This window comes from Hetaerina americana, unplaced genomic scaffold (genome assembly GCF_022747635.1).
Source record: "Hetaerina americana unplaced genomic scaffold, ioHetAmer1.1.p SCAF_95, whole genome shotgun sequence".
Taxonomy (NCBI): domain Eukaryota; kingdom Metazoa; phylum Arthropoda; class Insecta; order Odonata; family Calopterygidae; genus Hetaerina; species Hetaerina americana.
Window position 1 is genome coordinate 618,968 of NW_027287594.1, and position 144,179 is coordinate 763,146.

The 144,179-nt window shown below is 40.8% G+C and overlaps 1 protein-coding gene across 1 annotated transcript; it reads left to right on the top strand.

The window, feature by feature from the left end:
* The first annotated feature begins 116,981 nt into the window (after window positions 1–116,981).
* Window positions 116,982–118,313, top strand: LOC139699868 (uncharacterized). The gene is made up of 2 exons (XM_071598294.1): window positions 116,982–117,682; window positions 118,064–118,313. The coding sequence occupies exons 1-2, from the start codon at window positions 116,982–116,984 to the stop codon at window positions 118,311–118,313; spliced, it is 951 nt and encodes a 316-aa protein (XP_071454395.1).
* The last annotated feature ends 25,866 nt before the right edge of the window (window positions 118,314–144,179 follow it).

Consider the following 144,179-nt stretch of genomic DNA (forward strand, 5'->3'; position numbering starts at 1 on the left):
ATATGCCGCAAGTATTTGGGATCCTTGGGAGAAAATTTGGCCAAAAGAATTAGATGCAGTCCAGAGAAAATCCGCTAGATTCGTTAAAAATTGTTATGATAAGAACACAAGTGTGACAGGTCTCTTAAGGGATTTAGGCTGGGAACCACTTAAAGTGGGGAGAGAACAAGCGAGGCTTAGGCTTTAAGAAAGGTTCGGAACAAACGAGTTTAACTATGACACTGAAGGAATTATAATGACCCCACACTACTTTGGTAGATCATACCACAAAGATAAAATAAGGGAGATAGATTCCAGTACAGATAGATACTTATTCTTTCCCCGAACAATCAGAAATCATAATATTAAGAAACCGAAGTAATTTTAGAAACATCAAAAACATTTAATTTACAAGTCGGAACAATATTAAACATTGCAAAGGTATATTTGTAGGTGCAGGTGTATGTTAGTTGGTAGTTTGTGCATTTGCATGTGAGTGAGTTGTAAGGGTTTTTGCATGAATGTATACCATGATTTGTTCGTGAATTTGCATTTGTGACTTTTGCATGAGGTTTTTTTCTCTCAATTAGATGTACGCGTAAATGCAGAAAACGGGTGCAGCGCGTCTGAGTTTTCTAATGACTCAATGTATATCGCTTATAGTAACTACTAATTACAGTCCACGTCTTTGATTAAAATAAGAAAGAGACGCCGTCACATAGAGATTGAGTCTAGTACTACTTGTTCCCTCGCAAGACACAAGCAAAAATCAGAAAATCGAACCGACAATAGCCCTGAAAAAATCAGATAAAATTGAATAATAGAGTATAGACATGATGTAATTAGGCATGTAGGTGAACGAGAGTGTTTTGTATACGAGTTAACAGATGTTCAATTGCAAGTATGATCCCAGTATTTCTCCATGAATGGTTGGTGTCATAACATCCCCCGCCACACTCCCTTGCGGCGGCTCACGATGTATTGTTTAGATGTAGATGAGAAAAGAGGGTGAAGAAAGAGGCGGATTGGGGAAAATTCCAGCCATTTCCTCAGAGAATTTCAATTTCGTCGTAATCACATACAACCCGACGAAACCCGGACCGCGATCGGGATAATCGCTTTTCGATCGAAATTACCCGTTCCTCTTATAATGGTCCTCCACCCATTTGCGACGGTCTTTCCCTCATTTTCACCCTTAACCATTTTTCAATAACCATCGAATCTCCTCGCACGTGTGTGGTGTGTTATCTATTCTTGCTCTCGATGCGGAGTCGATGGGAATGAAAACATAAAAAAAATTAAAGCACACACGAGTGTACATCATATTCACAAAAAAAATTGTGATGAAAAAAAACGTCTCAGAACCCTTCCAACTGTAAAAAATTTCCGCAGACGAAGAAAGAGAGGAAAAAATAAAAGCCTTAAATGTAATATATATAATTATTTTAGGTTCTCGCCTCGTCCCGCCGAGGGCGTACACGCTATCACGAGTGTTTGTGGGGAATGCAGGAAGATAGACTATCGAGATGAAACTTGAAAAAAAAAAGTGAGTCGATTCTTCTAAACGAAGAAAATACGGTGGATGGAATTCCGGCTTAAATTTAAAGAGCAATTTGACGAGCGGAGTGAAGAACTATTCTCCCCAATTTTCTATCATTCTCAATTTCTATCATCTCAAAATCCAGAATCCCATTTTTTTTACAACTGTTAAAGATGAGTCGTCCTGGCGTTTCGCACCAATGGACGGCATCATTTGAAAAGACTGATAATTTTTGCAATCGGGTGATTTTCAGGCAATTTTGGAAGGAGGTTCCATTGAATCTTAAGGTTGCATGTTATCTTGATAAATCCTTTCTTGAATTTTAGGGCCGAGTGCCATCTATCTAACGACGCTGATAGAAAAGTTAACTCAATTAAATGCCTTGGCGTTACCCTCACTCACGACCTCTCCTGAGAGGCCACACATTCGCGGAATATGTGGACAAGCCAACAAAAAATTAGGAAGACTACTGGGTAAATCTGATGAAAAGGTCAAAGAGAAATTTTATCTTTCGCTGTTTAGACCTCATTTAAAATAAATATAGCATTAGGGATCCTCATGAGGTAGGATTGATTGTCGAATTTCATTGTGTGCAGCGCAGAGGAGCTAGATTTGTATAACGTTGTTATGATAAACTTAGAAGCGTATCCAGAATATTGGAGCAGCTAAGCTGGGAATTACTCACGGAACGAAGGTTAAATTATAAATTGAAGCTCTTTTATAAATTGGAAGGTCGTCTCTATAGCAGTGATATTGAAAATGTATTATTGCCCCCATCATACTACGGTAGGGGAGATCATATCAATTAAATCAGGGAGATTAAGTGTAGAACAAATTTGAGAAATCATTATTCCCACGAATCATAAGGGATCAGAATAATATTGTCTATTAAAATTAGTCTGATGTGCATTCATCCCCTGCCACATACCCTGGTGGTGACTTGCAGGGTACTTACATATCTAAGAAAGTTCCTTTTGCATTTAAACAATATTTTGTTTTTGAATTTCCCAAACATTCCATATCCCTTCATTCCAATCCGTCCTTTGTCTCTCTTAACAAAACACAATCCAAAATCAATATTTAAACTAAATTTTTAATATTTTAATGATGTAAATATTGAGTATGAATTATAATGTAAAAAGATAAAAACTACAAAAAACCGTTTCTCGTATTCATATACATTTAACAACCTTCATGTCTTCTATCAAACTACCATCTCAATTCCTCCATCTAGCATATTTTTCAAGCATTTTGTCCTAAACATATCATTCTCTCCAACTTCGTCTCAAAATCTCTCAATCCAATTCACCTGCCTTCTCTTAATTTCTACCAATCAAATCCTCTCCTTCTCCTACCGTCTTGCTAAATTCCTTGGTCTCTTTTATTCTCCGTCCCATTCATTTTTTTCCATTTTTCTCACCCAAACGGTCAAGTTTCGCAACAATACTAAATCACACATCCATATGAAAAGCTTTCGCCAACATTTTATAAACTCATTTACACATGTTTTTTTCGTCAACTCCTCCTCCCTTTTTTAGTAAAAACGCTTATTCACTAAAAGCATTACCTCCTTTGACGCCAGTACATGTTCACACATTTGTCTCCGGAATAACTCATACACAAGTTCTACCCGATATTAATTACGCCCTCCAACTTTAAAGTTCAACTTAAAGATCCCTTGTTCCCCAAGCACCCTTTTCTGAGTATTCCAGTCGGCTTGAATTATTTGCGATTCCAATTATTTTATCGATATTGGAAAGGAACTCGACTTATTCATGCTCATCTGGAAGTCTTGCCATAACCATTTACACCATAATCCAAGATTTCGAGCCGTGGGAGTATGCCAAGAACCCTCTCTCAGCCATTTGAAATAGTCATACGTGATATTCGACGCGTTATTCTCCCAAGAACAGAGAGAAGTTCTATCAAATCGGGACTTTGGTAAGCCTCACTTGATCTATTCGTGGCTAGAAACGTTCCCACTATAACTCCTCTGATAACTCTATTAAACCAACCTTTCTCTCAAGACAATGTGCAAGCTTTCTAGTGTATCTACTTATCAATTTAGATAATCAACAAATACTAAGATTGATCCAAAGTCATTTCCGCACGTACTGAATGCGCTGACGAAAAATAACATCCCTCCTTTATCGATATAATTTCCTTATTATTTATCAGCGTTGGTCCACCGGTTAAGTTTTGAATGGAAACGAGTATTAATCACTGCTACACTTCGAAGCTTCCCCCAACATGGCTCTAAAACACCGTAGCACCCAAAACTTTCCTTAACTATTCATTTCGTGTAACACACCCCACCTCTTCCTCCATCCACCTCGCTCATCCTCACCGCTGCTTGCTTGTATATCACGGCCTTCAAAATACTAATACCTATATATTAGGCATACATAACACAGCATCCACTTTCTCCAGACTTCTTCGAATTTCTCCCAACAGCTATCTCTCCTCCTCTCAAACAATTCCCAGAACTGAATCCGTTCGTTTCACCCTCCGTCCATTTTCAATTTTGCCCATCCTCCTCCACATCTCAATATCCTCCAATCTAAGTTTATTCTCATTCCTCGAAGATCATGTTCCCGAGCCTTTACAATACCACGCCTCATTTCGAACTCTTTCCTGATTTTTCCTTCACCTCCTAACTCGAGTTTCCTATCGTCAAATTCATGCAACACTCAACGTAATTCTTCTCATAACAGCTCTATTACTTCGACAATATTAGTCTAAAACGCTAGGTTGGTACACTTGTACTTAGTCTAGTAAATGCCCTCTAATTTATATCTTACAACCATTTTTACTATTATTGCTATTAATATTCTTATTACTATTGTTGTCACTACTTCATTATTACTATTGTTATTAATATTATTGTTATTACGAAGTCTATCGTTTAAATTAGGCTTTGGATGGGCAGTCTAAACAACGATTCATTTCATTGCCTATCCATTGAGGCTATTGTAATGAAGTGGAGAGTTTAGCTTCTTTTTATCGGCTACAGGAATTAACCATAATTTCCATCTCCATTGGTACACAACCTGACTACAGACTCTACAGTAAATTCACAACATGCTAATTAAAGATGGACAGGCCTATGAATTCTTAAAATGCTTGTCACATATTATAAGATTATAAAAGTGAGATTAAAACCCCCACTAAGTACATGACTTGTTACCAGTTACTTATTGAAATCCCATCTATTCTGTCCGTCACAGTTCGTTCCCTTCGCAAGGCACTCCGATCTAATATCCTCGAGTCGCGCGGAATTTCTAAGCGACGCGGGGTGGATTCCGATTCAACTGCACCGAGATACCTACCTCCTTGCACATGGAATGGCGGATCACTTAGGATTACACAGTTTAAAAAAGTTGTGACGAATATCATAGACAAGTCACGTAGATACGTTGCCGAGGAGGTGATAGCTTGATTTGAATTGGAGATGTTCCCTCATCTCTGCTTCGTGTTTCCACACGCATTTACTCATGCGCCGACACAAAGCCCCTCCTGAGCGTTAAAACGTTATTACATTTAGATTTCGCACGAGTGGAAAACATGGGACAGTCCACAATATTTGCGGGATGAGGGATTATCCACTGCTGCCTCCATCCAAGTCCGATGCCTCAATGAGCTGCAAGCGCTTCTCCCACTGGCGCGAGGCCAAATTCGCGCGACTTATCGTAATGGCGGTCGTTAAGTCCATACCAGTCAACGGCGGAGAGGAATTATCGAAATCCTATTACATCTATACCATTCTCTTGATGTATCCTGCCGCTAGTATTTCTTCTTCCTCCACTCTACACTCTCCTCATCGTCTTCAAGTTTCCATTCATGTCAATTGTGCTTCCATTTTTCTATTCTTTTAGAACCAAACACCTTTCGTTCGCTCCTACATAATATGTCCCACCAGACCTGGAGGTGAAAGTGGGGGAGGGGTGATATTCTGTAAGATTTAAACTTGTCACTCCTCGTGAAAAAATATCGCTGTTACGTCACCGCAAGGGTATTTCCCGATTGGTTCGCGCGCACAAACCAATGGAATTCGTCCTGGGTCGTGACGTAAGAATTTCGTCATGGGACCGTTTTAAAGTAAAGACGATTTTCTGATTTTTTTTATAGCCTTACCTCCCCCATTTCCCCCTTCGTCAAGATCTTCAAGAAGAAATTAATCCCACCGCCCATCTCCATACGTAATTATCGGTGCTTAATTAAAACCAAACGGACAGTATTTTCTCAAAAAAAGAGGAAGAAAGCACGTTTAGGTCTGGCAAAAAAGTTTTTTCATTGTTATACTGATCATTTCAATTACGTGTCTGCATTGAACAGTGCATTATTCCTGAAAACTACCTATTTTTTATTATTAAGTGCCATCGGAATATATTCAGTAAAAAACACTTAAGAAAACTTTTAAATACATTGATAAATGCTTAAATTTGAACGCGGTAGTCCAGTGGGCCACTGATTTGCGGATCCAGGTTCGACTCCCGGGCACGTCTCTGAGCACCCTCCGCTTTACCCAAGCTGTGTGATTTTCACCAGGGTACCAGATCTTCCTGGGAAACCTCAGGCATCACCGGGAATATGGAGCTGGCTCCCCTTACTACACTGTTGATTTGTGGATTTGCAAATACGGAATAGGGCTTAGTACTATGTGAGATCCACCCTTACCTATCAAACCGACCTTGCGAGTGGACAACTGCGGGTTTTTTTAAATACTGAAAATAATTCTGAAACTAAAGATTTAGCAGTGCATGCACGGTGACCTGTTCGTTGAACAAAAGGACGATTAAAATTCTTTCTATATAAACCATTACTGAAATAATGGAATAATAATAGCTCAGGTGAGATTTCTCCCGAAACATTTCTCTCAACTCTCTTCAGGAAACGTTTTGAAAACCCACGCCTTCTTCCTCTTTGAACCCGAAAAGCCTTACGTAATTGACGGATGACCCACAACAGGCGAAGACTTACGATTTCTGTCGTTTTTGAGTTCACTTCCCCTCTGCATGGGGACACCGGGCGAGGAACTAGAAGTGGGCGGCGAGGGTGGGAGGTGCGACAGGGGAATATCGAGTGACCGCCGCCGCTCGTTCCTTCTCTTGAGGTTTCGGCGACACGACCGCTGGGGATAACCGCTGACAAGCGACACACGCGGAGTCCAAAGCGTTTAAAACGTCCGCAGACCGAGCCAAGGTCACGCGAACCCCTTCTCAAACTCCAAAAAAAATATAATAAAGAACCACAAGGTCGACTCTTGTCTGTTGGCGGAGGTATGGAGGAGTGGGGGGTTGGGGGTGTGAGGGAGGTTTGGAGGGGAGGGAGAGAGTGAACGAAGAACCTGAAAATATTCCGAGAATGGGGGGTGAGGAGGGGAGGAGGATGGAGTTCGTATTCGAAAGATCGAGAGGGGATGAGACGGGGAGAAAGAGGCGCCAAGGAGTGATGCGAATGACCGAGAGAAGAAGGGAAGGGCGAGGGAGGAAGGGGAGCCCTCTTCTTCACTCGCGGCGACTACTGCCTGGGGGCTGGCTCCCAACGGAGCACGTCCGGTGAGGGAGCTATTCTATAAGCTCTCGCAATCTATTTATTGTCCCTCGACAATACCGAGGTTTCCACGTCACTGCTTCGCGATAATCCCCGATTCTTGTATGCCATACCCTTGATTAGTTGAGGCCATGACGCCAAAATTTCATCATTGTCGAGGATCGACAATTTCCAATCCGTACCTTCGCCGGGGGAAGACGCTGCCGATTGAGAGAGAGAGAACGGTATTACTATCCTTCTTCCCGCCGTCTCAGGCCACACTTCATTTAGTGAGGTGTGTGACGGTTGCTGAGTTCAAACCGTGGAATGCCTTGAAAAATAGTAGGTTTTTTGCATTTCTGATATTTTAATGTGATTCATAGGTCACCTATGGGATTTCTTTTTCCGCAATGCCTAATACAACATGTTCAATGCATATATATATATGTATATATATATATATATATATATATATATATATATATATATATAAACCATAAACACAGTAATCAACCCGAAGGTCGGTTTAGTAGGTGATGGTAGAGATCACCCAGTACTAAGCCCTATACGGCGTGTGAAATTCACACATCAGGGTAGGGGGGCCAGTTCCTTACCCTGCGCCGGTTATGGTTTCCTAGGAAGATTTGATACCCGAAAAATCAAATAGCTTTGCAGGTGCCTAGAGTGCCTTACCCGGGAATCGAACCCGGGACCCTTCGGTCAGCAGTCCAACGCTCTACCCACTGGCCTACCGCATATATATATATATATATATATATATATATATATATATATATATATATATATATATATATATATATATTTATAAAAATATAAATTTTTTCATTCACATGGAAATAAATATAAGAAAAAGAGATAGGAACACATACACAGGAGTAGCGGGGAAGGCGGAATCGAACAGATCACAAGTGCAAAAAAGCTTTCTTGACCGGGACTAAAATGCCGGATCTTTCGAATTGCCAAGCCGATACCCTTAAATACATGAGTTAACGAGAAAACGCAAATTACACAGAACTCTGCGGGAGTTTATGTAACCAAGTGCCCCGATTCTTTGGCCGGGATATGGCGTTATGGAGCTGTTTCACCCACCAAAGGAGAAACAGACGACACAAGAGGAAAGGAAATAGGTAAAGAAATCATAACACGTGGTATTTGGTCAATGAGGCTCGTTTCCTTCATCTGGCTATGCGTGCCACGAAACTCACAGTTCCTATCTTTTATCACACCCTCTTAGTATGAGAGGCGAGCTCTCGATAGGAAGAAAAGTGAAATGCGATAAATGCGAAATACGATAAATGAAATAGTAATTATAATTAGGGTTAAATATAATATAAAAGGGCAAATAAAATGATCTCTCTAATCTTGTTCACATGGTCTCACCTAATGTAGTACGACGAAGCTAGTATTTCATATATTCAATTGTTTTTTTAAACAGCATGCCAAAGGGGACCTGTTCTCAATTTATTCAATTTGTAATTAAAGTAAGTAAGATAGGAAGGATTGTGGTATGGATAAAGATGATTGCCCACCAAGTCAAGAAGTCAACAACATGGGCTAATGCCAGCATTAATATTCCCGTCACTTCTCAAGACGACGTGTGTGAGAAGACATAAAAGGATTGACAGACTAATAGAAAGCTTAAGGGTGGTTGAGTGTTCTTCTAACCAAGGAAATCTCCCAACCAAGGAATTATTAATATCCAATAATCCAGGTTTCATAGTAAATACATTTATCAGTGCCACCTCAGGATTTTAAGGAATATTTTTGCACTGCTTTTAATTCTCTCATTTTAACAGAATAATATTCAATTTCCATGAGAACATTCAGATTTCCCGGTCTCCCTTGTACGTAACATCAAACACCAAGTTAAGGGATTTTATATCTATGATCTGAAGGGCACATAAGTGTATATTTCCAGCACTTGACTCGCGTTAATTGAAACCGCCTACGTTTGACACACTACGCTATCTATCGGTGATGTTCGAACGATAAGCAGCCATCTAATGCCTGGGCGGAGATTAGATGGAGGCGTGACCATTACCATTCAAATACACGTCATTCAGTCATTATTCACACTCCAGGGAGAAAATAGGAGAGAATCGGAAAGAGTCTCGTATCGAAAAGGAACGACGAAACATCGCGTTAATAAATCGCAGTTATGACTCCAGCGGGTTGTGATGTATACATAAGCCAGGCTCTTCTTACAAAGTAACTGTATTTACATAAAATCATTTGTTGTCATATTTTCATCATGTGTTGTCACATTTCCATCAAACTGGCCTCGTTATAATTTACGATGTCAAGTGGACGTGGATAAAGATGTAGGGACGTTAGAGAATAACTCAATTAGATGAAAAGGCTGTTTTTTCCAATAGAGATCATTAAGAAAAAGATGAAAAAAAAATATTGGCCAAAACATTGAAATAGAGCTCAGTTTCGTTTCCTTGGTCTTGGTTATTGAGAAAAAGAACGAACGTAGATTATGGAGTTTTTTAAATTTATACATCCTGCGAGCCATCACTAGGGTGTGTTGCAGGGGGTTGTTGATTTTACATCTGACTACCTTTGACCCAAAAATACCTTTCCCTCCACGCGCGGTCGGACAAACCTTATTTTATTCCGATCCCTTATAGTTTGTTAGGAAAATACATCTTAAATCCATCTGCTCTGAATTTAATCTCTCTAATTTTACTGGCATGATCTCTTGCCTACCGTAGTACGATGGGGGTAACAAATAATTTTCAACATCACTGCTAAAGAGACATCCTTCCAATTAATGCAAGAGATTTAATCTGTAATTTAACCTTCGCTTCATTGAGTTATTCCCAGCCTAGCTCCTCTAATGATTTTGATACGCTACTCAGTTTATCATAACAACGTTTTAGAAATATACCTCCTCTACGCTGCACGCGATCCAATGCGGCGATCAATCTAACTTCATGAGGATCCCCTATTATACGAGTACTAGTAACATATTCTGAACGAGGCCTAACCTGGGAAATATAACATTTTTCTTTGACTTTTTCATCACCTTTACCCGGTACTCTTCTAATAAACCCTAATTTTTTTTTAACTTGTCCACCTATTCCCCGTATAGGTTTCATCAAGGAGAGGTCGTGAGTGTGGGTAACGCTTAGTTATTTGATTGATTCTACGCATTCCATTTCGGTGTTCCCAATGTAGTTGGCGTTCGGGAGGGAGTTGCGCTTTCTCCAAAAATTCATTGTCACACACTTTTTAAAGTTTAATTCTAATTTGAAAATGTCGCACCAGCGTTGTCTGCTAAAGCTGCCATGTCCTCAGGATTATGGATATCACGGTTAACCACTGCATCGTTGGCAAATTTATGTATATTACTATTAACTACGGAGTCAATATCGTTAACGTTATGGAACGTTTTGGAAGAACGGCTGTGGGGGAGTCTGGAAAAAAGGTGAAAGGGATAGAAAGAAAAACGAACGAGGAAGCTCTAGGTATGCCAGTAGAGAGGTTTAGTTGTCAGGGGAATTCGAAGAAGGGAAGGGCGACTGAACCCATGGCATATTGAGTGCCAGTGGAATGTTGACGATTGTGATATTGCGGAGGGAGGATGTTGGGTGGACGAGGAAGAGGGAGGAAAGGAATAGGCACAATGGGTGGAATGAAGGGAAGGGAGGAACGAAGTATGAGGAGTTGAAGAACGTTTTTTGGAAAACAGGGTTTGGTGACTGTATTTGATGTCGAGTTAAGTAAGGCTTGGAATCGTAACAGTGATTAGTACCTGAATTCATCAAAAACTACGAGGGTCATCCGGAAAGTAGTACCCGTTCGTGCCGCATGAAGTGCTGACGACGCGAGTAGCCGCTGGACGAGGTCAGATAGCTTCAGTGGCTTGTCTGCCTTCTCTGAGCCAAGTTGCGTGACGCTAGCATTGCCTGTGTTGTTTCTGTGATTGTTTACAATGTTTAAAAAAATTGAGAACGCCGCCAGTTGTGAAGTGAGGGCAGTGATTAAATTCCTCAATGCAAGAAACGTTCGCCCATGTGATATTCATCGCCAATTAAAGGAGGTGTATGGAGACAATGTAATGGACGAGTCGTCTGTTCGGCGGTGGTGTCGCAACTTCAACATGGGGAGGGGGAACACACACGACGATGAGCGTTCGGGGAGACCGTCTGTCATTACAGACCAACTGGTGAGCTCAGTTGACGAATTCGTGAGGAACGATCGGCGCGTCACAATTGATGACATCTGTGAGCATTTTCCCAATGTTTCTCGAACAATTGTTCATGAAATTGTTAAACACCATCTGCATTATGCAAAAATTTGTGCCAGATGGGTCCCTCGCGTATCTCAATGAGCTGGCGGCGAAGGACTATGCAGCAGGAATACAGAAACTTGTCACACGTTATGACAAATGCCTTAATTTGCTTGGAGATTATGTTGAGAAGTAGTTTAAAGTATCCTCTTTCAAATAAAATTTTTTATGTTTGTTAATATTTACTTTTGTGTCTTTATTTCACGAACGGGTACTACTTTCCGGATGACACTCGTACCTTGTTTACCATTAATTATCATAGTAATCAAATCACACACTGGATAAAGCGGCCACTAAGTAAACGGTTTGACTCACATATGACTCAACTTAAAAGGTCGGCTTTTATGGATAAGTATACCCGCACACTCATTCTCCCAGAATTCCCTGACGACCACGACCAGGTTCTACGAGGTATACTTGGAAATAAATTATCGGCAGTTGTATTTAGTCGTCATTCTATTTTGAATTCGATTGCCTCAAAAGATTAGTTCCAGTCATGCGAATGGAAAATATGAAACTTTTCATTAGCTACTTACTTCAAGCACTAATTGATTAATTTAACATACATATTATTATGTATTGATTATAGACAATTGCTTTAATACTAAACGATTGTTTAAGATGATTTGAGATCTACTATGACCGGAACCATGCTGATAATTGTTTTAAATTCAGACACGATTCGTCTTGCAAATTTAACTTATTTCGCATTAGATTCGATAAAGGTCGACTGGAAACGAGTCATACAAAGAGCGTAATCATCGCTTAACAGTGGTCATGGGACAAAATACGAGTCAAATTGCATTGATATTTTCCATTTTCTCGGTTTTGGGAACATGAAATTGTGCATGGAAAGATTGCAGTTTTATTATTCAGGAGGATTGAGAAATAAAGTTATTCGCCACCAAGCAAGCGAATGAATTAGAGATAGATTTACATACACCTATGAAGGTGGAATGATAGAGAGAGATGAAATAGTCATTCGGATATCGATTTCTTTTCATGAGTCGACGACCTAATCATGTACCTATATTTTTCTACATCTACATCTACTTAATACCCCGCAAGCCGTCGCAAGGACGTATGGCGGGGGGTGCTAGGACACCACCCGTAATTTAGAAAAGAAAAAGGAAAAAAAAAACCGCATGCAATAACCACAAAATCATATATAAAAAAAAACATGGCATACATTCATGCATGAACACTTACACCCCACACACATGCAAACACTCAAACTACCAACTAACATACACATGCACCTGAAAATATACCTAACATCTCTATAGTGTTTAATTTTGTTCCGACTTGTAAATTCAACGTTTTTAATATTTCTAAAGTGACTTCGGTTTCTTGCTATTATGATTTCTGATTGTTCGGGGAAAGAATGAGTATTTGTACCTATCTGTCTTGGAATCTATCTCCCTTAGTTTATCTTTGTGGTCTGATCTACCTAAGTAGTGTGGGGCCATTATAATTCCTTCAGTGTCATAGTTACACTCGTTTGTTCTGAACCTTTCTAAAAGTCTAAGCCTCGCTTGTTCTCTCCGCACTTCAAGTGGTTCCCAGCCTAAATCCCCTAAGAGACCTGTCACACTTGTGATGTTATCATAACAATTTTTAACGAATCTAGCGGATTTTCTCTGGACTTTATCTAATTCTTTTTGCCAAATTTTCTCCCACGGATCCCAAATACTTGCGGCATATTCCAAATGAGGTCTAACTAGAGCAAAATAACACCTCTCTTTAACTTTTTCATTACATTTCCCCACCACCCGTTTTATGAAGCCAAGTTTCTTTAAAGCTGATCCGCATATTGTCCTGATATGTGCTCCCCATGAAAGGCGTGGTGTTAGAACAACCCCCAAATATTTAACTTGATTTGCCATAGTCAATACTGAACCCTCTATTTTGTAGTTTATATCCTGTTCCTCGCTTCCTTTATTCCAAAATTTCAAAACTGCACATTTATCTATATTAAGTGTTAATCCCCATTTATTGCACCATTCCGAGATATTGTCTAAGTCTCTAGAGAGTAGCTCGCGATCTAGTTGGCTCCTTATTTCCCTGTATATCACCGTGTCGTCAGCAAATAACCTTATATTGCTACTAACGTGTGTGCTTAAGTCATTTATGTATATTAAGAACAGAAGAGGCCCTATTACACTTCCCTGGGGGCGCCCGAAGTTACATCTCTCTCCGTTGAGCACAACCCATCTATGACTACTATTTGTTTGCGGTTTGACAAGAAGTCTCTAATCCAATTAATTATTTTCTCATTGATCCCATAGTATTTAAGTTTATGGAACAATTTATTGTGTGGGACTTTGTCTAAGGCTTTTTTGAAATCCAGGAATACTGCATCGACTTGTGTGTTGTTTTCTCCCGATCTAAGTATATCGTGAATGAAGAGACCAAGTTGTGTTTCGCAAGATCTGCTTTTCCTAAATCCGTGCTGGTTGTGGATTAGTATTTTCCTACTATCAAGAATTCTCATAATGTTAGTGACAATAATGTGTTCCAATATTTTACAAGAGATCGATGTTAAAGAAATGGGTCGGTAATTGGTTGGTTTATCCCTATCGCCGCCTTTATAGATGGGAGATATATGGGCTAGCTTCCAGTCGCGAGGCACTGAGCCTTCTTCTATCGATTTTAGAAAAACAATATGTAAAAATGGGGCAATGTCGTCAGCTAATTCCTTTAATATTCTAGCAGGTATTTCTTCCGGACCAGGTGCCTTGTGTGCTTTGATACTACGGAGCAGATGTACTATTCCCTGCTTGGTCAGTGTAAGATCGCTCATGTGTTCCCCGGGTGGGTGTGGAGGATCGTTTGGTGCGTTTGTGTTTTTGTTGTAGACGCTCTGGAAAAAATGGTTTAAAATATTTGCCTTTTTCACGCTATCTGTAATGATTTCTCCATTTTCTCCATTTTCCGTCTTCAAAGAGTGAACAGTGGGACGTTTACCCTGTATTTCCCTAACATAGGACCAAAATGACTTTGGATTTTCCTCAAGATATTCGCTTAGCATTTTAGATTTAAAAGAGTGTAGTGCTGTGCGCATAATACTTTTCGTCTTACTACGACATTCTTTTAGTAGCTGTTTGGTTGTATTCACATAAATTATATCGTCACTTTTTAAACTCTTTTTGAAATTTGACTGTAGCTTTCTTTGCCTTCTTAATGCCGATCTGACTTCCCCGTTGTACCATCTAGGTTCCTTACTGTCGCATTTGAGTTTGGACGGGATGTACGTCTTCATTCCTTCGCGTAAAATATTTAAGAAATAATTCCAAGTGTTCTCTGTATTGGTTGTCAGTGTTTTTGTCTTGTATTCTGGTATTTTTATGTTTAAATATTCTCTTAGTCCGTTAAAATTTGCCTTGTTGTATAGGTATATTTTACGCTTTTCTTTGTTTATTTTGACGAACTTAGTTTTTAACTCTACAAGAATAGCCTTATGGTCACTGATTCCGTCTATTATTTCAATGTTAGTAATGATTTCGGGCATAGAAGTCGCAAAGATGTCTAGTATGCTTTGGCCCCGTGTTGGTGATTTAACAATTTGTTCTAAGGAGTGTTTTGTGAATATATGAAGGAGTTCTTGGCATGAATCTCTGTTTTTGGCAGATTTTCCTACGCAGTAGTTGTCCCAGTCAATTGACGGTAGATTTGTGTCACCAGCGATTATAGTAATACTGTTGCTTTGTCTGCTGCTGATAGTGGATATTTGTTCGTCAAGCTTGTGTAGGACATCTGTGTTAGAATCTGGGGGTCTATAAAATGAACATACGTATAGGCTTCTGCCGTTGTAGTCCTTAATGTTGCACCAAACGCTTTCTATGTCATCTACGTCGCATTCATATCGTTGGTAACTAAGATGTGACTTTACTGCAATGAATACTCCCCCAACCAACCTATTTGGTCTGTCCCTTCTGTAAATTGTGAAACCGTTTGGAAAAACCTCATTGTTTGCTATATCTCCCGTGAGCCAACTTTCCGTTCCAACTACTATGTCTGCGTTTGTACTGACAAAAATATGTTCAATATCCGATATTTTGTTTCTAATGCTACGGCAGTTTAATGTTATAATTTTAATATGGCTAATAACTTCTTGTTTTTCGGTTTTATGTACCCTAACAAAACTGTTTTGAGACGATTCGTGGTGAACAGAGACAAAAGAATTACATTCACTTGCATTGCTATCTGTTATGTACGTAGAGGCACCAATTTTATTAAATTTACGTGGGTTATATGTTGTTTTAACGCAAGTGTTTGTTTGTTCAATTTTTTTGGGGATATGAGAGGCATTGCCTGAACTGAATTGACAAAAAGCGCTGGATTCTACTTTATTTTTCAGTTTATCACATGCTCTAAGACGTGACGGTGTAGCTGAATGATCTCGTTTCTGACTCCAACGTGATGCAGAGAAAAGCTGTCTCAATCTTCGTGAAGATTCGCTTTAGATGACAAGAGAGCACACAATCATTGGATAGTCCGGATTGGCAGTCAGTTGAAGAACGAGAGTCATTTAATAGACGACTAATACCAATATATATATAAAACCATAAACACAGTAATCAACCCGAAGGTCGGTTTAGTAGGTGATGGTAGAGATCACCCAGTACTAAGCCCTATACGGCGTGTGAAATTCACACATCAGGGTAGGGGGGGCAGTTCCTTACCCTGCGCCGGTTATGGTTTCCTAGGAAGATTTGGTACCCGAAAAATCAAATAGCTTGGGTGGAGCTGCAGGTGCCTAGAGTGCCTTACCCGGGAATCGAACCCGGGACCCTCCGGTCAGCAGTCCAACGCTCTACCCACTGGACTACCACGACCCACCTCTACATTATATATATATATATATATATATATATATATATATATATATACTACCTTGATCAAAAGGTTCCCGGAATAACCACCGTGTGGCGCTCCCATCGTTCCGATTTGAGTTCTGTTTTTTTTGTTAAATTGGTACATCTGTTGTTGATATTCCCTTTAAATCTTAGTGTCATAACTTGACATTTGCAAAAGTTACGTAGCCAAGAGTACATCTATCTCTGTGTGTGTTGGCGATTTTTTACAATTTCAGAAATGGATTTAAATTTGCAACAACGAACTTGTATTAAATTTTGCGTAAAAAACGGATTTAGTGGCGCACGGACGTTGGAAATGTTGGAAAAGTGTTTCGGCAACGATTCTCTAAAAAAAACGGTCGTTTACCAGTGGCACGAGCGGTTCAGAAGTGGTCGTGAGTCAATCGAAGATGATGAACGCAGTGGCAGACCATCGACATCGAAAGTCGGTGAAAAAATTGATAAAGTAAAAGAAATGTTGGTCAATAACCGCAAATTAACCATCAGAGAAATAGCGGAGGACTTGAACATTGCCTATGGATCCGCCCAAGACATTGTGGTTAATGATTTGGGTTTCCGTCGTGTAGCAGCAAAGTTGGTGCCAAAAGACCTCAATTTCATGCAAAAAAGAGACCGTGTTGACGTCGCAAAAGACATGATTTGCGAGGCTGAATCCGATCCCACATTCATCAAAAGGATCATTACTGGAGACGAGACGTGGGTTTATGAGTACGACACGCAATCCAGACATCAGGCAAGTGAATGGCGTTCACCAAATGAGCCGAGACCAAAAAAACCACGTCGTTTTCAGTCAAAAAAGAAGGCAATGCTGACGGTTTTCATGGATTACAACGGTGTAGTGCATCATGAATTTTTGCCAGAAGGCCAGACAGTAAACAAAGAGTATTATTTGGGCGTTATGAGACGTTTGCGTGAAGCAATTCGCCGGAAGAGACCAGAAATGTGGGCAGAAAACTCGTGGATTTTGCACCATGATAACGCACCGTCGCACAGTGCTATCATTATTCGTAATTTTTTGACGAAAAATGCAACAAATACCATCCAACAGCCACCGAATTCACCTGATTTGGCTCCCTGTGACTTCTTTCTGTTCAATCGAGTTAAAAAACCATTACGGGGAACGCGTTTTAGCAGCCGAGAGGAAGTAATGGAAAAATCGCAGGAACCACTGATGGACATACCGAAAACCGAATATAAAAAATGTTTCGAGGATTGGATCAAGCGCTGGCATAAGTGTGTTGCAGTCGATGGGGATTACTTTGAAGGGGACAATATAGATTTAGATGAATAAACTTGTATTTTTAATTTTCTGAATAAATTCCGGGAAATTTTTGATCAAGGTAGTATATATATATATATATATATATATATATATATATATATATATATAGTACAATACACAGTAACACACAATATAGAAATACAAAAAAAGAAAAACACTAACACGTTATTTCTTGATATTTCGACGGAAACAATCCGTCTTCATCTGAAGATATAGAAGATATGCATTACTTCTATATCTTCAGATGAAGACGGATTGTTTCCGTCGAAATATCAAGAAATAACGTGTTAGTGTTTTTCTTTTTTTGTATTTCTATATTGTGTGTTACTGTGTATTGTACTATTCGGCACTTCCGTGTTACGTCTACGAAAGCATATATATATATATATATATATATATATATATATATATATATATATATATATATATATATATATATATATATATATATGAATTTACAAATCACTAAAGTTTAACTATGGCAGAGAGAACATACTATAACTCTCACCCCGCGATGCGTTGGAAAAGACAAAACCAGAGCGAGAATTCAAGAGATGACGAAAGAAGAATCGATCAGCCGAAGGATTTTTTTACCCACTAACAATTCGTTAACAGAACGGTGCGAAACTCATCACGACAGTGTTTTCTACAGGTATTATTCCTTGGTAGTCTACTGTACTACGGCAGGTTTTTGTACACTCCTACATTCCTTAGCCTCGACTAAAAAGGTAAAACTTAACATCCAAGCACTACTAATAAATCCCCTTTTTCAATTCCGCATGCACAATTTTATCCATAAAAGGTGAAAATGCAGGTGCCATCTCTTTCAACATTCGTGCTGTGATCTTCTCCGCTCTTGGGGTTTTATCTAATAGAATGCCATTGTTTCCCTAAATAATTCCTCGCGATTCATTATTACGACACTCGTCCGTTGAGTGATGTCACGGTGATTTTCGATTGTTTTGGAGACATCAGTGTAGTAAACCCATTCCAAATATCTGTCCAACACTTTGGGTTTGGTTACTCTATCTACAATAACTACACCATTTATTTAATATCGTGACCAAGCGGTTTTAACACTAAACGTAGGAGTTAAATACCACGGGGTTTGCACCTTGTGGTTGCAGAATTGGTGCTTGCACCTCCTGCCACACATCAAATCTATTCGGTAGAAATAGTACTTTTTCACACGGAATGCAAGTCGAGTATTTCTTTTCTATGTTCCCCTTGGATGGGATCCTCCCGTCTTTTCGATAGGTGGAGACGTTCCGAAGGGTAGAGGGGTGGTCGCGAATTCTTCCCGCCCGGAGCAACGAAAACAGATCGGGGGCCGTGCGTGAATATGGGGAGAACGAGGGTGTCTGTCTCCCCTGGGAAGGGAGAGGGAGAGGGGGGGATAAGGCGTGGGATGATGCTCTGGTTGCATCGTCGCCGCATCACCTCGGGGAGCAGCGCCGAACGCGTCAATGCTGTCGGGTGGGAGGGAGGCGGAAACGTCGGCCGTGGGGGTGGAAGAAAGAAAGGGGAAGCGGGCACCCAGCCTCCGCAACCCCACGCAACCGCAATTGGGAGTTTACGCGGAGTGCAACGCGACGGGAGGCCGGGGGGGGAGAGAAGGGGGGGGAAAGGGAGGGGTGGGTTATAACCTGTTTACAAGTCTCGCTTCGAGAGGGGAGGGAGGCAGATGGAGATGTGGGGCGGGTAGGGGGGGGGGAAAAGGCACTTCCGAAGGGGTTTGAAGGCATTGAGAGGGGGGGATGGGGAAAGGTTTCTTTCCAGAGAGTCAAACTTACCTCATAACTATCGAATCCCAATAAATAGAGCATAGCCAGAATAAAAATATCCCTAAAATACACCAATAAACTAAACTAAAATACTAACTACCCTAGCATGCAAAAAAATATTCAAGAATTCTTAAACGACCAAAAAACCCATTCAAACTACAATGCCAAAAACCCCTCGGAGCACATTTTCTAACTATAAGTAAATTACAATCCGTATTGATGGCTCACTGATCGGGGCAGGACACTAATCACTGCTGCAATTCTTATGGTATGATCGTCCAGCGTAACAGTAAACAACGAAACACACTGCACTAAAATAAACTTAATTGAACTTGCTTCATTCCGGCCAACATGCCGACACTCTTCTCCTCTCTCTTAAACGCTTACCTCATTCATTCTATCGATAAAAGACGCATACAAATAAACTAGATAAGAATACCGCATTACTTTAACATCACAAAGATATTCAACTTCACAAATCTCTGAGCATCGCCAACATACCATAAAAAATATACATGCATGTATGTTTATATATATATATATATATATATATATATATATATATATATATATATATATATATATATATATATATATATATACACACATGCATACATATATATGTGTATGCATATACATATTACATATATATATATACATACACATGCATATATATATGTATGCATATACATATTACATATATATATATATATATATATATATATATATATATATATATATATATATATATATATGTATGTATATACATACAAACATATAGATAGATATATAAGAGGGCGGTGGGGATCGGGATTGGTGCGGTGACTATTGTACTAGCTTCCCACCCAGAGGGCCCGGGTTCAAATTCCGGCGGTGTTGAATATCGTTCCGAGGTATCTCGATCCCTACTTGAGGTGCTTTGTGGAGGGCACTTCGAGTGAGCACACCGTCCGTCCGATGGGACGTTAAGCTGCGGACCCCTTGGCGCCTTTCGACAAAAGCAGGCTAATGCCGATGCCGGGTTTCTCTCCACCCTTCATCCTTTCCTGTCCATCCCCTATGGCGCAAATGACCTCAGCTGTCGGTCGCCTCCCCTAAATACTATTACTACGAGGGTGGTCTAAAATTTTCCGACCTGACCAAGATGCAAGACATTTTTTTCTGAAATTTTCAGAGGTCGGATGGTTCTGAGGACATTAATTTTACAGTTTTTTTTAATATAACAGGGTTTTTAATGTCGCACGCTCGAAGTTAACCCCCTCTTTGCCACACACTCCAGCGGGTGCCGGTAGGATTCCATTTAGAGTTAAGGGTGCCAAAAATATAAACCGAAATGTGCCCTCACACGTGAGATACTACAACAGAAATTACATTCATCAATTGAAGATAGACTTAGCACGATTAATATAATAGAAATCATATCTAACCCAAAAAAAACAAATTAACTATAACTTTTTGTATTTCCAATGTTTTCATTTCTTCTTAGAGTGACGCTATAAGAAATTTTCCTCTTTGATCCATTTGAAGATGAAGTAATTTTTCATTCACATGAGATAACAAAAATGTATTTTACTTGTCTTTTGAAAATATTGTTCTTTTTTTGTGCTTTATATCCGAATTGCTATTTGGCTTAAACATTACCGTACTTTTCAGAACTGCGTATCATGGCGGCACTAAGCCAAAAATAGGAATTATAAAACTTAGACGAAAAAATCCAAAAAAATGTCTCAATACTGCTACCATCGTGCGCATCGCGCGCTCTCATTGTCAGTTTTCCTCCCTCCATCCATCTGCGGTTCGTCATCCCACCGCCAGGAGGCGTCTTCCCTTTGTGAGGATTCTCTCGATAATCACGGAGGAGAAGAGGATCGGGAAAATGCATATACAACCGAACATCATCCAACGGAGGCAAGAATGGAGTAAAGCGAGGGAGGGGGAAGGAGGGGGGAATAGTTTGACGTGGGGGAAGGGGGCTCATTCCTACACTCCACGCCAGATGGGAGCACAGCGGCCCAAACAACGCTGCCAACCTCACCGTTTTGTTAGCAATCTCGGCATATTCCGGTAATTCGAGTGCGAGGAGACCCCGTTCTATCCAGTACTCCTTTCTCTCGTGCATGACTACGTGCGCGTCTTGAACTATCATACCAGATGAGTACAAGTCAGTATAGAGTGTAATCCTAACAAATTGATTATATCGATTACCACGTTTGCTTAAGTTGTCCGCCAAAGATTAAGATTTCTTCTCCCCTCCCGAAACTCGTCCCAATGACGATAGTACAGAGTAAATAGACACCCTATGACTAAAAGACCTGGTTTTGGAATTTAGCAGGATATAGAGAAAATCACCGGCATCGTGTACAATCACACACAATAAAAACACTATTAACAAATCACTACAGCAAAACATTTATTTTTTTAATTTTCTTTAAAGAGTGCTCAGAAAGCCACCGCTCAGGTGTGTGGCCTGGGGTGATAACACTAAATCTCTCTAATAATCCAACATGATCTCTCCTACCGTGATACGATGGAGCTGACAACACATTTACATCAGCATTGATGAAGAAGAACTAATTCTAGCTTCGCCTTCTACTAACACGCAAGACAAGGACGATGAATTGAAAATGACTGCCAAGCAAAACAAAAGAAGAAATCATTTTTCCCTCGGAAAATTTGTGACAAAATTACGATGCATAACGTAAGACGATTCCCACTTCGTCTGAATAAAGTTACTCCGAATATCAATGATCATTAATTAAAAATATACATATAACCGGTCATATTAAATACCACCCCCTGCCACAGGGTCTCATGGTGTGTGGCAGGAGGTGGTAAAAATGTTGACGTAAGCGTTTTTCTCTTAATTGCGGGAACATTTACCAGTGGAATTGGGGATGGTTGCTATTTTGTTTTGGCTGAAGGCAAATTTGGTGTAAATGATAAGTCTCGGAGCTAAATTCACGAGAAATCGTTAGTTTAGGAGCAATTTTATTTTAAAAGAAAACCTAATACTTTTTTACAGCTTGTGTGAATAGACTACAGGGAAAATTAGAATGGGAGCCCCTCCAAACAAGAAAAGAACCCAATATACTGAGAGTTAGAAGTACATATCTAATCCTGCAAGCTGCCACGAGGGCGTATGGCAGGGGGTATAAGATATGTTTATCATATTGTGAAGAGTGAAATTTAAATGGCGTCTCGACACAAATAAGTTCAGCAATTGTTGATGAGTTAATCAGTGTAACCTTACATGAACCTGTCGGATATTAAATAAAGAAGAATGACAATTTATTTTAATAATTTACCAATACTACAGGTTCAAGTTTTCATGGTTTGTTTTCGTCACGTTATCGAAATATAGTTTGGCATGGATTTGTAGCATTAATGAACGTATTGCTTTTTTCGTAAACATTTATAATCAAAATATGCCGTACATTTGAACTTATTTAAAAAACTATCTTTCAAAAATGTAACCAATGTTGTTGATATATGGCTGCGTAGATTTTCGCGGCGGTGGCTTGAAGAATTCTGCATGTCCGGGTTTTCACCGCGTTGTTGTTTGAAGCCGACAACAGTTTCGACCTGAAGACGCCGGATGAAACTTCGGCGAAACTGTTGTCGGCTTCAAACAACAACGCGGTGAAAACCCGGACATGCAGAATTCTTCAATGTTGTTGATAATTTATAATATAGGGACAAAGTATATAATTTGGAAATTAAAAATCAATTTAATTTCACGTTCAAAAATTCAGTAAAAAATATTCCTCCCTAGTGCCTTAGTTGGTGCCTCTCCAAGTACCTACCCCAATTAGTACGAAAACGAATACAATTTTAATAGGACATTCCTATTACGAACACATCTCATTCCCCTACGTTTTATTAAGAGCTGGTGCCCCGAACAATCCCTTTAAGTGCCCCCGTGGTGACCAGCAGGGTAAAAGCCGATTAAGATCACCGGTTAAAGCATAGGCAGTCTTCCTCCCGTCCCAATCTCTCTCTCGTCCCTTTCCTATCAGCAACCGGTGCATGGGGTCGTGGTTGGGTGGGAGACCTAACTCACCAACGGTTAGATTCCCATTTGAAAAAAAACTCTAGTTCCTACCCAATTGTACGGGAAATTTTTTCTTTACCTTTCTAACCGTAAAATGTGACCATCAAATAACTTTTTTGATTGCTCAAAACAAAGAAACAATATATGATGACTCAGTTAATTATTTACTCACGGGATATGTCGAGGTGCTATCACCAACGGGATGTTCCCAAAAGTTGACAATGAAAGATAATCCATGTCAGATCGACCGGATGCATTGCATGTACAATTGGGTTGGCTCGGAAAACAAAACGCACAGGACGCCACAGCAATCAAGTGAAGGAGTTGGTTCTCATAGGTGAGGAGGGCTCGCCTCGTAACTCAGCTCTAACGGCATATGCGACACACTTAACAGAATAAAAGCGAGCAAGACCTATCCCTGCGCTTTGATATCCAGAGAGACCCTAGGCCCAGTTTTATTCAACTAATCTTATATTTCAAAGGTTTCATCAACATTCATATCCTTAATATAATTATATATTATTATAAATTACAATGGCCAACTATTGTTGATTTGATTCCATTTTTGTTGACATTGACCTGACAATTTGAGTACAGCAATTGTTCATTTACGTTTACTAACAATAATAAAATCAGGAAATAATCGACAAGTGCTGATTGTTATCGGTAAATTTAAACCACAGTGTTGTTTTAACTTATTGGTATTCCTACCGCCTTAAGGTCATTTTTTGAAGGACTATGTTTCTACACACTAGTGTACACCTATTCCTTGACAAACATGAGACAAATAATCCTCAAACTCCATCCCAAATATTATCAGAATAAAAAATAACATTAATAAAAATTACTCATTCGTTAGCTCTGTATAATTCACCCTTAATGCCATGCAATTGCCTACTCTCCATTTACCTTGATTCCACAGCACTCTTTCCCATCTACGCCACTGTCAACCTTGATCATCCATCCGTATAATGAATTGTCTCTTAAAAAATATTCACGAGTGCTCGCAATTTTTTGCTTCAGACAAACCCTCAAACAATCATCCCATCAGGAAATCATGGACGATAAAGTACAGATTGTTATTGGTGACACCGTGCCCTTAAATATCGAGTTTCTTGCTCATATTCATTAAGTCATTCCCGAGATATATGATGAATAAAGAATATTTTTGTCAAGAAAAAAATATTACCTCAACCCTTTTAAAAGTTAATGTTAATATTTATGAAATAAAATTCATACTTAAAAAACAGGGTTTCAAAATCAAATATTGAGCGAACATTGGGATATTTCTAAAATATATTTTCAGCAAAAGATTCCATCGGTAAATTGAGTTCATGGACGATAAGTCGGCAAAACCTGCAGAGTACTACCGTTGATTTTTAAGGAAAAAAATGCATGCAAAAATTAATTCGCACGAATCTAATGGCAATTTTAACACTTCCGTATAAGTAAATGAAAAAGGAAATCAAGCAATAATGCGCCTATTCGAAATTTACAAAACAATTATTTTAACAATACATGGGCGACAGGCAAAAAAGCTTATTCAACCATGTATCTAACAAAGTTTTTGCATACCTATACTTTATGTTTTAATCCCTTGTGTGTTGGGTTTAGTTTCGTGTCAATAGATACATTCTTCTCCATTCACTTAATAATATGATTCCAGAGCAATACAATTGTTTATATATATTATATATATTACATATATATATATATATATACATATGGATATTTATGCATGGAAAAGACATTACATACATACAATAATATATATATATATATATATGCATGTATATTTATATATGTATGTATATATATGCATGTATATTTATATTTATATATGTATGTATATATATGTATATATATATATGTATGTGTTCATATATGTATACCTATATATGTATGTATGTATATATATATATATATATATATATATATATATATATATATATATATATATATATATGTGTGTGTGTGTGTATAGAAATATGTATATATGTATACATATTTTTATAAATAAATAAATATATATATATAAATGTTTCAAATCTCGGGGATGCTTACGTACTGAAGAGAGAGCTGAAAGGAAAGAATTGGGAGGCCGTGGAAAACATCCGAAAGCATGTTACAACGTTCCTGAGAGAGATTCCCATCGAGGAGTTTCAGGGTGTCTTCCAGGCGTGGCAGACACGTCTCCACAAGTGTATTGATGCAGGGGGAGAATTCTTTTGAACAATTTAAAGCATTTGTTCAAATACGATCGAGTAATCTATTTGTTCCAGAAAATTCGTATTACTTTTATAGTGGGCCCTTTAGTGGACAGAGACCCTACCCAAAGTAACGTGGGAAGGCGTTCATATTTTTTAGCAAAAAAAATTATAAATTTTAAAACGTTAATTTTTTCAACGGCGTATCCATTCATATTTTTAATAATGCTTTCATTCAATGAAGATATACAACATAGCCTATAAGAAGTCATGTTGAGGGCATTCGTTTTAAAAGGATAACTCACGTAAAAACTAATTTGTAGCGTGTAGTTATTCTAACTTCCAAATGATCACTGTATATTTTGATACATTCTTCGTTGATCAATTTAAAATATGCATCAGGGGTTATCTTACCTGAGAACTGAAACTTCGTAATTAAAGTAAGCCTCGAAAGGAATGAATTGTTCAAGGGTTTCCAACAAAGACTCTTGAAGTATGTTGCGGAAAAAACAATCTTCTTTTCAATGTTTCCGTAGATGAAAAGACTATCTGAAGTATTTCCCACCGTGATTGAGCGAGCACTCTCTCTTCGCTTGGAGGGAAGAAATAATTACGCCTTCCCGGAACATTTTTAACGCGCGGCTACGGAGACAAAGCCTACAGCTTTCCTGAGTCTACCCATCGTGGGGAGTTGATATTACAAATAGCGACATGCATGATATTCTTGGAAATAGAACCGTTGACTTTCCTTGAATAATTTTCATACGAGTAACATCGTTAAATCCAGACGCTCATTTTACTCATTAACTAAACATGGTCGAAGAGCAGCTCACCGCCATAACACACGAGTACCCCACGGAAAAATGTCAACAGTTAATTTGCGACGTGCCATTTCCAATGAAAGGACTCCTAACGGATAGACAATGACAGGACAGAAATACGACACTAGCATATGACGACGCAGCATCGCCGCCAAACCGGTCATACGTCTAGATAAACTGAGTTGGGAAGTAGGTAGACGTCGTAAAATAAATTATGGATACGGCTGACTAGCTTGACGCTTAATTAAGATTAAATTATTCATTGAAGAAATGGGTCATGCATAGAGACCGCGCTGCATTAGAACAAAGTGTCTCATTGGATGCTGCATAATGAGAAGAGAGGATGATGAAATGCAAAATTATAACTTACTGGGATAAATTACCGAGGGACGAAACGAGATGAGTCACACGGTCACATTGATGCGACAGACCGCCTATGCGAGAATGGAGCTGCTTATATACACTAAATGCTATGTCGAATGGGGACGACAAGTGGTTAAATGGATTAAGTATTAACGCGAGCTGATCGAATGGGACAAGAGGTTAAGTGTTCTCGTGGGCTGAAAATCTGCGGTTTGTTTCGTCTGATGAATTAAGTAGACACTCACGACGGGTAAGAGGACCAAAATTATTAAATAAGGTCTTACAGGTCAAGGTGGGATATTTGAGTGATCCAGGGACTGATCATTAATATTCTTCTAAGCTTCGTCTAAAAGGTCACTTATTTCCTCGCAACAACACACATTAGAATAAACCCTTTTCAGCTCAAAGTGATTCCCATCTCCCTTCGATGCTTGTATTCTTTTCCTTCATCCACCTCTGACTACCCTACATCCTCTCTTCTCTCCATATATAGTATATCACAGTCTTCAACATTCCATTGTCATTCAGTGTGCCCTCTATTCATTTCCTTTGGGAAAACAAGTGGGAAAAGACAAATCATGGGAGGCGTAGTAGTATAATGGATAGTCTGGCGACTGACCGGCAGTCCCTGATTCGATTCCCGGTGACTTTACACTATCCGCCAAAGTCACCCAAGCCGAGTGACTTTTCGAGGATTTCGACCTCAATTTCCCGTGAAAACGAATGGGGACATACACATGGAAGTCAACTCAACCCTAATATTAATACCCTGAAAATACGCGAACTTCCCTCGTGCAGGGGTTAGTGAGCAGGAAGTCATCTCATCCGTTGAACCAACATTCTGGTCAACTGCACCAGGATGTTGGTTCACCGGTCTGGTCATATCCGCACGAATCCCGGAGCGACACATCACGGGTAAATTACTCCAAGTACAAGAGGCGTGTCCAGAGAGCGTGTATATACTCCGTCCACCCTCCAGGCACCCATTGGCGAGACGGTGGGATAGGGAAGCGGGCGGGCATAGCACGCATTGGCACAGAGAGAGGAACGCCGTCGTTGGCGCGCCCGGATGAGACCCCAACCCGGCGATCTGAGACTCGGAGACGACGGGGGATGATGCTTCCATAAAAGAGAAAACAAAGCGACGCGCGCTGAGGAAGGGCTGTGTCGCACCAAGGCGGCAGCACCTCCCTTGGCACTCTGCCCGAGCGTGGGGAACGCCACCATGGCGAGCTTGGGGGATGATGAGATGGGGAAAGTAGGGTGAGGTTGAAATAACTCGAAAGAGAAAATCTTCACCCTCTGCCCCCCTCCTGTCTCCATTTTTTTAATTTCGCGGATGTTCCCTCGTTTCGCATCCCCAAAGATAGCCGAGGGGCACAAGTGTGGAAACGTCATCTCGTCTGTGGGAGCGCTCGAAAGGCGGTGTTCCCGGAGCCCTCGCCTAGCGACGGAAGAGATGGGGAGAGTTCACTTCGCATCGACGGGATCATCATTGTCGGTTTTACACAAATCAAAGGAAGGTTTTGGAGGGTCTCTGCCCACTAAAGTGTCCACTATAAAAGTAATGCGAATTTTCTGGAACAAATAGATTATTCGATCGTATTTGAACAAATGCTTAAAATTCTTCAAAAAAACTCTCCCCCTGCATCAATACACTAGCGGAGTCTGCCACGCCTGGAAGGCACCCTGAAACTCCTCGACGGGAATCTCTCTCAGGAACGTTGTAACATGCTTTTGGATGTTTTCCACGGCCTCCCAATGCTTTCCTTTCAGCTCTCTCTTCAGTCGGGGAAACAAAAAAAAGTCGCACGGAGCCAATTCGGGACTTTAAGGGGGCTGGGGGGACCACGGGGGTGGTGCTCCGGGCCAGGAAGTTGGTAAAGATGAATGACGTGAGGCTGGGGGCATGCGGCGTGTGACTAGGCGCTCAATCGTGCCGTGTCACGAAGTCGAAAAACACACTTCACGCGGAGGCACGTCGTTCCGCCCAGACAGCTCGGAGCAAACCGGCGACCGGCTGGGTTGGAAGGGCAGACCCCCCATCATATTTCCCGACCGGTTTTACTCTGCTGCCATTGATATTCGCGTCACAATAAAATCATGCGCATTACTGTCATAATGGACAATGTATTATGTATACCGTTTTTCTTGGACTTCCTCTAGTTTGCCCCGCGTTGTTTCCTCCCTCATTTCTACGTATTCTCAGGTACCTGCTTCCATAATGTCAAAGAAAGCAATTCCTCTACACTCCTCTCTTGAATCTTTTCACTTCTCTTTTCAAACCGCAGCATCTTTTAGTGATGTAGATTCCTGAAGATGCCACAGTCAGTTCAAGGGTAAAAGTTTCTGGGTAAAGTAAAGAATGCATATTTTGTTACTTATCCATCATCATATTTGGAATTACTAAAATTCTCGGCATCTCAATAAAAAGCATCTTCACTTATGGTAACTTCGGTATTTGTGTTAAACGTTCATCTTTAGTCACGCAATGTCTCGTTTTGTTAATTAAAAATATACAGAACAAGATTCAAAGCCTCTAATTACCCGAGTGTCTATTAAGCCATCACTATTTTACTGGTTTTTCCATCTAGGCCCATTTATACACCCATGGAAGTTAAATAATAATAGAATTTTCTTTTTACTATCACGGACAATAATCCTTATCCTCAGATTACGGTTATAATTGAGGGTAATTGTTTTTATTCATGTAAATAATATCGAAGCACATTTTGATTTCTCTCCACGTTGACCTTCAAGTTCCCCCTCTGCGTCTCAGTGCGTCACCCACCAACTTTGTCAACCATTTCTTAAAGATGTATTCCAGCAACATTCCTCTAATCTTTCGTCGTATTTAAAACTTCGTCGCTCGTCGTCCTTCCTGCCCAACGATATTCTTATTTCTCGTACGCAAGTACTTCTCTAGCTCCTTCACCTCATCAAAGACCAGATTTCGGAGACATATGGAGAGACATTCCATGTGTCAAACGTTTATTGTACTTTTCCTTACTTCTTCACTTTTGAAGAAGAGTTTGGCCTTCTTGGCCATTTGGCCTTAGTATCGACAGCATTCTCAGACAAAATACTTCTTTCGCCAACGCAGCTCTTACTCAGACAGCGTTAAGCCCATTTTTCTAACGAAAACTGGCCAAGTAAGTGCTGATCCACCTGCTCTACTTTATTCTCTCCTACTTTAATTTTTTAACATAGACTTCTTCCTTTGTTAAAATCTAATTACTTCGTCTTTCATGATAAGAATTCTTATGTCAAACTTCTCGAATTACATCCTGCAGTCCTGTAAAACTCCTGAACAATAATTTAAAAAATCTCGGCTATTTAAGCAACAAGTCAAGAAAAAAAATTGACAGCATTTGTAAAAATCCACTTAGTAATATCCATTAATATGAACTAAGCTTCGACAATTGATGAAATCGGAGATAATATAAAGTATCGGTCATAAAACAAAAAAAACATTGAGTACATTTCGCATAATAGGTCTTCCTTGTTTCCTTCGTGATGGACAACTTCCACGAATAGAAGTCTTAAAATTGTTTCTTCCGTTGATCAACTTTCGTTTGATCATCTGTAAGCCTAACTGACTGAATCGGGGTAAGCCGTTGATTCAGCGGCACGAAGTTTCGTTTATTCCGATCAGAATTATTTCCCCATGCTCACGTTCGTCACGAGTGCGAAGATCTCCTTCGAAAAGTGCATTTGCTCCACTAGTTGGCAGATCCAAAACACAATTCAAGAACATTTCACGAAAAAAAATCAAGCATGTCTCTAGGAAACACTCACTCTGATTACTCAACATAGAAAGTGACCTATGGTTAAGTTTACCATGATTTTACACCAACCTCTTGAGACATCTCGACATACTGCATTCATTCATTGCATTTATGCAGTACGCAACTGAGCTCTTGGCCTTATTAGACGGCTAGCGCGTTACTCAGAAAGCTTCGTATTCGTCATTCCATGCTAGGAGCCAATTAACTTGTAACTGGAGCCGACTCGAAACATAAAAAATAAATACCGTAAAAAGGTAAACTTAGTTTTGTTGACAATGAAGCTTAGCTTCATTTAATTTTTTTCAAATTTTCTACTGAAATTCTCATGAGATAAACGTGAACATAATGGAGGTTTTCGCGACAGAAGAATGCTTAGTTAAGCATTACAATAGGAGTGAAATTAGAGGAGGAACAGTTCATCTATCTTAGAAGTATCGTATTTTGAACTCAGATGAACGAAGACGTAGGTAGAAAGTTAGATAGATAGTCGTCTTTATTTTGGGGCGAGATTTAGACTGGAGTCTCTTCTACCGCCTAACCCCTTATTGGGGACTGCCTCAAGTAGGCACATAAGGAGAAGAATAGCGTTAGGGCAAAGAAGTTTTCAAAAGATGGAGAGAATAGATAACAGGGGCGTTGAGTAAGGACGTTGAGAGAAGGCTCGTGAAAACTGTGATTCTGACTGTAGTTATATAGTATGTTGGAGAAGGATGGAGAAGTTGAAGTGGACAGAGAGGAGAAAAAAATAAGTAGCATTAGGCCCGGTTGGGGAGAAGAGAGGATGTTTGGAAGAATTTCAAAGGAGGTGGCATTTAAGAAGGGTCTATTGCCGTGTGGGGTGTCACGTTGTGTCTTGTTGAGCGAATCTAAGAAGTGTTGCGGTGTTCGGTGTGTTTTTCCCCATAGCTGTGGTATTCTACATCGTTTATACGGAGTAGTAATCTAAACTAGGAGAAATCTATAAGAGTGCAGTTTAAATTTGCAACAGTAAAATCACAGTAATCAACCCGAAAGTTGGTTTGATAAGACCTCAGCACTAAGTCCAACGATTAATGAAATTCAAGCATCAGGGAAATAAGGGGGGCAGTTGGTTATACCCTGAGAATTTGCTCAGGAAAATCTGGTTCTCTGGTGAAAACATACTTTGGGTGAAGCTGAGGGTGCCCAAGGCGTCAACAAGAATCAAACCTGGGCCCTCCGGTCAGTAGGCCAGCACTCAACCCACTGGACTACCAATTCCTCCAAGGAATTGATACGTTACACATTTTATCTTTGCCATCATAATTGACTTTTAATGAACTGGAAGGAATAAATCCCCGGACTATTTTTTTTTGACTGGATGTCATATGTTCGCAATGGAATCGTCATGAATTTAACTTTCTTGAATCTCATTGTGCCCAAAATAGTGTATGCAATGATCCTTATTTTTGACGTCAAATAAGAACAACTAAACTTTCTGGGAGTGCCACTTTGAAACTGTAAAGAAATTTCTGAATATACGCGTGATTCTGGGAAAGATACAATTACTTTCCTGGTCGATAGACATGAGCAAAGTCTTGACGGATTTACGGCTGTTCACGAAGGAAAATCTGACAATCAAGTTGTCTTGAATTTAACATTTACTTCTATAAATTGGTTTCCTGTCATTTTTCAATGCTATCAGGGTTTCTAGAGACAAAAAAAGTGATCATACGTCCTCATGATAGTGTTATGAATGTCGTGTCTTCACTTCATGCATACCAAGCCGCCAAATATCGATACGCGCAGTTAAAAAACAAAAAAGACGCTTCGAAATGAATGCAATCCGGACTACGCTAAATAATCGATTAAGGCCTCTCTGGTTAGAGGGTCGAAATGACGTGAGAAACAGCACACTCAGCTCAGGAGCAATTAATATTAACAAGACCGCTGGGTTATCACATTCCCCCTCAACCTCACCCAAGAGCTATCGTGATTAGCCGTTGGGAACGTCATCCCTTTTGTTACTCGAGGTCAATTAATAAACGACCGAATCGTGATACATAAATTCACCCCTCAAGACAACTCAATTGCATATACTTCTAACGAAACCGTCTTTGGCCTCCCCCGATTGAAATTAAAAAAAAAATGAAATAAAATGAACTACCACTCTCTGACGCGATAGAAGATAGTAAACATGGCTCCTCCGTCGTGATAATGAGATCAAAACTATTATAAATGCCAAATCAAAGCACTTTATATGATTTAAATCTCCAAGCACTGCCTTCGCCCTAGTACGGGGGGAAGAATGAAGATTGCTCGTCGATCGCTTGAAGAAATATTTTTCTCTAGGATACGATAAATACAACGGATACTCTTACCCGCGGCTATCTTGAAGCAGCAGGCTTCGCCGCCTCGTGACTTCTAATTTATGAGTTAGGTAGCGAGATGGCAATAATTTTCGAATGACATCTTCTATCCAATAAAAAAAAACCATTCCGGTAAATAAAGAAACTAACAACTTAACAAACGGAAATATGACAGGCGAGTTCAACAGTAATGGGCGCACTAAAGAAGAAACTTCGTAATGTTTTACGTTTGAAATTAAACAGTTGGAAATACGCCACACTGTTACGATACAATTAATTGATTTTCTTTGAATAAAAGAATATTTTAGATGGGAGGGAAAAGAAAGCATTGAAATATGCCGTCTATAAAAGAGGAGTGGACTTACTTGACCGAATGAGATCTGCCAGAACTCTATTTATCCCAACGACGTGATCAAATGCCAATTTAATTTTTTTTCTGGATAGAAGAGAGGAGGAAAATCGTTGCAGCGTCTTATTAAGAGCGTCCTCGTTGAGGGTGGCCACTTAATTACACGCCCGAACGGATATTCCGACATGAGAATGAAAAACGTCTTCTCACTTCATGATGCACATGTTGATGCTGGTCACATAATTTATGACGAGATCTAGGTTAATATTTAATTCAATGAATTCCACCGCGATCGATTATATTAACCGAGATTTTTTTTTTTAAACCGCGACCGAAAAAATACAAAAGTTAATAAACTTTCAGAGAGGAAAATATACAGAGCAAGTAACCAATCTCAGCAAACCAAGTTCAAGGCAAGGCAGGGGAAGTTTAAGAAGGGCTGTCGGGAGATTTTCTATGTTTATTGGCGGTGGAGTAATTGGAAGAATGGCGAATTTTAGGAAGCCGAGGTACAGAAAGGATAGGAAGGACGTCGGACGGAATGAAGGGATGTAGAAAGTATGCGGAGTTAAAGAAAAGCAGTGTCACTTTATGTCAAATAAGGTGAGTTTTACTCAAGTTAGCCTATGTGTCCAACCAAAATTTTCATTAGCTTGTTGCTTTACCATAAAAAAATCAATTTCACTTAAAACCTGTTTTCTGCTTCTCCGATTTGATTAAATGACTCATTTTTTCATCACATCATGAAAGGTGCATCATGAAGATGAAGTATCCTATTATTGAAGGAAAAATACTCATAAATTGAATAAATATATCACTCATATTAATATTAATCATACTGATATTATTGAAGGAAAAATACTTCAATACGTGTACGATACAATTTTCAACGATAGATCAATTCAACCTACACAAGCGCCCAGCATAAGACGCGAAACGTTGGGAGAGAGCATATACATCTACATGACACCCTGCACACCACCGCTAGGGTGTGTGGCAGGGGCTGATTCTACACTGGGCTTGCTGCATAAAAAATTAAGTTTTTCTCTATTTTTAGTTGCTATAAATACGCAAATAATTCAAATAACTTAGATAATGAGAATTACCGCTACGTTTATTACACCTGTGAGAGATATTCTTTTCTACGAATAAGAGAGATAGATAGATAGATAAACGTCTTTATTCGGACGAAATTGAGACCATAAGGTCCCTTCTTCTATTTGAACCTTCGTACAATACATAACAACAACAATAATAATAAGAGGAGATATAAAGCGATATAAAAAATAAAAAAATGATACAGTCATATTTTTGTATAATTAGAGAAATAAGCACAATATGTAATTTGGTGGGGAAAACCTAAGGAGTTCAGACATGAAGACCCTAGTAAAAACCCACGCTGGAAAACACCCACAAAGAAGGGGGATGTGAAAAACGTGAGAAAACCCTTCAAGATAGTAAAAAATTAAAGAATAGTGAAACTGAATTAATAAAAATAAATAAAAAATATTTAAAGTACAAAAAATACATGTATAACATTGTGAGGTACATTACAGATGATCTGTTAGGATCAAGAACGAGAATAATCTAAGGTCAGATGGAATAATGACAAGTGTCATTTCGATCCATTATTGCCCATGGGAAAAATGACATCTTAAAATTGCCGGTTCTACACTTGATCCCTATTATCTTCGAGAAAAAATGTATCAATTAAAAAGCAGTGATGACCATCCAAAACCTAGCCCTTAATAGGTAAAATACCTTGAATAGAGTGGCCAAAAATATACTCTACGATTTTCACGTAATGAATAAATCCCATGTAAACACGAAAGAAAACAAATCTCGCATGAAACGGCGATAGATCTGATTTCGGCCATGTTAATCATGCATGTTCCTGTTTCAGACGAGGTAATTCGATTTTTCGAACGAGGTGCAACGAGTCCGAACGCTGGGAATTTTGTTCCGGTCCGAATATAATGAGTCGTAGCTGGGAACTGGTCGGAGCGAACCGTAAGCCACCTGGCGTTCTCTCGCCGGGGGCTGAGGACAGCATTGGGTCAACAGGAAGGCCATTGAACTAAATATCAAATTACCCAACGGCACCAGTACCCTTCACGAGCGCCCGGATGACTTATCAAGTTTCCGAGGAGCATGTCTCGGACTTCCTTCCTCCCGGAGCGGGGATTCACAGAGAGACGAGATTCTCACGTGGTAGGCAGAAGGATTGTCCTTGGGACTTGTACACGACAGGGTTACAAGGGACGACGTCGTACTTACAAAGGAGTATCGACGCACGCGTATGTACGCACAAGACGTAACACAGGATTTCCTTTAATTTTCCAGCTCGACGGGAAGTGCAAGCTCTCGGGTGGCCGGCCAGTGTGAATTGAGTAAACCTTAAGAGTAAGATCAAGGCTTTTAATAAAAGACAGGTGGACAAACGGTTCATTTAAAGTAAGAAAAATATTCCGAGATATATGCTCTACTCGCAATGAGCAATTTTTTTTCTTAATCCTGACTCGATTTTGCGAAGCGAATCGCATGAATTGACTTTTTTGATGTCTTTAAAAACATAAAAAATCTGTTCCAATATTTTAAATTCGGATCAATATTTGAAATGAATAAAACTATGAATAATTAAATTTATCTCTCTTGAATAGATCTCTGTTTTAAATTTGAACGAAGGTTCATTCGCTGCACGTATGTGTTGAGTGCATGTTGTGAGTTAGGATTTGAAAAAAACTTTTTTTTATCTTTTAGAAAAACGGAGCGAATCGAAAATTCCTAAAAAATATTGAAAATTGAAATTCATTCCTTCCACTCTGAACGCCTATTAAAAATTTGAAGGGGGATCGAGATTGGTGCGGTGGCTAACGTACTGGCTTCCCACCCAGAGGGTCCGGGTTCAAATCCCGGCGGTGTTGAATACTTTTCAGAGGTATCTCGATCCCTACTTGAGGTGCTTTGTGGAGGGCACTTTGAGTGAGTGCGCCGTCCGTCGGATTGGACGTTAAGCTGCGGACCCCTTGGCGCCTTTCGTAAAGAGTAGGCTAATGCCGACGCCACGTTTCTCTCCACCCTTCATCCTTTCCTGTCCATCCCAATTGGCGCAAATGACCTTAGCTGTCGGTCGCCTCCCCTAAATAATACTATTACTAAAAATTTCAAACCTCATATCCATATTCAGCTCGAGGCGATTGATGACGAAAGTAATATGCTAAGTGCTATCACCAAATTATGTCATTAGACTAATTAATATTTTGTTAGTATAGTGTTTAAGGGAGATTTGCGATAAACACATACGATACTTGTCCCATCTTCATTCCTTAGCCTCGCCCAACAAGACATAACCTGACGCCCCACACTACAATAAAACCTTCTTCAATACCACATACACTCCCTTCACTAGGTCAAAAATGTACGAAATTTTACCCCCTACTTCGCTTTCCTAAAGTTTTTCCCTCGATATATCACAGTCTCCCACATTCCATTCCTAATGGAATAACTCTTCATCAATCTTTAACTATCTCCTTTTAATTTCTTCCAACAATCCTCCCTCTCTCATCCCCTATCACCGCCCTGCCTAGCATTTCCTCATACGTTTTCCCACGAGAGCATGTTTTTTCAATTATTCAGTGCTATTAAGCAATGAAAAACTAAATGGAAAATAAAACCGCTGAAAGTGCGATATTATTATGAAAAACCTCAATTGATCACTGAGCTAACTACAAATCCAATCAAGAGTGCAATCAACTAAGGATGATTGTAAGGTATTTGGAAATTATTGTTCATTACTTTGGAATTTAGAGAGACGCAATTGAAAATATGGAATAAAATACCTACTAAACTAGACTTCCTTAATTATAATAAATCAGTCGATACTTTTAGCACTGCAATAGTACGACAGGGCGTAGAATCTAGAATTTTTTCTCACGAATTTTCTTATTTTCCCCGACTGATACCGGTATTCCGAAACAGAATAGAAATCCCGACTCATCCGTGTATTCGAGTTATGCAGACTAGTGGCAGTCCTGTCATGTACATTAATTACAGAATTGAAAAAGGTACAAAGAAAGGCAGGTAGGTTGGTGAAAAAATCGTACCAAAGTGTCACATATTCAATACAGAATCTGGGATGGGAACCTTAAGACATGCAAAGACTAAGGGCTAGATTACACTTATTGCAAAGATATAAAACGTGTGGTTTTGCATCCGACATTGAAGATATAATTAGGCTCCTTGATTACTTTGGTAGGGCCGACAATTGCTACAAAATTAGAGAGTTAGATTGTCGAACTGATAGATACAAGTATTCATTTTTCCCGCGCACTATTCGCGACAACAATAAAAGCGGGAGCACCTAAGAAAATAATAGGTAAACGCTGTCGAAAATAGGGGTATACAATGCAACAATTTCAGAGTATAAAAATCATTCGCCTTGACTGGGATTCGAACCCAGAGCCCTCAATATCCCCAAGCACCAAAAGTTCAGAGTTTAATAGGACGCCTCGATAGCTTAACTGGCTAAAGCAATCGACTAGATATTGAGGTATCTGGGTTCGAATCCCGGTCAAGGCGAATGATTCTTACACTCTGAAATTGTTGCATTGAAATGCACATTAGCGGATGACTCCGTTAAAAGTTACTGTAGCGGCATCTCCCGCAGTTTCTTTGGAATTTGTGAGGGCTATACAAGATTAAATTCCCATAAAACGCTTACTAAGTCTGACGTCCTAAGGCCCCCGCTATGTGCCCCTGTGTCGGGTGTGGTGTAGGTAAATGTTTATAAAGTCTATTGTATTTGTGATTTGTCCGTCCTGAATTTGTAAAATACTAACCGGTAATCAGTGTCTGAATTGCAAGTGGGCCTGCCCTCTTTTGATGTATTTTTCTGTCCTCTTTGTGTAGGCAGGGGAATAGCTACTAGCCATGTAATACTCGTAATAAGTGTAGGCATGTTGCAGCAATGGTGCTCGGTCGCCCCCTTTCCACGCAATTTTCGTGTGGATCGCGGTATATCAGGTTCATGAGGAAGTAGAGAGAATATATGTATGTAGAATGGCAGGTGACCTCCCACCCTCTGCCGCACGTCCCTGCGACGGCTTGTGGGGTATTATGTAGATGTAGATGTGCAAGCCGGTAATGTGCATGACGGAGACGAATATTCCTTTGAACCGGTAATGCCTTAATAGATCCCAAAAAATTTACGAGATGACCTTTCTTTAATTCCTCGCCAGACATGCTAATTCAATTCCTTCCGATGGTATCTTATTTGGCTTCGAATTTCCCACGCAAACATGAACCTATTCCTCCGAAGACGTTTGCTCTACGCTCTAAGGAGTATTTTATCCGAGAAGCCTCTATAATGCGTGACCAGTCCGAGAATTCCAGAGGTACGCTGATCTTAAGATTGTGATTCACTTCCTGGAAGCGGGGAGCACAAGGCTGGGAAGGGAAGTCGAAGGTAGGTAGCCACTCCAGCCGCGCCTGGAGTGACTGGAACTATAAACTTGGGCCCCCAAGACCGGACGCGGACGAAAGGAAGGGAATAATGGAGAGGCGGATGCAAACGCGGCGGGCCGCACAGATTCGATTCCGACGCGATTTATCGTCTTCCCGGGGAAAATGAAATTTCGTCTTCTTTTAAACTCTCTCCCGAGATGTTTCGGAATTAAAAAAAACTAGCCTCGGTAAGAAAAAATACGACTCGTTCCTTACTACACGCGCGTGGTAAGCGTAATGCGAAAGGAATCTCTCCGGAGAGCGAAAGTATTCACGTCGAGGTGAAGGCCAAAGGATTCCAATTATAACGATCGCGCTGAGATGACGGACTTTTGTGAAAACAAATACATCATTATTTTCGTAAAAAAAAGACGCACCGTGGCACAATCAATTACCTGCCTACCCCGAGAAGCGTAACGGTGTGTAGCGCACACTGAGTTAAACTTTTTTTTTACGGCTGGCCTGAGATCCTCCAATTGGTTCCCACTCACTCACTTAGACACTATTCCGCATCGAAATTCGACGAATTTCAATCACTTAATTTATGACACCTAAGATACGAATTAAAATGACGCGAAGTTAGATCCGGTCCAGAACACAATCGATTTTCTTATAATGTAACTCGCCAACTTATGGAAATAGAAGATCCTATGCTCAATCGAAATCAACTCCGTTGTTGAAAAATTACAGTATCTTATTTAAGTTGTTTCCATTTTCCTTCGCGTATCCAGGATTAAAAATTAGCCCCATAAACAAAGTAATCAACCCGAAGGTCGGTTTGGTATGAACCGACCTCGGGTTGAATTGAAGGTTGAGTTCACAGCCAGTACTAAGCCCTATACGGCGTATGAAATTCACGCTACAGGGTAGGGGGGCCAGTTCCTTTCCCTGAGCGGGCTATGATTTCCAAGGAAGATGTAGTACCAGCAAAATCACATACCTTGGATGGAGCAGAGAGGCTTGCCCGGGAATCGAACCCGGGACCCTCCGGTTGGTAGTCCAACACTCTACCCCTGAATTACCGCGACCCATATATATATATATATATATATATATATATATATATATATATATATATATATATAGATGATTTCGTCGACGTAATACGAAGTGCCGAATAATGAATTGGACAGCACAAACAATATAGACACACATAAATAGATCACTCACACGTTATTTCTTGATCGTTTCGACGGAATTCTGCTCCGTCTTCAACGAAAGATAGAGAAGTAATGATATATATACATACATACATATATATTTATATATATATATATATATATATATATTTGTTGTTAAATATATATACACACAGGGTGCTGCGCTTAACTATAATCAGGGTTGCTTTAACACCTTATCTTAAGAGTGTTCATGTCATGATCAAACACAGGTGGCAGTGTAAGTAGAGAGTTCGTCCATTCACCGGAGTGTCCCGGTTCATAGATGGTGTTACCTTGGCTAATAGCATCCAACTGTGTCACAAAGGGAGTGAGATGCTGGCCCCCCTAATTACCCCGTTAATGTGAGAAGTTCGCACGCCGCAATACGGCTCAGTCCGGGTTGAGCTCTCCACCCAGCCAATCAAAAGCATTGGGTTGATGACCGTCATGATTAATGATTAACTGCATCTTATCCCCTCTGCGGCATCGAAATATCATGAACGTTAATTAGCGTTATGTAGCCGTTAAGAAGCATCAGTCAGCTATACCTCTAATAATACGTAGAAAATGACATCGATGCGTTATGTTTGCTGTTTTCCCCATTGCCAGGAAACTGACTATTATTACTGGATAATGCATATTTCAAATTTACCAGTGGCATATGAACGTAAGTGGGTCTACTTTATTGACTGATATCTTAACTTCAATGGATGATCGCACACACCAAAATGCCTCCGTTAATAATCCGAAAAGTTTTTTGGCCTTGCCACCGGCTTTAAAAAAACAACATTTGAAGACAAATACAAATAAAAAACCGTGGGAGGAAAATACACCATTCCCTGTGCCCCTATGGTTTCCCAGGAAGATATGGCACCCTTACAAAATCAAACAGATTGAATGAAGAGCTGATGGTGCCCAGAGACGTCACCCGAAATCGAACCCAGGCCCTCTGGTCAGTAGCCCAGGGATCTATCCATTTTACTATCACGTCCTACCGCTGTATACAGTGCTTTTCTAATAAAATTCTAACGTCCAATCAAGTGTACAAAACGAAGAAGTTATAATAAAAGTATATGCAAGTACTTCAAGAAACGCATGCCTGTGTCTAAATAAACGCGTGTTCACAGTGTCGCAAATACAGGGTTATAGTAAAGAAGGATTTAAGCGTGGATGGGCATGACGTGACCCTGTGGCGAACGTACCAAACACCCATTAGAATGGTCACACAATATTTGTTAAATAGAAATCCTGCATAATTCACGTATTTGTGGTAAATGTTTTCAGTTCTTCCCCCTAATCAAATATGGCTTGATTAAAAAAAGAATTATCTGAAAAAGTATAATTAATCTTCTTTTTAGAGGAAAATCGCACCTAATATGCCTGTTGCATATTAGGTGTAATTTATAAATTGAATTATTTTGTCAGTAGATTGACATTTTTTCAGGGAAAGTTGGAAGAGATATTTTTCCCTACAACATTTTCGTCCAACATTTTTCATTTCCTTCTTTTCGAGGGGGTATCATGGGGAAGGGCCAAGGCCCCCTCCATCCCTACTTACTTAAACATGATTACTGTCCCTATGAACCATAAACTCACACCCACAGCCATGGATATTTTGTAATTTGAAGTTTCCAGGTCGTACCCTAAGGCATATTTTACGTACTATTTTGAAAACTTCAAATCAGCATTATGGGAAATTTGGGTGATGGAAGATATAAGTGGACTACTCCAAGAACAGATATGAATACAATTTTGACAGGGTATTTTCAATTGTGGCAAAAAACATGATCACTCGTCACTTAATATTACACAAGTGAAGAAAAAGTTTTTGAAGTATGGTGTACTTTTCCATTATATTTCTAATTCAAATTCAAAAAAATATTAGTAATTAAAGAGGATTCCCAATGATTCACTTCGTTGGGTGCTTGAAGTTTTACTAAAATTTCTCCTTTTTCAAGTTTTCTTAAGCGAAGTGGATTGCTTTGACTCAGGTGGAATTAAGTGATGTAAAGTATATGTGGAATTGAAGAAGGGTTTACTGTTTAGGGTGGTCAGATTGTGTCTGGGGCGAAATTAAAGAAATTTATCGTTGTTAGATACGTTATACATGTATATCCATTCAAAACCTAACTTTTAACGTTGGACTACTAATTAAATAAAGAATGACAAAATAGCATAATTTTCGTGATTACTTTTTCGCCGGGAATAGCACACTAAGCATCACGAAAGACCCTATGTCGATTGGTATAGATGAAATTAAGTGTGGATTGTTAAAATATTTCTACAGTCTGATTTTTTATGATCATTAAAATGTAATGTTCCGACCAAGAATTTCTGACTCAATCCACTTACATTATAACACCGGATGCTTCGCGTGTTGCAAGGATTAATGGCGGAAAACCAGAACATTTTTGTTCCAGTGACTTCTCACAACTCAAACCCCCCCCTTCCCCTTTCCCAATTTTTCTCATTTCCCACGACGTTTCCCTCGTGGGTTGCAACTCTGAATTGCGAAACGGGTCATAAAAAAATTTGTTGTTGAAACAATGACGGAAAAAACGATAACAAAGGTAAAATGGGGAATTTCGGAAAACCCGAAAGTCCCACTTTATTATTTCACTATAATCATGAAAGCCTGACGAAACATTCCACCGTGGAGATCGAAATTCATCCCACTTGTTGGTCAAAAGTCTCGCATTCTGGTCGTATATACTGGATTAACTAAGTCTATATACTAATGCATAAGAAGTATGAGGGACCAAATTGAATCTCCACAGCGGTAATATTCTTCGTGATCGAAAGGACAGAATTATTTGTTTAACGGAAGAGCAATGTACATCTTCGCCGGGCCCGGTTAAAAGGATACGCGGGTATTTTGGCACTGCTTTACCATAAGGTTTCATCTCAAACTGCATACATGCATATGAGGCGTATTCAGAAAATAACAGGAATTTTTAAATTTCGCGGGTTTGGAAAGTCCGAGTGTCAACATAAAAAAAAAATTCCGCTGTATTCATTGTTTACTTTGCCTGTGGCAGCCCCTATGGAAAGACGCGGTTTTGTGAGCTCGGCGATTTTCGTTTGTTAAAAAATAAGTAAAATAAATAAATAAATAAATATATATATATATATACCGATGTATATATATATATATATATATATATATATATATATATATATATATACACACACACATACACATACACATACACACACACACAGATGTAGATTTTTAAACCTAATGATGAAGACGGCCGTGCCGTCGAAACGTCAAAACTACATATGTGAGTGTCCTTTCTTTGTGTTTCTATGGTTTAAAAATCTACATCTGTGTTTTTATATATCTGTCCGTCGCCAAAGAGCGTTCCATTTCGAAGATATTAATATACATATATATTCACACACACACATATATAGACACACAAAATTATGATGTCATTCATTAAAAATCGACACTTGGCCGAATCAAAGAAAATACATACAAAATAAGGTTTATAAATTTGTTTTAAATTTAGAATTACGTTGCAATTAGGTGATTTTCCTGGTGGCAACGGTCAAGTTTGGTGAAAGATAACTCTTTTTAAAGTATATTAAGATATAGTAATAAGTAAAGTCACTCGATAATTCCAAAATATTTTAATAAAAACATTATTAAATCATTTAAAAAATTCATGTGAAATTTCACAAACAAAAGTACAATGCTAACGGAATAAAAATACAAATTAAAGTTCCAAACTTGAACCAACCAATTTCAAATGCAACCGGCAATCCATTACTGGCAATTTCAATTCATCCTTAGTTAAGGAAACTGTTGGATCAATTCTCTAATAGATAGGATCAAGACGGCGACGTCGGTCTGTTTGTCTCTCTTAGTATAAACTAACCGGAGAAAGAATTGCCTTTCCGCAAAATTCATGACGTAATTTAACGTCTTCAAGCTTGACTGCTGGTCATCGGAAATTACTCATAACCTGATTACGAAGAAGGTACTTGATTTTCATAAAGGCATATCAACACTTCAGACTTCATTTCATCGGCGTTCACATGAGAAATATATCAGGCGAAAAACTGCCCATTTATGGTAACAATCGCATCATTATAAGCTATTCACAACGGTAAGAGAAAATGGTAAGTACGTTGTACCCAAATTACAAAAATTATGAAGTAAACAAGCATGATAATTCATTGAACCCTTCCATTTGTCCAAATATTTCAAGTATGGTGACATTTAATCTCTTCGTTGGGAGAGTGCGAATAGAAAAAGGATTGCTTATTTTCACCGTTAGGAATTAGTATTTTTTTCACCAAATCGGATAAGTACATATTTTAAATAAGCGCATTTATTAATGACAATGTCGTTAAAGATGGTTTGACAACATGTGAAAAAAATTAGTAAGTTAATTGGCTACGTATAATGATATCAGTACACATATAGCATTATATTATATGACGTGGACAGTTTTTCATAATAATTAAGGAAAATTGATCAAAGTATTTAAAGAAATATATCACTGTTTATTAATATGATCAGTGGCATATATACCTTCAACAGTGGGCATATAAGTACAAAATACTTGTCGGGGAAGAATTAGGATTGGATTTTTGTTCGAATGAATAAGATACAAGAAAAGATGTGGAATGTATATGATATAAAAGTATGGCGAAAGTTTAAGAAATATGTCACCATCAAATTTTCGACATGTTATTAATATTTCCAGGATGGCGCAAAGGGGTGCGAAGAAACCCAGGCGGGAAAGTAGATATGGATTGCATAAGGATTGGCGTGTTTAGCATAAAAAAATACGTACGTTTTCAAATAAAAAGACGAGAATGTTTTTAAATATATAAAAGTAGGGCGAAAGTGATTCAGCAGACGAGGAGCTGTTCGTATACATTAAAAAAATATATTCAACAGAGTAAACCCGGTCGACTTCCTCTTACAGCAAACCAGGAAACGATCAACTCGAGTAATTTCACTCGGGAACTCTCAATTGCGCCGACTGCAAACCCACCACCGAAAGTGCTCGAGGCTGGACAACTTAAACAGCAAGGCCGGTGACCCCCTTGGTTGTGTTTTTTCCATTGGGGAGGAACCCGATCAGACACATCGCCCACGGGATGGGACCCAGCGGTCCAAACGAAGACCTCCATCCTCTTCTGAATCGCCACCCAGCATATTTTTCTCACCTCACCAGCACGGGAACCCTACTATAACCCTGCGATTAAGTTGGCTCTCACCCTCTCAAGTGGAATAACCCCCGAGATATTCCGGAAACATCAACGAAACATCTCTAAACATAGGTTTATCCGTTGGATGTTTTAACAACTTGGATTTCTACACCGGAGTAATTTGACGTCCGAAAACGTATTTAAAAAAATGAAACATTGTGATCGGGCAATCTTATGGACATTTACTGCCTCATCATTAGAACAGAAAACATTATTTCAAATACTTATGTTGGAATACGGTAGTTTACTGAACGACTAATATTTAAAATATTACATCGTAGTTCATGTGAGGGTATTTCCACCTTCCCTCGTCACCTTGGGAGATATAAGCGTCCATTAATTACCAATACTATCGAATTCCCCGTCGTAAAAATGGCGCCTGGACTTAAAAATTCGTTCGATGATTGTTTTTAGGTTTATCATTTTAAATCTTTAAGGAAATATGTTGATTATGAAATTCCAAATCATGATATTGATTTTCTCAAGCATCGATAAAAGTGAATTACTTAAGATTAACTGTTAAATCACATTGGTGAGATATAATTTGCCATTTACTTTGGTCACTGGTTTGTTCCCAAACATTTCCTTAGCAAAGTTGAGTAAAATGCAATCAATATGATCGTGTTATATAAATTAAATTTCAGACATACAAATAATGACGTGAAATATCAATGCTATAAACGAATTGGTGTAACTTTTGCAATGAAGAATCAATTGTAAGGAGGAATCCTCGTTTTCTGCAAGCCCAATTGTTAGAATATATATATATATATATATATATATATATATATATATATATATAGTATATATATATATATATAATACATACACATACACACATTTAACATATTTTTTTATACTTCGGAATCTAACACAGCACTTGTAAAGTATTCATTCTTCATTAAGTTGATTTTGGCAGTCGATAGAGAGAACATTCACACCCCTAGAATCTTACGAGGTCATACTCGAAAACAAATAGAGCAGCCCGCGTTTCCCATTTTCACACGCTTTTACTCGGTGGAAATAACCCAATTCGCCGCCCAATCCACACAAAGAATAAGGAGATGCATATCTGATCTCATTCCTTCGCACTTGTGGGTTTCACCCCCATTCCCAATCATGGCCTGCTCATAACTTTCTTCGAGAGAGACATCATTGTCTTCCGGAAACGGCCCCGTTTCTTATTCACACCACTATACGTACATGTGGCGCCACCTACTCAGGTGTGAAACTTATTCGGATTCGAAGTGGTGCTGTCATCTATGCATGTGAATCGAAATAACAATAAAGTCGAAGATGAATAACCTGATAAGCCTAATGAGAGTTCATTCTTTTATTTGATTCCATTGCGATAATAAGACGCTTATTGACTTATGTCATCCTACATTATCATTGATTGGTTAGTGGCAGCTCTCTATTACTCTGTTTCAATCCTTTCATTCCCCTCCATTCCTACTGGCATTTTCCATCACCCACTTCTCGAAGTTTACCCTCCGATCTTCCTCTCCACTTCTTCCCCCTTTTGTATGTTTCCTTCAAAATTATGGTGTTCCGTCATCTATGGTGCCTTTTCTCCGCTGTGCCCATAGCCCACGTCCATAATGTCTAGAAAAATAGTGACATATATATATATATATATATATATATATATACACACACACACATATATACATATATTTTTTTATATTTTCACAGTTGTAGATTTTTAAAACATAGAAACACATTGACGGTCGTGCCGTCGAAACGTCAAAACTACATATGTGTCCTTTCTTTGTATTGCTGTTTTAAAAATCTACATATTTGTTTTTATATATTTGGGCGTCACCGAAGAGCGTTCCATTTCGAATATATATATATATATATATATATATATATATATATATATATATATATATATATATATATATATATATGAGACTGTCTACAGAACCTCCATTTCACCTTCTCCATTCTTCTCCACACCCACATATCAAAAGCCTCCTCTCTAGGCATATCTTCACTTACCAATTTCCTGAACATTTCAAATCGTCGCTCCATTATTAAGTTTTCACTAGTCTTCTCTTTCCCTCTAAGTCAACTAAGGCACCTGTCATCAACTCCCGCCTCTATGTAAATCCTTCTTCACCTAACGAAATTCTTCTTCTCATGTTCCCCACCACCCTTCCTTCCGCTTATCCTCGCCCAGAACTTTCCCAAATTGGTGAACTTTTTTATCTGTTCCAAAATGTATCCCTCAACCTTTATATCCTATTTATGCCTTCGTATTTATAGAGTCACCCACCCAACCCTACTGTGAGTACATAAAAAAGGATCTAAGGGAATTGAAAGACGCGTGATTTGAAGATACGTGACGAGATTATGAGGTTAGACGAAGATGAAACTCAGCAACAATCGCCAGGAATTGCGAAGAGATGAAGAGGTTAAGACCAAGATGGTTAATTTTTTCTTCTTCAAAGGAGCCAATCTCAGGGTTGATAGCGACTGATGACGATGTTGATGAGTGTTCTAATTCGACTGGCGAAGCGTAAAACCGCCCACGAGTTGATTGGATTTCGCCCTGTGCTTAGAGAATAGGAACGAGTCGGGAGGGGGGTTCGAGAAATGGCTTCTTTCCCGAGAAGTCTTAAACAATCTGGATGCGGCTTCGAAATATTTCGGCAAAAATTGAGAATATTCTTCTGAGCGACAGGTTGTCCAGAAAAAAAAGTTTAAAAAAATCCAAAATAAAAAACCTCGCTCCGACGGGAACAGGATTCCCTGAAATTCCAAACCACTCCGAGCCACTGGACCACCTCGCCCCAAGATGCCGGTGCCGTCCGTCCAACTCTCTCCTTCTCCTCTTATTAACTCCACCCATTCCAGCACTCTCCTCGCTTCGCCCCAGCGTGCCACAACGTGCCGTGCCGGGCACTGCAGCGAGTTCTAATGCCAAACGCAAGTATATATCTAACTCAAGAGTGCTTTCAATGCGATGTATTGGTCAGCAGTAACTCTCACAGTCGATATGCTGAGGCCTGATAAACTCCTCATTCTCTCATGGCTCCTTGCAGCAACATTATAAATTATCTGCATCTCTTAACATTCCCAACTTCTCTCATCTAAGGGATTTAAAAAAAAAAGCCCTATAATCTTTGGATTCAATTCAGGGGTCAACAAAGATATGTACGCACAAGGGTACCTTCATTTATTATAATGGATAAAGACACTGTATTTCGACCAAAAAAATAAAATTTTTCACCACGTAACTGATAACATTGTTTAAGTTGCTAATAAAAACCAGATTCCGCATATGATGTGAACCGACCACCCTTGTCCCCAAAGGAAAATGGACCTATTAAATAAATGATCACTTATATCATTTCGTGGCCCTCCCCCCTCCCCATTTTCTACGCTAAAAAATAATTAACATCGCATACCAAGTCTCTCTCTAAGGGCGGACTAAACGCTGAACTTCCCTCCATCTAAATATCCTCGTCCTATTCAATCCACGCGTCTCCACGTATTGGAATGCGAACTTAAAAAGAAATTTACAGGACGCTGCCTTATTAAGGAGAAACCGGTCGCAAGATGGGTTGGTTAAAAAAAAATGACATCAAGGGACAAGCACCAAGTCTTTGACGTATATGGGGATCCTCCACATCCGCAAAATACTATTACGTCTGAAACTAAAGGGTATTCATCTTTTTTTACGACGAGGATGATTGATTCGAAATTAATTCTTCCCGATGATCAATTTTTTGTTAAATTTGAGAGAAAATGAAATCTTCAATTAATTAAATCTTTGATTAATTTATTTTCCCGAATCCGAAATGGAGGGCGTCAACAAGATAATCCTCGGGTTGCCAAGTGACGCGAATGCTGGCTGATACGAACCTTCTTTTTTTTAACTGTTGTATCCCGTACCGTTATTGTAAAAAAAAGGACAGCCAAACTCGGATATAACGAGTTTACAAGCTACTGTTCGCAATAAAAATAAATTGTCGTACCCGTTACATGTAGCAGTATTACATCCACATGTAAAACAACTTTCTAAAGCCTGTAAGCAGTTGCGGGAAAACTCAAACTTTGGAGGGGGGGAGGTTAAATAACATTACTTTGGTAATCAATGGGTATTCACACATACCGGCTCCTTATGACAACATAAAATTATTGCTAAGTTTGTGTTTATCGACTGGATGCCAGCACAAATAATGTTTTCACGTATCTACAATTCTCTCAGAACACCGAAGACTTTCTACATACTTAAGGAATGATAACACTTTATATCATTGCTATTATCACCCTCGCACATATACACACAAATATTATAAGCTAATTGAGAGTTGAAAAAAAATCATACTTTTCAATCTAAAATTCGAGTTCCGTTCCCAAATCAATGTGTATTCCGACCAAAAACATCGCTGTAGATATCACAAAATTTCTATCGCCAGGAATGTGGAAAGAGATAAAGAAAGGAATTACAGGAAGGTTGAACGTCTTACAGGGATTATATGATGATAGCAGGAGGGCGTTTTATTATTTAGTTAAAGAAGCCGATTTAAATTGAAAATTTATCTTGATTCTTTCCAATTATAAAACAATCAATGATACAAATATGTATCGATTCTACCAACATCAGCATAGGGGACTTGAAATGTTGGCTAGTTGTAGGAACATGTTTGGAAGTTGTTAGAAGACCTAGAGGTCGACTGTATGAGAAACGGGCCACTTTTCCAGACAAGATAAGGGACTGCGTAAGGGATGAGAAAATACCCTCCTCATCGTTCATTTTGCATAAAGATTCACTTATTACACACGGAAAGCTATTTTAATACAGCTTGATACACGGTCGTCGTAACCGTGAAATTTTTCTCATCAAAATTCATAATTCTCAACCAACTATTCTACGTATGCTCGCAATAGCCGGGGACTAGTTACATTCCTACTCTCTGTACATATGTATGCAGTATCCTATGTGAGTTTGACTGCAATTACAACGAAGAGCGGACGTTGGTCGGCTCTTCTTCAACCGTCACGGAGCCCCGCCTGGCATTATCTCGAGGCGTCGATCCGTTTAAACGTGTTCACTGGACCGGAGAATAAAACACGTGTGCTTGCGCGCGCACGCGTGTCTGTCATAAGGCGTCCCCGCCCTCACGTCGAATAAAACCATGATATTATGAAAGGCTCAATGATATATCTCTGGATATATTCATATCCATTTAGATTTTCAACAACAGTTCTTCGTGTTAGTTATAATTGTGATTCGCCCTCGAAAGAGAACATATGTTTTTAACATGGGTTCTTTCGGGCGATTGTGGTTTCTTCAATAAAAGTCGTTGTTATAAATGAGAGAAAGAAAGAATCTTTTTCTAATAAAGAACATGTTTTTTGCAATATTTTGCTTCGTGAAAAAACATAGCCGTGTGACTTTTCACGCCAATCAGGGGGATATGGAATTATAAAGTCAAAATATTTTCAAACTTTTCGCCGTAAATTGACAATGGCGCCCTCACTAAAAGACTTTAGAGATTTGCTGCAAATTTTATCATTAGCTGAAAGAGAAACTTTACTCATAAGAGTATTAAGAGTAACTTCATTAATAAAGGCATTGGGCAAACGTTTAATGGACGATCTTTCAAGAGATTCGAATAAAATATGGTTTTCTCCTAATTTATACGATAAAAGAATATTGTTCCCTCCGTAAACAAAGCTTCCTTAGCAAGATCAATATTTACAATGGGCGCAGATAGATTTTATTATTATTAGTTGATTTTGATTCATAAATTACCTTTCAGCAATTCGGGGAGTACGGTTTATCAGTAATATTAATCAGTATCAATATTAATCGGTTTATCAGTAACGCACACATTAGGACATTTAGCAGTTGTACGTATAAGTAATTTCAATAAGGTTAATTTTAAAGAAAAATGAAGATTGGTACACGAAGTGTATGAAAAGAATCCGTATTCACATTCCCCCACTATAGCCTCGCATTCTCAAACCCGAATTGCCCCAATGCGGCTGCTGCGTCCACTCGCTACCCTGCCCCGCTCCACTAATCGGCGGCGGTAATTGGGGACGGAGGGGGATGCGCCGCACAAAAGGACGCCTCCGAGGGGGGAGGGGTTGAGGTGAGGTGTTGGGGGGAGGGTAAAGGCAGTGGAGAGAGCGGGAACCCCCATTCCCATGCATTCTGGGTCTTCTTTGGGAATGCGGTGGCCCCGGCGGTGATTATGGGAAGAAGGGACGAATGGGAAAGGGGAGAGGGTGGAAGAGAGAGGAAACGGAAGGGAAAGAGTTGATGATTCCAAAGAAAAACCATTCCAAAAACCTGAGGATAAAACCTGCTCCGAGAAAAAAATGCTCTTATATATATATATATATATATATATATATATATATATATATATATATATATATATATATATATATATGGCACCGGCTCATAGGCGGCACAGGGAGAAGAATATTATATGCATGTGTAATATTATTTGTAAATTCGTATATATATATAAATATATATATATATATATATATATATATATATATATATATATATATATAGATATATAAACGTAATATATACCTCTTAAAGCCTTCTTCAGGTCAGACTCAGAATGTCCTGAAGAAGGCCTCAGGGAAGTCCGAAAGCTCCAACTGCCTTAAATGTGAGTGTCCTTTTCGTTTTTATTCAATGTTTTCAGGTTTAACTTTGAGGAAATCCAATATCACTTACGTCTAAAAGCATGAATTTTCACCAAATTTATCATTAGATACGATTACTTTCAACGCATCGGTGTCATCCTCTGGTAGCTGAGGATGACGCCGATAATATAATATATATGTGTATATATATATATATATATATATATATATATATATATATATATATATATATAGGTTTTTTTCATTATGTATACATATAAATATATAACATATATATACATAAAGAGAGAGGTTTTTTTCGCGGGAAATGTAAAGGCGAAAGTCTATTTCTCACAATTAAGGGAAAAAGAAATATCGTCCCTCCAAGGTGAAGATTATTTTTCCCCTCGATTCCCACAAGGGAAACGTCGCGCACTCAAGGGGAAACCTCAGGAGGCAAAATTGTATCGACCACATAATCGAACAGAGGCGTTATAAAATTTCTTCGGTCGGAGTGGTTCTTGCGGTTGGGAGAGGGGAGGGTTTGGGGCTCTGTTTCTCGCCGCGGTTTAAGGATCAAGAGCTCGGGAGTATGAGATGGCCAGAGAATAAGGAAACTCATATTACGTGCCGACACACACACGCATGCCTGCTCGACTAGCAATACCTTAAGACCGCCCACGCCGTAGTGCTACTAAGAGGAATGCCCATGCTCAGGGCAAACCATTTAACAATAAAAACGGAAAGTGCTAAATATATATCGCTCAACACCAATTGCAGACACTGTCCCTATCGTTACCAATGCGTATTTATCCATTTTACACGTTAACAGCACACACGGAGTTCCCTCGGAATAAGTTTCCTTCAGAAAATGATTTCGCGAAAAATTCTCCTAATCAAATGAAACGACATGAATGTAATATCAGTTATGTTCATATTATTATTTATCATAATAAATCTACCGGTGAAGTTAAATTACCCATAAAAAACCAAAAGCGATATCATTCCATTCAAAATTGTTCTGAGAGTTCTCAAGAATACGATATTTATATTTTACTTCAAGAAATTTCGCTTTCCTGTTGTGAATGCTTATATTCCCTGCCGTGAAACAGCATCATATCAAATCATTTCGGCCTGAATTCTTGGAAAAAGGATGTAAAAATGACGTTTATACAGCGCAAACATTTATTACCACACCTAACGTTTACTTCCACCACGTTTATTCTCAAGGTATGTCAGTGTAATGCACTCCAATGGCATGGAGCAACGTGGGCTGGATAGTAAAATCTCTCTGAAAAACCATAATGGATTTCCTTCACCCAATACGCTCGCCTTTAAATAAATAACAAAAAAGCGAACAAGAAAGAGATGGTACTTAAAATTGTCATATTTCGAACAATGTATTTTCCTTCGCTTGGGGAAGATATCGAGCTTGCAATAGAGGCTGCTGAAATGACGTAGCACGTGGAAGTATGGAGGAAATAAACTGAAAACAGAAGAAGGCTAACGACGGAAGGTTCAATATGCTGGGAGAAGATGGCGCCATAGCTGAAATTCGAGCAACCCAGGAGAGGTGATTGGAGGAAATAGGAAGAGGCGGCGTGGGATGTTCTTACAGCCGTAATGGGGAGGAGGGAAAGCGGGGAAGGAAGAGAATAGGCTTCAAAAGGGCGAGGGGGCGTTAGAAATAAGGAAGAAACGAAGAAGGAAACGGCTTGGACAAACGAGCGGACGATCCCTCGATACGTAACACATACTATCACTATTATTGTTACATAATACCCTGCAAACCATCGCCAGGGGGTGTTGAGGGGTTAAAAAACACCAGATTACTTTTGAGCCAAAATACTTTTCCCCCAAGAGCGGTTGGATAACGTTATTCTTACCCAATATCCCACCTCTGGGAAAAAGGACTTCTTAAATATATCTGTTCTACACTTAATCTCTCTAATTTTACTGACATGATCACTCCTACCGCATTACGATGGGGGTAATGATACATATTCAATATCATCGCCAAGGAGGCGTCCTTCTAATTAATACAAGAGATTTAATCTGTAATTTAACCTTCGCTTCGCTGAGTGAGTCCCATCCTAGCTGCTCTAAGATTTTGGATACGCTACTTAATTTATCATTACAACGTTTTGCAAATCTAGCCTTTCTACGCTGCACGCGATTCAATTCGGTGAATAATCCAACTTCAAGATTCCATATATGTATGTATTAGCAGCATATTCTAAATGAGGCCTAACAAACGAAAGATAACACATCTCTTTACCATTTTTATCACATTCGCCAAGTACTCTTCTCATAAATCCTAATTTTTTGTTGGCTTGTGCACATTTTCCCCGTTTGTATTTCACCCAGGATAGGTCGTGATTGAGGGTAGCGCCTAAGTATTTAATTGAGTCTACACATTCCATTTCGGTGTTCCTAATGCAATAAGCTACCGGGAGGGAATTGCTCTTTTTCCAAAAATTCATCACTACGCACTTTTGTAGGTTTAATTCTAATTGCCAATTGTCATAGGATAATAGACGCTCGGGGTTGTACAAAATAGTAAAATTCAAAAACTAGAACACCTTTGAATGGATTTCCCTTTAGAATCGGTTTACAACAGCGAACGATCCTGATCGAGTTGCGAAAAGCAAAATAGTAATTCAAAACGTTATTGGAAAGGAGTGTTGATGACGCGAATAAATTGGGAACGGGGATGATTGGAGGGTTGATGGACCCAGAGGCCAATCCTAGGGATCACAACATCCACTCGTGTCGATAATTATGATTATGACTGCGTTCTTTCTTAGGCGGATTGACCCCGCCTTATTGCTGCGACAACCCAGGTATTATTTAACCCGAAAGTGGAAGGGAAATGTTGTTACGAAGAAAGATCGGACAACGCAATAGTTTGAAGAGGAAAACAAGAAAAAAGAAAACGTTCTGAGAAGTGGATCCAAGTGGGAAGGGGGAGGGGAATAGGGTATCATCGCGCCCCACAATTATTTCCCTTTAATAATAGGCCGGTCGAGGAGAAGGGTCAGCGATCCGCCAATCCCTGGAGGGACGTCTCATCCATTGGCCGGATGGGGTGATCGCATCAGTTTCGGAGGCTTCCGGCGCCGAGGGCCTGGATTCTTTCCCCGGGGGACGGCAAGGAGGGGATAGGGTATTTCGGTCACTACGCATCGACGAAGTAAGGGATGAAAGGAAGGGGATGATTGCGAAGCGGAAAGGGCAGGGGGAGAGAGGAGGGTATCAAGAAGTCCTAGGGTCTAGATATCAGCACTAATTAAGAGCAAACTTAGCAGGAATGCTTTACGTCTCCACGGCTTAAAATCAAGAAGTCATCGGGGCTAGATATCAGCACTAATTAAGTGCACACTTGGCAGGAATCCTTTATATATCCACGGCTTTAAATTACGGCGGCGCCACGTATAGAATATTATAAACAAAACAAACGAGTAATTCCGAGCGCTTGAATATTTAACTCCTTGAAGCTCTCACATTTATAGATAAAAATTCAATTAAAGCTCATTCAAAGAACTGCGGGATATGCGGGATATGACAGAGATACGAAATTCCGGAGTGCAAGATGACGCCTCGGTATCATACCTGGCTGAAGCACTCGGCCATAAATCAAGAGAACCGAGTCAAGGCGAATTATTATTTGCAATTTTAAATTTCTACCATTTAATAAGAGCTTATTCAACATCGTGTTTATACTGTTCATTGACAGATAGGTCACACTTTTGCTACGTAAATACCTACGTAAAACATTATAAAATATACGTGCAGTTTTTGAAGTGTCGCTTTGATTAAAGTTAGCAAGTAAATGTGAAAACTATTACAATTTACTACAGAGACATTTGGCCGGAAGTCTTTGTAAGATCAGTGTTAGTTCTTATTCCAAAAAAGATATGGAATATATTACGTGAGACCTACAAAACAAAAAGTTTGATTTCGAACGAAGCTAAAGTGGTTCTCAGGAGAATGAACAAGAAGATGGAGAGCAGGGGAAATGTATATTTAGGGGATGATCAGTTCGGGTTCAGGAAGGGGGGAGGAGCGGGTGATGTCTTGGAAAAATAAATGAATACATTGCTGAAAAAAGGAGTATATTGGACGGATAGGAGGCCTCCCCGTGGCACGTACACGTATACTATATGCCTCAGACTGCTCAGGTGAGAGTGGGAACGGTAAACCCTTATGTAGAGGAAATGACTAAAGAGGCATGGGAAGAACTGGAGGTAGGAATGAAGATGGGCGGGGAATTCGTAAAATCAGTTAGGTTTGCTGATGACCAAGCTTTAGTTCGTCAGTCAGCCAAGGGGCTGCAAGCATTGCTGAGTGAATTGGAAATTCAGTGCGACAGATATGGGATGAGAATAAATATTAATAAAACAAAGGTTATGTGATTTTCCAGAAGGAGAAAGGGTAAGCTAAACATTGAAATAGGAGGGCAGAAACTGGAGCAGGTAGAACAGTTTACGTATCTCGGTAGTGTTTTGGACCAACACGGTCAAAGTAGTAGGGACGTAAGGAGAAGAATTGCGCTAGGCAAAGAGGCTTTCACGAGGAGGAGGGACTTGATGACGGGGACGTTGAGTAAGGATGTTAAGAAAAGACTCGTAAAAACTTTGATCTGGAGCATAGCTATACAAGGCGAGCAAACGTGGTCACTGAAGCAGGAGGATAGACGTAGAATGGAGGCTTTTGAAATGTGGGTGAGGAGAAGGATAGAAAAGGTGAAGTTGACCGAAAGGGAATGAGGATGTGGAGAGGGGATTGCAGGTAGAAATCATGCGGAGGCAGGAAAAATGGGTGCAGCGCATATTGATTGGCAGTGGTATGAGGAATACTGTGGGAAAAATGAGGGGAATACGTTGGGCAAACGACGAAGGGGCAGGAATAGGATAGGAATGTTGGACGGAATGAAGGGAGGAAGGAAGTATACGAAGATGAAGAGGGGTTTGTTGTGGAGTAGAATGCGGTTTTGTTAGGAGCGATCAGATAATTACTTGGTAGTTTTGCCCCTCCAATAACCTACCTTAATATATCCGTATAAATAGTTATTCATTCAAATAGATATAGGTTGAAGGAAAAGGGATAGGAACTCACGTTCAAGATAAACACAAGAGAGGTGAGGAAGGCGGAATCTAACAGATCACAAGCTCCAAAAGGTTTCCTTGACGGGGACTTGAACAGCTCTCGACTTGCCGGGCACACACTCTAACCACTAGGGTTATCGAGGAAACATGATGTGCTTGATTCCGCCTTCCCCACTATTCCTATGATTTTCCTTTATGTTTCCCTATACCTTTTTTTAATATCTATTTTCGTTAAAATTAATGTGTATAGTATGTCTGTATACACACCATATATATATATATATATATTTTTTTTTTTAAGGTAATCTACCGGTAAAGGAAGGTTTTTTTTTCCGATGGACACAACTACCAAACAAATATTTTGTGACTACTAACAAACACAACCCTAAATTCTACTCTACACCAGGTCCCTCTTCATCTCTGAGTACTTTCTTCCGCCCTTCATCCCGTCCAACATCCCTATCCTGTTCCTTCCCTTTCCTCTTTTGCCCAACATTCTACCCTCTATCACAGTCTTCAACATCCCACTGCCGGTCACCACCCCCTTCATCCACTTTTCCTGCCTCCATAGGATTGCTCCCAACAAACCCCTCTCTTCGCCCACCATACCAAGTACTTCCTCATTTGTTTTATTCTCTGTCCATTTCACCTTCTCAATTCTTCTCCACACCCACATTTCAAAAGCCTCCAGTCTACGTCTATCCTCCTGCTTCAATGACCACGTTTCCGCGCCGTACATAGCTACGCTCCATATCAAAGTTTTTACGAGTCTTTTCTTAACATCCTTACTCAAAGTCCCCGTCATCAACTCCCTCCTCCTTGTGAAAGCCTCTTTGCCTAGCGCAATTCTTCTCCTTACGTCCCTACTACTTTGACCGTGTTGGTCCAAAACACTACCGAGATACGTAAACTGTTCTACCTGCTCTAGTTTTTGCCCTCCTATTTTAATGTTAAGCTTGGCCTTTTTCTTTCTAGAAAATCGCATAACCTTTGTTTTATTAATATTGATTCTCATCCCATACCTGTCGCACTGAATTTCCAATTCACTCAGCAATGCTTGTAGCCCCTTGGCTGACTGACAAACTAAAGCTTGGTCATCAGCAAACCTAACTGATTTTACGAATCCCCCGCCCACTTTCATTCCTACCTCGAGTTCTTCCCATGCCTCTTTGATCATTTCCTCTGCATACAGGTTGAACAGCAACGGTGATAATGGGCAACCCTGCCTTACACCCCTTCCTAACACTGCCCATCCTGACTCCCCGTTTCCCACCCGCACCTGAGCAGTCTGAGACATGTACAGGTTGCGGATTAGCCTCCTTTCCCTCCAATCTATTCCTATTTTCTGCAATATACTCATAAGTTTTTCCCAATTCACTCTATCAAACGCTTTTTCGAAATCTACGAAACAGGCAAATACCTCCTGGTTGTGTTCTATATTCCTCTCGATTAATAATCTCATTACTGCAATGGCATCACGCGTACCTCTCCCCTTCCTAAACCCAAACTGATCATCCCCTAAGTAATCATTTGCCCTACTCTCTATCCTTTTGTTTATGATCCTGAGATCAACTTTAGCTGCGTGGGATATCAAACTAATTGTCCTATAGTCCTCACATGACGTGGCCTTTACCTTTTTCGGAATCGGAACTAAAACTGCTCTCACAAAGTCTTCCGGCCAGATTCCCTCCACATAAATGCTACGGATCAGCCCATATAGCCTCTTCCTCCCACATTTTCCTAAGCATTTTAAAAGTTCCACGGGAATGTTATCTACCCCCACGGCCTTATTTAGTTTCATCTCCCTTAATGCCCTTTCTATCTCATTGTCTAGTATGCCTGGACCTAAGCTGTCTTCCTCTACGTCATTTTCTTTTTCAATGTCTAACTTTGTTGGTCTGAGTTCTTTACTATACAGTTCTTCTATATACTCCTTCCATCTCTCTTGGATCTTTCCTGCGTCAACTATTACCTTACCCGCCTTATCTCTAACTCTTAGCGTAGCTCTTCCTTTCTTACTTCCCGATAACGATTTAACTTTGCTGTACAGCGCACCGATTTCACCCTTCCTCTGCAGACTTTCCATATCCTCGCACTGCGTCTTCCACCATGCGTCTTTTGCCTTATTTGTTGCCCGCCTCAATTTATTGTTCAATTCTTTGTACTTCATTTTGCCTGATTCTGTATTTATATTCTTCCATTTTCGCCGCTCATCCATCTTTGTAATCATCTCATCCGTGATCCATGGTTTCCTAGTCCTTTTAGCGTTAACGGTCCCAATAGTGTCTTTTGCGGCTTTAGACAACCCTTTTTTGATCATTTCCCATTTTTCTTCGATAGTTATAAGCCCTTTACCATCCTCCATGATTTTCTCTACCGCCTGTTTGCATTCCTTCTTTTTCAACCCATTTAATGCTTCTACATTCCATTTTCTAACTCGCCGCCCCTGCCTTATCTTTTTGAAACGTACGCTACATTTCATAACAACTAAATTGTGGTCTGAGTCCGCATCCGCTCCCGGGAAGCTGTGGGAATTTATCACACTGTTCCTAAACCTGTGTCTAACCAGGATATAATCTAGCTGATATCTTCCTGAGTCACCTGGCATTTTCCCATGTATACCTGCGTCTTTTGTGGTGTCTAAACCAAGTGTTGGTGATGACTAACCCCTGTCTCCTGCAGAACTCAACTGCTTTCTCCCCGCGGTCATTCCTCGTGCCTAAACCGTAGTCCCCCACCTCATCACCATCTCCCCCTTCGCCTACCGTCGCATTCCAATCCCCCATCACTATCAAATGTTTCCCTGCAGGAACACACGCGATCATGTCCTCTAACTGATCGTATATCCTATCGACCTCTTCTTCCTTATGGTTGCTCGGTGGCATGTATACCTGAATAATAGCTAAGTTCGTCGGTTCTGCTTTTATCTCCACTAGTAGTATTCTATCCGTTACCTGCTCTATGTTGACTACGCTTCTTCCTACCTCTTCATTTAATACTATGGCAACCCCTCGTTGGCTCTCGTCCCCACCGCTGTATATTATTCTATACTCATCACTCCAGTAATCCCCGCTATCTTTCCATCTCACCTCGCATAGACCTATAATATCTATATTTCCCCTTTCCATCTCTCGCTTAACATTCTCCAATTTCCCTGTCCTCATCATTGTCCTAACATTCCACGTTCCTATTCTAACTAATTTGGTTTTCTTCTCCTGCGTCTTCTGTCCTGCTGCTGCTGGTTTTCCCTTGCAAGGGTTTCGTGGGATGACGACCGCGGAAGCCTTGCCTCCCCCGCTGCCGGGCACGACACACGGCCGATTGGGCCGAGCCCCGTGGTTGCCAGGACTCAAAATATCTCTATTGTCCATCATATTTTTCTAGGGAATGATAATTGAGGTGGTTTCCCGTTGCCTTCCTCATATATATATATATATATATATATATATATATATATATATATATATATATATATATATATATATATATATATATATATATATATATATATATATATATGTGAGTATATATATATATATATATTTATATATATGACACTTTTTCAAAGTCTCACGGACGTGAATAATAATGCATAACCCTTAGCACTGGTGGACACAGGCAAAAACACAGAAACACACAAAAAAGAGACACACTATTTTTCGAATTTTTTTTCGGTGGTCGTGGCCACCTTTATAAAGGAAGAGAGGGACAGAACAGTGTCAGTTCTATCCCTCTCTTCCTTGTAAGTTTAATAACTATATATATATATATATATATATATATATATATATATATATAGTTATTATACTTCTGTCCCTCTCTTCCTTGATAAAGGTGGCCACGACCACCGAAAATTCGAAAAATAATGAGTCTCTTTTTTGTGTGTTTCTGTGTTTTTGTCTATATATATATATATATATATATATATATATATATATATATATATATAGTTAATAACGCCACTATTTCTTGAAGAACTTGGTATAAGTTATGCCAATTATAAAGCTTCGGTTTCAAAAGAAAATTTTTATATATAACCGTCCGCGTAAAATGACATTACACCGTTTAGCTTCTCTGCTGGAAATTTTCGTTTAACCTCTCGCCACTGCTCCCCCCTTCCTTTCTCTACAGAATTCCTTCAGAGGCCTAATCACCCAATTCATTCAATTACCACATTTCACATTTTCTCAAAAATCCGACCCCATTCGCCACCGTCCCCATGGACCACAGCGGTCGCGTTCCCACAATGCTCGACGACAACTGGTTTGACTCACCCTGGTTACCACAGACGGCGACACAGGGGCAAAGCTTGTTAGGCAGGATGGGTACGTATGGGCAGATACCCGAAATGCCTGCTGCAACCCTTGCAATTCGTACTGTGACGTGAACGTGCTTAACTGTGGAATTCGGGATTTGAGCAAGAATCATAAAAATGCGAAGCACATTACTGAAAAACACACGTTTTATTTTGGCGCCAAAGGGTTATCGCACAGACAGTCTGCCAAATATTGCTCCGGCCCGTCAAAATAAAATGACCTCGGGAAAATATTAAGAAAAATACAAGGTAATCTGAGGAAATTTATAGACCCTATGTAGCATGCCACCATCTTTCCGAAAAGAAAAAAAACACAGCCCTCTATTTTCTAGCAATTAATGATGAGATATGTGAGGAATAGACCTCGCACCTAATGGTCGGTCGACAATCTTCGACAAAATTAGCTGAAATGCTGAATAAAGTTACTGAAGTTCGGGTCAATTGCATGCGAGATCAACGGATTTTTTACAGAATCCAGTTCCCCGAAAGCCGCTTTGCCGAGATAGTATTTTCACGAATGACTCATTTCAAGAACGACTTTTTTTTGCGAATTTATTAAACTAGCGGCTACGCCCGGCATCGCCGGAACAATTTGTATCCGTGCAGCTATGACTGAATTCAATTAGTATTGCCGGCCTTTATACTGTATGTGCTTCGGCGGCTTCGACGGTTTCGTCTGTGGGCACAAACGATTTTGAAGATAATTAAGACGTACACGACATACTGTCCTAAGGCATTACAATCCCTTGGGTTCGAAAAAAATGATGCTCTTTTAAAATTAACTCCAAAAGAATTAATCTGAGACCACTGAATTTCACAGTAGCAGTTTATAATGCACAAAACGTCTGCTCAGCTATCAGCGTAAATCATAACATATATTTCTAAATAATATGATAGCTAAAGAAATAATGCGAGCGTTTAATTTTCCCTTAGCATTGAAGTGAATGAATTGAAATCTTAATTCTAAGTCAAATGTGTGCCACCATCTGGGTGTGAATAAAGAAATTTTTTCAAATATCACTTTTTTACATCTCAAAATATTTCCAGAAAGGTTCGTGTACGAATTTATCCAAATCGGGCCTAGGTTATGTTAGTTTTTGTATTTTTCCCTTTTTCCTGCAAAAATAATTAGAATTATATAATGAATAACAGATCGTAGCACTTTTCCACCTGATAAAATTTATTTTACGGCCGGGTTTCAATATATTACATCATCAGGTGGATAAGTGCTACGATCAGTTATTCATTATGCTCGACTTCCACCACATCACGCCTGAAGCTACTCAATTTGTAGATTTCCATATTCCGCACCACCTTAGCGTGATGTTTCCCCAAATAAACTAACAAACAGATTAATTTTCATAGTTAAATATTAATAAGATAATATTTAATTATCATCCAACATAGGTCGACGGTCACCTCTGCAAGACACGCATAAGGGCGAAAAATAAAACGAAGTCCTCTGACAACGTCCTCAGCAGGGAGAACGACACGTTGAGTTTTAAAGAAACAATTGTAAATAGATGGCAGGAAATCTCAAGGTAAGATATAGAGACCATATACATCGCTGCAAATACCTTCAATCAAAGACTTTCCGAATTTAAAAATTTTAAAAAATAAACAATTCCATAAAAGGAGATTTTAGAGGTCGAGGAACAATTAGAAGCAGTCTCCATAAAGAAATACTTGGGTCTCCGAGGAGGTTTCAGACAATTGTCCAGGAAAACGAAGAGTATAAAAAAAGTAATAGATAGAAAGCCCTAGGTCACTGACGTGAAATGGTTCTACCACCACATTCTTTTGTTTCCATGTCATATATCGCATTGAAAATATAATACTCTTCTATTTCGAGGAATAACACTATTAGAGATAATAGATTAGGAATTTTGATTTTCGGGAATATTGGCCATTCAGGAATGTAGCATTGCGGGAACGTAGCAATTCGTCAAATTAGATTCGAGAAAATATCTGTGAATGGGTACATGTTAATTTGGAGGTCAATTCTTCTAATAGGCTACATAAAAAAATTACAAGAGTCAATTCACAACACTCCCCATCCTATAAAAGGAGGAGCTTGAAATTTCACCGAAACAGGGCAAGGTGGTGGGAGTGAATTACCTGTGGGATAAATTATTCTTGTAAAATATTGCCAAACAATTCTGAAATGGAATGCAATGTTAAATTGCTTCTAGAAATTAAAAAAAAGTGAATGCATATTTTTAATTTTCCATTCATTCCCGCGGAGACATCATCGAATACCTTAATAACCACTTTTCGTAAATTTAAAATACCCAAAATAACTAAAATTTAACTAGAGCAACAAAGTTTAAAGGTCAAATTGCGGTTTTTGTGACCAATTCTTCAATTTTCCATCTGGAGAAACTGAAAGACTGAGATCGAAGTCATATCCCGTAGCCAACCTGCTCGAAAAAAATGTGCCATATGTTCCAACTGCTTCGCAAAAATCAAAACAAGAATTCTAGCCAAAAGTTATGGATAATTGGTTGAGTAAAGAATTATATCTTAATGATTCAAATGAGTGGATAATGCATATTTCAAATGTACCAGTGGCATATACACGTATGTGGGTCTACTTTCTTGGCTGATATCTTAACTTTAGTGGATGATGCCACATACCAAAATACCTCCGCTAATAATCTGAAAGGTCTTCTTATTTGGCCTTGCTACCGAATTTAAAAAATATATATACATTTAAAGACAAATACAAACAAAAAACCCTAAAAGGAGGAAAATAAACCGAGGTGGGAATCGAACTCGCGAACTCTGTGTAGGCAGGCGAGGGTAGAGGTAATACCATAGTACTATGGCCAACGGCATGCGAAAGTCACACATTAAGGGGGGGGGCAGATCCTTTCCCTGTCCCCCTGTGGTTTTCAAGGAAGATATGGTACCCTTACAAAATCACAAAGATTAAATGAAGCGATGATGGTGCCCAGAGACGTCACCCGAAATCGAACCCAGGCCCTCCGGTCAGTATCCCAGGGATCTACCCATTTTACTATCACGTCCTACCGCTGTACACAGTGCTTTTCTAATAAAATCCTAACGTCCAATCAGTTTTACATCTACATCTACTTAATACCCCGCGAGGGCGTGTGGCGTAACGGGGTGTTAGGACACCACCCGTAATCAAGAAAGAAAAAAAACCGCTTTCAAAAGCCACAAATTTATACAGTCTACAAGCAAAACATGGTATACATTTATGGAAGAACACTTACACCCCACACACATGCAAACACTCAAACTACCAACAAACATACACATGCACCTATTAATGTACCTGATGTATTTGCAATGTTTAATTTTGTTCCGACTTGTAAATTCAATGTTTTTAATACTTCTAAAGTGACTTAGGTTTTTTACTATTATGATTTCTGATTGATCGGGGAAAGAATGAGTATTTGAATCTATCTGTACTGGAATCTATCTCTCTTATCTTTATGGTCTGATCTACCTGAGGAATGTGGGGCCATCAGTTGTACAATGCAAAGTAATGAAAGTGTATGCAATTACATGAGGATACGCATGCCTGTGTTTAAATTTAAGCGTGTTTTTGTACAGGCGCAAATATAGATGATCATGTATTCTTGAATATTTATGAATAAAAGACTGTTCCCCATTTGCCACACGCACTTGCGGTGACTTTCTGGGTGTTATGCAAATGTAGATGAAAGCTAGTTCGACAAGAGATAGCAGTTGCAGCTGTCTCTAGAGTAGGTAAGTGTTTTAGTTTTGTTTAAACAAAACAACAAGAGGACCTTAGAAATTGAACTAACTTCGTGCTATTATCTATGCTTACTTCTTTGAAACTGCAACGGCTCGTCAATGGAAAGTGATCCGTCGACTCTCATTAATTCCATTATCCCAAAATATTTTCATGAGAAATTTTACCTCATCCGAACTTTCCAATATTTTTGAAGCAGCGATCGGATCGAATTAACCGCCTTTAACTCCTTGACATCCAGTTCTCTTCTCAGGGGAGGTCCAGGAGATTTCAAACGTGCCGTATCGGACCGTTTCGACGCACGGATAGGTTTGGGGGACGCAAGCTTAGGACAGGCGACACCAAAACTCAAACAGCGCGACGTTGGGGTCACAAATTATTCTGACGTGCACGCATGATTAACCCATCTAATAAACGACAGAAAAAAATGATAAGAGAATTAAAAAAAAAACAACGGCGAATCATCCCGCGTCTCCTAACTCGGGCTAATCCCATGGCTATCGTATCACGCATCGTTTCCTGCGTGACGTCCCCATCCGAATCGAAGCCATCGCAGCAGACGTGCGACGTGGCGGCAATCAGGGCAGCCATCATCATCATCATCTTCGACCGCGCTTTTCGTGCGTGCTATTTTTTTTTCGACAGTCCAAAATAAAAGAGGGACGGAACGAAAAAGGCGCAATATCTTTAGGCCCCCATCTCTGGGCGGGAAACGTGACGCCGGCCAGAGTATTAAAACAATTTAAAAAAATATAAGGAGGGAGAGGCGAGGTGGAAGACGAGGTAAAAAAAATAAAAGAAGGTCGGTAAGCGAAAGGTTCAACGGACCATACACTGTTTAAACATTGGGGGTTGGGGACTTTACTGACGCAAATGAATCTCGCGATGTGAAATTTCACTCGCGTCTACCCAAGTTTCCTCGGGGGGTATAAAAAAAGAGAGAAATTAAAAGAAGGAAGGGAGGTTTGTTACTTTCCACGCCCAAAGATAACGAGGGCACCCGCTACAAATTTATTTACGAGTCAGGAACGTTGCGGAAAAAATCGAAAAAATGACACGGTTGGATTGACGGTGGGAAATGTCTTTGGTCTAAAGAAAGATAGAGAGATTGAAAAGAGGTCCCTTGGGTCGTTTCGTCCCTGTGATTTATACCAGTCAGAGGGATCGCTTGAATTTCAAGTCCATCGAACGCTTTGAACTTGGAATTATGGTCGGATCACGAAATGAGATCCACACGTAAAACATTAAGCACATGAAACTTTCCTTAAATCGAGTAACGCTGTAGAGGGGAAGGAAGTACGAGTTATTTCATTTTTAGAGTAGTCGGGGACCAAGAATGACCATAAGTAAGGCTTTTCATAGGATTACTTCAGCCCTTGTTCATGAGAGAAGAATTTTAATTTTATTTGGTCTCCGAAGAAGACACTGTGCAAGTAGTCCCTTACGAAAGCCTCGCTTAAGGATTAATTTGAGCATTTATTAGCATTTTGGTAGAGTTTTCAAATTTTTATTTAAATACGCTAAGTACATGCGAATACTCTTAATATAGAAAAATTTTCTTTCAGGGCTGCGTGTTTTTTCAGCACAAAAACACTATTTGAAACAATCAAAAAGAGAGGAGATAAGTGCTTTCGTCAAATCTAAATGTCTATGTGGGAAAGCCAAGTTGTTTAATTTCAATTTCTTTTTTATTAATTTTTTTAAATATAAAAAATAATATCGGTGAATACTTAAGATGGAGGAAGGGGAGGTAATGTTATCAATCTTTAAAATTGGATGGCTGAATAAGGGTTCCTCCTACCCTTCCACCCAACATTCTCTATTAATTTCTCGTATCACAGCCTCCAACAATATTCCACCTGTATGCAGTTCGCCACCACCCTTTTCTGCCATCTAATGTCACGTTTATTCCACCCTCCTTATTAATACTCCGTCCTTAAGTCTTACTCTCTGGCCAAATTATTTTCTCAATTTTTTTCACCTCCCACATTTCAAAAGCTTCTAATCTACACTCATACTCTTTCCTCGTGAGTTCGGATTCGAAGAGTTGGTGTATTACACTAAGTACTAAATTAAAGCATGCCCCATTATTATTATGCACATGCACAATATTGTCTTTTTAGATTTCAAGATAACCTTCAACAATACCTCTTAAAAGCAACTTTAATGTGAAAACCTAAGACATGATGGCAGATCGATAAAGTGAATACTGAACTTGGGGACTTCTCAGTAAAGCGTAAACAAAAATCAGTTTTCTACGTACTAGGTTCATCAGAGACAGAAGTACCAAAGGGGAGTGTAATAGGGCCCCTACTTTTCTTGTGACACATTAAGGGCTTCAACGTTCCCACGCTAGCTGCAATCTTCGACGAATAAATACGAATATCAGCGGAGTGCATGCTACTCTTAAACAATTGCGATCAGATATCGGATTAGTGTAAATAATGGGGATTAGAATTAAACTTTGGAAAATGCGTCAAAATTAAGTTTTGGAATTAAAGAAATGATAAATCAGGCATGAATTATGAAACAGTTGGAATCGAATTGAGCATTGAGCAGAAAATGTTAAATACTTGTGTGTTACAGAGACATCAAACTTTTAATGGGGTACGCACACCTGAATAATATGCGGGTCAGTCTTAAAGAAGCATGGTAGGAAAATGAAGAAGAATTGTAGGAAAATGTATCGGAAAAGTAAGAGGAGGAGGTGTTACCCTCCACTTTCGTTGAGTCAAAATTTGGAAGACGCAGCAATTACCTTGAGTCAATGGGAGAAAACGATGATTTAAAGAATAGTCAGATTGGGAGACAATCCTTCAAGTTTGTTGAAAATTGCCTAGAGAAGCGAGTGAGCGTCAAGGATATGCAGGAGGAAATATTCTGAGAGCCTCTTGTGTCGAGAAGAGAACATGTAAGACTTAAAAAGACCTCGAAAAAGGCACAGGACACCTGAGTTTCCTAGCGGCACAGAGTGAATTGTTATGGCATCGCATTATACTGGTAGATTCGACCACTTTGAATAAAATAACAGAGACATAGACAACATAACCGACAGATTCAAGTACTCCTCCTTCCCTAGCACGAGATACACGTAATAATTAAAAACATCAAACCAAAGCTACCGAAAAAAAATTAACTTTGATGCTAGAATTTTACAAATTCGGTCAAGTGCAACAAATATTGCATTATGAAAAAAGACATTTACGTCCACGAGAGTTATTCATATGAGCTAGCATGTATTCAAGTGAGATTATAACCCAATAATTTTGCATGCTTGGTATTTGTCATAACACATCCCGTCACACTCCTTTGCGGCAGATTGCGGACACTATAGATGTTGTCGAAAAATTAACTTCACCTCTTTAGGTTTCCCCTTGTCTTTGTATGACCAATCCTCATCGAGGGAAATATCACTCGATGTTTTGCCTCTTGACCTTTGTAATGTAGAATTACATTCAATAAAAGTTCTATGCTATGCTCGTAACTTCTTCGATTCTCTTTATTAGTCGAAATTAATCAAATATTTCCGAAAATTCACTTTGATGGCTGGAGAGGGAATGTTATTGCGCAGGGAATTAAATTGAAACCGTTGCCAGATTGCCTCCAGTGAGATTTTCAGATTACTTGCCCCTACACCCATAAACGATAGTTTCAGCGTTCACACCAGAGGGCAAGGCGGAGAGAACACGAATTGTGTGACGAGAGATTATCTATCTACTCGCATACTGCACGAAATACCGTACAAGGGATCCCATTTTTTTCTCTAAGTCCAGTAGCGGGGATATTGTATTCCAGTATGCAGTAGAGCACTTATCTACTGACCGGCGGGCCCGAGTTCGACTGAGAAGAGACTATAACACTGAGCACACTAAGCCTTTCACCCAAACTGTGTGATTTGTCGGGTACCCGATCTTCTCCCTGAGAAATCACAAGCGGCATAGGGAAAGGAGCTTATTACCCTGAAAGGATACCTTATTACTCGGACATACCCGTAGGGCTTAGTACTATGCAAGCTCTACCCTCAACTATCAAACCAATAATCGGGTTGATAACTGTAGCTTTGGTGAGTCAAGTAGGAACTACATAATGTTCACGAGTGCTCCATCGTGAGTTAATTTTTTTCACGCGAATACAAAGTCACTGACCAAACACGACACTTAGTTATACCTGTGGGTATAAGCGAGGATAAAATTGGCAATGAACTCCTTTATCTTTATTTCAGTTTACTATAATACGCAATCATGCCACTTCTCAATTGGTGTATACCGAATTCAATGTACACCCTCTGCATTGCCGAAAAACACGTACCGGAAAAACAACATGCCAACTCCTCATCAGATGCAAGCAATCATTTAGCATAATTCAAGTTAAATAGACCGCAAAAATTCAGCATTTCCAAGCACCTAAAAGAAACAAACCACTTCAATTCTTCCGCAGACTTCTCTCCATCTCAGATGTTTGACAGTCTTTAGACAGTAATCGACAAGGAAGAATCAAATAACTTTGCGTTTCCAAAGAATAGAATTCTGGAGTCCTGTGGAAGCAAACGATTTTGATTCTTCTTCGTGCATTACAATGGAATTCCCCAAAGTATCGTCCTCAAACTACAGGCCTACTACAAACTTGTATGTATCTCTCAAATTAAGTCTTGCTGCAGGCTCCTTCCCACTTGATGTCCATCGTAGCATTCGGTCACGAAAACATCTTTCATTTTCCTTTAACTTCTGCCATTTCTCATGCCATTCAGAAATAATTTTTATTCGCCTTGTTCCCTTTATCTCACTCCTCCAATATTCTTCCTTCTTAAGACTCCTCTCAGCATGCAATTACGTCATGATATGTGCCCCAAACAAGATGTCTTTCTATTTTTGATTTCTATCAGGAGTTCTCTTTTCTCTCCTATTCTCAACAGCACTTCCTCAGTCTTATCATTTCACTTTACCTTTAGCATTCTTCAACACAACCACGTTTCAAAACTTGTCATCAAACACCTCGAGATGAGAATTTTTCTTTTTAACCGTCCAAATTTTACATTCCCATAAGACACCACATTCCAAAGGGCGCATTTAATGATTCTCTTTCTCCGTTCTAATCAAAATATAAATACATGACACTACATCATATGTTACTTGCCGTCAAAAGTCGTTTCACCATTTCAAAGTCTTTCTTACTCATAGAAATCCTCTATCTTATTTATATCCGTCTAGTTTTCGTTTCTTAAAAAGAGACTCCCACAGATCTACATGTATCTCTTAAAAAGCCTCCCAAACGTTTCCTTGACCCCTTAGTAGGCATTTTCATTCTCAACTCTGATAATAGGTAAAATTCAGACCTGGATTCCATTGTTACATCCTTCCTCTCTTCCACTTATTCGCCCGGATTTAATCAACCCCCTTGCGTCCACCCTTTATGCATCCCCTTAGGCCATACTTCCCCGCGATCTGTTTCTGCAATCATTCCTATCCCTATTACCACGTCCACTTGACAGTCAATGACAGTCAGTCTGCAACCCATCACCGCAATCTCAATTTACCTTCGGGGTGATTTTTGGGGATATATATTTCTTAAGGTCTTGCGTTTCGTATCGATTTTCAAAATGTGAGCAATGAGTTAGATTGATCTATGGTTCAATTATGAGTTTTTCGTCTTACAATGACAATATTGCACAAGGTAGAAGATATTGAATTATTTTTTTAAGGGAAAATCTCTGATTTCAAATAATACACGCCCGGTCTTCTTCGACTTTCTCCCATCTTCCCTCTTTCTTTTCCCCTTTCACCATACCCAACACTTCTCCGCTTGTTTTTCTTTCCGTCCATTTAACGTTTCTATTCTCTTCCACGCCTACATCTAGACAGACACCTGGATACGCATATCCACAGTAATCAAAATCTCTTAAGCATAGTCCTTGTCATCAACGTTCTCCCCTGTACGAATGTTTACTCGTCCAACGCTATCCTATTGCACGTAAATGGGATTTGGTGGACATGGTTTTCATGCCTGATTATCGTATGGTTACTTAATCACGGGTAAAAGAATAATAGAAAAATGAATAAATAAAAAGAATAAATTAATATCAAAGCATACCCTTAGGAACGAGATGGTTGAATTTCTCAAGCGGAAGTAGTTTATTTAAGACTGCATGTGAAAGGATACATATTCTATTATAAAATGAGGAAATTCAAACACGAATATTCCCTCATTTTCCCAGCCACCATTGCAAAAAGAGAAAACTCTGCGGTGGGAATTAATAAGCCAATTTTCCAGAGGGAAGAGGTCATGAATGAAAGGCCTTCCTATAAATAATGAAATGAGTTAGGCTTCTGAGAAATAGCGCTGATTAACTATGCTGGCAAGTTTATTTTCATTTGATGCTTAATGCTGGTCTTCGAAATGGACTCATCAATGGCATGTAGGAAGAAATATGTTGTCCACACGAAAATTAGCGATGAAATGATGAGTTGGAAATTATCGAGTGTCTCTTATGGGATAATATTTCGGTATAAGGCCTGATGGATTGCAAAAATTGTCGAATTTGAACCGATTTCATTAGCAGCCTGTAAATGACACGAATAACGGGAAAGGAAACTCTCATAGGAGCACTGAGTAAAGACGTAAATAAAAATTCGGTAATGGCATGAATATGGAGTATGTATGTATGTATACATGTATATATATATATATATATATATATATATATATATATATATATATATATATATATATATATATCTGTATGGATCCGACACCTGGTGTTTGAGGAAAGATGAAATGAAAGTAGATTGGACACATTGTGAAAAGGGTAATTTTCGCACTAAGCCATGTGCCAAGAATTTATTCTTCGATCTTTTCCCGACACATCTGGTAATGATATTTTTTTTGGTGAACTCTTTGAGATGCTGCCAACAGATTAGCACCAAATTTTTCCCACGGAGATGTCTACTTTCCCCGCTAATAAACTCCAAAAGTGGTGATCATCAAAACTGAAATGAGGGCGTGGAGAGGCACCGCAGTGGGAAGCTGGAAAATCATTAGGGCGAACAACTTAAGGTAACGTAACTTACAGTTGCGTTTTAATAGGTAAAGGGGGCGGAAATGAAAGCAGTTTTATCGAGGAAATCCGAAGCAGGCAAAAAAAACGTGGGTGGAGGAGATATTGAGATGAAGTATGAGTGGTTGATATGGCCGTGATACGAGAGAGAGAAATAAGTGTGTGTTATTGGCGTCGTTTCGCGATCTACAGCCGAAAACAAACATGTCAACATTTCGCATGCGGACTGCAGGAATTTATTTTCTCTTAAACAATTGTAATATGAGGCTTTTCATACAAACGTGTGTTTCTTTTGATTCGCTCTTTATGGACACAAAAAAAATTTAATAGCCAGACCTATACTGTTTGACATATTATTATATATTAATATAATTTCTCCTCCTTACGGGTTTCCTCTTTTGGCAACCACTCTTCACATACGTTAGAGTAACAAGAGAGGAAGAGAATATAGTCTTCAATCGGCACGAAAGAATGTAGAAAATATGAACAGGGGAAATAATATAAGGTGGGGGTAAACAAACTGAAGACGATACACTCTGCATAACAGTTTTTAGGGAAGTTCGAAAAACGCAATTTAAATAGTTGTATTACCTATGATTGATAGGTCAATTTGACCCGCCTACCTGAGTGCACAAATTGGACCCCTCCCTCCAATCAATCAATCAATCACTGGCTTGGCAATTAATGCTTCACTCACCTCCACACGTGCTGGGCGAATCCCGGGCAGAGGTCCCCACAGACGGTGCACGACTTGGGCGGCGGTTGCGGGTCCCTGGGGGCGGAGGGGGGCGCGGCCGGGGGCTGGGGGGGAAGGAGGAGCGATGAGGGGGAGGAGATGACCTGTTTGAGGGGGCGGTGGGCCGAGGCGCCGGTTAGGGACTGCTGAAGTTGGGGGAGCGGGGGAGGTGGTGGAGGAGGGGGCGGCGGGGGGAGGGGCCGAGAGAACGGGGGCGGGGCCCTCGAGGGACCGTGAGGGGGAGCGTGGTGCTGGTTCGGGCCCTGCATCTGGCTGTAGTGGTGGTGATGGTGATGCTGCTGCTGCTGCTGGTGGTGGTGGTGCGGAGACTGCTGCATACCATTGTTGGTGCCATTCGCGTGGGCGAGGTGGTGCGGAGGCGGCTGCTGCTGGTGCTGCTGTGGGATTCGTTGGTGCTGGCGGTGCAGCGGCGGCGCTGGAGGCGCGGCGAGGGGCAGGCCTCGCTCCACGGACGCGGCGCTGCCCAAGTGATCCTGCGCGGGAGGAAGAACAGATGTGGTGATCAGTTTCGAATGGACGACTTCCACGAGTAATGAATAATCACACGAGTATGTTTTATAATATCATAAGAAACTGGTTGATAGAGGTTTCATCGGTAATTGGGAGTTAATTTGTCTATAAATATATACATGTATATGCATGCATATAAATAAGTACATGCTCTGTCATTTGGATAGCACAATAGAACACAAATATAAAAAAGATAACCCGTATAATGACAGTCACATAAAAGACAATTTTTTAAAACTATATAAAATGTGAGTGTCCTTTTACGTGTTTATCTATTTCATTTTTGTGATTTATTGTGCCGTCCAAAAGTTATACTACTCTCGTGAGTTCTTGTACATCATCGATTAATACATGTGTATATATTATATATATATATATATATATATATATATATATATATATATATATATATATACATACACATGTATTAATCGATGATGCACAAGAACTCACGAGAGTAATATATCTTTTATCTTTGTGTATACATTAATACATATAAATATATATGTATATATATTTGAAAAAGAACACTCTTCAGCAACATATATGAAAACCATATATATGCACCACACATACATATTCAAACCGAAAAACCGCAAAACGGCGAACACATGTTCATTCAAATGGATATATGTATAATGAAAAGGGATAGGAACACAAAACACAAGCACAGGATTGGTGGGGAATGTGGAAGGATGCAGATCACTAACGGAAAAAAGTTTCCTTGACCGAGACGCGCATAAATACGAGTAGTCCGCCTTTTCCTGAAATTTCACGAAACAAAACCCCCAAGGTAAATTAATCAACGAATTTTACAAAAGAGTGAAAAGAGCCATACATGGTTAAAATTCAGCCAGTTCATACGATTTACTGAGGACGACGTTTAAAGTATGTTCGCGTTTAAGGAGAATCCGTTTTGTTGAAACAATATTTTGGCAGACGTTTAGGATAATTTCTCTGGGCTCAAGACAAGAATGCCGACACATTTAATGGAGTACACCCGTCACTTTCACGGAGCCAATCCGGAAATAAGACATCACGTCTATGCTCAATGTAGAGCGGAAGGACCAAGCGAGTTTAGACTCCGATCAACGCACCACTTCAATTCGCCGGCGAATTCTCTCCAATCGCGCCGAAAGCCACCGGCGGAACTCACCGTCTTTTTACCGAAGTCAATTTCAGAGTCGCTGCAATATTATTTCCTCGTAATTACATGCAAGCGGGACGATGGGAGGGATGAAAAATTAACGGTAATCATTCGCCGACCGTTCCTCGTCTAGACAGGAGCATAATTCACGGGAATTGGTTTTAAAGACTCAGATTTATCCCCAGGAGACCAGAAATTTACATCTCTTTAACTTCCTTGCCAAAAAAAAATAAGGCCTTTGGGCTCTTGCGAAGAAAAAGAGAAACGGTAGGAGTTTTTCTTTAAATTTTATTTCCATTTCTCCGTATCTTATTATCATATTCACGGACACATTTCCGAAAATAGTCACAGCCAAGTCCACGCCCAACCCTCCAGCAAACGGGAGTCCGTTTGCATCTGCCGAAAAGTTGGTTTCCCCACATATTATTATTATTATTTATTTTTTTTGCACGAAGGGTGCACTAAATCCTGGCGTACGGGCAAGGATGGTGTTCGTGGTAGCGACTGAAATACATACCGTTACCATGGAAGCCAAACGCCTCCTAATGGTCACTTCAGTCGACAATATTATTTCTCTCCGGGCGTGCCGTTGAGTTCATTCACGGAAACCACCCACACTCGTTGGCGAAGGAAACGGAAATATCCTCCCCTACCCATCTCCATTTTGATCGCCAGTGGGATAGCATCTTATATAACCACATTTGACTTCTTAAAAAAAATCCGCGTTCACCAAGGCGACAGAAATAATTTCCGAGAACTTATCAATGAGAAGTTTGAAATGACTCTCTGTGAGGGGCATTTACATTTTTTTAAATTTTATCAAACGGGTTGGTTTTCAGGTTTCCGTTCCCTTCTTGAATTACAAATATGATTTGGATTAACATTCCCTATTCATCCGTTTTCTCTAGTGGGGACAATAGTTTTCCCGGCCGTTTTTCCTGACCAAAAGCGAAGGGGGAAGGTGAGTACTATGCCACGACTACAACGGCTCTATTTACTACGGCCAGTACCTCGCTCAAATTGCTCATTTCATGTCATTTCTTTTATTCATCATTCCCTGCCGAATTTGGCAATTACTATTAGCCTCAAGTTCAGCATAATCCATGGTTTATAAGAGCAGCTGTGGAAATTATTGAATGGAATTAATGGACATTGCAGGAAAAGAATTTTTGAATAAAAATTGAAGAGAGTAAAACTAAATGTATTTATCTTACAACGTAACTTATGGGGATCCCGGTATCCTACAATTAGGCGGCATAGACGGGCGTGGGTGAAAGATTCGGATGCCACTACGGGACACCTGACCTGAGGTTTCTCTGCTAGAACACCAATGTGACAACCCCATACAGCTGTCTTCACAAGTAACTGTTTCTTAGACAATATCAGAATATTACTATTTTGATTGAATATCCCATCAGAGTTTATCGAGCAGTAATGATAAAAAAGAGGAATATCTCGTATGTAGGAGATTATGTAAATGATTGCAACAATAAAAAAGTAATTTGGAAACAAGATTGATGGTTTCATTCATCAATGTAGGGTTATTTGATCGTTTCTTGGCATTTTAAAATGAGTTGATCGGTACATATACGCACAGAATCGAGTGCTTTCGGTTGCATGACGATTACAAAACAGGTCGAACCTCTGGTGGTGACAGAATAAATTGCCTTTGGCTTTACAAATGGATATGTTTTTCTCCGTAAAACGTATGAGAGCTGAAGGAATAGAAGATAATATTGATTTATCGTCAGGAGGGAGCGTGGTGTAACCGTTGAATTCCCTTAAATATTAGGGTAGCCGAGTAACATGGCATATGAGCAGTAAGTAATAAATAGGAAGTAGTACATCATTTGGAAAGAAAGCGTTTGAAGAGGTGAAAGGATTGCTACCAGTGAAGCAAAGGGTTCCAATCGAATTGATGAATGGACTCGATGAGAGGATGTGAAACGTGGACGATGAGAAGGGAGGAATAGAAGTAAAAGAAAAGTTTTGAATTGCAAACCTGGAAATTAACGGAGACATTGAAATGGGATTGACAAATGAGGACCTGTTGGGGAGAATGAAGAAGCCGTTGGAGTTCATGAGGAAGAGGAATAACACCTTGGTTGGCACATTTATTGCACTCGAATGAAAATGGAGGCTCAAGATTGAAAGAAGTGAAGAGGCTCAAGGTGAAGTACTGTCGAGAGACAAATCCAACAAGAAGGATGGAGAATTCCATTAAAGAAATATTTAGATAAAAACGATTAATTTTACGACAGTAAATCATCATTGCTTTCCATCCTGCAAACTCCCATAAATTTTGTGGAGGAAAAGAAAAAAAATCTATGTTAATTTGTATTCCCATCGGTAATGCATTTTTCATGTCCCTAGTTTCAATATGTTTTGTCAACTTCAGACGACAAGGAAGTATTTATGGTACATTCGGAGTATATGTGTGAATATCCCATCAGAGTTGATCGAGCAGTAGTGAATTCACCTAAATTATAATCTTCCTGTTTTATCGAAGATACAATTACCGCCGAGGGCAACTATTGGAGTCGTAACATTGGCCCGATGACAACGAAACCTCAAATGGCGTCACTTGGCGCACAACCGATCCGCCGACATCCGAATCTCCCATCCGTATTCCTACCAGAGTCCCACCATCTATCGCTGACGTGACGGGGTGCAGCAGTAATGAAGTTTCATAATGCAAACCAACAATATGAGGGCAGAAGAGCCTCGAGGGGGTAAATAAGTGCTCGTGGAATTCATGCAACTCAATCCTTGGTTTAAAATGTTGGCTTTCGGAGCTCGCTAAGGGAACTCGAGTGTTTCTTCGGTTCGGAGCGAGTGACTTTAATGCCTGGCGTTTCATTGCTGTTGCCGATAACTCCATCAAAGGAGAAGGAGGCGAGATGGCGCACGAGATATAGGGTTATGACGGCAAGGAAATAAGTGTAATGCACGGTAATAAAATACACCGCAAGAAGAGGGTAAATTTTCAAGCAAACAAGTGTGAGACCAAGATAAGAGTTTTGTATTCTGAGGAAAGAAGGCGGTGCGCGGAGAAAATCTATTGGGGTAAAAACTTGAACAAGCGAAAGAATCGTTACTTTGGGAAGGAGATCACATCCCACACGGGAGAAGAAAAAAGTGCCCTCCGGATGCTGCATCTCCTGAGCGCTTCGACTCGAAGGATGAATTATTATTATTATTAAGAAGAATAGCCTACCGATTTAAGTACGTTTCCATGGATCCGGGGAGTAAGCACTGATACATTTCTTTAAGCTTGCCTTAAACGATATTTAAATATTCTAACATCGTAAATTACAATTCTAGGTCAAAGAAGAAGAGATAGCTGGGTTAAACGCACTTTGAGGCACCAAGGATCAGTCGGAAACATAATATATGGCAAGATCGCATGAGAAATACCAAGAGACAAGTTAAGGACAAATGAAGAAGGGCGTAAAATACAGGAGCTATCAGCTTTCTTCAAATTCGTATACACTCCCAGGCACTCATCATACCGTCCATCATGTCAAATTCAATGCGTATCTCTACTTCAATTACCCAAAACTCTCCTTTCTGTCTCATCTATACATAAACTTGTTCACCTGCACCGTAAACGCAATGAAGGAATGCATTTGAAAGAAGAATTTCTTAAAAAGGACCAAAAACCGGAAAGGGAGGATATGTCTTGAAAAAACTTTTATACATTTTGCACATTTATGCAAAAAAGAGGATGGTGCCTTCACACCCCCTGCCACAAATCTTTGAGGTGACATGCTGGATAGTATGCACATTTAGATCTATTGAATGGCATTTACGATACTCATCATAATGTACCCTGATGTATAAAGTTCACACATGCCGCATAGGGCTTAGCATTGGCTGAATTTTACCATCACCTACCAAACCGACCTTCGGATTGATTACTATGTTTATGGTTTTTTTTTAATCCTAAGGTGAAGCGTGGAACACCAGTGGCGCACAAGACTATAAAGCTACAATGGATGAAGTTGCGGAGCCAATGAAGGTTGATGACATCGAAATGGTCAGACTGCGGTGATTAACTATGAGGACCATAAGAAAGCACGTAAAAGGGGTCAGGTATGGGAGACGTTAAGAAGGAAAATTAATAACATGCTGTCTGAGGAAAAGTAGGTCACTGGGGATAACAATGGATGATAATAACCAGTGAGGAAGATCAAGGATCCACTGAAGGGAATAATTCATTAGGGGCATCAATCATAGGACGTTCCGGTGCGATAGAATGTACCTACGCTGCAATTAGCTTCCAGCGGTGGGGTGCAGGAAACTAGGTATGCTAACTATCGAGAGGAAATGGGGAAGATGACCCTTCAGAAAGGATAGTAGCTGGTTTAGATCATCGTAAACGATGGGCCTAGGGCAAAATTATTAAACTTTTGTTTTCAACAGTGGCACGCTCTTACCAATGTGCCGTTAGCTGATTCGTAAAATTGTCGAATCGGATGGCCGACTTTACCAACATACTACCTTGATCAAAAATTTCCCGGAATTTATTCAGAAAATTAAAAATACAAGTTTATTCATCTAAATCTATATTGTCCCCTTCAAAGTAATCCCCATCGACTGCAACACACTTATGCCAGCGCTTGATCCAATCCTCGAAACATTTTTTATATTCGGTTTTCGGTATGTCCATCAGTGCTTCCTGCGATTTTTCCATTACTTCCTCTCGGCTGCTAAAACGCGTTCCCCGTAATGGTTTTTTAACTCGATTGAACAGAAAGAAGTCACAGGGAGCCAAATCAGGTGAATTCGGTGGCTGTTGGATGGTATTTGTTGCATTTTTCGTCAAAAAATTACGAATAATGATAGCACTGTGCGACGGTGCGTTATCATGGTGCAAAATCCACGAGTTTTCTGCCCACATTTCTGGTCTCTTTCGGCGAATTGCTTCACGCAAACGTCTCATAACGCCCAAATAATACTCTTTGTTTACTGTCTGGCCTTCTGGCAAAAATTCATGATGCACTACACCGTTGTAATCCATGAAAACCGTCAGCATTGCCTTCTTTTTTGACTGAAAACGACGTGGTTTTTTTGGTCTCGGCTCATTTGGTGAACGCCATTCACTTGCCTGATGTCTGGATTGCGTGTCGTACTCTTAAACCCACGTCTCGTCTCCAGTAATGATCCTTTTGATGAATGTGGGATCGGATTCAGCCTCGCAAATCATGTCTTTTGCGACGTCAACACGGTCTCTTTTTTGCATGAAATTGAGGTACTTTGCTGCTACACGACGGAAACCCAAATCATTAACCACAATGTGTTGGGCGGATCCATAGGCAATGTTCAAGTCCTCCGCTATTTCTCTGATGGTTAATTTGCGGTTATTGACCAACATTTCTTTTACTTTATCAATTTTTTCACCGACTTTCGATGTCGATGGTCTGCCACTGCGTTCATCATCTTCGATTGACTCACGACCACTTCTGAACCGCTCGTGCCACTGGTAAACGACCGTTTTTTTAGAGAATCGTTGCCGAAACACTTTTCCAACATTTCCAACGTCCGTGCGCCACTAAATCCGTTTTTTACGCAAAATTTAATACAAGTTCGTTGTTGCAAATTTAAATCCATTTCTGCAATTGTAAAAAATCGCCAACACACACAGAGATAGATGTACTCTTGGCTACGTAACTTTTGCAAATGTCAAGTTATGACACTAAGATTTAAAGGGAATATCAACAACAGATGTACCAATTTAACAAAAAAAACAGAACTCAAATCGGAACGATGGGAGCGCCACACGGTGGTTATTCCGGGAACTTTTTGATCAAGGTAGTATATATATATATATATATATATATATGTGTGTGTGTGTGTGTGTGTCTGTGGAGCTCCCTTAGACTGAAATCTAGCCGTAGCAATGAATATGGCAGCGTGATATTTAAAATATTAATATTTTGAGGTTTCGTAGTTTTAATGATGTTGTTATTTGAGTTGCTATATTTAGTACGTAATTTGATGGCAAAATATGTCAAACGCCACACGGTGGTTATTCCGGGAACTTTTTGATCAAGGTAGTATTTCGCTGCCATAATAATTCCCTCTGCGTTGCATAAATAAAAATCAGGATATCCTGTGCCTTTTACAAAGTTAAAGTCACGCCTACTCTCTTTGTGAATCCAGAGGTTCCCAACGTAATTCCTCTAGCACACCCGTCACGCCTACTTGCTTCACGTAGCCATTTTTTTACATACTTACCGGATTTTCTCTATACTTGATCCAATTCTTTAGTTAACGTTTTCTCCCTCGGATCCTAAACACTTTCCACGTATTACAAATGTAGCCTAACTAAAGGGAGTTAATACACCTCTCCCGCTTGATTTTTCATTAACTTTTCCTACAAACCGTCTGAGAAACCTAGATTATTTAATGTTGACTCGCATTTTTTTTCCTGTGCACCCCACGGAAGGCCCCACCCAATTATTTGATCTGTTCAGGGATTCTCAACTCGATCCCAAAAATTAATGTCGGTCTTGTTTATCTTTTTTTATTCCACAAAATTTCAGTGCCAGACATTTTCTAATATTTAATTCCAACCCCCATGAAATAAGAGATAGAGAAATAAGGACACCCAGGTATCCTTAAATCTCTGTTGTAAATCTCTGCGTCGTATGCAAATAATCTAAGATTTCCATTAGCCGCTCGTCTTGCATTCGTAGAGTAGGTGGTTCCTAAAAATTAGATACAGCAGTGCATGTATAGGTGTTAGTCAAAATTACTTCAACCATCTCTAAACTATCAGTTGGTTTTGAAAATTTGAGTCACTCATAATCCTGTTGGCGCATTGACACTGGCCGGGATCTACCCCTTATCACCCATTTCAATGGTGGTTTGAAGAGTATATTTTAAGTAATTATAATTAACGGATCAATAAGTGTTCTAATCTGGAAATGCTGAAGCATAAATCGGTACATCATTCAAGTTGTCTCTGCTGCAACAAAAATCACTCCATCTTCTGCATCTCTTCGTTGAAATCGCTCTGCGCACTTAAATGCACGCCGCACCGTCAGGCACATTTCTCCGGGGGAGAGAGAAACAAGACATTTCTTCATTTTCTATTTTTCCGGACTTCCCGTATGAATGTGCGCATCAATTCAAATGGAATGCAAAGAGATTTGCTTCCACTTACGGAGTGAGATTAAAACCGCACAAAAAGTTGGCAACGTTCTCTCCCTTCCAGAAGAGTAAAAAAAAAACACAACACCCATCATTTTGGACCAGAGCAGTCACGTTGACAGGTTCGCCGTAGAAAGCCTCCCGGAATGCGGTGGGATCCACCCTCAGACCATTTACTCCGCATGATCCCGCTGCATCTCGCTTGGCCCAGAGTGACCTCAGCGCCTGCATGCCGGTGGACTAAAATAAAAATGCAAGACTGCCCGTTTGCCGTTGCATCACAGCCAGGAGCACATCAGCATGGAGTGAATTCAATTATCAGAAACACTGACATGAAAACCATACGTGGTCTGCATTGGAAATCATAATAACTATCACGGGAGAAATATTCTAACTAGCACGACGTAAGTTCAAGTTCTAAGGTTTTCCAATTATTTCCTGACAAAATAATTACACCATAAAGCTAAAACTCCAGTTATTTCTCACCATAATCATCCTCCGGCTGACAAAAGTTTCGTAATATCGACTCGATGATTCAACGGAGGCCGAAAAAAAGCTTCTATTGGGACCCCGTTGGCCCACTGGAAAAAACGGCTGGCCGGAACTTCTTGCTTTCGTACTTCAGTTCGTGGAGTGTCCCTAAACTTCTGGATTCTCGCTTTCTGGCATGTTATGTCTCATTTTTCATACGATCATTGAGCTTTAATTAAAAAAAACAGTTCCTGACAAGTAGAGAACAAAAGATATTTCGATGAAACGAAACCACCGAAAAAGATAGCCGAATTAAGTTATTCCGCCAGGTCCGATGATGACGTCACAGGGTCGTGTCTAAATGAAATACTGTGGAATGACAAATCTATATTTCTTTAAATCATATAATGTTTTAATGTATTTAGAAAAATCTCGGGGTTTGAGGATATTTTGTTTTACATTAGCTGGGGTTTAGTAGTACAGTAGCGTGTGGGGTCCATCAGAAAAGTACCCTAATATGATAATGTACTACTAATAATAAGTTTTAATCACTAACCGTTAACAATTATGAAATAAGCTTCCCCCAAACGTAATTCCGGATTAGCGATTATGACATTAATTGAATTAGTTAAGTAATAAGTACACGATCGCGACTACCATGGAAGGTTATAGGATATCATATCGATAAAATTTACGAGAACAGGGAAAAATGCAGCAAAAATATCATTTTTGCTGTTGCTTTCTGCCATTAGTTGCCATGCTTGACGATCGTTAGCTTTTAGGGTGAATGTTTAAAAACGTCGCCATTTTAGCGCAATGAGATGTTCACATTTTTCAATTTCATTAGACCATAGAACACACTCGACATAGAAGAAAAACTCGTACTATTGAAATAAGATTACAATAATGTTTTTTTCTTCTTTCGCATTTCTCCCGGCTGTGTTCTTTTCTTTCGATTCACTTGAACCAACTGACGCACTTATCTACTTGTTCCAACCGACGCGTTAACTTGCATGGAAAGAGCCCTTTGGTGGTGTGTGCTTTGGTCATGCTGAATTCCTTTCGTATTTACTCCCTAAACGAAATGCATTTGCCCGCCAGGCTGCGACCACGCCGGAGTGAGGCTTGGCACACCCACGTCGAGCGACTGCTTCGAGAATAACCAAAGGTGGGGCGGGCAAGTTGAGGAGAACGAAGGGTTTGAATGGATGAAAGAAATGCCGAGCAAAGAAGCGAAAGGGGACATTAGCATAAAAGGTACTCGAGGGCATACGAGGTCATGGAGTGCATTCCTCCCTTAAAAACTCCGCGAAATCGGGGAGCCTTGGGGAAGAAAAATGCATGGATTTATGCGTGATCATCAACATAATCAATCACCTCGTGAGACAGAGGGCGTAAGTACACAGCCATTAATTTAGAAATTGCGAGTTCAAAAATTCATACTTGAAGTGTTAGCGAATGAAAATGGCAAGGTTCAATTATTTTGAGATTGAGAGAAGGATTAACCAATGTCTTCAAATCCAGCAAAGATACTTCATTGGATGAAATAACAATACAGAGCTATGATATACTTGTTCTAATCTTGGATCAGTTTTTTGAGAATCAATCGAACCTGAATCAACCCATGTAAATGTCACGGTTATAATGAAGGCCGTTAATCCTCAACTCATTTTGGGCCCTTGTGTCGACAAACCCTGCTTTGGGTTTGTTGCATTTGTTCTTCTCACGATAGAAAAGAGAAAATAAGCACTTTTCGGAGCAAAATATAATGGACAGAAAAGAAAACAAACTAAGAAGGGCAAAGAATAAGAGAAGAGGGACGTTTCTTGGGAGAAGATCGAAGGAGGCAGGACAAGTGGATGGAGATGTATTGACTGGTGATGGAATGCTGAAGGAAGAATGTTGGGTAAGCGAGGTGGAGAGAGGGAAAGATAGTCAGTCATGTCGGACGGGATGAAGGGAGGCAGAATGTTATGCTGAGATGAATGGTTTATTGTAGCGTAAGGTGTTACGGTATCCAGTGTAGTGTTAGGTGGGGTCAAGAAGTGTGTCAGTGATTAGCTTCTGTGTCCATGGAAAAACCTAGCTTGACTGGTAGTCAACCGTGACTTGATTTGGGAATTTGAAAATATAATTCTGCTACCGTCCAGGTGATCTATTGATTTAGATCTAATCTATTGATTGTGGTGTGGTTTTCAGTAAATATCAGGGTATCATAAAGAGAATCCTTGACCATATTAAACGGCTATCCCTTTCGAGGAATCACCATATCTGTTGGCAAGACTTGGATGATAGGAATGTAGTCAGTGAAAGTTAGTTGAGTGGAGATAGATAGGTAGTCGTCATTATTTAGGGGCGTGATTGAGGTTATGGAGTGTCTTCTACCAACTAATCCCTTAGGGTTAGGGAGAATAAGAGAGAAAAATAGAGCACGATAAAGGAATCAAGTTTAGCTGTAGCCCTTGGGGAAGTAAAAATTTGGGGGGGATTTAGTGCATTTAATTCTCATATTAGAAAGTGAAGGCGGAACGCCATTAGTGTTATGATTAAGAGAAAATGAAAATCATTAAAAAAAACACATGCTTAAATACATACATCAATAATGTGCCTATACTCGTATATTAATGTAAACTTAGGGGATAGGGGTATGCATCTCATAAGGCATGGATTTTTTTAAGACATATACCAACTTTTTCACTATAATATTAAAACTGGATTGACAGCAAGCGATACCTGTTAATTGTTTATAGCTCTATGTAATAAAAATGATTTCATTAAAAACATCCGGCAAACAAAGTTTTCTTCACTTAGAATTTTAAACGTTTTCATGTGGATGGGCGAGTGGAGGGGAGGAATCCCCCAATGCTACATGGGGGTCATGTTCCCCTTTTCCTGACAGGTTCATACGAAAATGTACCAGTTTTGACATTACACACCTCATTTCCCCTACCCCTAAAAAAAGTTTTATGGTAGACCTGAAGAGCGGCCTAGATGTTAAGAAGAAAGTAGGTTGACCATCAAGAGACGAAAAACTACTAAAGACACAAATCAATAATGGGATGTACAGAGTGGGTTATGTTGAGCTAAGACCTAGAATACGTAATTCCCTTGCAATGAAAAAAGAATCATAAATAGCTAGAAGGAGTGACCTTCGAGTTCTTCACTGTGTGATTTTTCCAAGGTATCTAGATCGTCCTTTTCAGAAAGCATAGGCGGCACAGGGATTAAAGAACTCCCCCTCCCCTTAATACCCCGTTGATTTGTATATTTCAAACGCTGAATCAGCCTCAGTAATAGTTGAGCTCTACCCTCGCCTATCACACCAACCTTCGGGTTGATTGCGGTGAAGGGAAAAACCATTTCTGTCTAAGAATGTAATCAATCATTCTACTGTCTGTCGGAATAAATTCAATTTTGGTTCGTAAGAAACACACTAGCAGAGATGGTAGGGATTCTAATATACATGATAAGATATACATATATATATACATATGTATTATATATGCACACACTCTATATAAGTAATTGTGTGTGTGTATACTATAGTATAGTGTGTGTGTGTGTATACTAGTATATATATATATATATATATATATATATATATATATATATATATATATATATATATATATATAATCCTTAAACGAAGACGGATAGGATGAAAAGTGCATTTGAGTAAAAAAGAGGGATTCTAGCAAAATATTTTTACGCGCAGCTTTCGCGATAATATACGACCATGACTGATCAACTCATCTTGTTCTTCAACTATAATCGTTTTAAACCCGAACGGATATATTCGCTTGGCAAGAACAGGTGGGAACGTTCGTCGAGTGTTTCTTTTTAAAATCAAGAGAGATTTATTTAAAGATCAAGAGCTCTCAAAATTGGTCTCATGACATGGTGGCAGGTAGGACATAAGTTCCTTTTAGTTTATTACAGCGAACCTAGCCATAAGTGTTTCGATTCAGACTAATTTCGAGACGAAAACGCGGCGTTAACGTTATAATTTCCTGAAAAATCTCCAGCGGGAACTATTTTGTTTTGGTCGCATATTTCACAGCAAAAAACTTGTCAGTTTGAAATTATTATTTCCAGGCTGTCATCATAATCATGGTCTTTATTCATTTTCGCATCAACTATCTTCATATATCAGTTCATGAAAATGTATTTCATGCATATTTTTCAAACTATGTTCAAGCCATCAAAGAGGCGTCCTCCACTTTGATTCCTAAACTTTGGTGTCCAATATTATGAATACGTTGAAGTAAAATGAAAAGGTATGATCATAAACATAGCCTACAGTCCTGTCATAAATATTAAGAAGGCGTTAGACACATTGTAGAAAATGACCCATGCAATAATTGACATATTAAAATGATCGACGATACTGGAAGGAAGGATATTATTTTTATAAATCAAAACATTTTTCAAAAAAAATCTGCAACTCTTTTGACGCTTTGGTAATCGCATTTAGGCATCTTTAAAACATCGTAGAGGGCCTGGGTTCGAATCCCAGCGGTGTTGAATGCTTTTCAGTGGTATCTCGACCCTGGTGCTTTGTGGAGGGCACTTTGAGTGAGTACGCCGTCCGTCGGATGGGACTTTAAGCAGGGGACCCCTTGGCACCTTTCGTAAAGAGTAGGCTAATGCCGATGCCGGGTTTCTCTCCACCCTTTATCCTTGCCTGTCCATCCCTAATGGTGCAAATGACCTCAGCTATCGGTCGCCTTCCCTAAATACTAATACTAACACATCGTAAGCTAACGGGATATTGAAACGGACTCTAAATATCGGAGTGAAGAATAAACAAATTAAGTGTCAGAAAGATTGTTGACTTGCTTTCCGATACCCCTTTTAATGCGTCGGGATATCGCTGGTACCCTTACGTGTTTCCGCTGGAGGATGAAAATGGTTGTCCACGCGACGCGTCGGTGGTCGCGCGGAGGGTGTCGGCGTAGACCGTCGGCCGAAGATTGAGGCTGGGCGCATTAAAGATGCATTGAGGTACGTATGGAGTAGTAGTGGTAGTAGTATTTTGGGGAGGTGACCGACAGCTAAGGTCATTTGCACCATTAGGGACAGATGGGAAAGGATGAAGGGTGGAAAGAAACCCGGCATTGGCATTAGCCTACTCTTTACGAAAGACGCAGCTTAACGTCCCATCCGACGGACGGCGTACTCACTCAAAGCACCCTCCACAAGTACCTCAAGTAGGAATCGAGATACCAATGACAGATATTCAACACCGTCGGACTTTAAACACGGGCCCTCTTGGTGGGAAGCCAGTACGTTAGCCCCCCCCCCACCATCTCGATCCCTGATACGTATGGAATAAGAATAAATTAAAAAACAACGAAGTGAATGATAATAGGAAGACCTATTATCATTAGGTAATCTACCGGTTAAGTTAGGTTTTGGATGGACACAACCATCAAATATACATTTTGTTACTTCTAACAAAACCCAGTCCAACAAACTACCCTACGACAAGTTCCTCTTCATTTTGTGTACTGCCTTCCTCCCTTCATCCCGTCAAACATCCCTACCTTGTTCCTGCCATTTCCTTGCTTGCCTAACATTCTCTCCTCTATTACAGTCTTCAACATCCCACTGCCGGTCAATACCCCCTTCATCTACCTTTCCTGCCTCCAAAGGATTTCTCCAAACAAACAAACCCCTGTCCTTGCCCACCATACCAAGTAGTTCCTCATTTGTTTACCTTTCGGTACACTTAACCTTCTCCATCCTTCTCCACACCACATTTTAAAAGCCTCCAGTCTAGGTCTATCATCCTGCTTCAATGACCACGTTTCCGCGCCACACATAGCTATGCTCCATATCAAAGTTTTTACGAGTCTTTTCTTAACATCCTTACTCAACGTCCCCGTCGTCAACTCCCTCCTTGTAAAAGCCTCTTTGCCTAGCGCAATTTTTCTCCTTATATCCCTACTATTTTGACAGTGTTGGTCCAAAATACTTCCGAGATACATAAACTGTTCTACCTGCTCTAGTTTTCGCCCTCCTATTTTAATTTTAAGTTTAGGCTTTTTCTTTCTGGGAAATCGCACAACCTTAGTTTTAATTATATTGATTCTTATCCCGTATCCATCGCACTGAAGTTATAATTAGCTTAGGAATGCTAGCAATTCCCTGAAATTATTTCAGATCAGCATACTATACTATTCGTACACAAGAATGTAGAAAAGTCTGTCTATTTTTGAAGTATTTTAGAGAAGGTGGAGAAAGTTGTCAATAAATCAAAAGAAGAGTCACTTTAGGTAGAAGCTTTGACAAGGAGAATTAGGTTGATAACAGGGACCTTCACTTAAATTGAAATAAAATACTAGCGAACAATGTAATTAGTATTGTGCGGCTAGGAAAATTTGTTGAATATGGGAGCGGAGGAGGACGAAGAGAAGTGACTCGGTCGGAATGAAGAACAAAAGAAGACGCATTAGACATGTTATTGAAAGAATGATTAGAGAGAAATTTCAGTAAGACAGAAAAGGAGGATGCACGGCGATGGCATGTTGAAGATTGCTGTATAACGGGGAGAATATTCCGCAATCGAGCGAAAGGGAGGAAAACAGAATTGGCTGGTTGGACGGAATGAATATTTATTGCAGAGAGAGTGTTTATTTAGCGTCGTGCTATGCCAGACTTAGAAGCACAACAGCCTAAGCCCAGAGAACTTTGATGTACGGTGGACTACTCTTAATAATGATCTACAGCGAGGCAGCAAAGACTTCAACATGAAGCTTAGTACTTTATGGATGTAAGACCTGCTCTTTGAGGCAATAAGAGGATGATCGCAGATTGGAGGCTTTTGAGATGTGTGTGGCGGAGAAGATAAGAGAGAAAAAACAAGTTTTGACTGAGAGGAAGACGACCGCCGACGCCTTAAATTGAGTGGGCGAAGGGAGGAAGTTGCTAAATGGATAAACGCGAAAGAGACAGAGGAAGTGGATGATGGAGGAAATACTGAAAGGTAGTGGGAACATTGAAGGCCGTAATAGTAAAGGGAGTAGGTAGGGAAAGCGGGGTAGAGGAAGTAATAAGAGATTACATAGTTGTTTAGGAGTGAGTGAAGTCTGGCATAGGATAGGAATGAAAGAAGAAAGAAATTGCGCGCGTCAAAAGAAAGAGAAGGTTCTCGCATTACTTAAAGGGATAATTAGTCGTAAGGGACAATTCAAACTTATCTTTAAATGGGCAGAATGTCTTGAATGAACGAGATAGCAATGAACGAAGACGTCGCCAGAAGACGTTGTCGAGGTTCAAGACCGTCCGAGGCGCTATAATCACGATATTCATCATTCGCCATGCCTGATCCGGACTAATGGCGCCAGGTGACTAATAGAGCGAGTCTCGCCCCCATTTCACTCCAACATGGCAGCTCGCGCATCGCAATATGCCGCCGCCGGGGCGTAGGGGGGGAGGAAGGCAGTCCATCCCCCTCCTCTCTTATTGCTCTGCATTGCATTAGCGCAGCGCGGCGAGGCCGATCGCTTAGCTCCCACCCGAACCTACAGGTGGCCGGCCAGCAACTGGTCTCTCCGAGGGCAAAGACCAACGGCACGAGAGGGAGTTGGGAGGAAAGGGGGAGGTAGGGGGAAGGAGAAGGTCGTGTGGGGCGTAGGAAGGATATATTTATGTATCCTGCCGAGACCGTGAGGCGGTGGCGAAAATCTAGGGGACGGCATCGGAGGAAAAAACAAAATTGAAAGAAAAAACTATTTTGCGTACCGGTCGAAGTTGGTTTTTGAAGTGATCAGGGACCAATCACTGGCAACTACTGTTCTCAGTTCCTCATGCGACACTAAATACTCTTCAATAACTAAGTGCGATGGGTTAATTTAAATAAAGGACTGCGATTGGGAGCGAGAGAATTTTTCAATTTCCATTTCGATTGGCCTAGTTATTCAGGTAATCTACCGGTTAAGGTGGGTTTTGGATGGACACAACTACCAAATAAATAACTCCTAGCAAGACACAACCCCACATCCTACTCTACAATAAGTCCCTCTTCATCTCCGTATACTTCCTTCCTCCCTTCATTCTGTCCAATATCTCTATCCTATTCCTGACCTTTCCTCGTTTGCCTAACATTTTCCACAATACCTAGCACTTCCTCATTTGTTTTCCTTTTGGTCCATTTCACCTTCTCCATCCTCCACACCCACATTTAAAAAGCCTCCAATCTACGTACATCCTCTTACTTCAGTGACCATGTTTCCGAGCCGTACATCGCTACGCTCCATGTCAAAGTTTTTACGAGTCTTTTCATGATGTCATTATTTCAACTGACCTAAATATGATTGTCCTTCTCGTAACTAGCACCTCGTCTCGTATGCTCATAGAAGCATTTCGCACTTAGATACTTTTGTAAGTATACAGGGAGTTAACATTATTCCAGTTATTTTGCAAACTAATTCCAATCAAAGAAAGAATTAATGATGCTTCATACTAGGTTTTGACTATTACTCCCTGCCACTCACCCTAGCCGTGGCTTGCACGGTACCATATCTCAGCGCACAATTAAAAATTAGCAAGTCAAAATTGGGGGAGGGGCGTGTTGGTCAATTTGGCAGAGCGCGTTCCGCTTTTGACCGGAGTTCAACTTCTGAGTGGCGCCATGACCTCCCCCCTCAGCAAAGCCCATCTTGTGTGACCCCTCATGGACAAGGGACCAGTTTCTCAAGGCTAGATCCAAGTTATAATTCCTTTTGACTCTGTAATAATAATTTTAAATAAATATCTTTTATAATTCCATTTGGGCTCTGCCTATGTCAATGATTCGTGCAGCTCCCGTTACTTGCCATCGTTAGACAGTATGTGAATTTTAAGTTTGAATGTATCAAATATTAGGATGAAAAATCATATCTCAGTCATGGTGAATTATTTTCGCTCAGTGGAATTTTTACTTTCCTTCAAATATCAGCGAATGACTTCCTTAAAAAAAACTCTGGTAGTTATTTGAATTTATTTCATTCAACATTGTATTCCGAGAACTTGTACATCGACTTATAACTTAAAGATGAAGGCCCGGGAAACCCCATAAACTCAGCAGGGAAAGGAACCTCTCCCTTGAATAGAGAATTTCACACATGATACGGGTTGAGCTAGTCTACACTCAACTAACCGTCTAGATGCATCAGAACCGCCTATAAAAAATATTAACATTTGAAATGAAATGATAAAAAATTGTGTTGGTTAAATAAACAATACCTTTTCATCTGTATATTTTGTTGCATAAACATTTCATATTCTATAAGTAACGTAAATAAAACGCAAGTATTGGAAGCGTGTGCCATGTACTTTATTTGTGGAACGGAAGGAAAATGGGGCAGCGGAATGATGCGGTGGCTAGCTTACTGGCTTCCCACCGAGAGGCCCGGGTTCGATTCCTGGAGACGACAAATCTTTTTCAGTGGTATCCCGATCCCTACTTGAGGTGCTTTGTGGAGACTACGCCGTCCGTCTCATGGGACGTTAAACTGCGGATCCCTTGGAACCTTTCGCTTGGAGAGTAGGCTAATGTCGACGGTTTCCACCACTAATGTCCAGGTTTCTTTCCACCCTTCCGACTCCTTTTCCATCCATCCCTAATTGAGATAACGACCTAAGCTTGTCGGTCGCCTCCCCTTAGTCTACTACCACTGCTACTACGGAAGGAAAATGTCGGAACGGAAAAATATTTTAAGAGAAAGAAGAGAATAGTTTTTGGGACGGAAAAAAAGGAAAGCAGATGTTTGAAGCGAAATACGAAAGAACATTTTGGAGTGAAAAAACAGTGAAATGTAACGGAATGCGGATAAAGGAACGTTTTTCTTCCTCAATCTTTACAACCTTACCCTTATATTTTCCAACTCCGAGGAGATTTTCGTTTCCTTACGCGTAGTTTCCCACCAGCCCTTATGTTGTTTATCTCCCCCCCCCATCCCTCTCGGTCAAAAACCAAATCACAGCCGAACACCTGAAAATCGGCTTTTTAGGGTGACAGACACAACTATTTCCGCACCGAAAACCATTGGAGGGCGGATATTCATGTATCAAGGTCATAAAAAAGGGCAAGTTCTGTTTCTCTACGAATGCCGCCTTTGATTCTCCCAAAATATCACGCACATTGGATTCAGCTAAAGGATATCCAGATGCACTAACTTCACAAAATTCGAATCAATATTTTCCAAAATGCACACGTTAATTGACTGGAGTAATTGCCAATTACATCTTGCCAAATTCGTCTTTTGCCACGAACCACGTGTCAACCAACTCTCCTTGGAATCGTGTCACGCTTTGCCGGGGCGGTAACTAAGGAACGATTTTCTGGCAATTGCGTCAACGCCAGAATGATACGGAATGAATCTTTCCACGGTTTCGCGCTTAAATGTAGGAAAATTCATATTCATAGAATGATGACCGCTATTATCCTGTAATGTTCAATTCAAAACTCGAAAAACATGGAAAGTAACGGCCTGTTTGTTATACTAAAATATTGTCGGGTCAGAACAAAGTTGTATGCATGAAACGACATCTATGTTGATTGTTTACGCAGCCAATGAATTTATTGTTTTGATTCAGTAATCGTTTGCCTATCGTTGAATGCATGTAACAATGCCTGCGAAAATTGTTGCTCCCACCATTGTGCTAAGTGCGTACTGTGATTCGACTTGTGTGCGCAAAAACATTATCAGCTATCCAAATTCGTCGGGCCTTGAGCTCACTTAATGACCTACAGTAATGAGTGAATGGAAGGAAGTTAGACAATGGTGTGTATACTCTACAAAAATGGCCGAAGAAATGTGCATGATGAAGAGCGGAGTGGCAGGCCCAGTCTATGAAATCGTGCAACAAGTCGACCAACAACTGAGATCCGATCGACGATTGGTGCTCTGGATGATAAATTTCCTCTTCCGGGAGACACAAAGTTTGTGTATCATAAACTGTGTGCAAGGTGGGTGCCGAAAATGTTTACCGACCCAAACAAGAATGTTAAGAATGTTGTTGAGTGGACGACCATTTTCGGACCGCAACCGAAAAGACGAAGATTACTCCTTTTTCCACATTTTTACGGGCGATGAGACGTGGGAATCCTAAACCAACGCAGAAACAAAACAACAGAAAATGCAGCTGCGCCGTTCAACTAAACCAAAACCAAAAAAAAGTTGAACAATCTTCACACTCGAGTCGGAAAATGATGGGTACCGTTTCCTGAGACGAAAAGAGCATTCATTCTTTGGGTTGATTGCGTGGGATTTGGGACCACAATTACAACTGACTGTGAACTGCGAAACGCTCACCAGACTGAGAAAACATATCTAAATTCGAAGGCGCGGGAAACTGCCGTGTCCGGAATAGTCCTCCCCTATGATAACGCGTCCTCACACCGCTGTCCAGACCAAGGAGAAGATTCAAGATATTGGTCGGGATCTTTTTGACCTGCCACCCTACAGTCCCGACCATACACCTAGTGAATATTAACTCTTCTTGCACTTGAAAAAGTGGAAAAAGTTTTGAAGGCGACGAGGAACTAAAGATCTCTGTTGCCAACTGGTTAAATTCCCAGGAGTCGAACTTCTATGCTGACGGATTAAAGAACCTGGTGCAGCGCAGCCAAAAGTGCTTATAGCAGTTAATGGCGATAATTTAGAAATGTAAAGTAGGATTTTAGAAAACTAAAAATCGTCAATAAAAACTTTTGTAGCTATTATATTTCTTTATGACGAAACAGCCTTTACTTTTCGAATATGCCTCTTATTTACAAAGAAAGACATATGTTACGATTCAGCCAATGAGTGCATGACATATGAATGCAATGCCAATGGCGACGCTGGGTTCCTCTGTACCCTTCCTTCTCTCATTCCCAGAACATTCAACGTCTCTCAATTTGCCCCCACCCTATTCCTATTGACGCAAATGACCTCAGCGGTCGGTTGCATCCCCTAATAACCACTACTGCAAACCCTCGTCGGAACCCAGTCCATACAACCACATAAAGGTGACAGTTGCAAAAGAAATCCGTAGCAAAATCATACTCTTTCCCCCGGATTCCCTGCTGCTCGGCGATTTCCCGACAAATTCAAGATTTTTTTCGACTCATTTCCAATTCAAATGCCAATCCCAGATGGCTAGACGGCCTGATTCGTCACTCATCATAAAACATCTCCTTAGAAATATCCCTCCGCGCGCGCTACATAGTCCCCTTGACTGAGTACCTTAGCTCCCATGCTCCCTCCGTGGTGCCCCCGGAGTCAATAAGCGGACATAGAGTCGGACACGCTGGTGCCCATTTGTGCCGCCGGCACCCGCGTCCCACTTGTGACCGGTCCTCACAGGAGGCGGCGTAAAACGTTTCGATCGTGCGCTTCCAGCAGGGAAATAATCTGAGCGTGCACCCATTGTCCCCTCCCTCCCCTCCTCCTTCTCAGGACCATTGTGTTCACTCGCCCACGACGAGATCCCCTTGGAGTCAGGCGAGAAATCCCAGCGCCGATGGTGCGAATCCGAATGCTGGACGTGCGGACGAAGCGAGAGGAGAAAAGGAATAAGATGAGGGGCCGAAACGTCGAGAGGGAGAGAATCCAAACGAGGCCTCCTTCATCGCAATCGAAGCGGTATCGCTCGGTGGAAACGGCAACAAAAATCCTTGAACTTTCCTTCGTAAATGTATATAAATCCATAAACACAGTAATCAACCCGAAGGGCGGTTTAGCAGGTGATGGTAGAGTTCACCCAGTACTAAGCCCGATGGTGTAGGAAAATCACACAGCAGGGTAGGGGGGCCAGTTCCTTTCCCTGTGCCGGTTATGGTTTCCCAGGAAGATCTGGTACCCGAAAACTCACACAGCTTAAGTGGAGCTGCAGGTGCCTAGAGTGGCTTGCCCGGGAATCGAACCCGGTCCCTACGGTCAGTAGTCCTACGCTCTATCCCTTGGACTACCAGGTGGTAGTCCAAGTAGAGAAAAGTCATAAATTGTTTATAAAATTATATTCCGATGAAGTCCCGATAAAAAGAATAAGAGACAGTGAATCCGCCGTGACAATGCTTCCACACAAATACCCCGTGATCCACTAAAAAGGTGTGTGGCGGTGGTTGCAAGCGCTTGATGAAATTGGGTCAATATTGCATCACACTTCCGGATGGAGCTGCTTCTCACTCAAGAATAGTCGACACAAGTGAGCCTGTATAAAAAGAGCGCACGTCTACATCTACATAATACCCCGCAAGCCGCCGCAAGGGCGTGTGGCGGGGGGTGTTAGGTCACCAACCGTAAAATGGAACAATACCACATGCAAAACAACAACATGGAAAATTAGCAGCGCACACACTCATGCAAAAATCCCTTCATCCAACACTCATGCAAACACGTATGCCATAAATCAACAAACAACTGCACCCCAGGATGCAGCACGAAAGCCATCCAACAACACGCAAGCCAGGACACGACAAGCACGAATGTGAAACACCACTACCACATGAACATCCACCACAAGACACTCTACCCCCCGAGGAGATTGTAAAAGGCAGGGAATGCGACCCAACGTTGCAGGTAGCAGGAATTTCCCCCCGCGGAGAGGTCTACAATTGTATTCATTCACCTGAAGATGCTCCCAGCAAAAGGAGCGAAACATCGAGCATTATTTTAGTCAACCGCAGTTATCCTAGAAAATGTGCGTTAAAACGCTTTAAAGAAAACTACGTTCCGACTCCATTTTAAGATAAAGAACAACTATTTGAAGAAACGATCACAGCGCCACTGAGGACGCGAAGGGAAAATATTAACTGAATGTAAATACAGGATAAGAAAAGAAAGATATTAGGTTTAGTAGGCGGGCAAACTCACTTCAACATCGATAGGTGACAATCCGTCGATTTCGTTCAGAAAATTATGAAGCCGTACGAGTTTTGTAAAAATATTTTGTACGTGATTTTTTGTGCTATAGATTTCTTTGAAACTTTGTGAAATGAAGTTTAGGAATATTTTCCCACGGTTCCACGCTCGCCACTGGGCGAGATGGAATTCTTCTAAGATGTCGCGGCTTCATTTTTCGGTCACGTATACATTGTGATGTGAAAAAAACTTGAAGGGATGAATAAGGGGATGGGAGGAAGAAGAAGAAACAACAACAATCTCCGTGGAGATTTGTGTGAATGGCTCGGGCGTGTGAAGGGGGGAGGAGGGGAAAAAAGCGAAGGCGAGAAAATAAGATGGGCGGATGTGAGCGAAGAGAGAGGTTTGAAATTGTCCGTCCTCTCTCCAGAATGAGATGGAGAGGGGTAAATGGCAGCTTTCCGAAACGACGACTCACACACGAATGCCATTGAAGATGGCGGACGGAAATTACAAACGATTTCTCTCCCATTCGTCGGAATACGTGAAACCGTCCGTCGGTGGTGAGAAATCGGGAGTCACGCGACTAAGAGGTTGGACCACAAACGCCTCCAACGTGCCAAGTCTGAAATTAATCGAGGTAATCCCCATTCGTGACTGGTAGTTGTTATTAGGGGAAAGGTACATGCAGTTGAGATCATTTGAGCCATTTGGGATATAGGTACAGTGTTATTTGTTAAGGGGATGGGTGGAGAGAAACTCTATGCCGGCATTGGCCCATTCTTAATAACGAAAGGCACCTAGGGATCACAGTTTATAACGTCCCACGCGACGGACGACGTTCTCTCCACTTGAAGTGTACACACAGTACCACGAGTGGGGATCGGGATGACACTTCCTCCGAAAATTCCTCTCACCTCCATGATTCGAACACGGGCTATCGATGTGGGAAGATAGTACATCTGCAACAGCTCAACATTTTTTCGCAAAAATAAATGTATAAGATTGAGATCTTCTGCTACGGTCATAATATACTTTCCACAGAATAATATTTTTTCAAGGTGCGACTTTTAACGCTATTCAACATATAAAGGGCTCGCTTCCTCGATAATTCTTCCCTAATTTGGGATAATTTTCTGCTCTTCCGTATCCATGCGCTAGGAGTGATCATGTCAATAAAATTAGAGATATTAAGTGTAGAACAGATAGATTTAAGATGTTATTTTTACAGCAAACGATAAGGAAACAGAATAAAGTTGGCCGGCCGCACAAAAGAATTTTTCTTTTTTCATTTTAAAGAGACAAGTATGCTGTATTTAACGCATCTAGCCTTAGTTATTGTCCTTACTCATACTTAATAAAAAATACTTTGAGATACATAGATAGATAAATAGATTGAGCTGGACTCAAAAACACCTTTCAAATGCTCCTGGTTACTATAGTCCCTTGCGTACATGCAAAATGAGTATGTAAGGACTCAACGGAGGCGTACACGAGCAACTAAGGGTATTGTATTCTAAGTTTGAAAAATTACCCAGTCGCTACCATTATGCGACATTCGTCATTACCCTCGAATAATGAATATTTCCGAAGTACTGGTCTTGCCGAACTTTCTCATTCGTTCTTCCTTATCTTCCTTCTAATTATTTATCACTTTAAACATACATTCATGCACAAAAATAAAATACACACAATCACCCAATCATTAATATACTTATTAAAGTTAGAAGATCTTATGTTGGTGGTATTTAAAGACAAAACGGTACAATAAGCCTAGAAAAAGTGCCCCGATTCTTTGACCAAGAGATGGCGTTAGGGAGCTGTTTCACCCACCAAAGGAGAAATAGACAACACTCAAGAGGAAAGGATAGTAGTTTAGCAATAATACAACATCATTAAGGATAGGAAAGAAAGGTTGCATAAAGCATCGCAGATTTCAGTGTAAATTACCTTTCCTGGATAGCTCAAGTGGTTGAGAGCATCCGCCCGGCAAGTGGAAAGATCCGGAGTGCAAGTCCCGGTCTAGGAAATATTTTTACACTAGTGATTTGCCTGATTCCACCTTCCCGACCTCTACTGTGTTCGTCCTTTGTGTGTGTTCCTATCCCTTTTCTTTATATCTATTTCTATGTAAATGAGTACATATATATAGTATATATATATAAATATATTTATATATATACATATATATAAATATATTTATATAATATTTAATAAATTAATTTAATAATTTAATAATATTTAATATATTTAATAATAAATATATATATAAATATATTTATATATACACATACATATATATATATATATATATATATATATATATATATATATATATATATATATATATTATATGTATACACACCCACACACTCACGAGTATACTTATATTCAATAGCTGTCGACGGTTTCATTCAAATTTGTCCCGCTCACCTCATGACCCCACCGCCTGCCTCCCTCCACGGGCTGGAGTGCCCTCTCCAGAATGGTTCGAACCACACGGCCCCTCCAGAGAGGGCACACGACCGAGAGAATAATAGGACGATGAAACAAAGGAGATCAGGCGCGCGCATAAGCACATCGCGCATACATATCTCGAAGGGGGAGAGGCGGTGAAGGGGACGACCTGGTCGGGTGTGTGCCGGCAGGCTAGTGATGCCCCCATGTGGGGGTGGCAGGGGGGTGGGGAGGGGGAGAGAAAGGGCGAAGGGATGGAGTGGGTTGGGTGGACACGTGAAATCGCTCGCCCCTGCACCGTCCCAAGCGCTCGTTCGAGTCTCGCGATCGCGATCTTGGCGATCAATCAATCGAAACCGGCTAACGGTCCTCCGTCGTGTCAAACAAGTTGCCCCCTCCTTCCCCAACTACCCCCCCCCACACACACACTCGCCCTCTTTCCTGGTCCTTCCCTGAAGAAAGAGAAGGGAGCAAGGAAGAAATAAAAGACGTTGCGAGAACGAGAGAGAGAGAAACACTGCTCTTGAGAAAAAGGGTGGTTCACTGGGCACACCACACAGCGTGAAGTCACGGTACCATGGATTCCATAGAGACATACTAAATTCGTCTTTTTTATATTTTCTCCATTAGTACGAGCATGGGGGAAAGTATTGATTTCGTGCATTGGCTCGAATTGGGGATCTAAAAGGAAATATATGCTATGATGAAAGTAGGCAATTGGCTTAAACACTTGTTTCACGCTTAAAGCTGAAACAATATCTGTATTTCACATTTTACTAGTTATTGGGTTACAAACGAAATGTTGACGACTGATTGAATAGATAATGTTGGTCCCACGATGTCAATGCAGGAAAATAACAGTTCTTTTTGGAGGCAGGTGGTATGTGAATTTGAAGAATTTAACGTTAGGGTTGTATTCTTTAGATACAACTTAGTTGTTTAGTATTCAACAACGTTAGAGTTAGAGTATTCTTTCAATATCGTATTTGGCAAGGCTTAGGAATGTAACAATGCTTTCAGTTACTGAAGCCATCAAAGACGTGAAGACTTCTAATAATAATAATAATAATTGGATTATATAATAAAAACTATGGATAACTTTCATCATATTGAGGTTGTTGCAAGTGAGATTTGCTATTAACATCATCGTTTGGCACGCAAACAAAAGATATTGCGGAGAAGGAAACTTTAAAAATCTTCCATCTCATTAAGCCTGGAGCTATTATGATAATTCGAATTTTCCCGTCGTGCTACAGGTACTTTTAATCAATCGTACCGTCTCTGATGTTGGCCGAATGGCCCCCAGCGACGATGCTGCATTATATGCAAGCAGCATCACCGCGTTCACTGGCGGTGCCCTGGTATTCACTCAACATTGATGAATGGATGTGGATGGCCTTCGTCCGAGGAAAGAGCTCATCATCGTCAACGCATAAGCAGCTAGGCACCATTAGTTTCATATGCAAACGCCCCACAATCTATCCTTTCATCAATCTTCAATCAGCATGTACTTCTCGTTGTTAATTGCAACGTTTTCATTTCAACTCTCTTTCGTACTTCGACTGTAGTATTACTCTCAAATGTCCATGTCCTACTCCCAAATTGATTGACATATTTCAGAGCACACATGTTTGGAGGAGTTATTTTTGGTGATTTTCAAGACATCCGTTCACCTTAATTTCATCCGTATTTTAACGTTAAAAATTTATGAATTGATTAATTAAAAGCTTACACGCACGATTCTGTACAGCTATTATTACAGTTATATGTTCTTGAATTATTAAACTCGTCCAAAAGACATAGCATATAATTTCACCTATTTTAACATAGGTATTACAGATTCAGAAATCCAAAGTGTGGGGGATCATGGCCTTCACAGCTCTAATAATTCAACTTTCGAGATATGTGTCCACCTATATCATGCAGTCAAATGCCACAAATTAAAGTATTACTCCGAAACATGACAAGATGAGCCGTACCATGACGCTCTTTCATTTTTAACTTAACCTCGTCCTACATTTTCTGAATATACGTCAGTAGAATTTCCCTTAAATTCACACTCTTCTATACTCATCGATGAGTTTATATTTTGATATAATTAACACTTTCCAGTATTAATCGATTTAGGAACATCTTTCATAGAATTGAAAAACGAAATATACAGTTATGAGGTAAGCGTTTGGATCCATTAGCTAACACGGTCACAAGTACAATACTGTGGGCGTGGAAAGCTTGCTGCAATAAGATAATTTTACTTGAAACGGTCGAGAAACGGCTTCCGTCATCTAAATACTGCTACCCTTGGATTGGAATATCAACCAGAGCTTACAGCTGGCCAAGAGAGAAAAACCAACCCATGCGTGTAACACACAAAGGCGACATAATTATGCATATTTATTGCTCATCACCCCGCCTAATACAGAGACGACAGCCTCGACTCTTTGGGCTACCATCAAGAGTTCTTGTTGAACGAAAGAACGCCAGAGGAATCGTCAACTACGAAGACAATCCTTTTGGGAGCGCCGCGAAGGGAAAGGGAAGAGGGGTTGGGAGACTATTAGGCAAAGGGGAACACCGTCGAGGGATTGGGGAGGGGTGAAGGGGGGAGGGGGAAAAGGTCTCTGGTGTACATGCCAGAAGGTAAAAAAGAAGATAGTGGGAGAGGGGAAAATTCCGTTAAATGGAATGTCGGACAGTGTCCAACCGTTCTAAATGACCGCGTCGCCCTTCGACGGTGGGGAGATGTCCTGGCTCCCGAGACAACGGGAGCCTTAAGGGAAACAGGAGAACTCCACTCGGATAACAAAAAAATAAAGGGTGGCCTGAGGGGAGGACCCTTAGCGCTCTCGAAAAGGGGTGAGAAGGGAAGGTGGAAAACCAACAAACAGTTCCTTTCTCCCATGTCTTCCCTCCTTTGAGTAAACGTTTTTTTTACATTCTGAAGGAACAAAGAAAGGAGTGTGGGAGGGAGGAGGGATGCTCCTCTCCGTCGGAGGCGACAGGGGAGGGAGGAGGGCCGATGTCGACCTTGGATAACCTTTGGGGGATGAGAACGACTACTCACGGGTGGGGGCGGAACCCCAGGAAGGACGGCCTCCTGTCAGCAGCCCTACTCTTACTTCTAAGGGCGGCGCCGCTCTCTGCGCTTATCACCCCGGCTATCACTCTGTCGCGGTGGAATGGACGTGTTGAAAATTTACTTTCGCCATCTCCTCGCCGACCCTTATTAAAGTGACTAATATTAATTATTCCTCAGAATGAGTTTGCAGCCAGGCCGTCGATTAACAATCGCTTGTGAGTCCATTGCATCGAAAAGAATCAATACCCATAAATATAGCGGAACACGATCTTTAAGACATCTATGGGGTTGAAATATTTATCAAACTCTTTTGATAAAAAACAAAAGGCAATGAGCAATATATAAAAATCCGCATCATTACGATTCCCAATGTAAGATAGTGAAACTGATCTTTAACAATACGTGGCGCGCACTTTAGTCTTCAATTTAAAATCTTTAGTGAATTCCTTAGAGAAGGGTGTTTCCTCAGTCAGCTAAAAATTATTTAAACCATACAGTGAAAAAAAAATTACCGATAATTTAGTTTTAAAAACTGATATGGCTCCAAATCCTCATCCATCCCAATTCTAAAGAACATTTCAGAATTTTAAAATGAGTTACAAAGCGGAACGACCCGCCAATCGCATAAGTTAACAATCATTGGTGTGAACCTAGCTTTGAAGAAAATGCAGTCTGTAAAATTTTACGGTAAATAAAAAAATAATATCCAAACCATTGAAGTGCAATATTTTTTTACAGACTGAGAACGTACACAAACGGCAGAACGCGTAAAAAGCTCCATCTCTTTTCGTTTTAAATCATTACATAAAAACTACACTAACATTACGTCCATAATACAAATACATCAAAAGCAATTGAAAGCTGGATGAATTAACTTAAATTAGCTGCTATCGTTGGTGAGCTTTCAAGTTTGAAGGAAATAAATTATTTTAAATTAAGCAATAAATTTTGAAAAAATGTTATTTGAATTGTTCACATAAAGTCATTTTTTTCACACTGATAAAATACACGACGAAGGATGTACAAAAACCCCATATCCACGTGATTCCTGAATGAACGGAATAAGTAGCATTGATTAAAATACATTACAAGATGACGAATCTCATTAGGTTATCAATCATTTTGAGACACTTTTCATCTTGAAATGAGTATGGCAGCTATAATTGGCAAAAAATAATTTTAAAAATTATACGAAAGTTTTCTCATAGAAGATCATTCAATTGTATTCAGAAAACAATCAGAGGAATGATAAGAATGTACATCAATAGAGACGTACTTTAAAAAAAATCAAAAAATAATAGCAACATAAATTTACCTTTGATCGATTTCTTCGATCTGCTTCCTATACATTCAAGTTCACGTGTTGCGATCTAATCCGTCATCTAGATCTGTTTGGTCGCCCTAATTCTGACGTTTCTACAATTGATTCAGCCTCATTGGATTCAGCGACGGATGGATGATTTCCAAGTTAGTGCCTCTCACGTACTCAGAACTCAAAAGAACTCCCTCTCTCTTATTCATGCCTTCCTCTAATCCATTATTTAGTAATCAATTAGAAGGCAAAGAAAAATGGTCTTTCGAGAAAAACAAACGTAACTCAATCGGTCTCTGGGCAAGAATTGACTCGCTGGAAATAAATTTACAGAACACTACGCATACCTAGACTTAAAAAGAGGCGGGGTAAATAAATTAGAACAGGTGGAAAATTTACCTCATACCTTGTCAGCAATTTGGATAAAAAAACGACAATTCAGAAATCATGGAAACCATGCGATAATTTTGACCGGAGAAGGAGGAAATTGTGGGAAAGTGGGACGAGCCTATCTTCGAGACTTGACATTACACTAGAGAACTGGTAAAATCAATGGATTAGAAGGAACACGAGGGCGTGTGTTGGGGAAAGAGGGCAGAGAACACTGGCGGATGAAATTAGAGAAAAGAAAGAAGGATGATTATATGGTTTCTATTGAGGATTGGAAAAGTAGAAAAAATTCCATGGCATTTATCCAATGAGCTTCGTGCCTAAAGCCAATCTAACGGTAGACGATCAAGAAATGGGATACGAATGAAATAATTAAATTAATTTGAGCCCAAAACGCGTTTAGATGCCATCTAGATTACTCTGAAGGCGGTGCGGTAAAATTTGGAATGAAATACCCCGATAATAATTAATAATTACGACATTTTTAAGACGGGAGCTTAAAAAGAATTTATATCCTTATTTCCAAGTAGATTTATTCGAGCTTTCGGTCAAAAATGAAAATTTGATTTAAATGATATTCCGGATGAAAGTATGTGTATATTTCCGAATTGAAAATTAGGGACTGGCTTTCCAAACCGAGGGCTAGGGTTTGAATACCAGCGGTGGTGGAATCATTCGTCCCGTCAATCGGATGGAACGCTAAAATATGCCACCCCTTGGCGTCTCTTGCTACTTAGTTAGAATTATCCCCGGCGCCGGGTTTCACTTTCCTCCCTTCCTACCCCGATCCCTGAAAATCCTACCACTCACAGATCACGCCCACCTATCCCCTAAATGTCGTCAACAACGTCAGCTGACGGTTGCTAATCACTACTGCGACTTACTTACGATACTTACGACGAAACATGGCTATTTTAAATTAAATTACTGAATGATAAGTTGAATTTTCAGTACTACTTAGATTCAAGGGAGGGTAAGTTAGTATTTAAGGTCAAACGTAGCTGCTTAAAAAAAGCTTAGTAAGATGGAACTTTCTAGCAGTCAACTTTGTTTTCCGCCGTACTTTCCAGCAACAGTTATACCTCACGCCATCACCACACCTGCACCCCTAACACCACTGCACGCCTGTCTTTGGGCTGCTGTCTAGGTCGCATAAGACTCCTCACGTTCAACAACCTCAACATCCATGAAACGGCTTGTAACCGACGAACCAGGTCTATTTCGCTCGGGGCCAAGTTCCCAGACTGCAAGTTCGATGAAGTCGTCCCCGTAATTCATCAATTCTTTCCTAGAATAATCGGACCAGACTCGATTGAGCATTATCGTGATAGGGCAAGCCTCTAATAGTGAGCAGGTCTAAACGTTTCCCTTGAGTTGGGAGCCCGAAGCTTCAACGGGACTTTTGAATAACTGAATATCATCAGTGGGATTGGGTTTTCACCTAATGAAAATTTTATAACCCATTCAATAATGTCCTCGGCTATACCGAAGAGGTTTTTCACCTATTGATACTGACTTCTCCGTCTACGTGTACCGTGAGCCTGGGTTTACGACTACAGTCAGTACCGTTAAGTACTATGCAACTATTCATTTAAAAAGAACCGTAAATGCAAATGCATATTCCTCACAGCCCTATTTTTTACAAGCGAAGACTGGGAAATAATTTCCCGCGTAAATTTTGTATTTAAAAACATACGACGCCCGACATATATAGAATCATTCACGCAATATAATGATGAAATTTTTAGCGCATCAGAAAAACGTCAATCATTGTAATGCTGTTTATGGTATTTTCATACTTATGAGGCTACAACTACGAGTATTTAAAATAAATACAAAACTGTATAACAACGGAAGAAGGATCAAATTCCGTGCGTGCCTGTTTGTGTTTATGTGTGTGTGTGTATATATATATACACACACACAGTAATCAATCCGAGCTCACCCAGTACTAAGCCCGACGGCGTGTGAAATTTAGATATCAGGGTTGGGGGGACAGTTCCTTTCCCTGTGCCGGTTATGGTTTCCCAGGAAGACCTGGTACCAGAAATATATATATATATATATATATATATATATATATAGCCTTTAATGAATGTCCACCATTATCCTGATCGAAGCAAGACATAAATGGTACATCTATGATAGAATACATATTATTTTTTCCACAAATGACCAAATCCATGCCGAGCAAGTCATAAATGGCAAAAAAATGAAAACAATACGACCATAAGGCCACGTTCTAATTTTTTAATTATTTTATGCTTACACGATTCATTAAAAGGTTTCAGGGCGTAACCGTGGAATAAATCGTCATAACATAATCGGACTTATCTTTGATCCTGAAGATTGGGTGTAACTCCGGTCCACCCATCTCCACCTCCGCTCTTAGCTGCGCATTTCGTTAACCCTCCTATTTTTACCCTTTGCCGTCATGTTCTTCCCCTCGGTTCGCATTCCCGAAAAGTATCGCTCCACCTTGGTCTCTAAAACACCGGCCGAGCCGTTTACGAGGAACGGAAGCGAAGCGCCGTGCTGGTTTTTATTTCCCGCGGACCGAGCAGATTCCAGCAGCATCATCATCTCTGTAGGGGGGGGGGGGGTGGAGGGGGGCACTGTTCGGGGCCAGTTTAAACAAACAGGCGGAAGGGTGGGGGATGGGGGATGGCTGGGAGAGAGGGGTGAAGCCAGGCACCGATCACGGGTTTAGATTGCCAAACGCCGAAGGCCGAGCGAAATTGGATCAAACGAACTCCCCGCGCGGTCCTTAAAAAGACTTCTGATGCTGCTTCCCTCCACTCCACGAAAGTACCACTCGTCCACGGAGAGAAATTAAACGGGAGGGGAAACGTGAGACTGGCAGATGAACAGCCCATCGTCCACCACTTTTAAAAGAGAGAGTATTTCCACTGCTCAACTAAGAGCCCACTCTCGAAAGAAAAAATTACGAAAGAAAAAAATCACCTGAGTTATGACGCAACGAGCTTAGTTGTGCATTGGAAGGATAAATATTTGTCCATAAGTTGAATTTACGAAAAAAAGTTACAACTTTTTCAGGTTCAAGAATACATTATTTAATTGTTACAATTGTTCACTGAGTGAAATTGAAACACGTGTGATTTTGTAAGCGGCTTTGGTTTATTTTTTTCCCTCCTATTTCGTAATATAGCCTATAACATCTAAACAAGTATAGGTTGTGAAATAAAAACTTGCTTGGAAATAAGATTTCCGATTACATGTAATGGGATTTGCACATATTTTCGGGGTTTTATAGAGATTATCTTTTCCCTTGTCCCTTTCCCTTTTCCCATTTTATCACTCTTCCACTCCCTTATCCTTTACCCATCCCACCTGGTGCTTGCACCCCCCGCTACTGCCCTTTTTCATTGATCGCGTGGTACTTATGTATATTATTGCGTCAGTAATTTTTCCGTCAGTTGCCGATTTTGTTTTCCCCTATGCTTACAGTGAAATTAGATTCCTGCGGCAAAGAAAAGATGTTGACTATTTGTGGTGAATGACTTTACTTAAAGTTCAAGAATTTTCACGATGAATTTTTAAGTTGCTACTCAGGGTGGTAGGGCAGAATAGGGCAATGTGGAATCAAATTTATCCACTAATGATATTTCTTACCCTTGTTCATATCATATCTCTCCCCATGTGTTTCCAACACTCTTTCCCTCAGCTTTTCTCATCGTTGCCTTCAAGTGCAAATGTGCATTTGCACACTGCATTTCCATGTAATGAATGCAACGGATACATAAATGTAAAAGAACTAATCAGCAGGTAATTAAACTTATCTCTAATTACCCCACTTGTTAAACTACACCTCTTGCGAATGGTGCCCTAACACCCCCGCCACTCGCCCCTGCGGGGTATTAAGTAGACGTAGATGTAGAAGGATGGCCAGGAAGAGTAAAGAGTTGAAGAATGATATTTTCTATTATAATTTTAAATTAATCAGTCTTCCGATTCGTGGATAAAAAAATCACGACCGGTGAAGTACTCCTTAATGCTAATAACATTCTACCTTTTTTCTGGAACAAAACGCATTCTCCAGAATGAACAACTAATCGTCTAAGGCACTAAACTAATCCGCAAGTCATCCAAAAGCCCACACTTCCAATCCCGTCTTACATCCTTCCTTCCACTCTGCTTTCCAAGAGTGGATTATTTTTAAGTCGTAGAGCATTCACTACAAGGGTTCGTCGGCACGAAAATGGGAAGACATGAAAAAGGTTAAGGTGGGAGGGGGTGAGCTGGAGACGATTCCTTCTTCAAGAAACCACCAAGGAAAATGGTAAGAGAAGGAGAATGAAGAGGAAGAAGAAACCAATCTTGGGACAACATTTGGTCAGGAAATGGTGCACCTGAGGGTGTGAAGAAATGAACCCAATATCGGGGAAAAATGGGTAAATAACTACATGAACACACGGGCAGGACGATTCATAATAAAGGTGAGTGCCCAAAAGAGAACCAAATGGACGTAATAGAAGCGCGTCGATGTAGAAAACAAAAGAGGTGATTCCGGCCCTGAGATTGAGGTTTGAGGAAATTTTCTCACTAAGGGTGACGGGAAACAATGGAACGGCTAAATTGCGAGCGGATTCGACCCAAATCTCATCCAATCCAGGAAATTGGGTCACAAGTGTCACACATCAATATTTAAAAAAAAAGGAAAAATTCTTGCACGCAACAAATCGTACGGCACCAAAATCACTCGAGGAATCAGCGATGAATAGGATGAATGAAAATTACATTTCCCAACCCATGTTCTTCCACAAACCACAGACAAATGGATGCTCTCAGCGGTTTTCAAAGATGAAGCGTGATTTGGGAATAAAAAGGATGAAGCGATACGTAATGACCAAAAAATTACAATTTTCTATAGTCCTTGATCAGTCAAAATTATCTTGATTATATGATTCTGCAGAGAGGGACGTGGTAGTAGAGTGTGCTACTGACGTGAAGGTCCGGCTTTTGGGCGCTTTCGGCTTCTTCACCAATGCTCTGTCACTTTTTAATGGTGCCATATCTTTCTGGGAAACTACAGGTGGCAAAGGGAATAAAGAACTCTCCCCCCTAATTACCCTGCTGATGCGTGGATCTCAAACGCAGTACTGGGACGGGTATCAAACCAACCTTCGGGTTGAGACTGCGATTGGTTAATATTCTGTCGTTTCTTCAGCAATTTTTTCCGTGGACGTTTTTTTTAATTTTATAAGACATTTTCCCGAAAATGTTCAACTTATTGCTACCTGGTCATGCTTTCATTTTTATTAATGTCTTCCTGCAACCGATAAAGAAATTTGGCGATGAAATCCAAAGAAAAGACTTGTATGATGCAAGAAGAACCATGTGAAAAACAGTAATGCAACAATGACGATGACCTAACCGTCGGAGAAATCCAATAAAATATTATTAAGGGGAAGAAAGGCAAAAAATGGATGCCCTAGAAACGAAGGGGACAACGGGAGGAACACTCCTCCCAGTCATTACCCTCGCAACGAGCCCAGGCGAAATTTAGCGCGTCCGACAGGAGAAAGCAACTGCGGAAACAGATGGCTTGGAGATACAGAGGGAAAAGGAAATTAAGGGAGTCTCTCCCGACAATTTGGGAAGGTTTCCGCGTGGCACAGTTAATTTTTTTTCACTGTTGAAAGAAAAAAGAACACTTATGGGAGGAGGTGATTTCAACGAACGGATGAATGGGCCCGGTGTGGAGGCGAACGATGTGCCCGCTCCTCCCCACTGGGTCACCACCAAACCGCGGTCTGCTGGGATAGCGGGTACACCGAATTAAGGGATTCCGTCAAGAGTGCGTTGAACGGCGGCACACAAAGAGGAATCGTCGAAAAGAAGAGCCATTACCGCGGACGCACGTACACCGTAAGTGCATGCCTTCGCGCGTCCATATTCCAGACAACTAGGTCGGGTATCCGAGGGCATTAGGTCCACACACACACACACACGAGGGAAAAATGTTCCTAAAAACCCCAGTTTCTCTTCTTACATTTCTTGTTTAGCGGGTCAACGACGACCCGCGCGTAAGAAGGGAAATCCATCAGGAATACATTCGTGGGCACTGAAGACACGAGGAGTCATCGAGGCGAATGGCTTAGCGCAGGTCTTCAGAAGTACCCAGAAGTTGCCGCCTTGCCATTGGGAGAACTAGGTCGCCGTTCCTTGGGCACACGAGTCAAAATATTCACAAGAGGGGGGAGGGAATCTATCTTGAAATCCCAAATTCCCTAATCCTTAAACTGACATCTTTCAAAACATTTTTCCTCGCAGTTAACCCTCTAAAGCCTTCTTTCTGTAATTATTCCATCCCACACTGCCATGGTCTTCGATTAGCTACGAGCTCGTATTATCACCATAAGAGGAGAGAGTAAGCTTCATGGGCATGGTTGAGGAATCAGACAGGTAGCCAGCCCCTTCATTCACGAAGACAAGGCTAAAGTCTTAGAAAGGTACATGGTATGTGAGTTTTTTTCCCAGATGGTGGGCATTATTGTGGCCCCAAATTATATATTGATAGACTCCGTCACAGACGGATTCAATATCTCCTTCTTCCCTCGTGCAATACACGCAATGGCAACAAAACAGCGAACGCAGGCGCAAGAATATATTAACTCAAAGACTAAAGCCCCACTTATAATCCTGTTAAATTTGAAATTCTCGGAACGGATGGGGTTTAGCATTAGGTGACCCCCCCACCTTCACCTATCTAAACCAAACTTCGGGTTCATGTCTGTGGTCGGTTGGTGATCCCGAAATTTGGGAGAAACAGAGGACGCAACAGTGTAGGTTCCAATCTAATCCTTTCCCATCGACTTCGGATTTCTTTTTTGTGATCAGGCGAGCAGAAAAACTGTGAGAGAGTGGGCGATGAATGAGTATCGGACTGGAAGTTTCATTGGGGTGTCACACACACACACACACACACACACACTCAAAATCACATACACCCCACGAGGGCATCAAGGGGCGTTTTCGATAGAGGCATTCTCTCTCCACTCCCATCGCACCCCCATTGACTCAGCCTCCTCCTCGATGGCGTGCTTCAATTTTAAAACGTCATTGGGGCCGAACAACGACTGATCGGTGGAAAAAAACGAAGGAAAAACGCCTGGCGATGCAACTGAAGCATGCGGACCGCGTTCGAGTAGAGGAAAAAGAACCAAACGACGCGAGAATGAAAGAAAACGAATCCCATGCCTCCGAATCGGGACATATCGGAGTACAATTTGGGTGGAGGCAATGAATGAGAGAGAGGGACTGCAATCCTGTCGATGGGCGGGTGCTTCACCCGCCACGTCCCTCCCAAACGGATGCGGTTTACGGTATGTCCAAATGTCAGGTGACAATGGTAAACATATTGACAACACAACAACTAACATTAAGCCTTGCCAGTGGAAGACTCAGTAATTTGGCAAAGAGGTAGTTTTTACGTGTAATCCGACAGAAAAACTCTGAAACCCAAAGTGGGGCGTCCTTTCCAATATCTATGGAAGAATGCGTGTCTAATACAAGGGAGAAACCCCAAAAGTACCACATTGTTCTTCGCTGATTTGAATATTCAAGTGCCTTATTTAATGCAAGAAACACTGATAAACTTGAATTCTACGATTGATTTCTTATATTCGGACGCAACCTGATCGAAAATTTGACCTTAAGAGGAATAAAATGGTATGGAATTTCGAGACGGTCAACTCCCTAAAATATCGCACATCAATGCCTGCTTCAAAGCTACGCATTTTAAAAATGTTGAATCTTGAAGAAAGGAAACAGCTTTCAGGTTAATAACTACATGAGATACGCTTAGATCATCTTCATAAGATCTGAAGGTGGAATGCATCGTAACCTGATCGGAAATCTGAAAAAAAAAATTTTAACTTGGAAAAAAGAGCTACTAATTGGCCATTAATGGGTCCAATTCCACCAAATCTCGGCTGAGACTAGAAACTTGTACAATAGATTTCCGTTTCGGTATTTACCTGTCAATTTAGGCATAGTATTTATAAAAAAATGATAATGAACAATCCGTGAAAACGACGGGAAAGTAGAGCTAGTTATATTTAAAAAAATAGGGGTTATCCAGCAAATAAATAAATGAATATACATTTATATTTCTAACCATAAACACAGTTATCAACCCGAAGGTCGGTTTTGTAGGTGATGGTAGAGTTCACCCAGTACTAAGCCCGATGGCGTGTGATATTCACACATCAGGGTAGGGGGGCCGGTTCCTTTCCCTGTGCCGGTTATGGCCTCCCAGTAAGACCTGGTACCCGAAAAATCACATACAGGGTTCGTCCGGAAAATAAGTGGACTGAGCTCAGGAAAAAAAATTTATTACACTTTTACATATCTTAAGCTAATATTCCTCAAAATAGGACCCTTGTGAGTCGATACACGTGTTCCAGCGGCGTTCCCATTCCTGGAACGCTCCCGCGAAGGCATCATCGGGAACCTCTCGAAGACTCGTCGTCGACCTCTTCTCTGCCCTCCACGAACATCTTGTGCCACCGAAATATCATGTTTCTGGACATGGCTGACTCCCCGTAAGCCTGATTAATCATACCGACTAATCATACCGACAGTTTCGGTAGACGATTTCCCAAGCTTTACCGCAAATTTGATGGAATAACGCTGCTCCAAAAACTTCGGCATCGCGTTCCGTGACGTGGGTCGAGCGTGGAGGTTCGCGTTAACAGAGCTCCTCACTATACCACAGCTCAGAGCCGACTGCCTTTTTCAGCGTCGCTTGCCAACATACCCCCCTCCAATCGCAGCCCGTCAGAGCGGTGCTGGGCGCGCCTGGAGCGGCGCGCCCAGCCCAGGAGTCAGTACACTTATTTTCCGGACGAACCCTGTAGCTTGGGTGGAGCTGCAAGTGCCCAGAGTGCCTTGCCCGGGAATCGAACCCGGGACCCTCCGGTCATTAGTCCAACGATATACATATATACACACACACATATGTATGTACCAGGAAGATCTGGTACCCGAAAAACACTGCTTGGGTCGAGCTGAGGGTGCTCAGAACTGTCAAAGTAGTAGAAGCATCAGAGGAAGTATTGCGTTAGATAAAGAAGCCGTCACAAGGAGGAGGAAATTGATGACAGAGACTCTGAGCAAGGATGAGATGAAGGATGAGATCAACAGGGATGTTAAGAAAAGATGAGGGAAAACTGACAGTGCGTGGCCATGTGCGGCGCGGAAACATGGTCGTTGAAGCAGGATGATATGCGTACATTGGAGGCTTTTGGAATTAGGATGAGAAGAAGTATGGAGTAGGTGAAATGGGCAGAATGAGAATCAAATGAGGAAGTGCTGGATATGGTGAGAGAGGGGATTGTTGGGAGAAATCCAAAGGAGGGAGAAGAAAGAGAGTTGCGGAAAATTTAAATTGGCAATGGGATGTTGAAGACTTTGGTATCCGTATATGACTAGAACGTTAGGCAAGCGAGGAAGAGGTGGGATAGAATGTGCATTTTAGATGGAATGAAGGGAAGAAGGAAGTATGCAGGATTAAAGAGGGGCTTATTGTCGTGTCTACGAGTCTGGTTTCACCCTTTTAGACGGAGTTGGAAAGTGCAACTTTAGTGTTCGTGTCCATACATATCCTACCCTAAACGGTCAATTACCAATAATAATAATATTATCTAAGGTACTCGGGATATTTTAATGATTCCAACGATACCCCAATAACCAAATCAGTTCAGCCGTTATGATGCTATGTTGGAATGAAAAATTTTGCATATTTGAACCCTGAAGAAAAATTACCCTCCCATCTTAGGCAGTCGTGCAATAAGCTCCTGTTCGGCGAAATATCATTATGAAGCCATAAAAAGCGCCATACGATAACGGGAATTACTGGAATGGAAGTCGCTGAAGTATGAATCCACTGGATCGTCTAACCTCTCATGAGTTTAATACTAGAACAGTGGGAATAATTCAAGTTCCGCGTTACATTGAGTGAGGGCTACACTAAAACGAGAAAATAATGGAAATTGACTGACGAAATAAAGGATACAAGGACTTATTTTCCCCCGCGATCAAAAGGTTCACCGCAACAAACACGATCAGTAGAGAGATCGGAATATAAATTCTTAAAGTCACCTTTGCGCGGTGAAGTTAGCGTAATGTATTTTCACCGACCACTTCTTTCAGACGTTGTTTTTGAAGTCTTGGCTGATAATATACAGGTTTACACGTGGTAAACGCTGCAAGCACAATCGGAAGGTTATTTCGCACACGTAAAACTGGCACAAATGCAAAAAAATAGTTTAATATGACCAAATGTTTGGCGTGTTCACCTTTTTACCTGTATATGTGACGATAACGAACTGGACGAAGAAGGAATGCATCCGTTCAAGGATCCGCATGTTTTTTTAACCAAACAGTTTAAAATAATCTCCACCAATCATGTGGAGTTGAGATAATTCCCCTGGCATTAGATTTGAAGAAATGCTAGGATACACACCCAGGAATAGAGAAGGGAGCTGAAGAAATATTCGAAGATTTTAATCGTCGCCATATTCTCAACAGGACATAAACGATGACATTATCTGATCGGTCTCTTCACGTGGAGGGATTGGGGGGTGGGGGAGGTGGAAACCGCTTCAAATGATGAAACAAACGGGGGGAATGTTTTAAGCAAGATGCAACAAAAAAAAGAAACATTACCACAACCAGATTTCTCAACAGCAGCGTCTCTCTCGAACAGATCGCGGCGAGGGGGAACAAAAAAAAACAAGAGAAAGATGAGATGCAATCGAACAAATATGAATCGAATTCCTTAGCTCAGAATATTGCAAAAAAAGAATTGAAGGAGGACGGATCCAGATGTATACCGTGAAGCATCCATTTCTCCGAAGCAGGTGGCAGTGGTTTAGGCGCGCCATCTCTCCGCAGATAGTATTCCTCCCTACGTCCATCCCCCCTTACGAGTGCGTCATTACTTCGTTCCGTTTTTCCCCTCGAACCGAACCGGAACGCGTCCGAATCGAATCGATTCGCGGAAGGAGGCTCTGGGTTGCAAAAAGAAATATATATGCAAAAAAAGGACGAGAAGACTTCGATCGGAGAATGTTGAAGAAGAAAAAAAAGAAATTTTTCAAGGGGGGAGGAGATCCGATGTGAATCCGCAATACGAGCGTCGTTTGTCCTGAAGCGATTCGGCGAAGCGAAGAGTGTGGAGAGAAGAAACAGAAGCAGGATACGAAGCGAAGAAAAATTATTGGGTGGGAATTCCGATTCATTTCAATGAGTCGATTCGTGTGAATCGGTTCATTCCAGTGGTTCGTTCTTTCCAATAGCACAGAAAGAACCGAATTGCCATTATGTATCCATCCGTAGGCCAATTGAAATCTACATAGGTGCATAGGTTAGGGCGACACCGGATGAGGGAGGGACTAATGCTACAGCTCTCGCGTACTGTTCTTGGTTCAGAAAAGAAATAAATATGGTAGAATGGAAAAAATGTGTGTGTGCGCGCGCAGAAGGAAGAGTCTTTATAGACTAATTCGCAACATTTATGAGGAAGGAATTTGGGCATAAGATTTCAACAGATCAGAGTTAGTTCCCTTTCAAAAAAATGGAAAGGCTACATCATGTGAGGACTAAAGAACAACAGACGTGGTGGCCCACTGAGAAGTCCGTTAAGGTATGAACAGGAGGTTCAATGGTCCAGGTTCGATTGTCGGGCATGCCTCGGGCACCTTCAGCTTCACTCAAATGATGTGACTTTTTTACGTGTACCAGATCTTCCTAGGAAACCTAAAGTGGCAAAGATAAGAAGTAACTGGCCCCCTTTTTACCCTGTTGATGTGTGAATTTCACTTGCTATTGGACTTAGTACTAGGTGAGCTCTACCCTCATCTATCAATCTAGCCTTCGTGTGTTAATAACTGTGGTCTCATGAATATCTCCCCTCAAGCACTGAATGCTTCTTTTTCTTCACTCGATTCAAAAGATTATTACCGGTTGTTTTTAAAGTTTGGGGAATAAATAAAAACCTAAATTAGCCGCAAAGGGGAGGAGAGATATCCCCTTGTCGGGGCGGAGTCCCGAGTTGGGCCAGGGCGGTCGGTAACTCTGGCAACGCCGCGGGTTCACGTGCTCGATGGGGTGTATAAGAGTGAGGATGCACCACTTCACGGCCCATCCCGAAATCACCTTCCCATCCCTTCCTTCCCCCCAACCCCGCCTCCAGCCTCCGCCCACTCGAATCCGAGAGAATGCTTAAGCTCGAACTTAGCTGGAACATCGAGCGACCCTTTATCTCCGAGAATCGTGTCGGACAAGCACACAAAGGGTTGGTTGGCTGCTAAGGCAACGAAAGGCCTGAAGACTCTCAATCACCCAAGATGGATAGGTGACTTCATAGTGTGTGTGTACTAAATCTCTCATAGGAATCACCCAAAGAATTTAATACTTCCCACTCCCTGGGAGACTCTCGAAGGTCGTTTTACGAAATACTTTTTTCAGTTACTAAAATCAGGATGTTCAATACAAGGTTTGAATAAAAAGTATCGGTAATAATCGGTGCGCGTAAAGTGCTGAATTCGGGACCGTCGGTGAAATGTGAACATGATTGCAGATCGAATTGGCATTGATAAGTTCGCACACCATTATCGCTGAAAATTTGGCGATGCGAAAGAGTTGCGCCAAACTCGTCCCAAAGATCTTACAACGGACGACCAAGAGAAGAGTCGAGCGTCTGCTTATGAATATCTAATGAAACGACATCGCGACGATCCCCCAACCCCCTTACAGCCCCTCGACTTGGCACCAGCAGACTATTTCCTATTCTCAAAAGTGAAATCCTCCTTAAAAGGACCCTAAGTACCGTCAAAGAAGATTGCACGCGTAACATTAAGTACCTTCCAGAATCCGCCTACCAGGGATCCTTATAGTCGTGAAAAACCCGCTGGCAAAAGTGTGCCGACGGTCAAGGGATGCACTTTGAAGAATTTTGAGAAATTGTAACAATATCTGAAATAAGTCTATGTTCCGAAACTTTTCCCGATACTTTTTATACAAACCATTGACACTTGGGGCTATGTCTCGGATGAATTCTTTTACACACGATCCAAAGTTCCTCTGATCTATTAATTTATGCGCATGCGCTTTTGTTTTCGGATGACGTCACTGTTTACGCTTCCATGGCAACGACCATTCTGCATCCGCCATGTTTGATACTCCACCCATAGTTCCGACGAGGAAACAGCTTTCCATTTATGTGGCAGTGTTAATTGCCTCAAGTTTCCAATACCGGAAACGAAACAGGGAAATCTGGACGAGGAATTGGATTCACAGGAGAACATTAAGGAACGGAGCAGATGTTTTTGCGATACTGCGAAATGAATTGCTGAATTAAGACATTGGTAGTTGTACAAAAGTTAATTGCGAATATCCACCAATTGTTAATTGTGAGATATTTCAATGCTCGTACAGTTTATACAGTCAAAGAGCATATTTTTTTACCGACAGACCACGGAAACCGGCTTGGTACGAATGTAAAGTGTGTTCTAGTGTCACAATCGTAGTATCCAGAAACAACCTGTGGCGGCGCAAGGAGAGCAGACGGAACGCACGGTGGAACTTATTTGTTCCAAGTTCCGGAAAGTACCACCAGGGGGACACGGCGTCGCTACGACGGAGAAAGGTGGACGTCGGGCGGGAGAGTCAGTCTGCCGCGAATGAAGAAGCAAGCTGTACGATCGCCCTCTGTAAATCCGTTTCGATAATAAACCCGTTGAGTTTAACGCTCGAGTGTAATTTTTCCTAACGTCCACTAGCGTAGAAGGATACCCCTTCATTGGTGACCCCGACGTGATCACGCGTGAGCTAAGGTTTGCATTTTTTTTCGTTCTGTGACTTGAAGCGCCACGTGGTGCAAAATGCCGCCTCCAAGCAACGGGTCGGAGGAGTCAATCGTAAACAGAGTGACGATGCGAGTTCCACCTTTTTGGCCAGAAAAGCCGGCTCTATGGTTTTCGCAGCTGGAAGTTCAGTTCTCGCTAGCGGGAATAACGAGTGAGGCGACGAAGTATTCCCACGTGGTCGCCCAGTTAGACAATCGCCACGCGCTGGAAGTGGAGGACATTATTGTGAATCCCCCCAGGGCAGACCCATACCAGAAGATCAAGGAGGAATTAATCCAACGACTCTCCGTCTCGCAGGCGCAGAAAATACGTCAACTCCTCGAGCACGAGGAGTTGGGGGACCGGAAGCCATCCCAGTTCTTGCGCCATCTACGGACGTTGGCTGGCGTTGCCGTGCCAGACGACTTTCTGAAGACGCTGTGGATGAATCGCTTGCCATCCCACACACAGTCCATCCTGGCCTCACAAGACTCGCTGGAACTGGAAAGCTTGTCGAAACTAGCCGACAAGGTGCACGAGGTGCCGCGCCCCCCGCAAGTCGCCAGTGTCACGCCGCATTCCGAAGTGGAGGAACTTCGAAGTCAGATAGCGGCCCTTACACAACAGGTAGCCGCGTTGACTGCTTCTTGTCCAGATTTTCGCGGACGGAAACGTTCCAAAAGCCGACAGCGGCGTGCCCGCAGCCCTTCCGCGCCCCCAGATGCAAGGTGGTGCTGGTATCATGTTACTTTTGGTGCTCGCGCGACTAAGTGCCGTTCCCCGTGCGCCTATAAGTCGGAAAACCACGAGGGCAGGGCGTAATTGCGGCCGACGCCCGCTGCCCCCAGCCTCGCCGCCTGTATGTTGTGGACTCGGTGACGAAGACAGAATTCCTGGTCGACACCGGTTCCGATCTTTGCGTTTACCCGCGTACGCTGGTGAAGGGACGACAGCCACTTTCTACCTACCAGCTATTTGCCGCGAACGGGACGGTGATAAAGACCTACGGGTGGATAGACAGCCTTGAATTTAGGCCTAAAGCGGGACTTCCGTTGGCGCTTCGTCGTGGCGGATGTCGATAGGCCCATCATTGGCGTGGACTTTCTGTCCTTTTACAGCCTATTAGTGGACGTCCGCCGGCAGCGAATAACGGATGGGATAACGTCGTTGGGCACGGGCGGTCGCATTGTGCCGTGTTCGGTCCCGCAGGTGGAGACTGTAATCGAATCATCTCGATTCCATGAGATTCTGACCGAATTCTCAGAGATCACTCGCCCAGCTGGCACACCGAGGGTGCCCCGGCACACGACCATGCATCACATCAAGGTGACGTCCGGACCCCCCGTCGCCTGCAAGCCCGGCGACTAGCACCAGATAAGCTCGCCATCGCCAAGAAGGAGTTCGACGAGATGCTACGCAGCGGTACGGTCCGACGGTCGGACAGTTGTTGGGCCTCGGCTCTGCATCTGGTGCCCAAGAAGGATGGCGAGTGGCGTCCCTGCGGGGATTATCGCGGTCTCAACGCGCGGACCATTCCCGACCGATACCCGGTGCCTCATATCGCCGATTTTGCGCACAATCTGGCCGGTAAGACTGTATTTTCGCGTATTGACCTCGTACGCGCGTACCACCAAATACCTGTGTGCCCCGACGACATTTCAAAAACGGCAATCATCACGCCATTCGGACTCTTTGAATTCCCGTGCATGCCGTTCGGCCTGAGAAATGCAGCCCAAACATTTCAAAGGTTCATCGATGAGGTGTTAAGGGGTTTGGACCACTCGTACGCCTATTTAGACGACATTTTAGTCGCCTCGATGGACGTTGAAGAGCACGAGCGCCATCTACGTGAGCTATTTGCGCGTTTGCGGGAGTACGGAGTGCTGGTAAATCCCGCCAAATGCGTGCTAGGTAGGACGGAAGTGTCTTTCTTAGGCTACTGTGTCAGTGCATCCGGGGTTAAGCCGACGACGGCGAAAATAGATGCGATTAAATGCTTTCCTGTCCCGGAAACTGTGAAAAAACTGCGCCAATTCTTGGGCATGATTAACTTTTATAGACGGCTCATTCCAAAGGCTGCGGCAATCCAACTGCCACTTAACGATGTCCAAAGGGGGGGAGTAAAAGGGAATGAACCTGTGCGGTGGAATAACGACTTGGATCGTGCGTTCAATGAATGCAAAGACGCCCTCGCGCAAGCGACGTTTCTCGCGCACCCAGACGTCTCTCTGCCCTTAGGCCTTTTTACGGACGCGTCGGACGCCTCGTTGGGCGGAGTCTTGCAGCAGAGTACTAGAAACGGCTGGCAGCCACTCGGTTTCTTTACCCGTAGACTCACTTCCACGCAGCAAAAGTACAGCCCGTACGACAGGGAACTGCTTGCCGTGTATGAATCTGTTAAATATTTTCGGCATATGCTCGAGGGTCGTGAATTTTCAATTTTTACTGACCATAAACCCCTGATTTATGCCTTCGCCCAAAAACCAGAAAAGTGTTCCCCGCGTCAGTTTCGGCATCTAAATTACATTGCCCAGTTCTCCAGCGACATCCGTCATCTTTCAGGCAGCGAAAACGTAGTCGCGGACGCCCTTTCAAGGGTAGAAGCTGTGAGTGGTGCCATCGATTACAGCGCCCTCGCACGTTCTCAGGCGGAAGACGACCAGCTCAAACAGCCGAACGATTCCCTCCGGTTGAAAATGATGCGCATTCCCGAGTGTGAATTTCAGTTATATTGTGACGTGTCGACACCATCAGTCCGCCCTTATGTAACTGAACCCTTCCGGAAGCCAGTCTTTGACTCGCTGCATTGCTTGTCACACCCAGGAATACGGGCTTCCACCAAGTTGGTCGCAGAACGGTTTGTGTGGCCCTCGATGCGCAAGGATTGCCGTGCATGGACACGCGCATGTATTCCCTGCCAGCGAGCGAAGATTCATCGCCACACAGTGTCCCCTGTGGGAGGCTTTGCGCCGCCCACCCAGCGTTTTGAACATGTTCATATCGACATTGTAGGCCCCTTGCCAGTTTCCGCGGGATATCGGTATTGCCTGACGTGTGTCGATCGTTTTTCAAGATGGCCAGAGGCGTTCCCGGTTAGGGACGCAACAGCTGACACGGTCGCCAAGGAATTCTTTCGGAATTGGGTGGCTCGCTTCGGCACTCCACTCCGGATTACGACGGACCAAGGCCGACAGTTTGAATCACATCTGTTCCAGCAGTTGGCGGGGCTCACCGGTTCGAGGCACCTGAGAACCACGGCTTATCACCCCGCAGCAAATGGCATGGTGGAGAGGTTCCACCGCCAACTGAAGGCAGCCATAATGTGCCACCAGTCGGATGGTTGGCCGGACGTCCTGCCAGTAGTGCTGCTCGGTATACGAGCCGCCTGGAAAGCAGACATTGGGGCGTCGCCGGCGGAGATGGTTTATGGTCAACCACTCCGTCTACCAGGAGAGTTTTTCGTCCCTAGCGAGCGGCCGGCGGACGACGACCTTAATTTCGCCGCGCAGCTACGGCAACATTTCTCCACCATACGACCAGTTCCTGCGTCACGCCACGGCAAGAAGTCTGTCTTCTTGCATCAAGACCTGTCGTCCTCATCCCACGTTTTCGTGAGAAACGACGCGACAAAGGTTACTCTTCAACCACCGTACGAGGGTCCCTTCCCGGTCATCCGAAGAGAGCCAAAATTTTTCGTGGTCAACGTCCGAGGTAGTGAGAAAACAATTTCAATCGACCGCATAAAACCTGCCTACACTCTTGAGGAGAACGACGGGACGAGCAGCGCAGCACCCGCATCTCTTCGGGACAAAACACACCCAAGAACCACCACTGCTGCACCTGCCGAAGAGCCGAGAGAGACCCGCTTTGGGAGGAGGGTCCATTTCCCAAAGCACCTGGAAGATTTTGTACCATAGCATCTCACTTCTTTTCGCTAATCCTTCCTTTTTCATTCTTTAGTGGCCTAAAGTCTACAGAGGGGGTGATGTGGCGGCGCAAGGAGAGCAGACGGAACGCACGGTGGAACTTATTTGTTCCAAGTTCCGGAAAGTACCACCAGGGGGACACGGCGTCGCTACGACGGAGAAAGGTGGACGTCGGGCGGGAGAGTCAGTCTGCCGCGAATGAAGAAGCAAGCTGTACGATCGCCCTCTGTAAATCCGTTTCGATAATAAACCCGTTGAGTTTAACGCTCGAGTGTAATTTTTCCTAACGTCCACTAGCGTAGAAGGATACCCCTTCAAACCCTTCGGATCTGTGATTGGTAGCTAAATTCAAGAATCGTGAAAGAAATTAGTATCGCTTTTCTTTCTGTTCTCAGCACTGAAAATCGAATTAAATGCCTTAAGTTTCCCCCTCACAAAGGATTAGATTTCATGGATCCTGAATCCTAGACTGAAGTAAGTACCGAGTAGCATTTAGCCAAGTCATATTAGAGTTACCAGTCCACATTTCTCATATGCTTTCAAACAGGTGACGTACAAAGCAACTAACGATGGACTCATCATTTTGACTTCTAATGTGATGCGATCATTTTCAAGGTAGAATGTCAATCACTCATTCAAGAGACGAGACCTTATACTGTTAAATCTATAAAATGTTCATTTGTCGAACATCAGTATTTTCAATATTAAAAACCAACTATCCGTTCGGTTGTCGAAAAAAAATTAGCCTCAACCGATCTATCGAATGAAAAGCATGAAAGAGGGTTGACGAGAAGTTGACTGACTATGAAAATAGAGTAAAGAGCCTTGCTTTTGACCTAATTGAAAGTTGGATTGTCGCGAGACAACACTTCCGATGAAATTTTGCGAACTAGTAACGCTCTAACGCGTGAAACTTTATAATCTAAAGGGCACCAAAATTCCACAGGACGCCCGTTGAAAATAGAGCCGAGACATATATCGATGCGGGGAAAAGGAATGATGAGGGGGGGGGAAACAAAAAAAGACGACGCCCCGTGTTCGACCATCCCCTTCGGAGAGCGAGACCGGACTGACTCGCAGTTTCTTTTTAACGGAGGTGCTTCAAACACTCCCGCAGATCGACTAATATGGATCCACTTGCCTTTTTAAAAAGCCGAAGGAGTTTTACCTGACTCATACCGCAATCGCGTCCTCCCTTGTCCTCCGAACACGTCGCCAAGGAAACGAAAGACGTGTTGTTCGGGACGAAGCCGGATGGAGCCCACCAACGATCCTATGCATGATCGCCGCCAGTATTCCAGCTCGGAGTAGAGAAATACGATCCCTTTCAAACTTCGCATTGATTGCATTTTAACGCCTCGGGTCGGGTATTTGAGAACGAATGCGTGGCATTACTATCGAAAATCCACCGAAGATCACATCCGCGACTTTAGACTCATAGTTAAATACAACTAATTTCGAGTTCAAGGGCGACAAGGAGGGAATAACTTCAGGAATTTGACAAAGGTGATGTCTTTTCAGTACGTTTTAGTTAGTATATACCTTGATTAAAAACAGTCAAACAGTTGGAGAAGGTTAAGTAGAAGAAGAAAGTAAATAAGCATTACCACCTCGTCTTAAAACGAACCAGAAAACTCCATAAATTACCAAAACCTTCCCAAAATTGACAAATCTCTCTAGAGGTCCTATACCTAGAATTGATTTTTATGGGATAATTAATTTCCTCATACCACTTCATTCGAATGGAAGAAGTGTCCGAATCATTTGGTTCCTGAAACTGATTTCTTTTGAATGATTGCAGTGATCAGATGGGTGTAATTACGCTAAGGTACGGGCGATTTATATTTTAAATTCTCTACAGTGAGTTTCTTCATTGAATTTAAAGGATCATGAAATATTCCCCCCTTGATTCTCTTGACGAATGATTCCCTTGTAGACTAAAACGCAAATAATAGTGATATTACTAGATTACAAGTGAAACCTTTTAGTACTAGTTGTTTTGAGAATAGAGGACCGAGAGCTGTTGGTAATTTACGCCATTGGGAATGAGTATTTCACGGGTGAGGATGTGGATAATTAGGTAGAAGTAGGATCTTCATGGAATGGGGGAGGGAGTGTGAAGAGAAACTCAGAGTAGGCATTAACCTACCCTTGAAAAAGGAAAGGTGCCAGGGGGTCAACAGAATTTGACGTCTCACTCGACGGACGGCGTACTGCTTCGGGGTGGGAAGTCAGTCTCCCAACCACCACACCGACACGATACTCTCATGGTGACCATGAGAAATGCTGCTTAATTTGACATTGATCATATGCGTGGGAACGGCTCGATTCACATTGCACCTCAGGAACATGAAAAACGAAAGATATCCGTGTTCATCCTTTCACTACATGTCGTTTTAAGTTGACCAATCACGCTCGAGGACATGTTATTCAGTTCCTACATTACGTAACGATCGTGAAGCGTACTCCAGCGCCGCCAGTGGAAAAATATTATGATATCCTCTCAAACAATGCAAACAGTTTACGGGCAAGAGTCCAACGGAAGAAATCAACAAACCTTATAAATCTAAATAAAACAGTTTCTGGCGTCACTTGGTGGAAATTCTTCATATTGAACTTAAAATTAAACCAGTTGGCTTCTCCGCATAAAAAAACTAATATTTACGACCTAGGTTTCGTTATGGTATAACATCATCAGGTAATGTTATACCATAAAGAAACCTAGGTCGAAAATAAAAGTTTTTTATGTGGAAAAGCGAAGTGGTTTAATTTTAAGTTCAACTTATAAATCTAAATCGAGCATCAAGGGTGCCTAACTATTTTACACTACCAGAGTAAGTTCAAAAACAAGCAAAAAGGAGGGAGAGTTCCTATTGGCGGACGTGGGGAAAGTGAAAGATGTAATGATTGGTTGAATTTGGACGATATTAAGCCATATTTAACGATAATTTGAATTTGAAGGTCAAAGATATATTCATGCATTAAATGCAAACCGAAAATTATTACACGGATGTCTTCGAAATGAGAAAAAATAAAAACCGCTTTCTCAAAGGAATGACGTAAACGCAAAGCAACGGGAGGGGGCGGAGGAAGGGTTCAAAGAGCGTTCCTCGCGCTCTCTGGAGGCGATCCGTTCTGCGCCACTCGTGTCCGTCGCAAGAAACAGATGAGCGTGCACACTGAGGGCGAAACGATTGGCGGGCGCAACTATTCCGTGATTCTCGTGACTCGATTGACGTGACGCGAACGTTTGGCAGGAGGAGGAGGAGGGAGGCGCGTTGCCGGACCTTAGCTCTACGAGAGAGTCAGTGCTATTCTATTCTGGGAACTCCCATAAATAGATAAAGGAGAGAAGGAGGGCCGCGGAGTGAGTGCGGCTCGCTCTTTTCCCAACCGTTGGCGAGTGCGGGGGAGGCCATTAAAATCCTTAGTAGGCCACGAACGAAGGAGAGGAGTCGTCATCCGAAGAGGAGTTTTTCTTATCGAGGAATCGAAAAAGGGAAGAGGGGGGGGGGGTAAAATCATCATTGGATATCCGCGGAAATCTTGGAATTCCGTCTTCGTCTCGACACGAGCAGTATTAGGAGTCTTGAGCCGCAGAAAAAACACGCGAGACGAAGCGATGCAAGGATGAACATTTATAAATGCACGAGGTGAATCTTGGATAATTCAAGGGTAAGCATAAATTTCAATCCAATGTGTCGGTTGCTTAAGACGGATTTGCGACAAAAAAATGGGAGTAATAAGGTGTCGAGGGTTTTCAAGAAAACTGGGCAGGGAGGAGAAAAAAGGTCTTGGTTGAAGCATACATACATTAAGTATGCATAGAATGTTTACTCGCAAGGAACATGAGAAGAAGATGAATAGGAAAAGGAAAGAAGTTTTGAAAATGCTCGCAGACGCGAAGAAACGACTAAGGGATGAAAGAATATGCTCGGGACAATGGAAAAAAGGAGGATTCCCGGTCGACACCTGTCAAAAGAAGGAAGAGGAATGTTATGGAAGCATTTGGATTGGATCCATCACCAAAATGGGTAACATGAAAGAAGCGTGCTACACTCGTTTGGTTGTTTTGAGACAATGGATTCAACTCAAATCCATGGTCATGTGTGTGTGTGTATATATATATATATATATATATATATATATATATATATATATATATAAAATATCTTCGAAATGGAACGCTCTTCGGCGACACACAAATATATAAAAACACAGATGTAGATTTTTAGAATATAGAGACACAAAGAAAGGACACTCACAATTTATTATTTTACGTTTCGACAGCGCGGCTGTCGTCTTCAGAATGGCGTTCTCGGGGAAGAGCGGAGAGGATGTGCGGGGGAGAGGTGGGGGAAGGAGAGGTAAAGGGACCAATAGGGAATGAACAAGGGGGTGGGGGGGATATGTAGGCAGCCAATTGATGCATTCAGTGGGCTTGGTTCAGCCCGGGCGGTTTGAATGATTGGGCCACCCAGATATGCGCCATCTCGCGGGTTCTCACCTCTATTATACTCGCAGATTTGGGAAGGATTTCAATCACCGAAACAGAGAAGCAGTCGTCAAAAGATTGGTTGTGGGAAGCGGTGTGAGTAGGGATGGGATAATTAAGAAAGGTGGGAGATTTGGTGGAATATCGGTGGTTATTCATGCGGAGGGAAAGTGCGGTCGTGCATTCGCCCACGTAGAAGGCAGGGCAGAAGTTACAGGAGAGGCGATATATAATATTTTTTGAGGTACAGGTGGCGAGTGGTTGGGAGTTGGTACTGAGTGAGGGGGAGGGTCTTAGAAGATGACAGCATTTGCAGCGTGGGCGGTTGCATGGTGCGGATAGGGGCGGGGGAGAGACGGGGGTGCTTGAAGTTGGATTTGTGGACTTAAAGATGTCTCGCAGGTTCGACGGGCGTTTAAACGAAACAGAGGGACAGTGTGGGAATAAAAGTGATGTGGACTGAGTGTTATTGATAATTGGGAAGAGGTCACGGATTAGATGTTTAATTTTGTGTGTTCCGGGGAAGAAAGTGGTGATAAGATTAGGGCATTTTGGGCGGTTTGGTTTGGGGACGGGAGTGTATTGTGTTGACGGTTTGAGGATTTTACTGTTTAGCAGTTTTTCAGAGTACCCACATTTTCTGAGGGATTCATGCAGCTGGTCCAAGTATTTCTGTTGGGAGGGGGTGTTGTTGCAGAGACGGAAGCCACGGATAGAGAGTGAGAATGGGATGGAGCGCTTTGTGTGAGGAGGATGGCAGCTGTCGAAATGAAGATATTGTTGCTTATTGGTTGGTTTAATGTGGACTGAAGTGTGAAACTTATTGTTTTGGAGGTGAATATCGATATCTAGGAAGGTAATATTCGAGTCGGATATAGAAGAAGTGAATGATACTGAGGAGGAGGAGTTGAGAGAGGAAATGAAAGAGGATAAAGTTTCGCGTCCGTGGGACCAAAGGAGGAAAATATCATCGATATAGCGGGCCCAGAAAAGTGGTTTTAGGGTTTGTTGTCGCAGAAAGTCGTTTTCTAGTTTACCCATAAAGAGATTGGCGTATGCAGGAGCCATACGCGTGCCCATTGCAGTGCCTTTTATTTGTAAATATATTTTGTCATTGAATTGAAAAGCATTTTTGGTAAGAACGATTTGGCTTAATTCGAGGAGGAAACCTGTGGATGAGGTGTGTGGTGTGGATCGTAGGGAGAGGTAATGTTTCAGGGCTTCTAAGCCTTCTTTGTGGGGAATGGAGGTGTACAGAAATGTGACGTCTATCGTGGCCATGAGAATGGTTGTGTTGTGCGGAATTGGGATTGAGTGTAGACGTTCCAGAAAGTGGTGCGAGTGATATATAGTATATATATATGTATGTATATATATATATATATATATACACATATATATATATATACATATATATACATATATATATATACATATATATATACATATATACATACATATATATATATACAAATATATATACATATACACACACACACACACACATATATATTCAAGTCGCGAATCATATTTCTACATAAATATTTATTTTTTTATCTATACACGAGAGAGGAAGATAAATAATGGTTTGAGAGGAAAGAAGGAATAGGCAAAGAAATTCATGGGGCCAATATGGCTGGAGAGAGACTCTCAAATGACCACGAATATTAGAAATATCCGGATTAGATAAAGGATTCATGAAATAAGATATGAAAGTGACAGACACCATAACGTTGTACAGTTGTACAGGGCAGTAATAAATAAATGACTACAGAGGGTTTATTTTGCTTTGACATTGAATAAGGTGCATTGCAGTTACATTTCGCAAAGAGAGCGACGTGAAGGGTAGCAACGAACCTCAGAACAAATACTAAAAGTATATCAGGGAATATTTATATAAAAAACGAGGCATTACTCAAAATATTTATTGATTTTCCTATAAAAATATTATTTTAGAGGTGAAAATTTGGCGCTAATGCCTGCCTTCTCCATGCACAGGATCGAAATTGACAGAGAAGGGGAATGACCCTGAGATGATAACGTACGAAAAAACACCAAAAGGAAAAATAAGCACATGGCTGTTAAATGAATAAGGTTATGTACCGCGTTTCATAGTTCGAGCAAGAGCAAACATTAAATGGTCCTTTTTTCCAAGAATGATAAGAGACCAGAATGCTTGTAATCGAAATCCCCCACTAGTCGGCTCGACATAATAAGTATTAACCTACAAGGTAGCGACTGCGCATGGTTATACTAGTATATTTATATATTTTTTTGCAGGTTCCCACCACCTTTCCCCATCCATTTGAAAAACCCTAACCCCATCATCCCTTACCCTTTCCTCCTGGTGCTGAACCCCCTGACACACACCTTTTTGGTGGCTCACTGGGTTTTGATGTAGATGTAGAAAAATTAACCAACTGCAGCGGTTTGTAGTCAGCGCATGGCATTATTCATTGGACTTCGTAAGCAAAGTTTTCGATTACTGGAGGCCATTGGTATGCGTCGCAGAAGAACGCCTGGGAGGCTTTGCTAATAAACATACAATAAAACGGGTATTTTCCAGTATGTGACAATATCTACCTGTAATTTTTTATACCGTCATTCGATATTTCATCGGTAAGATACACGTACTGGGAAACTTTCTCATTCTAGAGCGCAGGTCATTAAAAAGTTTCATGTACGCTTTAGAGATATAAATTCAGCAAACTTCCAATATATTGCAGACTCTATACGCAATCTCTTTTATCGCTAGTCGATATTTTAATCATAATATATTGGGAACTCACCGCTTTCAAGAGAGTAGGTATGGAGGTCATAGAAGAGTGATTGGTAAGCCTTCCTAATTTGCATTCAGAAAACGGGTATTATTTTACATTGTCTAGGTGCAATCATTCATTCGTCAGTGAATTAGTTTTTAATGATACCACAGTAGTGATTCACAACTATCAACACAAATATCAACAAAATTAATGAAAAATCAATATGGAAATCCGAGAAGGACGCTAATATTCTCTTCCACTGGTCTAATTTCACTCAGGATTAGGGAATGCACATTATTCTTGGTCTGCAATTATCAGATATTCTACGGTTTAAAGTAGGTTTTAGGCGTGGAAATAGACTATGCAACAGTACCACAATAAATATATTTTCTCTCCTAACAAAACACAACCCAACATCACACACACTACAATAAAACCTTCTTCATCTCTGTATTATTCCTCCCTTCATCCCGTTCAACTTCATCCTATTCTCACCCCTTCCGCGTTTGCCTAACATTCTCCCGTCCCTCACAGTCTTCGTCATCCCACTGCCAATCAATAGGCCCTTAATCCATTTTTCCTGCTTCGTTTTGATTTCTCCCAGCAATACCCTCCCTCCTCCCTTTTTAACATTGGCTAAAAATTCTACGAAACTTCCTCGTTTGTTTTCCATTCTATCCACTGCACATTTCCCATTCTTCTCCAAACCCACGTTTCAAAGGACTCCTATCTAAGCCTATTATCTTTCTTCGATGCTCATGTTTCCACGCCGTACAAAACAAAGTTCCATATCGAAGTTTAAACGAGTCCACTGATGGAAAAGATGAATTTGGAAAATCATTTGAATAAAATATTTTTTATTTGCATTGAAAATCCTGTTGCATAACTCGGGCATGTCAACATTTAAGAATACGCTATCAAATGACATAGGAATGAAGAAGTGCCAGGTATTGTGAGGGAGGAGAGAGAATACTCGGGTGAAACCCAAAGGAGGCAGGAATGATGGACGCAGAGAGCATTTTGATTTGGATGTTAATGACTGTGATATATATATATATATATATATATATATATATATATATATATATATATATATATATATATGCATATATCCCTCCACGGACTACAACCTTGACGTGGTGGAAGGGCTTGTGCGTTCCGATGACCCCTAGAGCTGTGCTGGCGGGAGTAATAAAAATTGCTCCTGGTAGGGTCACCCATGCCAGATAGGTCGAAGGTTAGGAGCCAGACGAAAGGTAGTCCACGCAGCGTCTGTTCCTCAGTGAGGCGGCTGCAATGGCGTCTGACCCCAGTGGGGCGGCCAGTAAGTGATGGTGTCACGTTAAAAACACTATTGAGGAAGGCAACGAGAAGCCACCTCAATTATCATTCCCAAGAAAAATATGATGGACAATAGAGATATTTTGAGTCCTGGCAACCACGGGGCTCGGCCCAATCGGCCGTGTGTCGTGCCCGGCAGCGGGGGAGGCAAGGCTTCCGCGGTCGTCATCCCACGAAACCCTTGCAAGGGAAAACCAGCAGCAGCAGGACAGAAGACGCAGGAGAAGAAAACCAAATTAGTTAGAATAGGAACGTGGAATGTTAGGACAATGATGAGGAGAGGGAAATTGGAGAATGTTAAGCGAGAGATGGAAAGGGGAAATATAGATATTATAGGTCTATGCGAGGTGAGATGGAAAGATAGCGGGGATTACTGGAGTGATAAGTATAGAATAATATACAGCGGTGGGGACGAGAGCCAACGAGGGGTTGCCATAGTATTAAATGAAGAGGTAGGAAGAAGCGTAGTCAACATAGAGCAGGTAACGGATAGAATACTACTAGTGGAGATAAAAGCAGAACCGACGAACTTAGTTATTATTCAGGTATACATGCCACCGAGCAACCATAAGGAAGAAGAGGTCGATAGGATATACGATCATTTAGAGGACATGATCGCGTGTGTTCCTGCAGGGAAACATTTGATAGTGATGGGGGATTGGAATGCGACGGTAGGCGAAGGGGGAGATGGTGATGAGGTGGGGGACTACGGTTTAGGCACGAGGAATGACCGCGGGGAGAAAGCAGTTGAGTTCTGCAGGAGACAGGGGTTAGTCATCACCAACACTTGGTTTAGACACCAGAAAAGACGCAGGTATACATGGAAAATGCCAGGTGACTCAGGAAGATATCAGCTAGATTATATCCTGGTTAGACACAGGTTTAGGAACAGTGTGATAAATTCCCACAGCTTTCCGGGAGCGGATGCGGACTCAGACCACAATTTAGTTGTCATGAAATGTAGAGTACGCTTCAAAAAGATAAGGCAGGGGCGGCGAGTTTGAAAATGGAATGTAGAAGCATTAAATGGGTTGAAAAGGAAGGAATACAAACAGGCGGTAGAGAAAATCATGGAGGATGGTAAAGGGCTTAGTACTATCGAAGAAAAATGGGAAATGATCAAGAAAGGGTTGTCTAAAGCCGCAAAAGACACTATTGGAACCGTTAACGCTAAAAGGACTAGGAAACCATGGATCACGGATGAGATGATTACATAGATGGATGAGCGGCGAAAATGGAAGAATATAAATACAGAATTAGGCAAAATGAAGTACAAAGAATTGAACAATAAATTGAGGCGGGCAACAAATAAAGCAAAGGAAGCATGGTGGAAGACGCAGTGCGAGAATATGGAAAGTCTGCAGAGGAAGGGGGAAATCGGTGCGCTTTACAGCATAGTTAAATCTTTATCGGGAAGTAAGAAAGGGAGATCAACGATAGCAGTTAGAGATAAGGCGGGTAAGGTAATAGTTGACGCAGGAAAGATCCAAGAGAGATGGAAGGAATATGTAGAAGACCTGTATAGTAAAGAGCTTAGACCAACAAAGTTAGACATTGAAAAGGAACATGACGTAGAGGAAGATAGCTTAGGTCCAGGCATACTAGACAATGAGATAGAAAGGGCATTAAGGGAGATGAAACTAAATAAGGCCGTGGGGGTAGATAACATTCCCGTGGAACTTTTGAAATGCTTGGGAAAATGTGGGAGGAAGAGGCTATATGGGCTGATCCGTAGTATTTATGAGGAGGGAATCTGGCCGGAAGACTTTGTGAGATCAGTTTTAGTTCCTATTCCGAAAAAGGTAAAGGCCACGTCATGTGAGGACTATAGGACAATTAGTTTGATATCCCACGCAGCTAAGGTTGTTCTCAGGATCATAAACAAAAGGATAGAGAGTAGGGCAAATGATTACTTAGGGGATGATCAGTTTGGGTTTAGGAAGGGGAGAGGTACGCGTGATGCCATTGCAGTAATGAGATTATTAATCGAGAGGAATATAGAACACAACCAGGAGGTATTTGCCTGTTTCGTAGATTTCGAAAAAGCGTTTGATAGAGTGAATTGGGAAAAACTAATGAGTATATTGCAGAAAATAGGAATAGATTGGAGGGAAAGGAGGCTAATCCGCAACCTGTACATGTCTCAGACTGCTCAGGTGCGGGTGGGAAACGGGGAGACAGGATGGGCAGTGCTAGGAAGGGGTGTAAGGCAGGGTTGCCCATTATCACCGTTGCTGTTCAACCTATATGCAGAGGAAATGATCAAAGAGGCATGGGAAGAACTCGAGGTAGGAATGAAAGTGGGCGGGGAATTCGTAAAATCAGTTAGGTTTGCTGATGACCAAGCTTTATTTTGTCAGTCAGCCAAGGGGCTGCAAGCATTCTTGAGTGATTGGAAATTCAATGCGACATATAGATTGAGAATCAATATTAATGAAACAAAGGTTATGCGATTTTCTAGAAAGAAAAAGGCCAAGCTTAACATTAAAATAAGAGGGCAAAAACTAGAGCAGGTAGAACAGTTTACGTATCTCGGTAGTGTTTTGGACCAACACGGTCAAAGTAGTGGGGACGTAAGGAGAAGAATTGCGCTGGGCAAAGAGGCTTTCACAAGGAGGAGGGAGTTGATGAGAGGGACTTTGAGTAAGGATGTTAAGAAAAGACTCGTAAAAACTTTGATATGGAGCGTAGCTATGTACGGTGCGGAAACGTGGTCATTGAAGCGGGAGGATAGACGTAGATTGGAGGCTTTTGAAATGTGGGTGTGGAGAAGAATGGAGAAGGTGAAATGGACAGAGAAAAAAACAAATGAGGAAGTACTTGGTATGGTGGGCGAAGAGAGGGGTTTGTTGGGAGCAATCCTATGGAGGCAGGAAAAGTGAATGAAGGGGGTGTTGACCGGCAGTGGGATGTTGAAGACTGTGATAGAGGGTAGAATGTTGGGCAAAAGAGGAAAGGGAAGGAACAGGATAGGGATGTTGGACGGGATGAAGGGAGGAAGAAAATATTCAGAGATGAAGAGGGACCTGATATAGAGTAGGATGATGGATTTTGTGTTTTGTTAGGAGTAATAAAATATTTGTTTGGTAGTTGTGTCCATCCAAAAACCTACCTTAAACTGTAGATTACCTTAATATATATATATATATATATATATATATATATATATATATATATATATATATATATATATATATATATATATATATATAGAAGGGAGAATGTTAGGTACGCCAGAAAATGGGCAGGGATAGGATAAGGATGTTGGACGGAATGAGAGGAGAAAGGAAGTATTTAGTGGAATTGAATAGGGGTTATTGTAGGGTTAGACGTCAGATTTGGTTTCTTAAGAAGACGCTAAGAATTGTATCACCGGCTAATTCGAGTCCATCCAAAACCTACCTCGAATGCCAGACTACAAAATAATTGTAGTAATAATTGAGCCATGATTAGGTCCTTACTGTCATTCGAATTTGAAATAAAATCGCGAGATTATAAATGAGCCACACAATCGCTAATGTATTGGATATTCAGTATTTTTTACCAGGATGCCCTTGACGTGACAATTATTTAGCCATACAACACTACCGTGGAAATTCAATACAAAAGGAATTAATTGTTAGATTTCCTTGGATATTTCCAATTTTTGAGATTATTTTTCCATATTTTTCCTGCTTACTATTTTCATTTGATTTCCGAACACACCGAAAATATTTTTACGGTTCTGTCCACCAATCCCTTATAAATACTGTTTCGCGTAGAAAGGACTTGGATTGTGTCAAATAAAAGCCTTGTCTTAACATATTGAAATATGTAGGAACTTAAGCATTTCGTTTTTGGGGAAAAATCGTAGAAGCGGGTGTTTTAATGTCGTTATGTGTAAATTTATTATAAAAGCAGTGGGCTTTGGAGAGAGAGACACATACTGAATCCACTGTACTTATTCTTAAAGCCATATCTTGCTATTATGCAAGAAAATATTTCCCACTACCGCCTAAATTTCTCTTCTATTTTAATGAAGAAAATCACTGTAGAGTGAATTACATAACAACTTGGATGACTTTGATAAAACCTTTATCTGGTTTTAAAAATTGAAACTTGAAGGCAATTAAGAGTTTAAGAGCGAAATTTCCCAGCTATTTGCCTCCCAACGCAGAGGTTCCCTAAACTTTCATTTCGCCGTCCTGGGTAAAAATTTCGGTCTCCTTAAGGTTATGTTTTCTCCTGTGACATTTATCTCGTCATACACTTAATTGCCACCAACGGGAAATCTCAAAGTACAGAAGGTCACGCTTATTGGTTGAATAAAACATTTTCCATTTAAAAATATACGTCAAGTAGGCGGTATATTCGTTTTAAATTTGAAAAATCAGCATCATATTTTCCTTGGCAATAGTTTTATGCTGTAAAATGCCAGAAATTTGATATTTTAAAATACTAAAAAACAATGTTAATGCAGAAAGTTTGATGCTTACCACTCCTTAGCTCAAATGTATTGCTCAATGCGTTAAAAAAATTTAATTGAAAATAAATCAAAATAACTTTTTTCCTTCAGTATTTGTTTGCCCTACTTTTTATCGTGCCTTTACGCCCGCCAGTTCTGAAATTTACTACGCCCTAACATCCGTCCTCAGAGTGTGCTCACACCTCTGAATGGTATCGAATCAATCCCCAAGCCTTTATTTACAAGGCAGACCAAACTGTCATCCTGGAATCAACGACGAATAAATAATGAGTTCCAGATTTGGGAGACATCGTCAGCGGATCCAATCGGTGTCCCCGTCGACAGGTTAATAAATTTCCCCGGAGACCGTTGCCTACTACGCCTCTCGACGAATTAAGGCGTCCGAACAAGAGATATGATCGTTAGACACCTAGAGATGTTAAACAAGTGTCGCCACCATGGAGAACAAACAAAAACGAAGCGTGCCGAGTTTCTGAATATTTCACGAAGAGATCGTCCTTGATCAAATGGGATCGAGACAGGGAATAAAAAGTGAAAAAAAGTTTTAAAGATGCCATCAAGGTAATTGAAAGACAAAAATTAAACGATCCAGTGCGCCCGGAAATATTCGTACGCTAAGCATGCGGAGTTCCGATTCCGAATTTGCTGCTCCGTATTCTGATTCACTTCGCCTCAGTGCACGAATAATATACATATATATATATATATGCATATATATATAATATATATATAATATATATATATATAATATATATTTTATATATATATACATATATATAATATATATATAATATATATTTTATATATATATACATATATATAATATATATATAATATATATATACACACACAAAAACATACAGGGAAAAGAACTGGCCCCCCTACCCTGATGTGTGAATTTCACACGCCGTCGGGCTTAGTATTGGGTGAACTCCACCATCACCTACCAAACCGACCTTCGGGTTGATTACTGTGTTTATCGTTTGTATGTTTATATATATATATATATATATATATATATATATATATATATATATATATATATATATATATATATATATATATATGAAATCTCTCTCTGTCATCGAGTCTTTTAAATCGACCTGTTAGACCCAAATCACAGAAGAATTTACTTCGAAGTGTATATGGCAAGACGCATCCCGAAATGATTCCAAGGGCGAAATGGTGGTTGCAGAGTACTCTACCTCGGATTCGATATCGAATTCAGCATAGATATCAAAATTGATATCGACATTATAGTCGAATTCGACATAAGTATCTGTATCGACATTAGATTCGCCCCCGATATGCCGGTGATGCCTTAAATATGTGTCGACAGGTCGACATAAAATTTAATATCGATACCCACCCGATATATCGAATTGTCGCACCACCCTATTCCAATAACCTTTCAATTTATCCTCCTATCACCATATCTGCCTTCTTCGGAATTTCCCTCATGGAAACTTCCTCCATTCGCCCACCATATTTGAAAGTTCGTCGTTAATCTTACTCTCCGACCACCTTATCTTTTCTCCTTCCTCCCCAGCATCCACATGACAAGAAGCCTCCACTAACTTCCCTCATCCTCTGGTCTCAGGAGACCACATTTAGGACTTTACTGATTTTCAACGCGGGGAAAAGATTATAAATAAAATTTTGTCCACGGTGAATTGAATTGTCGGCATTCACGACAGGCCGACGGGTCATAAATCACGCGTAAACCACCGACTTAGCACGAGGAGGAAGCGAGTTCAATTGTCATCCTATAAACACCGGAGTAATCTATGAGAAATCTTCAAACGGTAATCTCTCACGCTTTGGGAAGAGCGACGGTGGCGTCCTTCGCATTCGGGAGACTTGTCGAGGGGACTCGTGGGAGGAGCATTAAGAGGTGCAGGGGCGCCTGGGGGCGACAGAGCGAGCCAAAGTTCCCCTTTCGCAAAAGAGCCAAGGATCAAGTTTCATTGTTTTTTCTCTTATTTCTTTCTCAACCCCTCACCTAGCTAGAGGTTAGGTTAACCTAATTTAAGCTCCTGGCAGAAAGAAGGACGAATTTAGATGCCCTTCGTATAAATATAAAATACCTGATTTAAATAAAAAGAAATGGCCAAAAAGAGACATTTTTGTTATACAATTAATAAAGTGTATAGCAAAAATGTTCATGCAAATCAAGGTATAAGAAAATTGGAGGTACTGTACCTCTAATTTTTAATGAAATGCCTTAAGATTTAAAAATATTGCAATCAGTAAATGCTGTGGAAAGGAAAATAAAACACTAGCCATTATACAGAATGGATTAGGGCTTGGAGCAAAACGTGACACAATTTATGTAGCTTCATAATTTCACACACTTAAGGCTCTAATTTTTGTTTACGTGGCAACTGCTGTCAAGCCAGAACTGGCTTAGCTGGACCAGAATGGGTATTCCATGTATACATTTTTAATGTGTACCTCTACTGTATATTATGAAGGTATCACTATGGTATATGATAAATATTTTCTATAATTGTATGTTGTATTGATTGTCTTAATTCTTTATGTATCATGTATGATGACGATTATTTTACAACTGTAAATATTACATAAATACCAATAAAGAGTAGAAGCTGATGCGACAGTTTAAAACAATTCTCTGCTACTTTGTACCGATATTGACAAAAATATCAAGAGAAAATGACCAAAAATGATAACAATTTCTAAATAAATAAAAATATACACATTCTTAAGGGTGTACAAACCAACCAAGAATCAATCTATTAAATTACATAGCTCTTATATGTACTTTTTTTATTAAAATCCGTTCCCTGTCGGCTTTTCTCTCTTGTTAGGTTAAGGCTACATATTTTATTCCTAGTTTTTAGTTTCTCCTTCTCGAAAACCACACTTCCACTTCATCAAACTTAAATATCAAATCAAAAATTATAAATTACCAACATATTTCGTTAGTCAGAAAAAGCGTACATTTTTTCTCTTAATTTAAGTGTAATTACACAAAATGATCCTACGGCAGCTGAAAATCCAAGGATTGCCTTAGAAACGAATAAACAAACGCCTTATGAACTTCGGTCAAGGCGCCATTTTCCCTTTCACGACATGAAATTGGATAATTTTGCGACTTCATCAGCACTTGTTGCTCTTGAGGTAAAGAGGAAATCAGTGTCGAAACTTTCAACAAAAAAGAACGAAAATATTTCTATTATCTGACAAGTATTATTGTTCTAAAAAAACCGGGGTACATCATTCGTCTTTAAAAATTAAAATTTGTTTACGTTGACAATACCATTGTTGTCCATTAGGCACCACATGAAGCATTATTTTCCGAAGGGGAAATTGGCGTGGGAGGCGACTCGTATTAAAGCTTTCAATGTGATAAAGCAATATTCAGATAGTTTGTCGGGAGTAATTTTCAGAATATCTAATGATACTTTCGAATCCGACTAAGGACAGGGTAAGAGGTCGCAAATCACGACGGCGCCAATCCGCCGCTCTCGGCCTCGCAACCCCCCTCCATCGCTCGCGTTCACTTAAAACGAGATTTGCGGACTTCTCGGGCCCATTAGGAACAATGAACTCACGCGGTAAATTCCCAAGTGACCAGCAAGCATGTCGGAGGGACCGGAACATCAAAGGGGAGGCAATTTGCCCTCCCTTCCCCCCCCACAATCTGAAATAAGGTCTTTCATAACTCGCCTCCTTCGAACCATCCGGCCTGGCTGAGAATATAATACGCGGATTTATTCAAACATTCAAGCGGAGGACTCTAATGACGACGCCGATTTGCACCAATGAACAGTAAGTCTTCATCCATCTCTTTCCCGGGTTCCGAAATCCCATTTATTCTTTGCACAATACATTTCTCACATCCTTAAGGATAGGATATCGAATCGAAATCGACGGCGTATCGATATATTTTAATAAAGTCCATCAGCTATTATTTGAATAAGTACCATCAACAGCTTATAGCTATTGATTTAAGAACAACACTACAATTCGGTATCGAATATTTCCCGTATATTATTGAACACCAATATGAAATGCGCTAAATATTTTTCATTTAATTACATCTACATGATGTCCTGCAAGCCACTGACATGGTGCGCGGCAGGGGGTGCGTCTACACGCATGCACACTGCGCGAAATTAATAAAACATGTCTAGATTATATAAAAATGCAGTAACCAACCCGAGGGTTGGTTTGATAGGCGAAGATGGAGTTCTCCCAATACCAGACTCAAAATGGTGCGTAAAATGCAATCATCGTCAAGATATACGGGGCGCCAGTTACGTATTCTCTGTACCTCCTGAGGTTTCCTAGGTAGAAGATATGGTACACTTACGAAATTGCGCGGGTTGAGTGAAGCTGAGGGTACCTCGTATCAACCCCGCCGCAATACGGTAGGAAAGATCATGCCAATAAAATTAGAGAGATTAAGATGTCCTTTCATTTTGCCAGATAGATATAAGATATCAATTTTTCCCCGAACGATAAGGGATCATAATAACATTGTCCGACCACGGTAGGGCCATGTTCGGAGAAATATTAGTCTGGTGTGTATTCACCCCCTGCCACATACCCTAGCGGTGGCTTGAAGGGCGCATAAAAAATAAATAAATAAAGGCATCTCCAGGGATCACAACAGGACATTACGGTCTAAATCTACGGTCAGCGCTCTACCCACTCGGATACCACGCCACTTATTATCAAACATGCGAAAATTACGTGAGTTACATTTAGTAAAAATTAATATCACCGTAAGTGGAGAAATGTTTATATATTGGAGGTAATTTATAATTTATATTTGCCTCCGAGATTGGAAAATAAATTGAATTTTGAATCAGGCGATTAAGAGAATTCGCTTTAGGATCGTTCGTTTAAAATATATCAAAGCACATCGACGCATATGGTCCATTCCAACAGAATTATATCGATACACGACTCCTATACTAAAGAAGGAAATCATCTATGCCTACAGATTTTTATCGATATATATGTATGCCATCCATTCCTTGAATTAATATCGATATATCGCTTCCTCCTAGAGGCATATAGTATGACGATGTATGTCTCCCACCTTTAGGCAGACAAAATCACTCTGCACGGCGTCGTAGAGAGGGGGATGGAGACAATTCGAGGTTAGGTGGTGGTTTATAAAATGGAAAGATAACATTCCTTATAACATTGACTCGGTCGACCTGCACTGACTCGTAAAAGATAAGGAGGTGATCCAGCTAGCGGCTCCATCCTTCAGGTCCGTCGGGCGGGGGCGGACGGACACTCAAAATCGAAGACGTGAGCGTCTTATTTGAGAATGGGCGACGATGGCGATGATCTCCTTTCTAAAAAGATAATGATCGCGGAAATCGGCCGGGTTTGATTGCTTCGCGGAAGACAAGGTGGGAAGCGGGGTGGACGCCCTCATTGGGCATGAGTGGCCTCGGAATACTCCACCGAGTCAAAATGCGAACATCCGACCCCAGTTACCCTCCCTCGCCTTACTTCAAGGGTGCTCAAAGGAAGAGAGAGAGATGCAGAGAATAAAAAAACGACTTCAGACGATCAGAAATATACTGCTCTGATCACTCATCTCACGCGATTTACCGATCCGCTAAATTCCCCATGAAAAAAGCACACATGAATTAAAGAACACTCCGATTTTTTCCTGGAGATATTTCGTCGATCCCCAGCAGAATAAATTCGGTGCGAGAATACAAATTGAATTGGAATCATTTGCATATAAAACCATCGCAACGTTCACAAAAACGAATAGGAAGATGGTCACAGATGTAACGGTGGAGAAGAGCACACAAAAAAAGTTACACGAACAATTTTGCTGCATAGGAATTTCGGAAGAACAAATATCTTCGCCTTCCGGAAGGCTCGGCCTATTATCTGTGAAGCAGAAGAAAGTGATTGTGCCAACGAATATGGTTGACGTTTCATCCGCCAAATCCGTCATCCTCAGACTAATTCTAAGTCATATTCGTGACATTGTTCTTTGTTTCATGCTTAGTTAAGTTTTTAAGCAGATAATATGAGTATACTTATGTCTTCAAAGACGAGCATTCTTTTTTGAAGAGTATAGTATTCTTCATGAAGTAGCTCTTTCGGCCCGCAGAAGGTGGTTGGGCTACCGAAAACTTTGGAATGCGTTTATTCTTTTTTATGTATGTCAAAACTACATATGTGAGTGTCCTTTCTTTGTGTTTCAATGTTTTAAAAATCTACGTCTGTGTTTATATATATATATATATATATATATATATATATATATATATATATATATATATATATATGCATATAAACACATATTTATGCACACACACATTTATATACAAACACACACATACATATACCTAATAATAAATACATACCTGTATATATTATTAGGCAATCTACCGGGTAAGTTTGGTTTCCTTTTTGCGTGCGCATGATGGGGAAGGGGAGATCATGTATTTTTCTACGTTTTTAAGTATTGCCTCAAGCGCTGCCGCCAACTTAGGATTTATTGAGCGAAAGCGCGCCAGGCGAGAGCTTGTTAAGGAACAAAATTTATCGCAAAAGTAAAAGTCATATCAACACGTCTCAAGAGATTTCAACGCATCTCGTTTCCAAATGGGATGGGGATTCTGTGGCGAACACCGAGGCACGCACACACGCGTAGAATCTTTGAGGAAAGCTTATTGCTTTGGGTTGCCATGGACGTTTTTACAACGACCCGAGGCAACTGACGGGGAAAATTTCATCCACCGCAAAATTCAGGAGATCATTTTTTTTAATTTTTAAAGGAGCACTTTCGAAGATATTGGTATCGCCTGCTCTCGGGAATACACTGCGATAAGGAGGGTGCGACGCGATAAGTAACCAAAGATAAGGACCTGAGTAATATATTTACAGTGATTTCCCTCATTCGAGTCAAATAAATAGACCGCGTATATATTCTCAAGAATACTCTACTCTGCGTATTCTCGAGCTAAATACCATCACGACTTCTGGCGTAATACCTTCAAGGCGTGACACGGTCATAAACTGATCTATGTGAATGACGTATTTTTTGAGGGTAATCTTAAAGAACCCGAGATATGCATATGTATGTATGCGTGTGTGTGTGTATGTATATACATCTATATATATATATATATATATATATATATATATATATATATATATATATATATATATATATATATATATATATATATATATATATATACATATACGGTATATGAATAAAAAAACTGGATGTATTTTTATATATATACACACACACCTTCTCTCCCTTTAGAATGGTGACTGGAAATTCGGAACGTGCGAGTTTCTTTTCTGTTTTGCGTGTTTCTGTGTTTTTATTCGCCTGTGCTATCTTGATATAGATTTGTATTCACATCCGTGAGACTTTCACTTAAGTTTTTATGATATATACACATCCATTTAATAATTGGGATTATCGGTAATCTACTTGTTCAGGTAGGTTTTGGTTGGACACAAGCTACCAAACGGTACGGCGACAATTCCCTTTTCTTTCTCGCAAGACAGAGCCCAACTTCCAACCTTTCCTAGGCCCCTCTTCAATTCTGTTTACTTTTCCTCCCTTAATTCCGTCCATCATCCCTATCCTACTCCTGTTCTTTCCTTTCTTAGCTAAATACGATAATATAAATCAATTCGGTTTCTATTATAATTTCAAGCTACACAATTGACCATGAAAAGTTAGAAAAACATCACCAAGGAAAGTATTACACCTGCGGAACTGAATTGAATGACTTGGCTCGAGTCCTGGATTGGTAATCAAGCGAATAGTAAGGAAATAAATATTTAAATGAAAAAAATTAAAGAAAAGTTTTTATTTAGCGTTGGTTACATCTAACCTTGAGTTAGCGTTGAGCGGTTCGTATACTACGCAGAAGGAAACCATTTCGGAATTGAAACTAACAGAAAAGAGCAACCCTTCCCGTGAGAAAACATTATGAAAGAGCAGATCGCGGCACAATATAAAGGTGTATCCTCGGCTGGGAACCACTGGAATCACGAAGGTAACAAGCAGGACTGAAGCTACTAGATGAATACAAATCACTCAATGACGTTACAGAGGGAATTACGGGAGACCAAAGCGTTAAGTTACAAGGGAAATCGACTACTGAACAGTGAGCAACGTTATTTTTCCCAACGTACAGTTCGCGAGTGCAAAGGTAGAAAACATCACGTACGATAACTCCTACTACACGAACGTAAAGTTATACGAAATTCAAACCATTCAACTTGCTTCTGTAAAGGCCGTTTCACACGACTTTTAATGCCCTAAATTCATTTTTTTAATTCAGAACACTCAAACCGTATTTTTTAAAAGAAATACATATGTACGATATTTGTATTATCTACCCGATTCTTTCATGAAACTAAAAAGTTTCTCCAAACTACCGATTTTCGCGCTGGAATCAACAATGCTTTCGTGGGAATTTTTGCTTCAACAGAAACCTTCTTTCTTCAACCGAAATTCACTTTTTCGTTTTCGGCATTGGTAAACCTGTGGTAGTTAGAACTACCCCTAATAAGAAACAAATACGAAGCCTACTATAAAATAGCTACGATTATCGACTCCTCTTTTAATAACTGTGACCGACCTCTCAATGGTGTGGAAAATATTCTTCTCTTTTCATTCCAAGAGTCCAGTATGTTGTCATTATTTCATCTAGCTTCATTTATTATCTTTCTTGCTACTAACAGCTACTTACATGTACATGGAGCATTATATCTCACTTATATCCTGTAGTGCATGCACCCAATTGCCACGATCTACACCATTTAAATTATTTTACATAGTTATTGTAAATAAGACTTAAGAAACACTAAACTTTTGATGTCCCACATCTGATATTGAATCACTCCCTGCCACATACATGGCTTCCAAGGGAACACATAGGGATAGAAAAAAAAATTGTTTTGTCTAACCCCTATTCTGGTTACTGATGTAAACATTTTAAAATGTAACCTACTCTGATATTCTAAATTTGAAACCTCAAGTCAGTATGAGCAGTTAAATAAAATTTAAAATTATGCATATGGCTTACTAACTGGACTATACAGACCTCCCCCTTTCACTCCGTTCCAATATGCCTATTATTTTCCTCCCTCCCGCCTCGGCTACTCAACATCTTCCCCTCTATATATCACAGTCTTCAAATTGCCATTTCCTAGAAGTATCTCCCGAATCCAGTCCTCCAGCCTCCTTCGAATTTTTCCTTATAACCCGCTCCGCTCCAACATACCTAGAACATATTGCGGTTGTTTTCCTTTTGGTCCATTTTATTTCTTCCACGCCCACAAGTCAAAAGGCTAACCAAGTTCTTAAATAAAATTTAAAAAAATTAAGGATACATTAAGTATAGCGTCATCGCCTAATTTATCTCGAAAAGTTTATACGTGAAATTATTAGGGGCGAGGAAATAAATCTTTCGTCTCAGGCAACTAACTTCCTTCGACTCGAGGAGAAAGTTTCTCTCCGTGTCCCTTTCCAGCCATCCAAATCTAAGATAATATTTCACTGGACATAATAGGGACGGCTATGCATCAGCCGAATCAATGGGAAGGCTTGAAGCTTTCCTTGCGAATCGAACCCTTTATCCCCACCCTTAAGTAGGCTCGTGGGACTCAGCTCCGTCACTGACTGTTTTTGGGTGCCATCCATAGTTTAGACGAGACCAATGGTGGGTGCGAATTTGAGGGAGAATTATTAATTAGTTGATGCAGCACAAAAAATAACCGCGTCGTCAGACAGAACGTAGACTAGATCTGTGACCCAAATGCCTATCGCAGGAATCGATCGGCAAGCATGACGAGGAGTTAAAAAATGATTGAGAAAAGTGATTCAAGATGAAGAAATGGATGCCTTAATCGTAGATGTGCTCACACGAAATTGATCGAAATTTACAAGGTAATTCAATAGCGATGGGTGTGGCATTAGAAACGTCCAGCAGATTTCTGGTTCGTGAGAGAAATACTATATGCGAAGTTCAGCCTTATTCTTGAATCCATGAAATTCCATGTACCTTGGAATCTAAAATAATTCAAATATTTGCTTTACAACAGCCCACCAGGTTTATAAAAAATAAAATAATTCATAAGCAATAACCGGGAGAACAAGATTTCAAAAAAACACTAAAAATACAACTCATAAACATTAATGATCACTTATTGTCAAGTAAAATTAAATCAATTATCAACTGAAAATTTCGTCTCCAATACCAC

Bases quoted from the DNA above. Each gene is read 5' to 3' on its own strand.
- LOC139699868 (XM_071598294.1), top strand. From the start codon at position 116,982: ATGCCGCCTCCAAGCAACGGGTCGGAGGAGTCAATCGTAAACAGAGTG. The intron at 117,683-118,063 runs GTATCATGTTAC...GTCCTTTTACAG, and splicing joins CCAGATGCAAGGTGGTGCTG to CCTATTAGTGGACGTCCGCC.